A 115,966-nucleotide genomic window follows, 5' to 3' on the forward strand; every position below is an offset into this window, starting at 1 on the left:
AGAGCCTGACAGACCCTGTATTGATAAAAGGTCATCTTTACATGACAATTTCTTCTTACGAATTAGAGCTTTAGAAAATTGATTGGAACTCTTCAAATGGAGACAAAAAAAATTAATTCATACCTGTTTTCTATGTAACCTTTAGATTGAGTATTGCACTACTCATTAAACAGATAAAGGCATATCTTTGCTAAGTAGGTGTTTATTTAATTTGTATGCAAATGTGGAGGTCAAGTGGGTATAGTCTGTTATTGATACAGGTCTATCAGAACCTGGCGAGTGTAAGGAGAAGGGAAATGGTTTTTAATTATACTGGATTATCAATATGATAATAGTAAGTTCAAGAAATCGAAAACGAGACTCAATTTCAAAGTATTATTTTGATACCAGGCAAGTTCTTCGTTTAACTTACTTCAAGTTTAGGATAACTTTAAAAAGTACATCATTTATGTACATGTATATAATTAATTTAATTATAATAAAAGTGTGGATGTGGCGGTGGGGGAAATGACCCAAAAATCAATTTTCTAAGCGTTAACTTAAGGGAAATTTTGGTTGAGAGAAAGGGGGCATTGCTCCCACTGGACCATCTAAAAGGTACTGTTAGCAAGCTCACAAATGATATCCCCGCTAAGAAAGAAGTCATTACTCACGTATTTCTCTATTAGAGAATAATGGATGGTTCGTTTTCTTTAATAAGTGAGTCAGACAAGGCAGGGTATATTTACAGGTCACAAGTAATTTTTATGACAAACTCTAGCTTTTACTCATTTCCATTAATACAAGATATGACACATGTTTAATATGACTTTGAACTTGCGCAACTGACCCTGGGTCAAGTTCATGACACATCATCGGTCACCAGGAATCTTTACATGAAATAGAAACTCCCAATGTTTCTCCTTAAATGACTTAAGAACAAATCATTACACACCCTCAGGTCATAAGCAATCTTTGTGTGAAGTAAGAAATTCCAAAGTGGACCGGAAACAAATTTTGCACTTTTCCTGCCAGTGACCTTTACTTTGTCCAAATGACCTTGGGTTTAGGTCATGAAGCTTCGTCAGTTAATGAGTATTATTTGTATGAAGTAAGAACACTTCCAATGTTTCTCCATCAGAAAGATATAGACCGGACACGACGTACGGACGGACAAGGTGATTTTTATTTAACCCCCCCTCCCTCAATTTTTTTTCGTGGGGTTTAAAAATCTTTTTCGCCCGTTTTGTGCGGCACAAAAAAGACCTATATTTTTCAATTATTTCTATCATATCACATATAAATATACATGTAAATGTATGATTTGTATGCACATTTGAGTTCTTCTCATCATCGTCGGAAAGGATAAGAAACCCTTGGGGTCCAATAATGTCTTTTCATGGGCATTTGTCAATTTGCATCACTAAATGATTTCCAAGCGGTAATAAGCTATCAAAGCTATTGAGATGTTACATGTAGATATTGAATTTCTGTAGATTTAAATTTAAGGTTAGGAAAAACAACACTTTTTTATACAGTAAAAAAAAAAATCTAAAATAGCTTTATGTACGCGTACACATAAATAAGAAGATGTAGCGAAAGCTGTAAAGACTTTATTTCTTCTGTTCTAGACTTTTTCAGAGTTAACAAGCTACAAGTTAACAATCTCCCATTTTGACAAGCTAGATTAAAAATAAAATATTCAGCTGAGTTTTAATCTGCATTACAACCTGATATTACACAACTTCAATGATTTTTTTTATCAATGTGCATATAACAATAAGTAAAATCCCCAAGAACAAATATCTATCGCAATTAAATGCATACATTTTTGGGAGGCAGAAAAGTCGCTATATTATAGTCTGCAAGTCAATTAAACTACTACAATTATTTCAAAGAAATAAGAAACTGTCGACACTTGCAGTACTCTGATGATTTAATGACGATCGACCGACTTTATTGCTTAATGTAGTCGTATATCATTACTTCTAATCCTGAGAACAAATTTTATTTAATATTTGACTTAAAACTGTTAACAGTTAAGTTACTTATAAAACCAGAGACATAAATAACTTATTAAGTTATTTAAGTCTCTGATAATATATATTTTATTCTGTTCATAACTATAGAAGTTTAGCGTGTTCAACAGGTTAATTTTTTAGCCACATTCTCAGATTACGATATCGCACCTTTAATGTAAGGTTGATTGACATCGAATATTTAAACACTTATTGTTTAACAATTGACCGCTGCATTGAAAGCATCCTTCCAAATGTTACTCAATTATTTATCAATTGCTGATCTGCAGCCCAGGGGCAATATTCTAGGCTATGTGCGCCGACGCGACACGAGATTTTCGGTCGCACGTGGAGCGGATTCATTTGACTTAGCATAGACTGACCGAATAAACACACGGGTGGGAAGGTGACATACATTGAGGAGAAAAATGTACACATGTTAAGCAGTCGCCAAAAATGGGTCTTCGCCATATTTTGAAGGAAAAAAATCCCTTGCACTGTGATCATGAAACCGATAAAATCTAAACAAATCTTGTTTAAAAACTCACGTGAACAATCTAAAAATAATCACTAAATCCCTCAATTCTATCGTGTCAGCCTCTACCGCCAATCGCAACTTCTCGGGCCTTTCTGGCAAGCTCAGAAAAACACTTCGAATGTATTACCTAGGCGTCCATGACGACCCCCCCTTTTTTTAAAACTTGATTTAATTACAACACATTTTATGATCTGTTGAGATGTGAGCTATATTTCATTAAAGGTATCAATATACACTAAAATATAACACAGAAACGACATACAAAACTTCTTGCCGATACTTATTTTAATGGGAAGCGACTCCATTTTGTATAATATTCTAACATCCGGTGATGTTAATACATTCGAGGTGTTTTTCCAAACTTGCCAGAAAGGCCAGAGAAGTTGCAATTGCCTCTACCGCATGTGTTAATTTGATATTTGATTTTTTTTATCCTGCCTTGAACGCTTGGAGACTGTTTCATTTTCTTAATTCGGCTAAATAATGCTTCCAATTTTGAGCGCGCTCTCTCTCTCTCTCTCCTTCTCTCTCATTTTACGTGCAACCTTATGAAGACGTCAACTACTTTCTACGATATCTATAAAACCTCTCAGCAGTATCTAGCGGAAATATTCGTGGGTAAATAAAAAAAATCTTAAATTGAAACACAAGTCAATCTTACATGTACCGGTCAAAATCTCGAATAAACAAATAGTTGGAATCGTACAAAATATCAATAAACATGCACGTGTGATCAAGTACATGCAGAAGAACACGAGCTACCGCGGATCACTTGTCCACTCGCGCGGGATCTCCTTGGCTATGTTCTAGGGGTGATCATTTGAAGGTTTAATCTTTGTGGTTTTTCGTTGTTTATCTATAACATTATTAGTACATGTATAGTTTTTAGAACATTTTAGAATTACAAATTCACTATTGATTTATGTCTGATGATGTTTCTGATTTGGAACAATATCGCTTTTATCAATTTTTAGAGGGGCTTCTCAATTCACATTCTAATGTTTCATTCAAAAAATTGAAGGTGAACAAAAAGAACATAAAAATGAAACAGTTCTTGTATATATATCTTGTTATTAGATAACCGCTGACCTCTAGGTAGTGCAGCCGCGACCGATTTCCTCGGCCGCGGATGAGGGATCGGATAACTTACGTAAAGTAAAAACACACATAAAAAGCTCAGAACTCAGGAAGATTTACAATGTTTGCAGTATGATGAATAAACTCTAATTGATATAAGTTTTTTTCCCCTTTAATCCCACAGTTGATCTATGTCTGATACTGCTTCAGTTCGAGTTTATGATTAAACAGAACGATTTCTTATTCTATCGTTTAATTCAAATTAAGAAGAGTAAGCTTTAATGTCATTGTGTACGATTCTTGTGTTTGCTGCTAAGTAAAATCACATATGACAGACGCGATTCTTGTGTATTAGATAACCGCTGACCGCTAGGTAGTCCAGCCGCGACCTTGGCGATCGAATTTCTCGGCCGCGGGCGAGATGGGTTATGTAATGACGCACACAACTAAGAATTTAGGTCAATTTGAAATGCTTGCAGTAAAATGACTCAAATCCATTTCATGGAAGTTATTTTTTTTTAAATCTAGTTTATGTATCTCACTAGATAATAAAAAGAACGTTTATATTTTCTCGTTTTTGTTTTTCTTAACGGTTGTCCACTATAGGACCTAAACAGAGGTTACTCCAAAAAAAAGGCTGTAAGAAAAACATGTACACGTATACTTTTTAGACACTTTTTCAAATGAATCAAAGCATCCCGTATATGCGGGAACACTTTCAGCTGTTAATATATGTACGTTATTCGCACGAAGACGATTCGCTTACTTGCCAAATGAATACAGGTACATGTTAACAAGACAAGCTTTTTACACTCATAATACGCATTACCGGTACAAAATAGTTTTGTAACGACATTGATAACACAATAATGAACAACTTTTCTATCGACAGCTATAGCGAAATATTAACCATTTTTGAGTTATAAAGCGAAGACTTTTAAGTGCTCTAGACCCCTAATTTAAGGGGCCAGCCCTTTTTCAATGGTGTCAAGTGAAAGCTCTTGACATTTTGCACATATTTTGTTCTATATGTGTTTAGAGAAAATTTTAAACTAAAGAACTACATAACAAAAACACAACAAAAAATCAGCATTTTTTGAAACACAAATTCAAATTAATTTTTTGAAACTTTAAAGGAGGAAAATTGTAAAAACAAAACTCGGAGGACAACGTTCAAACTCTCTATTTTGAAGATTTGTGACTTTGTAACACAGGCTGTGAGCGGTTTCAGAGCCTTTGCGTGCACAAGAATGCCTATATTTTGGGGAAAAAGGGGAATAACTCGGTACCGGAAGTGTCGATATCAACGATTTTCCATAGATATTGAGAAATAGTAACTACCAATAAGCTCTGCAAATTTTAACTTTATAGAACAACAAACAAGCAAGATATTTGAGTTTTAAAAAACGTCTAGAAGAAAAAAAAGAATAAAAAGAATTACCAACAGAATCAGTACAAGGTCTTCCGTTGAAAACGGAAGACCTTAATAAAGTTTTTGTTGTTTTTGCAAATATGTAAGGGTTGAAAAATAATGAAATGACAATAAACCTACCTAACTCATTTCATATTTATTGTTAATTATCACAAACCATTGAAAAAAAATGACCAAAGAATATTTTTTATTTTAATAAAGCAAAGGCAGACATTCTGTCTGTTTTTTCTACAAGGTTACATTACTATATAATTATAGAACCAATTAATCTATTTCAATTTGATTTTTTTTTCAAAGGTATGTTAAATTTTAATACTGTGTTGATATGTTTCATATACCCATATAGAGATACATGTCCCAGTGAGTCAACTAAAACTTGTGAAGATCAAGGTAATGCTGAAACTATTAATGAATGCTAGGTGAAACATAACTGGTCTGGTAACTGATAATGAAAAAAAACAATGATTCCCCCTCTTTTTTTAAAGATTCTTGCCAGTGAATACATTTATTTTAATGAAATAACTCTTATTTATCATCTTTTATTTATACTAGCTGAATATATTACTGTTATATTTTTTTATTATTATTAAGACATGTTACAGCTAGTCATTTGCTTTAAGGATGACGTTTACTCAGAATGAAAAAAAAATCCACTGATGATAATGAAAAACCATCTATTGTGTGTTATAGAGCTTTGCTTGTATTGTTATTTTTCACTTTCAGAAAAGTAGGTCAATGACCTACTTTTTGAGTTAATGGCCATTGAATATTTATTGAAAATTTAAGAAAAATCCCATAAAATTTTACACTACGATTGAGATTTTCTTAATTATAAAAATATTACAAATAATTAAACACTTTAAAAAATAAGATACAGTTTACGAATGGTAGTGGCACTAAATAAGTACACAACATTAAGATTTCAGCATCAATTTCTAAAAATAATTCAATCCGAATTTCCTCTATCAGTTTTCAAATCCCTACCCATTTTTTATTCAATTTTACAAAAAATTGAATGATGATAATACAAAAACATTTTTGATATTGAACTACTTATATTGACCTTATTCTGTTGGCATGAAATTTATATGAGGTCAATGATCAAAATTTTGAGATATGATGTCTTTTATCGTTTTTAAGCATTTTTCAATATTATTATTATTCGTGCCATAAGATTATATTAATGAATAAGTGAGGTAAAACCAACGGAAAATATGCAAAATTACGTAGACTCAAATATAAAATCTTAACTTTTAATATTAGACTACTGCCAAAAAACTTTTAGCAGAAAACAAAATCTGCAAAATTTAGTCCAAATTTCCTCTGTTTGGCTAAAAGTCAATTTTTGTTTGAGCATAATTCCATAATAAAGTAAAACTATTGAATGTTTTGTCAATAATAATTCATTTCATAAATACTTTTTGTGTTTAGAACAAATTTTACTCATTACATCGAACTTTTTAACAATCGGAATTTGAGAACTCAAACCCTGAGTAAATAACACCCTTAAAGAGGCATATATGGTCATAATTTGAGCTACAAATTTTCTTAATTATTTTATGATTATAAACAAGTTTAAAATGCTTTGCAGAAAAATTCTGCATTGTATATCGCTTGTAGCTGAAAAAAAAAATTTGTAGCCCATTGTCATTTTTTTTTTTAGCTAAAAATGTGATCATATCCCTTTGAAATATCAGATCATTTTTCAGAATCCTCTGTAAATGACCACAACCAAGATGAAGTGTTAGCTGAAAAGCAAGGAGGTATTTTTAAAAGAAAAAGTTAACTGCAAACAAATGTATGAATGTTAATTGGATTGCACGGGACTGTGATAGATTAGGTAGTGGAAAATGATTGATATAAAGTAAACTTAAAATTTTGTTGTTATTAAGGATGTACATATTATACATGTATTTTTAGAAAGTTTTGATAAATAATTATGATGATTATTTGAGGGGGATCCTTTTTTAAAAGTTGAATTATATTTTGTGTACCAGGTACATGTATTAAATGCATACCTTCATAACCAGCAATTCATTATATAATTATGTAATTGTAAAATTGTAAAAGTAATAATTGCATGGGGAGTGTGAGTAGCTCACTTTTTTTCATTTTCTTTTAACCAAATACACTATGACTAATGTGAATGAATTATAAACACTCTTTTCAACAGCACAGCCACCAGAATGATCTGAGAAACCTGGAGGTTGTTCACTTTTTGGTCTATATAGTGTTTTCTTTTAAATAATAAAAATCTTTTGATTTTGATTTGTATTTAATTTTCTCTTTGTTTGAGTTGAAGTGATTGAAAATTACTAATATTTACATAAGTATTCTTTTGGATATTAGTCAATAAATAAATTTGTCGTCTAATTTTCACAAGTTATTATATTTGGGAAAAGAAATATTGAAAGATGATGGTATTTGTCAATAAATGAATGATAATAATACCCGGTATTGATTTTAGTATTAAGAATTATTTTTTAATCTAGTTTGAAAAGCAACATAAAAAATTATTCTGAAAGATCAACAAGCTTAATTTTGAATTAATTGCAGACAATTCCTTTTTTAGATCCAAAATGGAGCCATGAGGCAGTGCTTTTATTAATAAGTTTAAAGACCGAGTTTTCGGGTATGTTTTCGTCAAACATAATAACACAAAAACAGGCATGGAAGAGGATTTCGGAGGAAATTTGCAACAAAGGATATCATTTCAGTGGAGATGTATGCGACCGGAAATTCAGATCATTGAAAATGAGGTTTACAGTTGAATATATTGCAATGCACCTTGAAAAAAGTTTTAAGGCAGGGGAGCATATGATCATTGCTTTGTCCAGGCCATATCCTGTCCTTATGCTATCTAATCATTTAGGGTCTTGTTTCATTAAGTGTTAATTAGATTTATTTTTCAAATTGCACACATACAAAGACTCAAAGCCTATCATGGCTTTATGTCAAAAGTAAAAGCCAAGATCATTATTTATGGCTCAAATATTAGGCTGATATTTTCCCCATGAGCTATATAGGTGGTTTTACCCTACCTGTCAGTGTTAATTATGACATGCTGAATCCCAACATTTACAATTCACACACACACACACATACCGGTATATAATAAGTTACATGGATTGAAGTTGACCTAATATGATTTATACATGGTAGGTTAATTTCATATGGAGCTTACTAGCTTCGTTCTCACCCCATATGGAATTTATTGACCATGTACATGTATATATCATATTAAATCAACTACAAACCATGTAATGATTATATCTTCCTGACTACCTTACACAGTATATAAATGTTTAGGTATAAATATATATTATTTTTAGGTATAAAATTATAAAAGAAAGAAATAATAAAACTGGAAACAGTCGCCAATCCTGGCAGTATTTTGACGAGATGGATAAAATGCTGCACGGCGATCCTGCTGTCCAACCGGTAACGGTAGCATCGAGCTTGACTATGGCAGCTTCTACCTCCAGCACAACACAAATGCCCCAGAAACCAACTCCTAAGAAACGAAAAAATGACAAAGAGCCAGCCTGGATGGAAAATTACAGAGGTGAATTGAAGAAAATGCACCAGGAGAGGATAGAGCTGGACAAAGAGAGATTAAATCTTGAGGAGAGAAGGGTGCAAGCCCTAGAACGTCTTGCTGATGCATTTAATAAATAGGTAAAATAATAGGCACTCAATTGTACTTTAATTAACAAAAGATATTGTGTATTTTCAAAGTCAGAATGATTAAGAAATACCACTGTCTATTTGCTTTCATTAAGTTAATTATTTCATTACTTAATTCTCTCTCTCTCTCTATAAAGTTATAATTTATACCACTTACATAACAATAGGTACAATTAAAATGAATTGAGGAAATTCATTATGGTATTAAACTGTCCTACCTTTGTATTTTAGAATACAGTTGAAAATTCCCAGTCTAAATTGTGCTACCAAGATATGAACTATAATTAAACTGCATCTATAGTTTATTTTAAAATTCAGTTTCTCATATGTTAATTGTGATTTGACAGTTTGTTTCGATCATCATTCATTTTCTTTTATTTTAAGTACCTGAAATATTCAACTTGTACATTAAGGGCCTGTTTTACTTAATTCATTTATATTGTACAGAAAACTATATTTCTTATTTGTTTCATTGTAAAAGATGCAAAGTGTAATTGTATGTGAAAGATGATAGAAAGAGACTGAAAATTTGAACGCCGCGTATATAAATCTGATGTATTTGATTTATATTCAATTGAATGTTTTAAATATCTTATATACTGTTAAATAAATATACTGTAATGCATACAGTTAAGAAATATATTAAGCAATTGACACATTAATATTCAGGATGCCTGTACAGTGTATGTACTGAAGTTAAACTATGATGATATTGATAGAATTTAGAATTCAGAGTTTAGATAAAATAATTAATTTATAATAAACAATCATAAAACTTGTTTGTATTTCACATATGATTAATAATACTGACAGACATAGTTATCCAAATAATCGTTATGAACAAGTTGAAATATGGTAGATACTACATGTACATACCGGTAATTCTTGATGTAGTTCTTGTTATTACGGTAACAGTCAGTAACACATATATATAATTGCCACAGTCAATAAAAATATATACAATTAATTAATATCTTGGTTTTGATATTGTAAAACAGATGTTAAATTTAATTAATTTAATTACAGGAACACTGTTCAACAAAAAACAAAGCGCATATAATACATACACCACAAATTTGTATCAATCCCTCTCTCTTTCTCTCTCTCTCTCTCTCTCTCATTATGGATATAAAGTATTTTAAAAGTCTCTCTCTCCTCTCATTCTCTCTCTCTCTCTCTTCCTCTCTCTCAATAAAAAGTATACTTTAAAAAGACCTTAAAACCTCTTCAACCTTACCATGAAATTCCATATGTTGATGTTCGAGATACTCGGTAGATTTAGGGTTAGTTATAAAAGCCATTACAGCTTTTTTAAAGATATGAGGCATAACTGAGAGACAGACAAACAAAAAAAGCGATGCATTTCTCTGCAGGTGACACTATATAAATAGTGCCTGTTTGGGAGGGTAACAGTTGAAATTTCAACTCTTACCCTCCTAAAAAGGCACTATTTATTTTATTATACTGAATGTCTTAATTTTAAAGAAAACTTAACAGCTTTTATATCTGTATGACATGAATTCTATATGGCGAACCGTACGTGCATAGTGTACGCGCATGTAACAATTTGTTTTGTTATACTTTCATGTTAAATACTGAAATCTGGTAATAGAACGGATTACCAACTGCGTCTTAACCAATCAGATTTCAGTATTTAAGGTAGCTCCATACTCGTAAAATTCTCTGAGGAAAGTTGAAAAACTGAGCTGATTTTGACTTAATAGACTTAAATGTCATCAATTGTTAGAAAAAATATGCATGCCATCACACTTTTTGAGATGCCAGATAAACATAAACTAAAGCATATTTAAGCATTAGAAAAATGTATTTTTTTTTGTTAAAAGTAAAATCTTGGAGGCAGAAATTTGTTTTTCTTGTTTAATTTTAATGTCAACTTTATCAGAAAACTAAAATTACAAAAATATTTTAAAATTAATCGTTGGAATAAAAAAAACTATAGCATTTAGACATACAACTGAGAGAAAAGTCAGAAAAAGAGTTATTTCCCCTTTACATAGATAAAAAATATAAAAATTTGGAAATTTAGTATAAAATTAAGTGCGAAAATATCTTGAACCTGCCAATAATTCTAATTACATCCATGTGATTATATTCACATAAAATAAATAAAACTATCTTGCACAATTTTAAAGAATTCAGAGTTTTACAAAAAAAGTGTGACGTCACAGAACACTGGATCTACTTTAACATGAAAGTATAATAAAATGTAATACGTACTATTTTTAAGGAATTATTTTTTGAGTACGGTATTATAATGAAGATCAAATATGGTTGGGGGTCAAATACAATAAATAAAGATTTTTTACTTACCGGTAATACACTGTACTGTGTATGCATTCATTGAAATTTTACCGGTAGGTACATGTACAATATAAAAGAACTGTATGTAACTACAGTTAAACAAATGGAAGCTTGAATGTATGAGCATCTAGCTCTTGTTATTGTGCAAACACTGGTTGTACAGTAATTTCTATTAAATACAATTATAACACATAAATAAACTCAAACTGGTCTTTCAAGCTAGTAAGTGCATGATCTCCTGTCGTTTACATTGACCAGACACACTTTCTGTTTCAGCAAGATCGTACTCAAAGGTGTCACCTACCTGATCTGTTTCAACTTCTACATCTGTGTCATCAATGTTCTCGTGCATAATGATGAAATTATGTAATGCACAACATGCAACAATTAAGTTGGGAATTTCCTCAACCTTATGCATGTCTAAAAATTTCAGTTTTCTAAATTTGCCTTTCAATAACCCAAAACATCTTTCTATATCTACACGGGTAGAGCTGTGGGCATTGTGAAACCTTTTTCCTCTAAAGAGAGATGGCCATTGTCTCTAAATGGTGTCAAGACAGATGCTGACAATGGGTATGCCGAGTCTCCAAGGAGATGAAATTTTGGAGGGAGTTCCTGAAGAGCATCATACAGGGGGCTATTTTTGAAGACCCGAGCATCATGGACAGATCCAGGATAGGCAGAGAAGACATCCAAGAACATCAATTCACTGTCACAAACTGCTTGAAGATGCATGGCTGGATATCCTTTCCTGCATATGTATGAATCGCGGTAGCTTGATGGTCCACTTATCGGAACATATGTTCCATCTAGAGCTCCCACAACGCATGGAAATCCTGCTCTTCCAAGAAAACCCTCTGCTGTGCTGTTGTATTGTTGCTCGTTTCTTGGCCAAGAAATGAGTTGTTGGAGGATAAGATGGTCTCTAAACACTGCATTAAATTTTGCAACATAATAGTGGAGAGTCCCTTTACTCACTCCAAATCTGTCTGCAACACTCCTGAAAGTTTCAGTATTTCCGACATACCATATGCAGGCCAAAGTGCGTCTTTCCATGGATATGTTCCTTGATCTTTTGCATATAAGGCCCTATGAGTACTAAAAGTTCCTAAAATAATTATATATATATATATATATATATATATATATATATATATATATATATATATATATATATATATATATATATATATATGTGTGTGTGTGTGTGTATTTATGTATGCATGTATGTGTGTATATATATATATATATATATATATATATATATATATATATATATATATATATATATATATATATATATATATATATATATAAACTGTGTAGAGTTACATGTTTATCAAACATTTGACATATTAGAACTTCATAAAGCTATGATTAGATTATATGTCATTTAGGTTTTCAAAATCAAACAAAGTTTAAGGTGGTATGGGACACCTGCATATTGTGGCGTACTTCTAATCAAAATAAACAATAAGATCAAATATAATTTTATAAAAGTGTTCATTCCCGATATTGTTAACTAAAAGCATAGCACAATAGTTCAGAGAGTTCACTACAAATCTGTAAATATTGAAAATTTTAAATCGATCAGAGTATTTTGAAAATAATGTACTTTTATCCACATGAATATCATCAGGCCCGGGTCCCATACCACCTTAAGAGTAAGCAAATGTGGTTTATTTGAAACAAAATTAAGACTTGAAAGGTAATGGTTAGGATGGCAATGGAGACCTCCCATATGAAATACACTACTGTTGAACAAGTAAGCAGTGGAGGGATTTGAACCCACTGGTCCCCATATCAGACTGTTAGCAACATGTATAGGTTTACGGTACATGTAAAGATAAAAGCTATTACTTAGCAAAGAAAACATGTTCTTGCATGTATACATAAATATGATAAAGTCAGAAAGTAAAAACCACCACCAAATCTGAACAATTAATAACTTATCTTCATAGCAGGCCTCAGTTGGATTTTACAAGTTATATATTTCTCTTGTACATACATGTCATTTGATCACCCCAAATCAAACCTAAAAAAAAATTCTTCTCTCTCTCTTCTGAAAATAATCTTGTGGATCAATTGTTGTCAAAATTAAAATAAAAAATGATGATTGAGTCCATTCTTTGCAACATACATCATGTAGAGTTATTACACTAATAATGAAATTAAAACAGTGAATTACAATGCACATGTAGTATGTTGCATCAATATATTTACCGGGTATATTTATGTCATGATCATCCTAAAAAATTAATTTATACAAATGTCAGTCATTGATCAAAAAGGCACACTAAAATTCAGTGCAAACAGTTTGATCTCTTCACTTCAACATTCATACAAGCTTAAGGGTCAGTGATTGCAATAATATTGCAAAAATATTCAGTAATCACAAATCCTCAGTGAGTAATGTAATCAGGGTTATTATCTCAGAAAAATTGGTGAATGTCCCAACTATTAATCTCTCTATATAAAACCACATGTAAAAAAATGTAAATTATCTGTTATGCATCACTGATTCCCTTTTGAAGAAGAGCTCTATATAAATATAGGAAAATCCCCAAATAAAAAAAAAAGGTATGGATTATTTTTTTTCTTCTAAATAATATTTTTATTATTATTCATATATCATATCTTAAATTTAGGTAGATTTGATGGTTAATTTGTTGACCACCCAGCCCTCCTAAGTGTTTTGACAATGCCTACAAACAAAAGGAAACAACAATCAATTATATTTGGATACCTCAAAAGAAGTACGACTCATTCTGAAATGTGCCTTAAACATAGGGTCACTGTACGTTGGGACGGTTTCCTCCACATGATTCTGCACACGTCCTGCGCCAAGAGTATCAGTTGTTGTTGACATTCTGGTGTATACTGTAGTGGCAGAAACTCAATTGCATTTTGCAAATAATCAGATGACAAACTTCTGGAGGATTCGGTTTCACGTCCCAGTTCATCCATCAATATTTGAAATATTGTAGATTGTTTACTGGAAAATCTGAAAGACAGTCTCAGAACTGATGATCTCACATACAATTTCATGTGACAAAGGTTATATGGTAACAGTATATGTTATAGTGTATATTATATGTATACTCATTCATACTTTAAAATGATACATTTGTAACGATTATAATTTAAGTAGGCCTAGTAAACATGTGTTTAAAACACTGATCATCAACTTGGAAGAATTCTATTCTGCTTAGATTCTGAACAAGAATTTAATATATTCTATAAACACAAAATAAATTGCTGAAGTAAAAAGGTTGAATGAATCTGCACTATATTTACTGCAATGAAATGAAAGAGAATAAATATATTGAGTAAAAACATATACACCTACATTATGTATAGTTATAGTAATTCTTAGGAGTACTGTAGTGATTGTCAGCTTGATAGAGGTTATCATAATATTATTCTTTAACATATACCCTGTAACCCTTACTATACTTGTTTATATGTGTAACCAGAGACATAAATAACAGTTATTTATGTCTCTGGTGTAACGTTAATATTTTACAATGTAGTATGGCACGAGTTGACATATATGGCAAGGAGTGAGGGAATATGTAATATGCAATATCTATAAAAAGACTTAATTTTTATAACTGAGCATTTCTTAAGTGTAAATTAAGAGATATTACAGCAGGATGGCAGCTGGATGGATAGTAAACAATGGACCTACTTGGAACTTTTGGAGTTTTCTTCCGACGCCATCCTTCTTTGAATTGGAAGCAGACGATAATAAGATGTGACAGACAAACCACTTATTTGATACTCTGTATGTTAAAAAACTATAAACAGGGACAAAAAGTGGTTAAAATGTCACTTCTCTACACAGTTGCTTGGGAAAATACACTGAAAACTCTTCGCAAGGCAAATCCTGTAAACAAAAGAACTAAAACAAAAACCGTTAACGTCTTAGTTGATGATTTCCGGAAACAAATACATATCATAACTAACCATATCCGTATTTCGGCTAAAAAATTGTGTGCAATTTTCATTTCACAAAATTTCGCCGCCATCTTGGATTCAAGGGCGAACAACGTTGAGAGTGTGTTAGCGAGTGCTTGCGATCGCTCTCGCTAACGTGATCGTTCAGAAGCGAGCGCTCGCGAACGGTGGCGAGCGCTCGCGCTGTTGAACGCACCTCCGATATATTTTTTCGGAGTCAGTAAATTTTGACCCACAATTCATAGTACCAATGGTTTCCAACCTCACGTTCCAACATCACGTTCTCCCGAGAATCAAAGTAAAACCTTTGAAAAGCTTATAAGATGTGTAATTTTAAGAACATCACGCTTTTTAAGTAAATAAAACAGTATACTTCGCATACTTTTATTTCTCAAGGGAATTTTAAAGAGTAAGACAACACTTAATTAACCAACGTCAGCTTTGACGTCACAATAAGCACTGATAAGGGGAAATTACTCTAATTGAAGTTTTTGTAAATCTGCTGAAATGACCAAAATTCTCTCAAAATCTTGCAAAGGCTAAGATAAAGAACAGCTGACGAATAAGGACATTTCTTCAGATACAGGAAACAGTTGTAAATTGCACTTATTTGGATGAATGCTCACAAATATTTTATTCACTATAATTACGGTAATTTCCTGAAACGTAACGTTATACGTAGCAGCGCCTTTTTTTAAAGGGGGTGGGTGGGTGGATGGCAGCCTCATCCAAAAAATCTTTGCAAGCAAAAAGAAAAATAAATCATGAAAATTCTAATCCTTCAGCTCTTTAGCAGTTCAATGGTTTCTTTATTTTCACTTCCATTTATTACATGCGGGGGGGGGGGGACAATACCATGTTCTTTTAACATGATAAGCAAATATTTTTAAGCGTAAACTAAAAATAAAATTAAACATTAATTATTTTTTTTTAAGTGGAGGGGCAAATCCATGGTAAGTCGATTTTCTATGTATAAATTGACAAAAATGAAAAAAATTTTAGCATGGGGGAGCTCTATGATGAGTCAAGTTTTATATGTAAGTTTAAGAAAAAATGTCTACTGCAAAAAAAAAGGGGGAAATCAATCAATCAATCATAATCACAATCACTTTAAAAGAGGAGATGCAGTGCAATGAATATTTATATATTAAAATCTTTATTATTTAACAACATTGTATCTGAGATTAAACTATTGTTCTAAATATAAATAAATAAATTATAACAAATCTTATAAACTATGAATAATGAAAATTTACTGAAAAATAGGTATGTTTTATTTTTTGGCATTCAAATTTCACGTTGTTAATTTAATTTTATTAATTTATTATAATTCATTGTTTGATCACATGCTGTGCTCGCCCCAACGGTCGCACCGTAAAACATATTATACATGTACATATATTTACATTTTCAACTGTCTTTGCCTGTGATAACATTACGGATCAATTTTGAACCCTAAAACCCAATAATTTCATAACCAAAAAACGGTATTGGCTGCGCCGCGTAGTAATACATAGCATGTGATACATAAAAAATAGGGGTTTTAAAATAATGTTATAAAGTGTAAAAATTGAAAGTAATATAAAGGACGAGCGTACAAGGCATGAAAAATCCCCCGTACCCAGGACTTTGAAATGTCAAATGAACATATAAAAAATCTTTACATTTGAAATCGTGCAACAGTACATGTACATGATTGTATGATGTAGAACTGCATTCTCTGACAAATAAATAATATATATTAAGGAAGGAGTCTTTTCGTTATCAAACATATACTTCTTATTATAGGAAATTCATGAAATTTGACAGAGTCAAAGGGGTCATATTACCAATTATTTTATCACTGTAATCAAATTGGCCTTTTTGTTTTCGCATAAAGGTTAGTTCAAAGTCACTACCTTTTTCCTCAACGTAAAGGATGATAAAAATAAATGAAGCTCTTTGTGGTTCTGTAAACATTTATTTGATATTTGAAGATTTTATTTTCAGTGAAATGATAGAATATCAGAATGTCCATCAGCTTATACTACTAAATTGGAATAAATATTTATACTAAAATTGATATTGCTAAGCCCATATTTCCTCTAGTTTTCTGATTTTGAAGAAATTATTATTATTATTTTATGCTTCCAATAATAAAATATTTCTGATTTTTATGTATAATGAAGACTTTATATAAAGATATAAAGTGACAGAAAAGCTAATATATTGACCATATAATAAGAGAGAAAAACTGATTTTAGTGATTTTTTTTCACAAAAATCGATGTATATAATGGACCCTTTAAAAAAGCTTGTAAAAATGTGATTTGATAGGCAAATCGTATTTTTAAAACATATTCTAAAACCCAAGTATATCATTAGTTCACATAAGTGAAAAAAAATTCATCATTAATGTTATTGTTTTTGAAGTGCTAAAACAGACTCATTAATCTGCAGCAATTCTGAATTGTTGCGAAACATGTGATATTTTCCTACGCCAGTACTACGCCAAAAATATAGTCCTTGTTAGATTCTAAACAATAAATACTTTTTCTATGCCAAGTTGTATGATAGTAAAAAAGAAAGAAAAATATACTATTTTAATTTCCTTTCAGTTTGATTTAATGAACAATTAATCAAATTTACGTTTGACAAGTCGAAAACCAGAAAAGACTCCTTCCTTAATACACGTACTTGGTACTTATCTTCTTTGTTTTATTTGATGCTTTCTAAGCATTACAGCATGATCACATATCTGTGCAAGCACTATTTTTATCCAACATTGTATGTACAGAACATGAACATTACGTAATTGTTGTCATTATATAAATGGTATTAGATATTTTTCTCATAATCAATAAAAAGGCAAAACACGTCTCCGTCTATCATAATGAGCTGAGTTGACACATTAGAGTACAGTTGAATGAATTTAACCCTTTGACAATTATTAATCAAGTAAAACGTTTTTGGGGAAAATCACAAATTTGACCCATTAAGGGCTTAATAAATCAATAATAAAAATCAAATATTAAACTTATTCTTTAAATAAAAGTACTTTACGATGAAGTCAGGGCCCATTCATACCTAATTTTCCAATTAAGTACAGCGAATGATCCAAGATTTAGGCAAAAAAGTATGTGCAGCTTTATTTGGAAACATACCTGTCGTGTTTATAGAATGAAAGCACAATATTGAATTTCATCGTGAAATGTATAATACAAACAATGCATACAACTCAAAAATTAACGTTCTGACTTGAATTGAAATTCTTTCGTCTTCATTGCCCCAAGTGGGGGATGTACAACGCCTTGTACGCCCCTGTTCTTTAAGTAATAAGAAATCATTATTTGAATATTGTGAGATGATAATTTCGGTCGAAGCGTGGTCAAATCTACCATAAAGTTTTTCGGGCTTTATTGGATTTGACCACGCCCCGACCGAAATTTTCATCTCATAATTATACTCAAAAAATGACTCCTTATTTCTTCGAAATCTTATGTTCAAGACTATAGCAAGTCCTTATTTATGAGACCAGAGCATCCCTTTGTTTATTTTCTGGTGTTCATGACTAGAGAAAGTCCTTGTTTTAACGATGACGCAGAGAAAATTCCTTGTGTTAACAACCAGAGCAAAATCTTAGTCAGTGGGGGATTTAAAAGGGGCGCCACCCCTATTAATTAAAGTTAAAACACTCTTTTTTGAAAAATGTCAAAATAAAGTTAAAACATACTCTTTTTGGCAAAGAAAATGTACAACTTGCGAGTCTTAATTATCAACTTCTTGGAAACTCTTTGGATATTCCTCTGCATGAGACTAATTTCAATGGAGTAGTATGAAGAAAACCCGTGTATTTATTATTTGTTCCCAAGTGTATTGCACTGAAATATGCACTGAAAACCCCTGTTTCAATCACGTTAAAAATGTGTATTTCATTTACATTTAAAAAAAAAAGTAATGGGACGACACTCGCCATTGTTGGAGAACTTGTTTAAAACAAAGCCTGAACCGAGGAACCCCTATATATCGTCTATCGCCTATCGAGTATCGTCCCTTTACATTTTTTTAATGTACACTAGACTTTGACTGGTGCGTTGACATTGCATATGATGTCGGACATTTACGAAATAGATATATCGACACGCCATATTGTTGACACCTACATAACCAAGCTTTAAGCCTACAGTCATGCTAGATGTTTGTTTGACTACACTCTGCTTAGAATAATCTAACTGTGTCTCGGGACAGGCCTTCGCCACAGTTAAAATGCCTCCCATATACCCGTAATGTAGCAAAGAATTGCAGAATCGTTCCGAAACATTTTTGGAGAAAATTAATGAAGCTGCATTGAAAATAACAGTCAAATTATTCATAACAAAACATTTCGAGGCTGTAAATGCCTTTCGTCTATAAATTTAATTCATATTTATGGACGAAAGTTTAGTTTTTCACCAACGTTTTTACACTCGGAACTACTCGGATGTCTCGCGCACTCGGGGCGTAGCGGAATCAGCCGAGGATTGCCGATTGACGTTTTTACTCGCTTCGAATATATTGACATTCGGAACTCTTGGGGTTTTTCATATTAAATGCACTGAGAGTTATCACCCGTAAATCCTTTGATGAACAGAATATGTGACAAATTTTCAATGAAAATTTACACGTATTTGTAATATCGAACGTTTCTGAGTTTATCCATGCAAATGTGATATTGTGGAAACATAAACTAAAGAGCCTCCCGTGATTTAGCGTGAATGTAATGCGCATGCTTAAGATTGTAAAATCCCAAAAATTCAGATGATTTCCAGATTTTTTAAAGGAATTTTTGTTGATTATTAAATTGGCGAGGCTTGATTGGGAAAAAATAAAAACAAATGGGTAATCTTCAAGTACCAAAGATGTTAAAATTTATAAAACAAAATGCAGCTCTCTTACGATTTCTCGGGGAATTACGACAGGTTACTTAAGTTTTCCAGAGAACGGACTCCAAACCATTAAATTTTGTCCAGAAAAAGCTAGAACTTAGCATCCATTGTGTAGAATAACTTTTGTTCAATTCAGTTCATTATCCCCGAGGGTATGGCGGGGCCACCATGGGGGGGGGGGGCGAGTTTTTAAATAGGAATAATTATATAATGCATAGATAGTTTTTTTTTAAATCTTCTAAAAAAAACCGTTACATATTTTGTCCGAATCAGCTGAAACTTGTGTGGAAGCAGCATTAGGTAGGCCTTCTGTTTATTGCATTTTGTTAAAAACATGAACCCCGGGGCCACAATTATGGTTAGGATTTTTAAATAGGATTATATAGTCAGAGAAAAATCTTCTTAAACACACACACACACACACACACACACACACACACACACACACAATATTCAAGGATGGATGGAACTATTTAGACGCATCCATAGGTTTAATCAAATCATGATCCCCAGGGGTAGGGGGCACAACGGGAGGGGGGTGAATTTTTACATAAGAATTGTTGAACAAAAAGTCATTTTATTCTTAATTCGCAAAAACCATTTGTCCAGAAAAGCGTTTTCTGGAAGCAAAATAAATGGATGTATAATGAATTTTCGAATTCGATCGACTTTTATGAGAAGAAATCGGGATCGACATTCAGAATGAAGACACTGATTATCTGGAATTTATTTGTGCATTATATTTTACTTTATGAAATTAATGTAAGTATTGTTTGACGAGGAAAAAAATATCAATAGAACAAAAAATATCTGCTTCCATTTTAATTATGCTCTGTTTTAGTCCATTTAATATCGCTGTTTAGCCTACACTTTCATTTGACTTAGCTTTGTGCAGGTACGCCCCTTTAAAAAAAAATAAACAAAGTATTTACAGGAAAGGTAAATTATTAACTGATGTCATTATTTTATGGGTTTTTTTTTATTTTCACAGAGAAATTTGTACAACTTGGTTTTTAATAAACATTAAAATCATACAATTATCTCTAGTAGGTTTAAAACAACATTGTCTCGCTTACACTACTAAATGATAATTTGATAAAGGTTTATCTTGGGACCGCTCGCCTATTATCGACCCATTATTTATAAACATTGCCCACACAGTTTATCTACTGCACCTCTGACGGGCTGAGACTTAGATCTAAATTGTTGGAATACTGATTGACTTTTCACAGGAAAGTGGACCTCTCTGCCCCGATGAAAATCCCAAAAGATGAGGAGTGTTTTTCACGGATTTTTATTTTTTTCTATCCTTGGTTCTGTGCCCAAAGTTCTGGGCATTGTGATAGACGTACAGGCCTCTATTTGTGATCCGCCCCTTTTAAGGAATTCCTCGTCCGTCGTTCAGACTATCTCCATCAAATCCAGCACGAAGTCCTGTCAATGGACGATACAGACTGATACCCGCCGATGTCTGCAGATCTCTTCATCCCCGGGCGCGGATCAAGGCGGGGCGTACCTGGGGATCGTGGATGAGAATGAGACGGAGGGGATCCGCCCCTTTGTCAACACGACCGTGTGCTCGAGTCAAGTGTCCGTTAACTATCGGGGCAATCAGACGGAGCCGGGGACGCCTGGCACCGAGAGGACGGTTTATTACCTGGCGGTACCCCGACACAGGAACACGGAGGTAACTAACTAGCACACACACACACACACACACACTCTCTCTCTCTCTCTCTCTCTCTCTCTCTCTCTCTCTCTCTCTCTCTCTCTCTCTCTCTCTCTCTCTCTCTCTCTCTCTCTCTCTCTCTCTCGTTTACTGTAGGGGTTATTATACGAGGGTTAATGCTTTGTTTTGCACTGAATTACAATTTGAAATTATTCTTAAATATATAAAATTGAATGTGCTTTAAAACTTCTTGGAAATAGGCTTTACATGTAAGACAAGCACAAAAATGCTGATTCTCCGATCCTTCCACGTTAAGATTACGCATGCACAAAAGACTTTTTTAATACACCATCTAAACAAGTAAAGAGACCCCAATTAACTTCTTTCTGAACCAATATTAGGAATTACAATCACGTAACTCTCATACTAATGGAGAAGGCAATCCCTGGTTTTTAAACATGTAAACATGTAATTACGAGTGCAATTTTATCACTGCCTAATAACTGTAAAGGTAATTTAGAATTTGTTCAATTCTCTTAAGCTTATTTTTTTTTAGCTCACCTGAGCCAAAGGCTCAAGTGAGCTTTTCTGATCACAATTTGTCCGTTGTCTGTCGTCGTCGTCGTCGTTGTCGTTGTCGTCGTCGTCGTTAACTTTTCACATTTTCATCTTCTTCTCAAGAACCACTGGGCAGATTTCAACCAAATTTGGCACAAAGCACCACTAGGTGAAGGGGATTCAAGTTTGTTTAAATGAAGTGCCACGCCCTCTTTAAAGGGGAGATAATTGAGAATTATTGAAAATTTGTTGGTATTTTTCAAAAATCTTCTTCTCAAAAACTATTTGGCCTGAAAAGCTTAAACTTGTGTGGAGGCATCGTCAGGTAGTGTAGATTCAAGTTTGTTCAAATCATGGTTCCCGGGGGTAGGGTGGGGCCACAATTGGGAGATCAAGTTTTACATAGGAATATATAGAGAAAATCTTTAAAAGTCTTCTTCTCAAAAACTATTAGGCCAGGAAAGCTCAACTTTGAGTGGAAGCATCCTCAGATAGTGTAGATTCAAGTTTGTTCAAATCATGGTCCCCAGGGGTAGGGTGGGGCCACAATAGGGGGATCAAGTTTTACATAGGAATAAATAGAGAAAATCTTTAAAAATTTTCTTCTCAAAAACTATCAGGCCAGGAAAGCTCAGCTTTGAGTGGAAGCATTCTCAGATAGTGTAGATTCAAGTTTGTTCAAATCATGGTCCCCGACAGTAGGGTGGGACCACAATAGGGGGATCATGTTTTACATAGGAATATATAGAGAAAATCTTTAAAAATCTTCTTCTCAAAAACTATTAGGCCTGAAAAGCTCAAATTAAAATGGAAGCATCCTCAGATAGTGTAGATTCAAGTTTGTTCAAATCATGGTCCCTGGGGGTAGGGTGGGGCCACAATTGTTGGATAAATTTTTATATAGGAATAAATAGAGAAAATCTTTAAAAAAAATTCTTTTAAAAACTTCTTGGCCAAGAAAGCTCAAATTGGCGTGTAACCATCCTCAGATAATGTAGATTTAAGTTTGTTCAAATCATGGTCCCTTGGGGTAGGGCGGGGCCACAATGGGGGATAAATTTTTATATATGTATAGAGAAAAAGTCTTCTTCTCAAAACTATTAGGCCGGGAAAGCCCAAATTTGAGTGGAGGATCCCCAGATCGTATAGATTCAAGTTTGTTTATTAATAGTCCAGGGGTAGGGTGAGGCCACAATGGGAGATGAATTTTTACTTAGGAATATATATAGAAAATCTTTAAAAATCTTCTTTTTAAAGACTTTTTGGCCAGAAAAGCTTAAGCTTGTGTATAGAGGCATCCACAGGTAGTGTAAATTGAAGTTTGCAAAATCACAGTCCCTAGTGGTAGGGCGGGACCGTGATGGCGATTTGAATTTTTACATAGGAATATATAGAGAAAATCTTTAAAAATATTCTGGGAAAGTTTTCGGTCCAAAACTCAGTATATAGTGTGAAAGCACAGGTTATGCAGATTTAAGTTTGATGAAACCATGATTCCCTAGAGAAAAGTGGGGCCACGAAATGGGGAGGGGGGGGGGTATATAGGAATAGAGAAAAATCTTCTTACAGGTACAACAACAAAAGGGGCTTGGTATTTACCCAAAAAAATAAGAGGTGGATAAAAATTGGCAGATTTTCATTTTTTTTTAGCAAGATCTACTGTACTCAGTTGTCAAGGTATTTTGATACTGTAATGCTAATTTGATCAGAATTAAGGCATTGTTGCTCAGGTGAGTGATGTGGCCCCTGGGCCTCTTGTTAAATATTGAATTATTTTAGCTATGATAAAAATTAACAATGGGTTTTTTTCTGCAATCAATATGTCAGCTTACACCCAAATTTAACTTAATGAAGAAGAATGATTTCCCTTTCAACGCTATAACAGGTTATGCATGGAAAATTATACAAACATTGTGTATTATACCACACATATGGAAAAAATGATATTCTAGAAACTCATGATATAAAAACACATGAATAGAAAAATTGGAAAGTATTTATTGTAATGCAACCATAAGAACGCACGTAAACTCTAAGTATTTGTTCTATCTATCATTTCATTTTTATTTTTTAAAATGAATTAGGACTTACATGTATTTATCAGTCCGAAAGACGGTATAACTACCGTATTCTTTTACAGGAAGTGAATGACGTTATAACAACAACGACTTCCGCCGGAAATACAAACGACTCGGGTGGGACCAGCCCCGCTGTCATCGCGGTGTCGGTCTCTATTCCTCTTATTCTGATCGGGATCGGCGCCTGCTTAGTTTACGTCTGGTACAGGCGGAAGTACCCAGTGCGCATGATCGTAGGAAAAGATTTTAGTAAGTTCAGTAACCCGGCCTACAACAAGCGATCGTCTACCGCCACACTGGTCAGAGAGAACGCCGCCATAGACGACGATTATCGCCGAGACATCGAAGAGGGCGCTGCCTACACCGGCGTTGCTCATGACAACCCAGCTCTAAATATGGAGGACGATCCACAGTACCAGCCTATCCCTAGTCTCACCCACTCAATGCCGATATACGATAATTACAGACGGAGTTTTGAGGATTCTCCGCAATTACAGAAAAAAGCACCTGAGAAGCCGAAGAGACTGTATTCATCTGAACACGTGCCTGTTGAAAATGGCGAAGAGGAAGACGCAAAAGGCAAGAAGGACGCGACTAAGAAAATTGAAAGCGATGACAACAAAACGTTATATGAAAATGTAGAAAATAAAACTACCAAGATAAAGAGAAAGGAGTCTTTGAAATCTCCCGATGATATCACAGATCAGGAGTCTTTGGTCGGAAATGGTCACATGACCTATGAGGACGTAACTCCGTCAGAGGACGATCATTTGTACGAAACTACAACATCTGGCTCGACCAAGACCTCACAGAAATCAGAATCCTCGACCCAGCCAACCATTAAATCAGAAACCCAAACACAACGATCCGTGGAATCAGAATCCTCGACCCAGCCATCCATGGAGTCCGAGTCTGAGGACGAATTTCCAGCGTATGAAAATGTTGCTTTTAAAGACGACGGCAAGTCCAGTGTTGAGGAGAATGTTAGCGCGGACTCCAGTCATGGCGTCAGCTTATATGGGTCGAATCATACGTCAGATAGCGATGATGTCACTGACGATGAGGCAACGAGAAGTATCGAGCCCACTGAACCAACCAATCTCGGTGAATCATTCCAGATCGTCTCCTCTGCCTCAGAACTAATTGAAGAACAACCTGAAGAAAAAACGAGACACCAAGCAGCTGACCAATCAACGATCTTTAAATCACGTGATCAGTCGTTCCCGGAATCATTTTCTAGCGACTCTTTTGTTGTATTGAATGAATCTGAAGCTCATGAATCAGAAAACGAAGACGAGAAAAAAGAAACAAAGGTAGAACATATTCCACAAGAGTCTGATTTTGAAATCGACCTAAAGGACTCACCGGGCAAGGCAGAGGACACCAGTGATGATGAGCATGCGCCAGAAGTAGATGTCTCTGAGCATGCCCAGGACGCTGTGGCGGACAGATCGTTTGATACGGACGTCGATCATTTGAACATTTCCGTCTCGTCGATTTCCGATCCCGATGTTAAAAGTTGTGATAGTGCTTTCTCGTTTGTGTCACATGACCTGAAGTCTGTTGATGAGTCGTCCGATTCGTTTGAGGTCATTTCAAATGAGCTGGTCCATAGTTCAGACGGAAACGTCAAGGCCAATGTTAATATCTCTGCTGAACCAATGACTGCAGAAAAGACAATAGATGAAGTTCTAAAGGAAACCAATATTGTTGGAAATCAAGATGATGAAAACTCTTTACCTTCGTCAAAGACAATTGAATCTGAAATGATGATCTCTCACCAAGATTCAAATGAAATGGAAAATAGCGACAAAGATGAAATTTCTTCAACTGAAGAAAAAGAAATCCTTGAGGAATTGAGCAACATTCGCCGCGAGAGTTCAACACGAAAGATTGCATTGGACCATGGGACTATTTCCTTCGATGATTCGGCGTCCAGTTCACCAAGCCAGTCGGATGATTCGGACGAGGAAATAGTCGAGGTACCGAAACCTAGCTTGGTTCGGAGGGAGAGCATCACACTAGATAACCCAGCTTTTGATTCGCCGAACATTAACATCTCGCTCAAGTTCACGTCTGACGAGATGTCGGACAATCCCGAGCCACCGCGAGGATTAACGAGACGGAAAAGTATAACACTGGACAACCCACTGTTTGAAAAGGACTCGGAAATTTCGAAAGAGCCCGAATCATCCCCCCTAGACAGTTTTCATGTAATTGAGGCGGAGCCTTTAGACGAACCAATCAGTGAAGAGAGTGAAAACGAGGCCCATGATACGCCTGAAGTTGAGCTCCCTGTTCCTCAAAAAAAAGTATTGAAAATAAGCATGGACATCGTCAATGATGACGACGAAGGCAGCAGTTCACAGGAGGAAGATTCGAACTCCGAGCCCGACTCATCAACCGAAGCGTAACGCTTCATTCATGTGTAAATTTGTTTTTATTGGTGATAAACTTATAAACTCATTCTGTATCTACATTCCATGATTCGTCAAGATACGGGCCAGGATAAAACTTTTAACTTGATTTATGTTCTGTTAAGGTTGCGTTAGATTTGTAAATATTCTTTCATCTTGTGCCAATGCGTCAAATGTGATACTGAATTAATACTCAAATAAATCACCCTGAAATTATTTTATCATGTATTCATTGCTGAATAAACACAATTTCCTTCTATATAAGTTTTATTAAAGGATGACACATTTTTCTCTGGACTCTGATATTCTATATATACTTAAAAAACAAAACTAGTGAGATTATAACTGTTACAGCTTATTTTCATTAAAAATCATATTTTACTTTGATGTAATATCAAGTATATCCCACCATTTAGTTAACATTATTGAGTATGTGAGGCGCTAAATACAACAGTGAATGAAACATAACTAAAGAATGCTGATTTCCAGTAACATTTTTCAACTACTAGTGTTTAAAAGTTGAATATATTAAGATGGTATGGGACATCTGTCGATATTGAAGACATTAACTTAATTGGATAAAATTACATTACAGGCACGTAGCATGCACTTTTTCTCGCAGCAATCATTTTTCTTAATTTTAAGCATAAAAAAGAAATAAAAATTGAACTTTATTTATTTTACAACGATTGATAAGGACGTTCTACTACTTATATTAATATCTCTCGTTGGCACGGATGTTAGTGTGAGGGGGTCATTGATGTGGGAAGAAGCCGGAGTACCCGGAGAGAACCCACGTGTCCAAGCGGGCGACCGCCATACCCTATCACATAAAACCACTGTTGGTCACGGGGATCGAACTCAGGTCGCAGCTGTGAAAAGCGAGTGCATTGTCAATTCGCTACTTGGACACCTTGGAAATAAAAATAAGGGACCCCCCCCCCCCCCCAGGGATTAGGATTATTTTGAAGATTTTGAATTTTTTTTTTGGCTTGTCAAGATATTTTGGATGAGTCTGGCCCCCTCCCACATTCCAAAACGATGCTACGTGCCTGCATTGTAATCAAAATACTTTCACCGGTTTAGAATTTTTAAATTTTACAGTATTTGACCACAAACCTAAAATTACAGATTTGTAATGAACGTTCTAACCCATTGCGCTACTCCATTACCATATTAAGGAATAAGGAAATGAGGAGTAAAGATCAAACCTACTACGCCACCCCCCCCCCCCCTCCCCCTCGGATTAGGTTTTTGAAGATTTTGAAAAGTTCCCCTTTTCTTTTTCTGTTTTTTTTTTTGCTTGTCAAGAATTTTGACGAGTCTCCCCCCCCCCCTCCCTTTCCCTTCAAAAACGATGCTACGTGCCTGATTACACGTAGCTAACAATCACGGGAAAGAAAATATTTTAAAAATATAAATTATTTTATTGATATGAAGTACATCACAATATAGAGGTGTCCCATACCCCCTTAAGAGACAGGTACTTTGTGTTGCGGTACCCGAACCCTTTTTTGCTATCTGTGGAGTCATACACATGCAAATACAGGTAAAATATATTCACATGGGCCAACTATTAGAAATAATCAAATTTTCCGTGTCTTTTAAAATGAATATTTTCTTAATAGTTTCTTAATTTCCTCATAGTCTTATTATTTTAGGAATTTTATTTTGAGAGTATTAGGAGCCCATAAAATAAAAGACTGTTGGATCACCTCGAAAATATACCATAATACGAGAGAATCATGGGTACAGAAATGATCCCCTCGAAAACCTGTTATTTAAAAGAAACAGTCAACAAATACATAACAGGAGAATATGTACCATTCTTTTATTTGTTCATCATATAAGACATAAATAATGACTGTAGTAAACAATGCTTTGCTACATTACAAAGTATATTAGTCACGCGATCTGTTACGTCATGAACATATATATATATGTCTTAAAAATTGAGACAACTTTCGGGTTAATGTTTGCTATCAAACACATGTTCTATTCTCGCGGATGAATATTGCGCATGCAACTACTAGTAAGTAGAGTCCTATATCTTTATAAATGGACACTATTAGATTATTATATTTCAACAAAGCTCGAATTCAGTTCAAATCGTTAATCCATTCTGCAGTATAGAATGATATCATTATAACTTAATGTTTTCCCCTATAGAGTTAGATAATTTCAATGTCTAATAGCGCAGGAAAAAAGCGTGTGTAATTTATTGTTTTACTAGATTTGCCTTGGATACATTTACACACATTGTCGTTATAATAAAAGTGTAACATCCGGGTGACTTAGTTTTTCGTGACGTCATAACATGGGGCTTCATTACACGAAGACGAGGTCCATTCGCTTCACGAGTTTCTCCAGGTTCCTGACTTCCGTTCTGAGGGACGAGGCCAGTGTCTCCAGGGTATCCTTGTGTTCAATCACCTGGATCGACTGCGTAATGGGGTCATACCGGAGGTCAACTGACCGCTTGATGGTGGAGACGTGGTCTCTGTAAATCAACCAATTAAATCATAAGATAGGTAGATCGATGACTCGTATTAAAAGTTACATGACATGTTTGTAATCAAATTAACATGTTTGTCAGGAGGACATATTAAGTTTGACAGGTGACACCGGGGTGCCGCTCTCTTTGTTAGAACACAGAGGCATCAAATTACAGAAAACAGGGTTGCCAACTCCATCTTAATATACTTTTTTTTATACTTAAATTAAAAAAAATTGCCCCCCCCCCGCTTGAAACTACGTGCCTGCTCAGCAGACTGATCAACTTACTCCAAATCATTTTACCCAGAATACTTGCCCTTTATCTACATCATTTTACCCAGAATGCTTACCCCATATCTTCATTATATTACCCAGAATCCTCTCACTTCATCATTTTACAATCATTTTACCGAGAATGCTTACCTAATACTGTGGTTTCATTAATATTCAAAGGTATCAATTTTCGTGGATAAAGTAAAACTGGCCAATGACCCTATCAATACAAAATGTTAATAGAAATTGCACTTCAATGAACACTCTTAATTTCGTGGATCAACTTAATAACAAAATCCACGAAAATTGGTATTCAACGAATATTGATGAAACCACAGTATCTTCATTATATTACCCAGAATCCTCTCACTTCATCATTTTACAATCATTTTACCCAGAATGCTCACCTCATTTTCTGCATCATATCCTCAAACGACTCCACGTAGAAGTAGATCGGCTGGAGATCTTCGTCTGTATACTCCTGCACTGACGTCACAGTCGGGCTGAACGGAAGTTGCTTGGGGCTGTCCGAGAGCGCATGCTTCAACTCTCCGTAGGATGACAGGGTTCCGGCGCCGTAGGCTCGTAACTTTCCGTCTTGGCGAACTAAGCCGAACTCCACGGTGAACCAGTATAACTGTGTAGAAAGCAATTGATTTATAAAACTGTTTTATTCTATATATCTGTCATTCAGTTATTTTATAAAGCATACTTTTTAAATCAATCAATATACTCTGGTTTGAACAATATTCGTTGAATTCCAATTTTCGTGGATTTTAGTTTTTGGTTTTGGTTGTTATTTTGTTGTTTAGTCTTGGTATTTTTGTTCTGTTTTTTTTTTGTTTATTGGAATACAACATCTATCAACATATTGTGTTATTAAAATAATTTATCATGATATTAGGTATCCTTGAAACTTTGATTTTACTTAATTTACATGAATTGAAAACCGCAAATATTTAATTTAATGAAATCACAATACATTGTATATATAGCAAAATAATTAATTTGAATCACAGTATTGTTTTAATTTAATGTTTGGGGTTTTTTTTACTTTTCATTTACGATTCTCTGTGACAGAGTGATGATCTTTGTGATGCTCTACATCTTGTTTGCATAATTATTTTAAATCTATCTACTTTAAGCCTGATACCGTTGCTAGTTTCTCTATTTCTTGATCTGATGCTCCGAGTGACGCCAGACCAATTTCCTGTGAGAACTGCGCAAATGCGGGAACAGACAACATTGGCACGTGGCCCAACAACTCGTGTACACAATCTCTAGAAAAATTGTTGGAAGATAATCATATTAAACTTATACACACAGAGCTTATGCATATTATTACTGGAAAAAGAGATTTAAAGAAAGCTATTAATATAAGACATTGCTTTAATCTCTTATAATCTGTGGAGTTTTTTAGTTTTAACATTGACGTTAACTGTTCTTATTTTTAAACATGTTGCAAATGTTTTTTACATTATATACAAGATATAAATGTAACTATAATATAATTCTGGAGTCTTACTGACGTTGATACACATTCTTATGTAAAGTTTATATTTAGTATAGCATTGAATGATTTATTTTTGACGTCGTCGTGGCAATAACTGCCGTCAGATGAGAAGGCAAATTAAATAACGCGCGTTAGCTCGTTATGATAATTTGTCTGCCCACCTGACGGCAATTATTGACACGACGACATCAAAAATAAATTATTTAATGCTTATATTTACATTCTTTTACTGATGAAATCAATTATTTACTTTAAATCGATATAAATTGCAGATCATAGAAGAAGTTAATTAGTAACGGCAAGAACAGCTGTTTCATAAAACCGGTTTAAACTGGTTACCACATAGACTGTTGAGTTGATATCGATGAGCATGAAAATATAATTCATGAAAAACAACTCTTGAATTTAGCTTTTACAAAAAAATGAACTTTTTTGTTGAAAAATTGTAAAATATGGTGTTTTGACAAGTTTTGAAATATATTTTTGACCGATAACATAGAAATTACTGTTTTGGATCTACCTATTTAAATTACATGTTAATTCATATGCAGTTATTAGTTGTTGCATTTAGAGGCATTTAGAAATTACAGAATTTAATTGAAAAACACAGTAGAATGTAAATATATTTGTTTGAATAACAACGTACGGTTCCGGGGAGTGGTCGGGCTTGGATCCGTGCCTTACATATTGTGTACACTGAAACACCCGGAAGGCAAGGCTAGCCAGGAAATCTCTGGCGGAGAGTAAACCCGAAACCGGACGCAGCTGGAATCCGGTTTTACCTGTAATGCGATTTCAAACTAGTTCTCTTTATTCACCTCTATATTGCATGTTACATGGTGTACATGTAGATTAGATATACACTGTATATTGTTGATGTATGTGATTTAAATCATCATTTCATTGCACTCACGTTTGAGGAAGTTTGACACGTCCTCTAGTTGTGGTATATTTGTCTCCCTGTAGCCACAATCTTTCTCCAATCCCTTGAAAGCCTCAATATGCTCGCGACACGCATGCGTAGGAAACAATTCCTTTAGTTGCTTGTAAACATGGCCCCTGAAATGGATTGGCTGACACTTGATAACTGAAACACTTTTTCAAATTTTAGAATTGACATGTTACTTCCTTTATATAAAACATGGGTATTCATATGCTCTGAAATGTAATACAATGTAAGATGTGCATGTAATTTATTCCAATTCAACTTGAAAATAACCCAATGACAAACATTCATGCAAATACTGCATAATGGTTCATTGTTTAATGTTAATCTGAGTACAATCTTTATCTCATTAACACAACTCAAGTTCTGGATTTCTTATTCCTCTTCACTTTTTATTACGCCGTTTTCTCTGTATTTATGACTATCGTTTAGTGGTTTTTGATCGGGTTCGAAATACATCATTATATCGCAGCGATCTGTCAAATCGCCAGACCCAAACAGTTAGCAAATTCGTCAGCCGCCCCATTGTAAAACATCTCCTTTAATAGATTTCAAATGCAAATACAGTAATTTGTCAGCACTGGATCAAACTTGCAGAGTAATACAATGGCGCTCGATCGCTATCTGCCATCGCTAATGGGCCCTTTCCGACTTCTATCAACGCGTCGCCACAGAATCAGATTCTGGGAGAAATTCCAACACTGCAATATTCCACAAGCCCTATAAGTCGACTGTTGACACCTGTATTGTGACCGCATGTTTTATTGGTCAGTTTAAGGGAATTAACATATTCAAGTCGGGATCGGTGATCGTATCATATTGCGTCCTCCAGATAGTTTACTCTAAATACTCTATCAGAACAAAAAAAAATTCATTTCGCGGTTTCTGTGTTTCACTAAACTTCAAAGAACGCCCAGTTATGATGGGTTATTCTTAGATGCAGATCGTTAATTGGGTCATTTAAACTAGAGGCTAAATATTGTAAAATTAGCCGCTGAAAATATGTACAATGCATTAACACTTGGATCAGTTTATTCAATAGCCTTTGTTACTAAATATCGCTGGCAGCCGATACAGATAGTACTAATTTACTTTTTCTGTTATTTCTGCTCGACTCGTAACTCAGTTGTTTCTGGCTTTGTCAGTGTTTCCGCTGTGATTTCTAAATATTATGACAACTCATCTATGATTCGGCACGTTGATAGAATAGGCTCGTGATTGTGGGGTTTTTCTAGTTTGAAAAGGCAAGAGAGCTTAACAATTTCGAAACGCAGTATAAATAGTATGGTACATGTATGTCCAAACATGGTTTTTTCATAAAGGAATGAATTTTTCCAAACACGTTATCTGGAGAGCACCAGATGCACTCTTGAGTATGATTGGCAATACTAGCAACGTAATTTCTATTCTTAGTGGATACCAGGCACAACAAACATCGGTACTGAATGATGAGATAGTTATGGTATCACAGGGCATTAAGTAGAAAAAGATCCGTAAGTTAAAGATATTTTAAGAAAACGGCTACGCCTAATGCACATTCTTGGATTTCAAACCTTTTATTGTACATCTAAAACTCATTGATCACTCTATCTAACTGAATGCAACAATACGGGCAAAAACACTTTACGGGGATAAGTTTCAGCACGAAAACTCAAATGACGTCATCAACTCACCACGTGGCTATTTCTTCCCTCGTATACTGCACTCTTGGTATTGGGTGACCGCTATGTGTAAAGAAAGTGAAAGTAGTTGAAAGTGAAAGTAGTTGATTGGCAATGTCAAGATGATGAATATATTCATTTACCAATTACTTACTGTTTATATTCGAACGCTATATCAGCAATCTGTTTCCGGCGTTTTTTGTACTCTTCGTCTGTAAACCCCTGTAAACAGGAAGTGACGTATGTGAAAATTTCAAGAATCTCTCTCTCTCTCTCTCTCTCTCTCTCTCTCTCTCTCTCTCTCTCTCTCTCTCTCTCTCTCTCTCTTAAAGTTAACTGTTAAATGTCCTCTTTGTAACTAACTATGAGATGACCATGATATCAATTTTATTTGTGTGAAAAATTGGTCCAATTTGGGATCGGACACCCATACAAGTTAGTATAAAGGCTTAAGGTATTCTTCTGCTAGTATTATGTATTATAAACTGTTAAATGTACTGGTCTGACGTCAACCCATTTAAATTTAACAAAAAATGTTTACTTTTACATTATGTCGTCAAAAACTATCATACGTTCATATAAATACCAACTTAATCGATTAACTCGTACGAAATACCACTCGTACTCACATCGCTAACTTCCGCACTCTTATCAAATGAATCACTTTAATACTCCTTTTATGCAGCGATCGTTGAAGCAAATGAAAACTCGCTAAATACTTCTTTATTGTGCCTTAAATGTGTTTATGTAGAGAAAAAATCCCGTTCTAAGCGAGCGACTTAATGTATTGCCGCTGTTTATTGCAGAGCAGAATCCACGGATGGAGAGTGGAGGCGAAGCACACAGGCAGAGATGGGAACGTACTCACTTAATATTTTCTTTTCGTCGGAATCTGATTTTTACTCACGAGTAAATCAATTAGGTTAAAAGTCTGCCCCGTCCGGTGTAAATTGATTCGAATCAATTATTGATAAATAAAACTGCCTTAATTGGTTTTTATGGAGACGGCGTCCATATTTACGGTCTTAATTACCCGCCAAAATCTCTCCAGCCCGACTAGCGCTGCTCCTCTGTACAAAGCATATGTTTTCTGAATTTGTTTGAGTGTAATGTACTGCAGTTATATGTTCATATAGGGAAGTTTTTACTGTTTATTAATTTAGTTACTTGTAGATATGATTTGAGTGGGGTAATTTTTTCTATTTTTTAGGGGGTTGTTTGTTTGTTTTATTTTTTTTGCTTCTTTTTTTGGTCATTATCATATACTTTAAAATGTTGGAGATTACAGAATAAAAGTGATTGAGAAAGAAAGAAGATAGATGAAGAAAAGATATATATACCACACAGTGCAGAGTCTGAGTACAACGACACAGGGAGTGATAACAGATATATACAGCATAGAAAAAACACAGACAGACAGACAGACAGACATACAGACAGACTAACTACTTACCGGGTGATCACAGTCTAGCTCGGGTTCGAACTTAGTCACGAGGTGGGTACAGTTGTCCAGTTCAGATATGTGTCGAGGAAACCATGCATCTACAGGAAAAAAATAAGGTCAGTAAAAATGGGGTCAAACCTCCATTGAAATTTGGAATCCTAAAAGACAGTTCGGGGTCAAGACGTATTGTGTTTTTAGCAATTGAAGGAGGCTTAAATTTTCGTGGAAAGAAAATTTCAGTTTGAAGAATACGTTAATTCATGGCGATTGAAATTAGCAATACTATATGATATTAGATATTGCTATACTTCGATCAAATCAGTAACGAAATCTACGAAAATTGGCATTCAACGACTACTGATGGTACTACAGTAATCAGGACCAGAGCAATGTCACCTTGAATGTCGGCGTCCTTGTCCCCAATGACCGTCACCTCCTCCACCGATGGATTCTGACGTATGGCGTTCATTAATGATGTCACCTTTTGGCGGGAACATACGAATTGTATCAAAACATCGAAAATGGCTCCTGCCTTGTGCGACTTCCGTGATTCTATATGATCGAGGAACACTTTTGTGGTCTGAAATTTAAAAACAAATGATGTCGTCAAATGATAATGATGACGATGTTTAACATAAAAATGATATTGCCTCTGTTGGGGTTTGAACCCGGCTCCTTCGGCATACATATCCACCACTCTACCGATCCACGTAAAGGGTTAACCAACTAGCCAGAGCTAGTTTTATAATATCTAATTTGCTACAATATAAACTTAAGATGTACAAAATAAATGAGATGTTGGACACGTAGTCCTTTACAAACACAATGATTCCCCAAAACTGAGAAACTGGTTTTTTTTCCTGCCTACGTATACCTAACAACACAGAAGTAGCTCAATTAAGTTACACGCTTTAGTTTTTATAGAGTATAGACACATGCGCGGATCTAGAGGGGTAAGAGGGGTTCGCAACTCCCCGACCCTCACCCCACCCTTCGGAAAATTAAAATTTCATAAAATTTCATAGTGAAATTACCCAAAAATGACCGGGACCCCCTGAAAAACTGAGATATCTCCACAGGATGAATATCTGCCATTCAATCAAATGAAAGGTGACTAAAAGGTAACTGATATGTGACTGAATGGCATATTTGTGCCATTTAGTCACCTTTACAGACCATTCAGTTATCATTCAGTTGACTGAATGGCAGAGATTCATCCTGTGCCCTCGGATCCGCCCCCCTCTTTCCGGATTTTTTTTTTCTGGATCCGCGCATGGGACATGTATGCAACTGGCATATGTGTGTGCTGCTATAAACAGTCAATTGCAAACAAGAAACTAATCCAAAAAGATTTTAGAAAAATTAAATGAAGTTACTTATAAATGTACTGTACTTTAATAACTTAAACGTCGTACCTAACAAAGAAGAATGTCTCAACCTCGGGAATTTTGGGATTTAATAGTTGTAAATATTTAAAGTCAGTACACTTTAAATGTGATATAAATGAATAGTTTATATACACAATTATGTATATAAAAAAAATCTAAATTGTTCATCATTAGACTCAACCATTTAGAATGGGGGTTTTTTCTTAAAAATTAAGTATTTTGATTTAAAAACCACCTAACAAATTCAAATGTAGAATTGTGATCATTTTGAACCTTTTTCTTCTTTGGTTAAACTCGTCTGATTTTGAAGAGGTTATACGAAATTTAAAAAAATGCATATTCCCTACCTCAAAAGAATTCCATTATAACGTTTGCTTTTCAGAAATCCAACAAAAACTGTGTCCAAATGAGGACCTTGAATTTCTTATATATAGATAATCAGCTAATTTTCTAAAATTATAAATTTATTATGTTTAGGGTAGGTTGTACCATCTAGTTAAAATGGTTCTCAGTGCCGGAATAAAGTCGCTCGGTTTTTATTTAACTTTTATTCTAGTGGCAAAATAAAAATGGCTGACACTTTATAAATTAGTAAGCTTGCTAGCATGTATTAATCAGTTGCTAGTTCCAGTCTTTATTGGGACAAACTTGTATTTTGAGATAAATGTTGTCTCATTAAACATCACCAGCTAGCGAAAGAAACTATCAGCGCCCACAACTCCTTTTTCATGCATGTATTCGCAAGATAGGTGTGTATAGTTACAACAGCCCTGATTAACAGTTATACAAAATGCTGATAAAAATCATAATTTATATTCTCTGGTTTGTTTGTTTTTGGTTTGGGTTTTTTTTTTTTTTTTTTTTGGTGGTTTTTTTTTTTGGGGGGGGGGTATTTTTGCAACGCAGTTTTCTTTTGGCTAAGTGCAAACCAGTTTACATTTGTTCAAACTTTTTTGCTGTCGTTAAAACAGCTTTAGCATAAAATGTACCAATGCGCATGTCGTTTTATACAATTTATTGTCATTTCTATAATAATGAGGACAATTCGTCTTTATTTCTGTACTTCGTGTTAAATATCTGAATAATAATGCTACTGAGCAAGAGTAAGCGGTAAAGTCTAAACTTACCAAAGTTTTTCGGTGTAACATATAGATAAAAATTAAATCTATTACTTAATCACCGGGATTGGGAGTGGAAGGGGGTTGCCCATGGGTACCAGTAATTTCATAGATTCCAAGACATATTCATACTTTATATAAAGTTTGTCAACTCTGCCATATCAACATCCTGTTATTGCACTACGAAACAATTCTGCAGAAAATAAACACTGTTAGATGACAGGAGGAAACAATATGTATTGTTTTAGTTAAAAACAATATGAGATAATTATGACGCTGGACAAACGGGTATAAATAGTCTAGTAAGGACATGAAACAATACGTTGTCAACGCCCGACGCCAATACAGACCAAGGGACGGTATAATTAGTGTCACAAGTAGTAGATTAGGTGGGTTTGTTATGGATGGGAGTTTACAACATCAGCAAAAAGAATGCGACATTTTTTTTTATCGATCATGTTTTTTTTATAGGGACTAGCTATATAGCAGATAGGTGTAGACAAGACTTGGGTGTAGGATTTATTGGTTAAACAATTATAATTAGCAACGCACGGGAATTAGGAAACATTTTCCATTAACATCAATGACAAGGCAGGGATGGGTTTCTAAACTCGATAGTGAACAAGAGACCTCGGGACCAAGAGTCGGCATTGGCACCACAGAAAAGTAACAGATTTTATAAGACTTCAAAGAGAAAGTTTCATTGAGGGTCAAATAGGGTCAATTGACGTAAGAGTGATGTAAAGCTAGACCCCAGAACGAATCAAATCAAACGTAGCGAACCGTGCCACAATTGGAAACATTAAGTATTCAGAACTCTTTCAATACAGAAGGAAAATTACTTTTTAAAATCGGAAGATCAAAGCATCGGACATAGCGATATGATCTCAATTTATACAGAGTGCTGAACATCATAGAAATGCGGATTGATGATTGATCTCTTAGGCGTTTGTTTACAAGGGGTAATTCAAGGAGGAATAAGTGATGGCGAATGACATTGATCTTAGTTACTGCGATTCTTGTCGGAGAGGAAATATTGAAAACAAAATAGATCATTAGAACTCTTCTTTGTGGGACAAAATGCTAAAAACGGATCATCTTTGTCTTCTGTTTGCTTTGATATAATTATCTTTTGACTTTTTGTGTACGTCATACTATTTTTTTCAATCGGAAATCTGCAGTACAATTTAGCTTAATTGCGAATTCTAAATGACGTTTGTTTAAATTTATAAAATAAATCATTATCAGGTGAAACATATCTTGTCTAACTATGTGTAACTTGTAACAATTATCTCATTGGTGAAAAACCACGACCTTCATATTTTTCTGCCTACAAACTGTGCAATCTATACCGCGTCTAAAACAGTTTTACTGCCGATCCATTTCACCGAACCTAAACTCATAATTCTACAAATGAACAGTCGTTTCTGAAGTGCATGTAAACAAAATGACATAACTTACTTCAAATACACGAACTATCCGGGACAATGACGCCGTCATTCCTTCTTTTAGTGTGACCAGTATGACGTAGAGCCGTGAGGGGTCGGTTTCCACGGGAGACGGGGTATCCCCATTCTGAGTGAACACTTCCTCTTCCTCGCTGATGGAGCCCCGGTTACTGATGGTGCGCTCTCGTTTCGCGAACTCGATGTTTGTCACCGTCTCAAACCGCGCATCCTCAATCAGGCTTTTCCGGCGCCACGATCCGCCATGCTGGAAAAAAATCCCCAAAAGTTATTATCAATCTGGTCAAGTTATCGGTCATTGAATTGTGTAACGTTTTTATGCAAAAAACATGGGCGCTAAAACATAACAAAACAAAAAGCCCAGCATAATGTGCCCACTGGGCTCACAACCTTTGCCCAAATGGGCCTTCGAGGCAGCCCATATCTTGGCATAAACAGGAGTAAAAGGGAAAACCACGCTGTATAATGTATGCAAAACTGTCCTTTTATTTTATTTATTGAACTTCAGTTTTCATTTAAGATTCATTTGAAAAGATTTCAAGATTTTAAAGTAAACAAAATCGTGATAATTTACATTAGGCCAAATTCATAAGTAGTGTGCATTCCCTCTCCCGACCAACTGACGGAAATTAAAGTACCTGACTCAAGATATTTTTCCAACAATCCTACAAATATATCTCACTCCGATTAAAATCAAACCGTCACAACTTCCTTTTATTTGATTGTCGGGTAAAGGACCTTCCACGTGATCTATTGGACTGTATCGTTATAATCAGACTGAGAATATCTTTTCTTTCAACAAATTGATCGCAGATCTATCATATTTTCGTGCAACTTGGAAAAAGAATTATATATTGCTTTACCCTCCGAAACAAAATTTGAACACGGACTCGGAGGAATACAAACAATTTTCAAAGGTGGCCTTAATCAACGACACATTGAAGAACCGTTGTCCACAAACCTAAGTGTCAACAACAATTTTAGAATTTTGCCCACGAAAATTCTAAATATCACAATGAAAAGTTTTGATAAAACTTCAAATTCTTCAGACCATAAGATAGGCTAAATCCAGAAAAGTGGTTTTATTTCATAGCTAATTCAATGCTTTGTTTATATATATTTGAACTGATTTGTTATGTGGCTAAATAAATAAGATGTTTGAGCCGGATTTCCTTTTTGTAGTGACTTTGCAACGAAATTACAATTCAGAATTCACGGTATAGAGTTAAAGGAAATGATGGATTACTTTAGGCGAAGTATCTGTGATGAATATGTATTATAGCGTTTATATAAATAACTCTTCAATTTTGTTTTAATAATTATTTTCTAATCAGCTCTTAATAAATCTGTAGTTTTGTGCAAGCCTTTATCTCGTTTTGTGATATCAAGTACTAGTAATTTGTTAATTTTAATGATTTCTGAAAAAACTTTCAATACTAGTACATGTATATTAAATTAATGCGCTTTGACATGTACCTGTAACAACTAAAGGCTTATAAATAGTGATATACGGAGTTGGAAAGTGTAACCTAACCTCTATTTATATACTGTATAGTTGGCATTGAGGAGGAACCTTTACAAGCAGGGAAAAAGATAAAGTATCGGTACTCCAATCTACATTATAGTTGTAAACTTTGGACTTCCTGAAATTATGAGAAAAGTTTTTGTTTTATTTTCTTTATTTCCTCGTGATTTGATATAAAACCAAAGAATTGCGTAAGATAAGAAACATTATAATGTACGTATTGAATCCACAGAATCTTAGAAACAAAAATATAACGGAAAATAATGCACCCATTTCAGACTTTTCATGCAGGGTGTGCTATAACAATCCTCCGGTCTGTATTGGGTCGGTCGCTGTACCACACACAGCCGGGCGTTGACAGCATAAATATCGGCGTGTGATAATCAATGCAGTTATATGATGCAAATTCTGCAATTGTGCTGGAAACCAGGGACGCGAAGTCGAAGAAATTCAATCTCTTGATTTCAGCATGACAAGCTGGTGCTTTATCTATAAGTACAATCAATGAGGGGGGCAAACACCAGTCGGGTTTTAGTTTTGATTTTTGCCTTTTCTCGGATTTCCACGTTCCATACATCGTTTAGGGTTTCTTATTCTATATCCGGTCTGAACTGTATACAGTTAAATTATTGCCATTAGTTGAGGAAGCACCCTATCAGAATCTTCTTTTTTGATCTAAGGGATTTTTTAGTTGACATGTGAAAGAAAAACTCGATTTTCAATGATACAATTCAGAAAAATAGATTTAATTATTTTTTGTTGGTACTTTAATGGTAGTATGATGTATATATGAGTATTCTGTTAAACAGTCTCACCTTCTTATTATGATATGCAATGGAATAATCTAGTGGTATTTCAAGCTTCCTTTTGTTATTTCAGTCAACTTTTTCTCTGATTTTCTCCTCTAAACATCGAGAAATATATTCACTGGATCTCAAGAATCGTCTCTCATCGTGATCTAATTAATTTTGAATTCAGAAATTGTAGTACATGAAGAAAATCATTCAAACAAATTGATTTAAATCAGATCCTTTGATCCGATCATGTACATCGCTACTCAATATTGCCGAGTTTTATGAATAATTCTCCGCGTTGTTAAGTCCAATACCCAGAGTTCCCGGTAATACCCAGAATTCCCTGGACTCCTGACGGGGGAACGAAGTGAGTGACATCTAAGTGTGTTTCGTGATTATTCCCGATTTACGATGGCGGTCTAACAAAAATATTCATTAACAAGATAAACACTCAGAAGGAGCATGAGGAGTGGAGCAAACACTGGGACAATGGAGACAAAGCAGGAAATCTTCAATCCGGGGATCCGACATCACAGGCTTAATGTTATCTCCCTTTGAGAGGTCTAGATTACCTCCCTTGAGAGTTATATTTTGTCTCTCTTTGAGAGTTGACACATTCCTTTGGACGGTACTGTCAATGTTTAGTTGTGTATCAGCACCGCGATCTCAGAGTCATCGGGAGGTTTTTGCTGATGTTTAATTTTCATCAGTTACAGCAGTATTTTAAACATCCTAGCTTTACTGTTATAGCTTTAAAAGAGGTATTTAAAACATGCAAAACCAAATCATTTCTACATATATCAAATTAACTGAAATAAATAAATAAAAAATCGAAAAATGCAACCAAAAAAAATGCAAAACTATAACAAATTATATTTGAAGAATTGAAACTATATCAAGTTTAACACCTTAAAGATTATCTAAGACTGTGAAAATAATCAGATGAATGAGTGGCTTATTATCTCCATTGTAGTGTGTGGATTAGTTACGGACGGATGGAGTTCTCGGACAAGTCGATTTTACTCCGCGTTAATACAGAGTTAACAGTCGCTATATTAATCTTTATAGATCTAAGCTCGTAAACCGATAAAAAAAAACATAGTGATACAGAGACAATTACTGGGCATTTTGTATGCAAATATTTCCAATATATGGTTGTTTAATTAACTCAGAATTATGCGCGGAAAAATAAAACAACTCCCCCAATCCTGTCCATTAATTAATCTTTTGTGTTGGAAGTCCAAACATCGCGTACTCGGAAAGACCAATATTTTTACAGATAAATAAAACCCAATTTGTGACATTTAATACTGGTATATCGGTTAGGAATAATAAGTACTTTTCTGATTACAAGCGTTTCCGTGATTGAATCAATTTGTCACTGCCATAAATAGTATTCGTTTCAGACCGTTTATGAATTTAATGATAATTTTTTTCTAAAGCTTCTTAACTTTTAAAATCGTTGTTACTTGAAAAGTCTGTACAAAAAAAAAAAAAAAAAAAAAATCAGGTGTTACGTCACGGGGCAGCAAAGGTTTTGTGAGTTAATTTTAATCAACTCTCCTATGCAGTTACTCAGGCAAACCGGAGGAAAACAGTGTTTGGACCTAAGCACAAATCATCACTGCTAACAACACTTGGTACTTTTGAGTACTTAAAAATAATCGATAAATTCGATGTTATGTATTCAAAAGCATTGTTTTTCAAGAAAACTTATTCATGAATACAATGTTCCTTAAAAATAGCCAGATTTTAAATGGTACAAACAATTTAGATATTTTTCTTAGTCGTACGTATTCCAGAGTTCAATATTGTTTGAATACAATTTTCCGAAAACTATTTCGATATAACTGATACATAATACCTCGTAGAGTGTAATGGCGTTACTTCTATATTTAAATATAACACAACTTGATTTATATGAGGGTTTTCCGTCTGTAGCTCGGAATTCTTGTCGGTAAAGTATTATAATTCATATTCGAAAAAAAAATGTGCGTAATTATTCAAATATAATTAAGAATCTACTTGCCAGGCGAAATTACATATCTTTGATTTTAAAATAAAAAGTAATCAATGAAATCAACTCCCGTCAGTACTTCGGTACTTTGATTTTTTAGAGTGTTGTTTCGTTCTATGGGTTATCAAACAGTGAGCCAGACGAAATCTCGATTAACGAGGCTTGATGGTAATGACCGTTAAGAAGTATTTTTCTACCTCCAAACAAAAAAGAGTTTTATTAACTTCAGCTCCATGTCAATGATTTTTACAATTGCTTTATGATTGTATTTACAGAAATCAGATGTTGATTGTTGTTAGCGCGGTAGGGTTAGCCAGTTAGAGGATGATATCCAAACGTTCACCACCCATACCCGACCTCTGGTGCAAAGAACTAATGCCTTGATATCCCCAACATTTCTTATCGGCAACAATGTAGTCTAATTCAACGTCTCTCGTATTATGAACAGTTTTTAGAAAGAAAGATCAGCTGAAAAGTCAAATATACACTAAAGTTAGGACGCACGGCTTCTTTAATTTTTCTTAACCTGACCAAGAACAATTTTTTTCCGGCTGATTGGTAATTACTGGGATCATAGAATGATTAAATATTAATTTTAGTGGCATTATAGAATTTCTCTGAATTTCGAAAATTAAAGAAAGGGTGCATGGTATACATACTTCTGTTAAGTCATTCATTGCTAGAAAGTTTCAGATGGGGGGGGGGGGGTAACCATATAATGATGATACATGTACATGTATGATTCTGCAAAGCAGTATATTATATTGCTTATATATAAAATATAAACTCCTAATTGAACATGCATCCTTTGTCATGTTTTAAAATATACCTTTTTGACAAACGGTGAAATATTGGCCCATTGGGTGGGATGTTAAAGACATATGTACATGTATATTTATCATTGTAAATCTATCATAAATAGAACCCATGTCACTATAAAACAAAATAGATTTCTTATAGTAAAACATCGTTTTTTATGTTTCGGAGCTTTACATAAAAAGTTGGTTAAAACAGTGTACAAAAATGTGATATCCTTTGAGTATTTGGACGGCGTGCCTCCACCAAGGAGATACTAAGAGTGTAAGGTCTGACATTTTCATTCTGAATTTTAAATTTTCCCCGATACAGATTGAAACGATATTAAATGTATTGTTCTAAACGTTTTAATGGATTGATTTCTGGTAATGTGCTCTTATTTGTTCGGAAACTAATATTATTACGTAAGAGAGAGAGAGAGAGAGAGAGAGAGAGAGAGAGAGAGAGAGAGAGAGAGAGAGAGAGAGAGAGAGAGAGAGAGAGAGAGAGAGAGAGAGAGAGATCATTTGACCCTCACCAAAGGAATAAGGATCTCAAATTCTAGTTTTATCTTTATATCAGTTCAATACTTTATTACTTATTTTCCATTTTCCAATTTATACTTAATTAAATTGGTATGATGCTAATAAAATTCATTACAATATATTAATTTCTTTATGAAATTTTTGTGTGTATAACTATACCCACGACATAGAAAGCTGGAAGCTAGTCCAATGTATTGAATAAATCTTGACTTCATCGAGAAAGTAAAGTACACAAAATGCCTTCGTATCTACCAAATGAGAATTAACTCGATCCTAAATTAAAAACACAATGAAATAAATGAGGGCCTCTTGTTCGCGGAATTCCCCGAGCAAAGCGAAACTAAAAGTCAAACTAATCTCCGGGGAAAAAAACTTATAAAATAAAATCCGAAATCGCCGTTTTATTGTATGAATATTTCATGTACAATTTGATATTTAATTGGCAGTGAGTGAGGGCTTATCTGTGTTTTATCAGAGGTTTATACTTGTAACATAGATCGTGATTGAAAGTTTATTTTTTTCTATTTAGACATTCTGTGCATTGTATTTATGTACCATAAAAATATGTTCAAATCAAATCAGTTTTTTTTCTTAAACTGAAAATTTACGTTATACAATTTGCTAGTATTATAATCCTGGGCTGCGTTTTACAAAAGAACTTACGACTTACGACCAAATTAATGCTAATTAATCACAAACTAATCAATGTTTTATTCTCATGGCTGTAGAATATAATTATGGACATCAGAGTAGTTGTATAAATAAAGTTCCTTCTAAGTTTTGTTCTTTATATATCATTTCATGAGACTGAAAATATGTATTACTTTGTCGTAAGTTCTTTTGTAAAACGCAGCCCAGAGTGCTAAAGTTTTGAGATAATATAATGCATAATCTCTTCTAGCTATTTAATGATTTTGTAATTATTAGTTCTCCCCTGTTGGTTTCACCTCATTAGTATAGATAACGTAAAGTTTGTCTTATGACTACGTTATGTTAACTTCTCCATATGTTTAAGTTACGATAACGTTTCCTTATTTTTACGTTACAGTAGCTTTGCTCTCATGAGTTTACGTTACAATTAATATATTAGCTTTATGTTTACGTTACGCAAGCTATAACGTTACATGTTTACATCACTGTAGATTCACCTTATATTTAAGTTACGTTACGTTACGTTACGTTAACTCACCTCTTGGCTGTAACTTTTCTGGAAGGCGAGTCGCCGTTTAACTGTCGCTGGGTCCTGGGTTGGGGATATAACGCTCGCTTCTGTAGCAAACATTTTCTCAATTTCTTAACAAATTCACAGATTCTGTTTAACGTCTTGTGTCTTTGGACAAATACTTTTTAAACTTTCCGATTCCTATTTTTTTTTCCTTTAAAAAAATCCTTTTTCCTTAACCTGGCTCTATGATCCGTTGTTGTAAATTTTTGGCGATAATTCAGAGTTTCATTAATTGAGCGCAGACCCCGGTGCTTGTTTCCCTGTGTAGCAGTAGAAAAGATACGGACCGGAGCCAGAACTCACGTTATATACAGAGTCATCGATCCCCCCGCAGGAAGCTCAAACCTACACGTAAAAACAAAACGCATTCGTAGCTATACCAAATAGGTCCCCAGTATGTGTTCTTATGTAAAAAGCGGACATATTTTGTTGATATTATGAGATTTTATTTAACTTTATTGGTTTTCCCTTTTGAGAGATATAGGGTATCAATAAATGTGATAATTGTAAGACAAACACAAGTGTGGTCCTTTTTCCCCTCCTACGCCTGAGAGTCGTGACGCGTAAAAGGGTCGAGGTGTCAAAACTCGGGTAGATTCACAATATTTGTATCCAAGATTTTGAAACATTTAAAAGCATGAGGTGCAGATGAATAGATGATCATTGACTTTCGACGCTTGGGTTTACAAACGACACTTAATAAAGTCGATATCAACTTTTTATACCGCAATCGTCTGCTAAATGAAATTTGGCGCGATCCTTTCTGTTCCTCTCCGGCGGGAGTCCTCGTTCTAAAGGCATCAAATGAACTTCGGTTTTAACAGCGTTATTGAGCAGTCCTACGGACTTGTGATGCAGTAATCTGGAAATGATTTTTTTTATATGTTGTTTCAACCTTTGATTAACTTTTGAGTTCGATTTGTTGACAAATAGCTCTTGTAATAGCCCGCCGATAAAAATCAATGGGGAAGTCTATAGTATAATGTCAGATCCATTAAAAGTAAATAAATAACAATTCAAAAATCAACCGTGTGACCGATACCGCATCCATTAATTGATGTTTGAACCTTAGTCTGCTAATCTCTCTCTCTCTCTCTCTCTCTCTCTCTCTCTCTCTCTCTCTCTCTCTCTCTCTCTCTCTCTCTCTCTGTAATGATGTAACGATGTAAGCGCGAGTGTATATGAAACCAAAACAAAAACCTGATTTTTTGGTGAAAAAAGCATCATCACGGCGATCTAAATAGTCTTAAAACAGTGTTACAAATTAACTGGAAATGACAGACATTCTAGATATAATTAGTCAGCTTGTAAGATTAAGCACTTCTAATGATAGACCATGTACATGTGTTACTGAGGTGAATTAAACTACGACGATTTTGATTGTTCTTAATAACTTCTTTTAAAATTATAATGAGACTTACATTTACTAAATTCAGGAGACTATGTACTCAGTAAAATGAACTTTTCGCACTTGAAACTTTTTGAAGATTTGTCTGACCAATTTTTTAAAAATCTTTTTTCAAAATATTTTTGACAGTTTTAAGGAAGGAAAACCTAAAAAAAAATTTAATGACAAAAATTAACTTTTATTTAAATTTATCCATATATCTAAATCGTTCCATCATTTAAATCGTTCAATCGTTATCTTAAACTTCATTGTTAACTTCAAGAGCATCTTCCCAAGTAAAGAGGGACATGTTTATCTTGAAAAAGGGGGAGGGGTTCCAAGGCCTAGCTATTTTCGGGAATTTTATTTTGTGAATTTAATTAATTTGAATTTTTCAAGGGGGGGGGGGGGGGGGTCCGAGGTAGGGGTCCCGACCATCCTCTAGATCTGCGCTTGTATCATATGGCATTTGAATAATATCATGATGAAATGGCTAAGTGGTTTCTTGTAGAACACGAGTCCTTAAATAACACTTTAGGACCACCAGTCCTTAAATAACATTATAGGACCACCAGTCCTTAAATAACATTATAGGACTAACAGTCCTTAAATAACATTATAGGACTAAGCAATTTAGGTTGAGGGATCGATACTATTATCAGTATATGTATTATAACATGTGTATATTAATTGTATATGTCTATGAGCTGTACAGCTGTTGACTAATAAACAATAAAATATTAAATATGATTAATTTCTTCGTGTTGTTAAAAATATTAAATTATTAGAGATTGTGTTTTGCAAAAATTTATTGTCGGAGGCCCTAAACTCGTCACGGTCCAAGAGTGATCTCCCTTTTGTTTTCATATTGCATATATATCACGAGATTTAGTCGAAAGTTTGCACAGCTGAGTAATTTATTCATTAAATGAAGAAAACAATAATTACAATGCAAAGGCTGACGACGAAATAGAAGTCTTTTATGTATGTAAGGTATGATATGTTATTATAAATTTAGTGTTACAAGCACAGCTAGCGCGTGTGTCATAGAGGAGGCCTATCAACATTGTGTACAGTTACATATGTAATAGACATCCTGTATGAAACAAGCGCCTCACGTGCACTGTCCTGTGGTAACAAGTTTAACAAAGCGATTAATGTGACAAACATTCTTATGATAAATAGTCACGGAGATGTTATATTAATTATTTGAAATTGTATTTTACGATTAAACCAATGTACATTTGCGCCACCTTATTTCCCCATTTTCCGCGATTTACAGCGTGACATAATTCTAAACATATTTAATCTATTGAAATTTAATTTATATGGATTTTTCGAGGGGGGGGGGGTAGCACGAAATTCTGTCCGGTGTCTCACTGACCCTCTCGAAGTGCATGCTGCGACTTGAGTGATTCAAAAAATAAATATGTAAAATAATTTGTAAACCGATTTCTAGATAAACAAGGGTTGATTCAAAAGTGACGTCACACAATTCATCGCACTGTATATGGAGATTGTATTGTAGGAATTTGCGCAATTTTGATTTCTTACTCAAATTAAATATTATATAAAATTTCGATGAATAATTGATATTTTATTAATTGAATTATAATTATATTGTTCCTCATTATAAATCTGATAATACCGCATTGTAAATTAAAATCAAATCTGACTTTTTTTTTTATTTCATAAAAAATTACAAAGTCTATAAAAAAACCCAGATAGCTTAGAATTTAAAAAATAATTTAAAACAGATTAAGCATAAAGTTTTTCTGACTGTTGTAAATATTTAAAGACCATTATTGATTATCCCCATTATTTATGCGGCGCTACATTCATTTTGCTATCAAATAACAGAGAAGCCATTCATGCGGAAAGAGAGAGCAATGCAATTTCGTTTTCACTAATTAAATCCCAAAACACCAGAAAACGTATTGAAATTGATAAATCAAACAATAAATTATGAGATATACTGACCAGTATGTGGTTCCAGTGTTTTGTTAAAATACGAAAACAAGAAGCCAAGAAAACAGACACAACGATAAATGGGTGTGGCAACTATCCTTACCTCACTATCCATAATCCGTTATCTTCAGAAGTTTTTATTTTGTTCTGAAATTTTCAGATGAGTAAACATTTTTAAGTTCGATTTTTTTTTTATCGCTTTACGCCCTATTTTTATGATTTTATCACATCTGTGACATTACTTTTGGATCAACCCTTGCATCTGTGGACATGCATATCTATGTATCAGTTTTGAAGGTTGTTATTTTTTTTAACGTGATAAAACTGAATATGCCCCCCCCCCCAATTACAATGTTGTGCCGAAAATCTACTAATGATCTCGTTAAAACGACTTATTTTTCCGTATTGTCGTTTAGGACCGAATACCATATTTCCCAACATTTCTGAAAAAAATCCTGTATATTTGTCTTGAAAAAGTATGTCAAAAGGCAGTATGTACAATCCAAATATCTCAAACATTCGATTAGACCAGATATCTCGTAATAATGGCATAGAAACTCGTAAATACTCAGTATCTCATATACAACTACGTATCTCATATGTACGACTTAGTATCTTTATGAATAACTCAGTATCTCGTAAATACAACTCAGCATGTCATATAAACGACTATATGTCGCTCTCGTGTACGACTCATTATCTCATATGTACAACTCAGTATCTCATATGTATAACTCTGTTTCTCGTAAACACACCTCTGTATCTCATAGATATGACTCAGTATCTCGAATGTATTGCTCAGCATCTCGTACATACAACTCAGTATCTCATTTGTATGACTTAGTATCTCGAATGCATTGCTCAGTATCTCGTAAATACAACTCAGTATTTCATATGTACATGTATGACTCTGTATCTAGAATGTATTGCCCAGTATCTCGTAAATACAACTCAGTATCTCATTTGTATGACTCAGTATCTAGAATGTATTGCCCAGTATCTCGTAAATACAACTCAGTATTTCATATGTATGACTCAGTATCTCAAATGTATTGCTCAGTATCTCGCAAATACAACTCAGTATCTCATAGGTATGACTCAGTATCTCGAATGCATTGCTCAGTATCTCGTAAATACAACTCAGTATCTCATATATACGGCTACAGAGATCACTTTAACATAAACATTACCGCGATCACGCGGCCCTCTTTATCCTCGACCACTTACTGCTGGATCTTTCTGGCGGTCCCGTACTATACCTTATCCGGCGAGCATATCATCCCCAGTTGTTCACATTTATACAATTTATTCATAAAAAGACAATTCTCATCAAACTTGTCAACAAAAGATTTAATATATTCAGAAAATCGGGCTTTTTGATTGAACACCTATAAAGAAATAATCACTCGTCTTTACATATAAAAAGCCCGTTTGTTAATGAATTCGTTGATTAGCATTTGGAATTCCTTATAATATTGTTTTCAATTGAGCTATGGCATTTCTCAGTTTGGATTTCGACAATGGTTGATCTGGGCCCAAAATCCGGCGATTTTTTCAGTTTGTTTCCCGGTATACGAAAATAGACGGAATATAGCGCCATGTTTTTTGTTTTGTTTCTCGGGACAATCATTCTTGGCCAGGTAGTGCCCCAGAATTTTGAGGTCATGGAGGGGCTGCTCACTGAGATCAACCAGTGTAAACAGATCCGGGAGAAATTCTCGGAGCTGAAGACGGAGTTCTCCGACATTGAGATCCGGGGTATCCACAAGGACATGCGCCTGAAGATTTTGACCTCTGTGAACTCGAGGCTGCGCGCAGAGCTACGACGGGTCATCCAGACAAATGACCTTCTGAAGGACAAACTCAGGGAGATGTCTCTCAAACTCGGAGAGACCAGACAGCCGACTTCCGGTGAGTACACTCAGAGTTATCCGACAACCCCCCCCCCCCTTACTCCCACACCCCTCCCCCTCTTTCTCATGACCTTGCCCGTCTTCACAACCTTATTGTTTTCAGCCGATGGTCGAAAGAAACAAACATTTTGATTATTAATTAAGTATCGGTTTAAACTGAAATTTTGTTGTAACGGTTTTATCTTTAAAAATCACCAGAGTTCCTATTGCGTTAAGTCAATGCAAAATTTGTAAATTCAGTTGCGTGATTGTTTTAACTCAAAGAATCGATTGCACGTATTTATTACTTATATTTTGTTGACGTGGGTTTTAAAAGATTATTTTTAAAAACGATAATAGAACACAATCTATTGTACATTATTTTCCTCTCCTAGTAATGTACACAATGTACATATACAATATATAGATTTCCAATTATTTATTCTCGGTATTGCGTGATTTTAAGCTGAAGCCAAAAAAGTTCATTCTTTAACTCCTCGTTTAAAATTTTCATTATTTTTAACATTTTCGAAACTTATGTTCATTATTATTATTTTTTATTCTGCCTTTTATCATTATTATAAATGTAAATAATGGTAACCCCGTAACAAGTGTTTAAAGTTCAAATACAATGGACGTTTGTTCAAAGTGTGTTATTGTTAAACTGTCAAAAAATCTTTAGTTAATCAAAATCGCAATTGAAAAAAGATATTTCTTATGAAGGTAGGCGATAATGAAATCCAAATTTTGCGACAGAAAAGAATAGAGGTCGCCTAATTTTTAGGTGTGCAGTGGTTGGCATTTAATCCTGATTAAAAATAATGAAAATCAGAAGAGTAATTGAATGTTGCTCATAAATTGATAATTAATCAGACTAAAAAATCGTTGAATTAATTAAATTTGTAATGAACACTAATAGGTCAATGATAATGCAGCAGTGGTTGTCATTATATCTCAATCAAAACCACAACTTAAAGCAAAACCTTCCTATAAATTAAATTCATAATCATATACATAATTTGTATCAGCAAATGATTAAAGGGACGTAATACCTAAACTTGCAGCTTTTGTCATTGAAATCTTAATTAAAATTAAACCAGAGTTTATTTTTCCCTATAAATTAATACATTATCATACACAATTTGCTAAAGAGAAAAGAATATTATAATTAGGAGGACATTACTTTTCACCGTACATCGCTGTTAAATTAAAATCACAATTCAAATGAATGTAAAGCCATGCACATGGTTATATTTACACAAAAGCTGTAACAGTTAAGGATGAAGAGGGTATAACTTATTCTATGCATCGCTTTGCATTAAATCTTAATTTAATAATCATACATAAAATTGATTTTCCTATAAATTAATAAATGTGCAAAACACAAAAGAGCTAAGACGGCGTAACTTTTAAATGTGCATGTACAGCGCTTGTCATTAAATATTAATTGAACTTACAAATTATATTCTAAAAATAATCTGAAAAGTGTACAAACATTTTCGTTTTGATGTATATACGAGTTGTCGTCATCCACGAGTTGTCCTTCAGTGATACGTCGTGTCGGTAAGTTATACTTTCGATTATTGGACTTTCGATAAGTGAAATTATTATACTTCAATATGATTATTCTATATATAACGCGTCATCTGATTGGTCTAGAGATCCACGTGACAGGGCGAACAAAACGTCGTGTCTCCCCGAGAATAAATATCGTGTCTCACCTCTTCGAAAGTCTCGGGATTTTTTTTTTCAAAGGTATGAGCATACGATGTTGACAAATCTGGTCAAATCATAAATATTCAATAATTTAAATTCCCTTTATCACAAAAATCAATTTTACTATGTTTGTTTTGAATTAAAGATTCGAATCTTTGAAAGACAAGAGAGACAATTACAAGAAATGGAACAATCCCGATGTAAAGCCAAAAACTTTAATATTAGCCCTCGGGAAATATCATTTTTCTTAGGGGAATAAATCTTCATATTTCCCTCACCATCATGCAATAATCAATATATGTATATTGTCGCATTCGATGAGTTGTTTGTCGACGAGGTGTCCGGTACCGCATTTAAATACTTTTGGTTTCCATCCTAAAAGAGTTATATCCCTTGGGCCGCTCTTCAATCAACGGAGTGTAAAATTGTACGAATCTCATGAGATTGTGTGCGATGCATGTCATTTTGAATCATATACCAAATTTGTATTTAATATTTAAAGATCAATGTCACAGTGGCGTACTTTTTTTTAAAGTGTGCACTATAATCTGTACCAATATATCTTCGATTCACATTTTGCTTAATTACTGATCGATGAAAGTTTGTAAATAGCTCAGGGTTGAAACGATGTTCATCAAAGGTACGAAAAATTTCCAAGATTTCTTCTTTAACCCCCCCCCCCCCCCAGCTTATCAGGTATCAATACACTGCTAAACAATGTGATGTCTACGTGGGGTTTGTATTGCAACAGACCCGGATGATAACGTTGAAAATTGTGCGAGGTATCCCGAGTGACTGCCGAATGGAGAAAAGATGTCAACATTCTCCATTATAAATCTCTGTAAGAAATCTGTTTTCGTTCTTGTGAATTTTTACGAGTGAAAAATCTTAATGTGTTAATGAAGTTATCTTCAAGTTGGATATTATCCCTTTCATCTTTTTCAATTGCACTTTATCACAGGTATGTGTATTTTTATAAAAAAAAAATATATATATATCGTCCAAATGTGCTGCATAAATATCTTGTGACAGACTATTGCAGTGATAAAATGAAATCTTTATTAGAATAGCAATTAAATTCAAATCATTCGAACAATGGAGCGTGGCCCCTGTGACCCCTGGGTCTGTTAGGTGTCAGGAATGCATGTCTTTGTCGTGACAAACAACGAGACATCTGTGATACAATCGTGGTTTATTTCATCCATCAAGTGTCAATGATCCTCAAATCAAAGGAAGAGTTCACTAATCGCCGACAAGTACTCCAAACCACCGGAGCTGGGTTTTTTTTAATCATTATAAAGTTACATTTCTGCATGCTTTCTTACTGTTTTCTTTTTCGTAGAACCGCCAAAATACGGTATAATATCTGGTGGTTTTTCTCTTTTTTTTCTAAATCAACCTTTATTTATTCACAATTTTAAATCAGAATGTTTTTAGGCTTGACAGAAAAATTAGATAAAAGAAAAAAAAAGCCCCACAATTTTTCGAATTGAAAGCATATTCTACAATTAAGTACAGAGATTGACTTCATTCATGGACAGTACAATTTTTTTTATCTTTAAAACGTAAATTGTGGATCCGCTCCATTCACCAAAATCTACATGATTGTATGTAAAGCGGAAACTCAGATCATGGCGATTACAAAATTCAATTCATTAAAAAATTTCATTTAAAATTCCGTGTTGCTATGACTGAATAGTTCATTAACGCTAATTACAAAGAAATCCAAATTTGGTTTTCAAAGATTTTCTTTATTTACTTCTGAAAAAATTCAATTCCCATTATTTCCCCACCCTATTCTGGGAATAATGATTTTAACCAACTCAAATCAACACTATCTGAGACTTTGTTTTGTTTTTTTTTAACCAGATGGTTATAGAAAAGAGTAAAATAATTATGCTAACAATTTTTCAAAAGCTCTAAATTATATTCAATCTTAAAGAGGGTCTGTCTTTTTATTTAAACAATTAAACTTAAGTGCCATGACCCAAGGATACTTTGTACCAAGTTTCGTTAGAATTGGCATAGTGGTTCTTGAGAAGTAGACGAACATTTGAAGAAAAAAAAATACAGACGGACGGACAAACGGACACCGGACAAAAAGTGAGCAAGAAAGTTTAATTGAGCTTTCAGCTCAGGTGAGCCAACAGTATAAATAAATGGTTCAGTAAATCACATTTTATCTAAAACATATGAATACAATACGTTTGTCGTTTTATTGATGCCGATTGAGAATTACAGTAACTACTTACTTTTACAGCTGGTTCATCATAATAGTATTTGGTTGCTATATAATTTCCCATCCCTCCACTGCTACCCCTGGGCTATATATAATTATATACTGGTCGAAAAAGTTTCTCTCGGTTGCTTGTCTATCAAGGCATTCAGGTCTTACGGACTTTTAAATGTAAGACCTATACTTTGTATATATAGTAATACATTTATATCAAAATAAATAATTAGAACACTGCCCAGTTATTCAGCCAATCAAAAGTACCCGTTTCTCTTAAATAATTCATTTTTTCAAAGAATCGTTTTTGTTCTCCAATAATGAAGAATTTTTGGTTGATTGAAACTTTAAAAAAGGGCGTAAGCGGTTTCTGATATTCTGAGAGCATTACCCTCGGTGTAGCCCACTCAGATCTAGCTGCGGGTCTGTAGCTCCCAGTCGGAAAAATTTCAGATGGACGTCCCAGACAACCTTTTAAATCAATGTAAATTGACATGCTCAATTCACAATTCATTCGAGGTTTTTTTTTTTCAAAAGTTTATAAATTGTTCAACACCTTTCCAAGTATTTATGACAGATTTCACCCAATTTGAGTTTTACACATAGAAAAAACAAAGGTAATCACATATTACAAAGCTCACCGAGACGAGGCATCACCTTTATGAGACCACCTTTATCAAATATATGAAAATCATAGCAAATTAAATGATCATGGATATTCATGGATACTGTTTTGACACAATAATATCGTACATGTATATCCTATGTTAAAAAAGACTGTATGATAATCCTATGTTCATTTCATACAGTATTATAAGATACAATGTTTATCAATACAATAATATTAAATACGATATTGCATCCTATTATATATGCAATATATGTCATACAATACAATACAATAATGTAATAAATAATGATGCAATATATGTGTAACATATAATATGACATTAATATTGTATCGTGTTATACATTATTGTATTTGATCACATAAAACAATATCATTATATGATATATAATACACTATTGTATAGAATTATACACATATTACATATTAATACATCACAATATCGTAAAATATACAAAACTGTATCATTACACAATATACAATACTATACTATTAGTTACATGGTTTGTAGTTGACCTAATTTGGTTTACACATGGTCAGTAATCCATTTGGGGCGAGAGCGGACCTTATATGGTTTATATATGTATAAACTATATTAGGTCAACTACAAACCATGTAACTAATAATATCATGATACAATATCATATCATAATGTACCAAAAAATTGAAACAATATCATATTGTATCATAAAACTTTTTACAATAAAATATATCATATAATATTGTATCTTATAAAACAGTAGTGTATCATATCATACGATACTATATAATAGGAATCATATTATATCATTTAACATCAAACACATCTATAAGGCAGGTTTGTGTGGTAGGATATTTTTTAAGCATCCTTCAATAATGGAGATCAGGCTCTGCGATTCATTAATATTATAGTTCAATCGACTATGCAAGTTTGAAATAGTACTATTAACTATAAAATATGTGACCTGTTCCCAAAAAATTAACATCCTCCAGCATCCGAAACCTTTGGCTCAGATTCAGCATTCAAGACTGTCAGGTGCATCAGTATCATAAATGCATCATCCATGCAAGTTTGGTGAAGTTAGGACCAGCAATTACTAATAGATCTAATTTAGGTCGGGCTCTGTATCTGAAGCTACTTCTGCTACTCATTTATATTATAGTTTAATCAACTATACAAGTTTGAAATAGTCTTATCTTTTAAACATGTGACCTTGGTAAAGTGAGGACCAGTAGTAACTATGAAATTGTAATCAAAGGGTGCCCGCATCAAAAACTTTAACCTGCAACTATGTCTGTTTTCCTTCTCCTCAAAAGAATAAATATTAAGTAATTTCAGATAAAATAAAATTTAGCTACGATCAATCATAGAACAAACCCTTTTTAATTATTATTAAGAAAAATTCTCTGGTTTTTTCGCCTGTTCGTAAAATTTTATTTTATATACAATGTCAATGTACTTTACATGTACATGTACCATACCATTATTTCAATATTGCTATTATTTATATGTAATAACCCCATGCCATAAGATGTATGTCTTGTGCAAATAAAGAATGTAATTATTAAAATTTACTTCTATTACATATATTTATATAATTTTTTTTTTATTTTGAACATTATCTTTAAAAAAATTGCCTGTTATTTTTTTTATTTAACAAAACATTTACTTAAGGTCAATAATTAAACAGACTATAATTCACCTGTAATTAAGTTCTTTTGTTCTTTGACACCCTTACCTGTGCACCATTAGCTAAAATCAGTCACCCATAAAATATAAAGAATTTTAGCAATCGCAACTTCTCGGGCCTTTCCGGCAGGCTCGGAAAAACACCTCGAATGTATTAACATCACCGGATGTAAGAATTTTATACAAAATGGAGTCGCTTCCCATTAAAATAAGTATCGGCTACTAGACAGTCTTGTATGTCGCTTCTGTGTTGTATTTTAGTTTATATCGTTTACTTTAATGAAGTATAGCTCACATCTCAACAGATCATGAAATGTGTATTATTTAAATTAAGTTTTATAAAAAGGGGGGGGGGTTGTCAGGGATGCCTAGGTAAGACATTCGAGGTGTTTTTCCGAGCCTGCCGGAAAGGCCCGAGAAGTTGCGATTGGAATTTTAGCTAAGTGGGAAGACGCCAACTGTAGGGGGATGATAATGCAGCAATTGGACCAGGCCTACATTTGATAGGTGTTGTTATAAACTTTAACAGTCTTGATATCTTATAAAATTCAAAGTGCGTGCTGATTTATCAAAATACAGGTTGTCAATGTTCTGCAGTTTGATGCGTCAGCATAAATAAAAAAAATATAGAACAACGTTTTACCTTGCAAATTTCATCCATATACATGTAGTGTAGCGAGTACTTTAATAAAACCACAAATTATTAATCAAATGTATTATATTCCCTCTTTACGTAATAAATATATTGCTGACGTTATGAAACCTCAATGACTGATGATTCGTACATTGCAGAGCGATACCTCAAATTTCAGGTAACACTAAACGCGGGATGATTCAAAATACTTGTACCCAAAATGACTGTAATTGATAGTGTGCCTTAAAAAATTCACTGCCAAATATTTAATTCAATGAAAATTAATATCCTTCAAATCATTTTCATCCTAACCTAAATCGGATGAGTAGTATACCTTCAAATTCAATTTGACTGATTATTTTCATATTTTCAATTCAATATTTTACATGGTCCCATAAAAATGGGGGGGGGGGGGGCAACTCCATGTTAATACAATTTTTTTTATGTAAATTTAAGAAAAGTCTTTGCTGTGCAAAAAAGTGGGGGGGGGGGGGGGGGGGGGGCTGGCTCCCCCTGATTCTATGTGCCTGAAATGTTCCTCCCGTAAAAAAAAAAAAATACAATTTACGGCACAAAAATTACCCTAGTTTTGGACATATTGACCTTTTTCCGTTATACATTCGGTTGAAATAATCTATAAAAAATTCTCAGACAATTTACTTCAGATGCTGTACCGTCCATATACTTTTCACTATAATTCTTTTAAAACCCCGTAATGATTGATTACAGGTAAAAATGGCGACTCTGCGCGTGAATTTAGTACATATTTTTTATGGGGTAAACCCACCACCCACCTTGAGTGAACGTCTGAGGGTAAATTGTCTGAAGAATTAAAAAGGATTATTTACGTTTTAAGACACTACGTCACAAGATGGCGATTTAAATGTAATGTTAAACTGTTTGTATCAATCAATAGGGTTGTTTATATACTAGTATCGCCATAGATCAGAGGTTAAAGTATCGGGCTTGTGAACCGCAGATCGAATCCACCTCGGGCTTTTGTTCATTTGTATTGAATTAAATTCTTGAAAATATAATTTTCATCGAAAATTGCACATTTTTTAACCAATTTGACGTATATACCTCTTATCCATTGTGCTATCTACAGTGTATCATGATCAAGTAATATTCTGCTGATTTGAGAACTTATTTCAAGGTGTAGTGAGCCACCTTAATCAGGTAGTCCATATATCCCATGTCCATCAATCCTATTCTCTGTTGTTTATCCATATATAAATACATATATTTCTGTTAAACCTTTCCAATACGACACCTAGCTGTCTACACCGAAACATGTTCTTCAGTAAAACAGTATACAAGCTTACATTTGTCATATCTAGTGATCATATCATCCGGCCTATATCATACGTACTGCTGCCTTAAAATATATATATTTAACAGGTCTGTATGTACATCGATGCACTAATATGCACTTATTTATAAATTGTTTTCATTAAAATAGCCACGACCATGAAATCCTCTTTAACAATGAGTTTTGATTTTTGGAACTGTTGGTAGAGATTCGGGTACAGAACACGACGGGAGAAGTCGGGGAGGGAGGTAAAGAGATCAGCTGCACAGTGACCAATCACAACAACTGGACCTACTTCAACATCGAGCGGAATGGCCAGACCGTTGTCCACGTGGCCCCCGATGGGCGTGCCCAGACGCGGTTCAACCCGAAATACCTCACCATCACGCCCACCATACGCGAGAATCTGGCCGAGATCGCCATTAGTTTTGCCTCTCTCCGATGTACGGATGAAGGGTTGTACTCATGCGTAATTGAGGGAAATGTCCAATCACAAAGCATCGCCGTGGTCATCAAGAGTGAGTAGATTTAAAGATTTTTTCATTTTAATTACTGAGTATTGCATAACATTGATTTGTTGTTTTTTTTCTTCATGCCGTATCTTTTGAAGAATATGAAGTTGCTTTCTATGTATGAGAGGTTTTCAGTCATGTTACAAATATTGTCTTCTATTTATATAGCGCCGTCAACCGGAAAACCATCTATGTCAAAAATAGGTGACGTCATCGGATATAAACCTACAGACTTCAAATGTGAAGGACAGCCGAGTTATCCTGACGGGAAACTGGTATTTCAAGTTAAATTACAAAACGAGACTGTGTTTCGGAACTTCGAGTTTCCGGACCCAACTGTAGTTGACAAGGACCGTAACTGTGTTCGAAAACAAACGATCAGTGTCACGTATGTGTTTACTGAAGTCTGGGATGAGGCCAAGATTCGCTGTAAATACAAGCATTCTGAAGACTATGACGAGACAGATTTGTTCGTTTTATCACGTGAGTAAATCATTACTTTTCAAGCTATCTAAACAGTGTTAGATGAAAAATGTTTTTTTTTTTAATTCCGAGGCCTCATTTCAGTTGAATTGTTTTTCACACAATCCGCATTTGATATAACATTGTTGATACAGCATGTTACTAGCAAGCACCAAATGTCTATTGCATCTTATGTTTAAATAATAGGTACAATTACCAGTTTATTGTTCATAAGAATAATTTTATTTCTTTATTTAAACCAGCTACACTTTGCGGACAGAACACAGTCGACAATAGGGGCATACGCCATCCACAAAAATCCACGCATTACGTCACGTGCAACGAAGCCACGCCCACTGTCCATCAATGTCCGGACAACACGTGTTTTGATGAAATCTTCCAGACATGTGCAGATATATGTCTTGTCTGATTGACATTAACCAGTATATTTATTGTTTGAAAATAATAAGACGAATGGGATATCTTTTATATAATCATTAGAATTTTTTATATTAATTTCGTGTATTGCTGTATATTTGTTGGAACATGTATTTTAGTAAAAACCAGCCGTACTGGAAATATGTTGCTTTTCTATCAGCAGTGAAGATTTTAACTTTATACTTGGTAATGTCGCAAGCGGAATACAAGAATATGCTGCGTGGAAGTATAAATAAACATAGATTAATGGGGACGTAAAATTGTCAGAAGTGAATAAGTTCAGAGTTCAATGAAAGTACATACTGTACAATAGTTAGCTTGTTGGGACAGGATACCAGTAGGATTGTACATATTAACTGTACAATAGTTAGCTTGTTGGGACAAGATACCAGTAGGATTGTACATATTAACTGTACAATAGTTAGCTTGTTGGGACAGGATACCAGTAGTTAATACAATAGTTAGCTTGTTGGGACAGGATAACAGTAGGATTGTACATATTAACTGTACAATAGTTAGCTTGTTGGGACAGGATACCAGTAGGATTGTACATATTAACTGTACAATAGTTAGCTTGTTGGGACAGGATACCAGTAGGATTGTACATATTAACTGTACAATAGTTAGCTTGTTGGGACAGGATACCAGTAGGATTGTACATATTAACTGTACAATAGTTAGCTTGTTGGGACAGGATACCATTAGGATTGTACATATTAACTGTACAATAGTTAGCTTGTTGGGACAGGATACCAGTAGGATTGTACATATTAACTGTACAATAGTTAGCTTGTTGGGACAGGATACCATTAGGATTGTACATATTAACTGTACAATAGTTAGCTTGTTGGGACAGGATAACAGTAGGATTGTACATATTAACTGTACAATAGTTGGCTTGTTGGGACAGGATACCAGTAGGATTGTACATATTAACTGTACAATAGTTGGCTTGATGGGACAGGATACCAGTAGGATTGTACATATTAACTGTACAATAGTTAGCTTGTTGGGACAGGATACCAGTAGGATTGTACATATTAACTGTACAATAGTTAGCTTGTTGGGACAGGATACCAGTAGAATTGTACATATTAACTGTTCAATAGTTAGCTTGTTGGGACAGGATACCAGTACGATTGTACATATTAACTGTACAATAGTTAGCTTGTTGGGACAGGATACCAGTAGGATTGAGCTTGTTGGGACAGGATACCAGTAGGATTGCGTTAAGAAACAAAGACTCCATCGATCAAACAATCTTAAAAGTAACTATCCACTTCACAACAGATAGATAAAACAGAAGACCCCTTTTTCTCACAAGTAAAATTTATTTCTCTAAAGTTAAACAAGAAAAGAATGCACCAACATGCAGTGTATATTATGCTTTACAAACCCCGCCCCCAAAATACATGTAATATAAGTAGAATTGTGCCGTTGCTATGGCACCATTTGACATCAATTTTAAAAGTCTGTCGATTAAAAAATTGGTTTTCAGAAGATTATAATTCTTGGGTCTGATTTACCCTTGCAAAAATAAAGGTCAAAAACTTGATAGCGGCCTTGAACTATTAAACCTGAGGTCAAGGTCAGAGCTAACCTAGTTACATCAAGTTGTCCGACTTGACCATCAGAACGTTATGTGTGAATCCTGAATGTAAAAGGAACACACACGCGACAGTGAACGCTTGTGATGCAGCAAAGAGCAAAGCGGAAAAATACACCATGTAATTATCCTCCAAAGATAAAAATCACAACAAGAATTTAACGACGATTCAACAAGCTGAAAGTGAGGCTTTGATTGAGCCGACACAGCAGAAATGTTTTTGAGTCCCTACAATGTTTCTCAGACAATAGGAATAACTCTTGCATTGTAAACCAAAAATTTCCAAAGAGCAGTTTTTATCCCATGCATGTTGAAGTTGTGTACATTCCAATCCAACAAGTCAATACACAGTGCATAGTGATAACACCACCAGGAATCTGTTATTTACAACTGATCACAGGTTCTGTAGCAATAACAATTTGTAACAATTTAACTGTAACACCAAATTCTATTACCAGGTAACAATCAAACTGTAATTAACAATCTTATGGTTATTAACAAAGTTAATCAAATTTTAACAATAACTCTCTATATCAAAGGAAATACTAACAGAGAAAAATTTTAATTTTTGATTTGACCCCTGACCGTTATATACTGTAGAAGCAAGAAATATTTGCTGGGGATTTAATTTCATTATTTTCGTTGGCAATATAAATCAACGAATTTAAATCCATGACGAATTTGTGACCCAAGTATTAATGAATACAAGCGATAACGATATGACGAAATTAAATGCCAACGAAATTGTATTTGGTTTAAAAACAACAAAATTTTGACCCAACAAAAATATGTGCTTTTACGGTACGTTAAGATTATAGATTTAATTCAATAATTTCTAAAAAAAAAATGAAATGTTTGGAAAAAAGGAAGCACTGTCGAGTACCATTCCATGCACATGCTTAATCTACATTCAGTTTGTGGACTTTTTTTCTACAGCAAACAATTAGCATGAACATACGCATGTGTAGTTATGTACAAAACTCTAGAAGTCTAGAACTGGTTATACTAAAAACTCTACTCTGGTACAAACATAACAAAACAACGGTAAAAATATATTAAGTTATAAAATCAACCAAACAACAAGGAGCCAAAAGGAACGGGCTAGATACACACTCAATAGTATCTTTTTGTTTTACCCTCTATTTAAACAGACATGGTGTATCTTTCACAAAGTGTACACAATTAATATTTATTTCACTTTTTTCTACATGCATTGATGGCCATACTATTTTTCTCAAATCCAACATAAGAAGAAAATCTTTATTCTCCATAAATGTTCCAACCAAGAGAGATGCATCACTGGTTGACTGGGTTTTTTGCTGGTTGTCTCCCTTTGATTCACTCTCCTGTTTGTCTCCTGCCTTCAATGTCTATCCACTCCTAGTCCTCTAGGACTCGGGCTGGTACACCATACCACCGGGGCCTGCCAGACAGGTGGATCCCATCAGGTCAAGGTCAACTTGACGCGCCGCCTGGCGACCTTCAGAGATGGCCCACACCACTAGGGACTGGCCACGCCTACAATCTGAAAATGAGGTCAAAGGTCAGTAAATGGAAGGAAACGTTTTCTGGGAAAATCGAATTCATACAAGATAACATTATACAAATATTGACTGGGGTTGAGGGTAACATTGATTATATTAGCTCCCGAGGGACAAAGTATTGCCTGAAGTGAAGCTGAGGGCAATATTTTTGTCACGAGGGGTTTGTTTATAAATCAACAAATCAGACGCGATTAATTGAAGTAGAGGAAATATTCTTTAGAAATTATTCCTAGCCCGTCAATATTGAAAAAATATTGACCAGTCAATATTTTTCGGACCAGCTAATAATATGATTATTGATTATTCATCTATATAGAGTTATATATTGAGTATATAACAATACATAAATAGTGCCCGTTTGAGAGGGTAACAGTTGAAATTGACAGTTGAAATCATACACGCATAATTATGCGCATGTAACAATTCATTGTGTTACCCGTTGCCAAGTGTGTTGCTAGCGTTGAGGGTAATAGAACGGATTAGCAACTGCATCTAAACCAATTAGATTTAAGTATTGAACATGAAAGTATAATAAACTCAATTGATCAACCTGATTTACAGCAGTGTAATATGAGAGAAAAATTCAAAATATAAATGAAATGTCACGATACTAGGTGAATTAAACAGTAAAGAGAAAGATGCCTACCTCCAGCAGCATAGACTCTGGGGATACTAGTGGAATACTTGTTCTGGGGGGTTTCCAGATTGCCTCTGGGGTCAAGTTTGGCTTTCAGTTCATCCACAATCTTCTTCTCTGGTCCCAGGAAACCCATGGCCAGGAGGACCATGTCACACTTAATGAACTCCTCAGAACCTACACAACAGACAGAAACTTGTCACACTTAATGAACTCCTCAGAACCTACACGACAGACAGAAACTTGTCACACTTAATGAACTCCTCAGAACCTACACGACAGACAGAAACTTGTCACACTTAATGAACTCCTCAGAACCTAAACAACAGACAGAAACTTGTCACACTTAATGAACTCCTCAGAACCTACACAACAGACAGAAACTTGTCACACTTAATGAACTCCTCAGAACCTACACAACAGACAGAAACTTGTCACACTTAATGAACTTCTTAGAACCTACACGACAGACAGAAACTTGTCACACTTAATGAACTCCTCAGAACCTACACAACAGACAGAAACTTGTCACACTTAATGAACTCCTCAGAACCTAAACAACAGACAGAAACTTGTCACACTTAATGAACTCCTCAGAACCTACACAACAGACAGAAACTTGTCACACTTAATGAATTCCTCAGAACCTACACAACAGACAGAAACTTGGCACATTTAATGAACTCCTCAGAACCTACACGACAGACAGAAACTTGTCACACTTAATGAACTTCTCCGAACCTACACGACAGACAGAAACTTGTCACACTTAATGAACTCCTCAGAACCTACACAACAGACAGAAACTTGTCAGTGTCCGAGATTTGTCAGTATCTGAGATTGAGCAGTGCCTGACACTTGTCAGTGTTAGAGACTTGTCAGTATCCTAGAGTTCTCAGTATCTGAGACTTGTCAGTGCCCAGCACTTGTCAGCATCTGAGACTTGTCAGTATCCAAGACTTGTCAGTATCCAAGACTTGTACCTGACACTTGTCAGTGTTAGAGACTTGTCAGTGTCTAAGACGTAGAAGAGACTTTCTGAGATTTGTAATTGCCTGTGGCTTGTGAGAGACCTGTCAGTGCCTTAGACTTGTCAGTTTGAATTGAATGTTTCTTGCACTCAAACAAGAGAATGTCTAGAATTGGCTAGTAGAACATAATTATTATAGCTTATCTCAAATAATACAAACATAGAGAACAAAAGAAGCATTAGAAACAATCAGGTTTATAGAACATTGTACAGCAAAATTCAGATATATATCGAACAAAGATATAGCGAATTACAGCTATACTGAAATTATTACTTAGATTTTTTTTTACCCTTCTTAACTAAGCTATTTATGGTTCATTTTTGTTAGATAAATCATGGTCATTAGAACAGATAAAAGTTGACAGAAAGACAGATGGAGGAATAAATGAATGGAAAAAGACATGGAGATACAGAAGGACAGATTGACAGATGTGTAGACGTACCTGGCACGTCGGCCATGTTCCAGCGGCCGGCTTTATCCTTCGTCCACTCCACCTTCATTGTCTTTATACCTTTCACATTACCATTCCCATCGTCCACAAACTCCTACAAATAACAACACAGAATTTCTTACTGATAGCACAAATCTTTTTTACACTGTTAACATGAATCTGTCTAATATCATTAAAACATATAGCATTCTTGACTTACACCATTTACTTGTAGCACTCTTGAATCACAATGTCCAAATATAGAATTCCTGACTTATTTTGTTTATATGAAGCATTCTTGAATTACACTGTTGACATGTAGTATTGTTACACTGTTGACATGTAGTATTGTTACACTGTTGACATGTAGTATTGTTACACTGTTGACATGTAGTATTGTTACACTGTTGACATGTAGTATTGTTACACTGTTGACATGTAGTATTGTTACACTGTTGACATGTAGTATTGTTACACTGTTGACATGTAGTATTGTTACACTGTTGACATGTAGTATTGTTACACTGTTGACATGTAGTATTGTTACACTGTTGACATGAAGTATTGTTACACTGTTGACATGTAGTATTGTTACACTGTTTTCTCAACTCTTACCGAGCTTTTTATGTTGAAGATTCTAGGATCCTTCCCAAATTTGAGTTGGACCTCTTCATGTCCATAGTCCAGCTTGAAAACACGCGGCCATGTTGGCCAGGGGTTGCTGGGAGCCCTGGTGGGTGGGGGAGGAGGGAGGATCTCAAAGGTTGTTATACTCTTGGCCCCCTGCAATGGTTTGAGATTGTTAACAATACTGCTGAGTGAGAACCCTTAGGAAACAAATCAAAGTTAACAAATACATCATCAAGTAAAGGATATCTCTAAAGGATATCTCTGTCTCATCATCAGCCAAAATCAAACCTATTTCAGATATACTCTTAGTCCCCAGTAATGTGAGACTATACAATTTTATGTTGAATGATGTCTTCATCCGTTTTCATTTAAAAAGAGGGGTAGGTTTACTAACATTAGTGAGAGTTCATTTACTTGTGTAAGTAAGATTTAAATTTACCTTTCTGAGTGAAGTACCTATACAAGTAACTGTCTGAGTGATATGAGGTATCTTTTTACCTTTCAGTGAGTAAGGTTACTAAGGTATGTATTTACCTGTCAGTGAGTGAAGTAACTATGTATTTACCTAGTGAGTGAGGTATATATTTACCTGTCTGAGTGAGGTATTTATTTACCTGTCTGAGTGAGGTATATATTTACCTATCTCAGTGAGATATTTATTTACCTGTCTGAGTGAGGTATATATCTTCTTGTCTAAGTGAGGTTACTATGTATTTACCTGTCTGAGTGAGGTTACTATGTATTTACCTGTCTCAGTGAGGTTACTATGTATTTACCTGTGTAAGTGAGGTATTTATTTATCTGTCTAAGTGAGGTATTTATTTACCTGTCTGAGTGAGGTATTTATTTACCTGTCTGAGTGAGGTTACTATCTATTTACCTGTCTGAGTGAGGTAGATATTTACCTGTCTAAGTGAGGTTACTATGTATTTACCTGTCTGAGTGAGGTTACTATGTATTTACCTGTCTGAGTGAGGTAGCTATGTATTTACCTGTGTGAGTGAGGTTACTATGTATTTACCTGTCTGAGTGAGGTAGCTATGTATTTACCTGTGTGAGTGAGGTTACTATGTATTTACCTGTGTGAGTGAGGTTACTATGTATTTACCTGTCTGAGTGAGGTAGCTATGTATTTACCTGTGTGAGTGAGGTTACTATGTATTTACCTGTGTGAGTGAGGTTACTATGTATTTACCTGTCTGAGTGAGGTTACTATGTATTTACCTGTCTGAGTGAGGTTACTATGTATTTACCTGTCTGAGTGAGGTAGCTATACAGTCACAGCCTGTGTCCCCACCCCCAATGATGACCACGTCTTTATCCTTGGCGTACACCTTTAAATAGTCCAGTTCATTTCCATGCTGTACTTTCTGCCATGACTCAAGGAAGCTCATGGCATAATGAATACCATTCAGATTTCTTCCTGTAAACATAAGATATCAACTACTTGTAATATCATTTCATGGGGAGAGGAGAGAGAAAGGAAAAGGGCAAAAAAACAGTTAACTCAATCCCATGTTCCTGCAAACATAAGTTATCAACTTCTTGTAATACTATAAACGTTCTACATTTGGCTGTGTACTCTATGAAGCGCTTTTGGCGGAATGCGACTTCCGCTTAATCAAGTACATCGCTAAATACCATGCATGTATGTATAAGAATAGTCACATTCAAGAATACACTAATTCAAATCTATGCCAACTTGTTCAAAAACCAATTTCCGCAAAATATCGTACACGCCAAACATAGTGCGTTTACAGTATCACGACACGGAAGCTCATGGCGTAGTGAATACCATTCAGATTTCTTCCTGCAAACATAAGTTATCAACTTCTTGTAATATCATTTCATAGGAAGAAGAGAGAGAAAGGAAAAGGGCAAAAAATCAGTTAACTCAATTAAATGAATAATTTTTTTCATTAAAATGACAGGGTAGTTCTCATTGACAACACAACAATCATCTAAACATCTAGTCCTTGACAATGAGTGGAAGGGGAAATAGTGAAGAAGTAAATGAAACCCAATTCATGAATGATTTGACAGAAATGAAGATACTGTCCCTACAAATCCTGAAGGGCCTTGGAAAGTGTTACAGAAAGAAATTAACTACTTCAGTTATTACTTGTTGATGAAGTATAATTGTACAGGTGTTTACCTGGAATAGGTAGATCGCGGGGGTAGGTGGCCCCTAGAGCCAGCACCATGGCATCGTTCTCGGCTAGGATGTTAGTGGCCGGTAGATCTTTACCCACTTCCTGTCCACACACGAAGGCGATTCCCTCCTGTGTCATCAGATCTACCCTCCTCTGTACAACCTGAATAACATCACAATAACATCACAATAACATCTAAATAACATCCCAATAACCATCTAAATAACATCCCAATAACCATCTAAATAACATCCCAATAACCATCTAAATAACATCCCAATTAGCATCTAATTTAAAATGACATCTTATTTACAACCTGAATAACATCACATTTACAACTTGAATAACATCACATTTACAACTTGAATAACATCACATTTACAACTTGAATAACATCACATTTACAACTTGAATAACATAACATTTATAAAGGAATCAAAACATATTAATAAAATATGAAAGAAAAATGAGCAAGCTCACGTACCCCACACGAGTTGTAGGTATCATTAAGGAATGACTGGCTACAAAATAGATAGTTTGGGGAATACTCACATCTTTGTCGAGTTTCATGGTAGGAATCCCGTATCTGAGTAGTCCTCCTGGACGGTCGTTTCTCTCATACACTGTCACAGTGTGTCCGGCCTAAATAAACAAAAACTCCATAACTGTCTTATCAAAATCAACTCTACAACATAAATCAACGCATAAACAAAACCTTCATAGTTTTCTTCTCAAAATCTACCACAAATATTATCAAATTAAAACCTTTGATGTGCCTGAAAAAAATTCAAAAATTGGTACCCTTTAAGTTTGTCAACGAAATATATACATTCCTTATGCATGTTATGAAAAAACTTTGACATTATTTTGTTAGTGGTATCTTGTACATATATACTAAACATATTTTGACTTTATTTAAGTTTGACTTAAATATTTTTTCAAATTGTAAAGTCTATGCCTCATTAACATGCTGTTAACACTGTTTTTGAACTGTTTTTGAGCTTTTATAATTACTGTAAATTCCTAATTTAATGCGAAGAATTAATATCTGCGTAAAACGCGAGAAGAATCCTTTGCAGATTTAAGAATTTTGCCATTATTTTTTCAGAGTTCAGAACAATAACAAATAAGGTAAAGAGTTCTGCGTTTGCGTTTTTATATTCTCGTGATTTTATACAAAACAGCAGGATTGCGCAATTAAGTACTCGCATTATATAAGAAATTTACAGAATGTAGGGAATCACAAAATCTAAAGAAACAATAAATTTGCAGAAAACCTCTGCAACTTTTAAATTCTATTACAGGAAATATAGCAACTGCTTTATTGATTCAAAATCCAGAGAACTGTTTTATTGCAGTTATCTACACTCATAGGGATCCATTTCAATTAATTTACATGCCATTTGATAAATAATGAATTCAAATGAATATTTCATACAGATTTTTCTTCCACTGCAATCCAATGCACTACTTCTGATCAACTTTTATTGGTTTACATGGAATGATGCATTAAATCATAAAAATATACAATGAATATTCATAACATATGATGAATATTTTATAAAGTAAATTATGAACCAGAGTATTTCCTTGATTTACAAAGAACGGTGAGTTGTGTAACTATCCTTCATAAAGAAAACACAATTTGGCGTAATTTGAGATCCACTTTGGTGGATGTCAAGAGTAAGTACATTATGAATTTTTTACACTTAACACATATCTTTTTTACCTAAAATTCAGAGAATTTTTTCACTCCAATTGGCCTTGATTTTGATTGACTTACACAGAATGATATACGACTCATAAACGAGGCTTGGTTCGTCATTATGAATATATTATTAAAAGAGGAAACTTTATGTTTTTACTCAAAATTCAAAGAATTCTTTCACTGTAACCTCCTGCCCCAATTTACATGGAATGGTGCGTCATAAAATGTTCATTTGTGGTAATTGATCCTCTGGACCCTTTACTGTAGATTCCAAACAGTGAGGAATTAATATCCGCGTAAAATCGCAAGAGGCAACACTCGCGAATTTTTAATTTTCGTCTTTATTTTTCAGACAGTTTTGAACTATAGGAAATTATAACAAAAAATTGGTGATTGCGATTTATATTCTCGTGATTTGATAAAAATCGGCGGAATCGCGGAATTAAGTACTCGCATATAATAAGGAATTTACAGTATTGGCTTTAACTAAAATTTAGGTTTAAAAGAATCTCACCAAGATAACAACAAATTACGAATAACGTCTGTAAGCCTTATTATAAGAGAAAAGCTCTCAATGTGACGGCAAACCAGGTAACTGTTTGACAGTCCAGCCTCCCTATTGCTTCATTAGGCTAATGACTGACACCGACTAATTACACCTGATCACAGGTGATCACAGAGAATCCCCGAGGACTCAGTACCTTGTTGAGCTGGGCGGCAGCCGCTAGACCCGAGGGTCCACTCCCGATGACCGCCACCTTCTTGCCCGTGCGGGTGAGGGGAGGTTCTGGCTTGATCCAGCCCATCTCAAAGGCATGGTCAATGATTGCACACTCAATGTTCTTGATGGTCACCGGGGGAGAGTTGATGCCCAGGACACATGCCCCCTACAACAACAAAAATAATACAACAATTCAATAAACAACAGACATGAAGCCACTTACTATACCAAAAAGTACAATATTTCATCAATGCCATAGACTCAAGACTTTAACTTCAAACAACATATTTATTTTAAGTTGCTTTATAAATGTTAAACACTTGTATAACCACGCGGAACGATATGGGGGGGAATAATCTGTACGTACCTCACAGGGGGCGGGGCAGACCCTGCCGGTGAATTCTGGGAAGTTGTTGGTCTGTAGGAGCTGGTTCAGGGCCTCCTTCCAGTCATCCTGTCACAAACAAACAGATCGGTGTAAGGGGGGTAACTCAACAGAAACAGTGACAGACTGGCAATTCACTGAACAGACTGATAACTCACCCTGAAGATTAGATCGTTCCACTTTGGGATGATGTTACTGAGTGGACATCCATCATGTGACTGACAGAAAGGTACGCCGCAGTCCATACACCTGTACAAATAACCTAGATATTATATATACAGAACGTACGCTGCAGTCCATACACCTGTACAAATAACTCAGGTATTATATATATACACAGAACAGTATCCTCCAGTCAATACACTTGTTTAACGAGTGCTTACCTTTGTAACAAGTATTTACCTGTGTAATGAGTTGTTACCTGTGTAACGAGTATTTACCTGGCAGCCTGCACTTTAGGCTTTTACCAGCTTGTGGTTATAGATTCTATATATAATCACACACGGTAATGAGAGGCTATATGTGTATTGAGTGGTTACCTTTGTAATGAGTATTTACCTATGTAACGAGTATTTACCTGTGTAAGGAGTGGTTACCTGTGTAACGAGTATTTACCTAGCGGCCTGTACTTTGAGTCCGTCTTTGACCACTTTGTGGTTGTAGATCTCCTTCCAGTCCTTCTGTCGTGTCTTCACGTCCCTGTACTGGTACGACGCTCGGTCATACTTCATAAATCCCCTGTAACAAAGCACAGGTCAATAAAATTATATGGAATTTACTTCACATACTTCAAAAAACAAAAACGTATGCTGAGTTGAGAAATTTTCGTGAATGAGAGAGGGAGATAGAGAGATATGGAGAGATGGAGAGAGAGAGAAATAAAAAGCTATTATATAGTTTAATTAGATATACAGAGATCTTAACATGAGAAAAAAAAAGGTGACCCTAAAGGAAGCGAGTCATAAAGGGCAGTAACTCTGTATATGACATGCCTGAGTTTGTCTAGTTTCTTTAGATTCTGTGTGGCGTTAGGAATGGTCTCCTCTATATCTACTACTGCGGGCTTCTTCTGCTACAAACAACAATACAAGTTGTCAATATATACTTACATACAGTAGGACCAACACAGATCATCATTTAATAACGCCCCAGAAAAAAATACTGTATACAGGGCATTCTTTGCCCCGTTTTATTTTCGACCCTTTCACCCTCATTGTGAGCAGGCAAATTTAAGACTTAGCGATTCAAAACAATTTTTAAATTACTGTGTTAATTAGAAAAAGTATTTAATGTGCTTGGGCAAATATAATCCTGGTTGAAATGATTTGCAAGTGCAAAAGTGCAAAAAGTACACGGGTCAAAAATAATCTGTTACATATTAATCTTTTAGTTTCTCCGGCCCTTCGCCTCAATAATAACCCAATACAGAGTAATCTTTTAGTTTCTCTGGCCCCCCAGCCTCATTAATCACCCCCTTGCCTCATTAATCACCTCCTCCTCGTCATCTTCCTCGTCTCCGTCTACGCCTCCGTTAATCATCTCATTCTCCGCCACTTTCTTCGCTTCCTCCTCCGCCATTTCCTGCAGAGCTCTGCGATACTCCCGGGGGAACACCTAGAAAGTGAGGGAATAATTATTGTGAAGTGCACATGATTTCTTATAATTCTGAACCTATATTCACACAGTTTAATAAATTTGTTAATCTAAGAAACCTTTTTTTCTTTTTAATTTACACTAACAACTTCTAATTCAAAACCTTTTTTTAAGCATCACATCACCAAGTAATTATGAAGCCAAATTAATGTTTAATTGGATAAAAACAGCAATGTTAAAAAGATCACCTGGGTATAAACTTGGTTGGTCACATGATCATTCCTGTGAAGCCAGAACATCTACATGAAGATCTGATCATGCACCAACTTTAAATTCTGGTAAACTTTTTAACATTGCTGTTTAAAACTTATAGTAACGTTTGAAAAAGTCAAATCATTTCTAATTTTAAACTTAGCTATGTTGTTATGTTTATTATAATCATGAAAAAATTAAATTATAAGCTTATGTCATTAAAAATATTGACCTCAAAATATGACCTCTTAAACCATTAAAACATTAAAAAAGATACAAGCATTTTTGCAAATGTAAACATATGGCAACACATATGGCTGACAGGTATACATATATTTTCACGGCAGCTGATTTGTATCAATCATTTAAGTGCCTTCTCCATCTTTCCTTGTACACCCTCCGTGACTGAAACCCTCACCTTGATGAAGAACTGTTTCTCCTGGGCCCAGTTCTGGAGGATATCTAGGGCACGTACTGACCCAGTTTTTTCATGGAATTCCTTGAGCAGATTCTGGATAAAGTCAGAGTCTTCATCGAGCTCCAGACTCTCTAGGTCCACAGATGCCTTGTTACACATCGAGTCGAACCGGCGCTCCCTGTCAACAAAATCATCTATGGTAATACAGCGAATTGTTGCCATTCATTTAAGATTAACAGTGTAAAATAATCCTAGAAAATAATTAGAGAGCTGAAAGAAGGATAGCCAATGGATGTTTACAGACCAAGATAACCAATGAATTATTTCATGTCCAGAGAACAAAATATCATTTCATAATCAATGAATATTCATATATTGAGACAATCAATAAATATTCATAAATTGAGACAATCAACAAATATTCATATACTGAGACAGTCAATGAATATTCATACTGAGACAATCAATAAATATTCAAAGGCTTAAACAATCCATGAATATTCATGCAACAGAATCCTTACTTATCATAGATAAAGGCGAGTCCTCCAGACATTCCGGCGGCGAAGTTTCTGCCGGTCAATCCAATGATCAGGACACGCCCCCCTGTCATGTACTCACAGCCGTGGTCCCCACACCCCTGCAATGCAGATCAGTACAGATCATTGAAATAAATGTACAGGAGGCCACACATAAGATGTCAATATTTAATAAGTAGATCATTCATCAGTACAGATCATTGAAATAAATGTACAGGAGGCCACACATAAGATGTCAATATTTAATAAGTAGATAATTTTTCAGTACAGATCATTGAAATAAATGTACAGGAGGCCACATATAAATTGTCGATATTAAGTAGATAATAGAAATACAGTGGATATCACAATACACAAGTTTTAAAGAAATTGTCAAAAAAGATTAATCAAATAATGAAGCACATAAAAACATTGTCCAAAGAGCATCGAAGATCTATAACCTTAATAAATTTTCTCCGAGAACCCAAGTATAATATCATAATATGTTAAACCTTATTTCAATGACACACATGTATCATGAATGTTGTGACAACCTATCTATATGTTACACAGGCAGGCAAGACTTTACTGTCAAAATTCATCTTTTGATATATTAGTAACACAGGTGTATCTCTCTCATCTCTGGCAACTTACTGCTGACCCTTTGACCCCTCACCTCTGTGACCCCTCACCTCTGACACGGCTATGGCTCCCGAGTTCCTGACACAGAACCTCTCGGCCGTCTGTCCGCGGAAGAAGGCCTTGCCGGCGGTGGCCCCATAGAGTACCACATTACCCACGATCACGTTGTTGACCGAGTCGAAGGGCGAGTCCTTGGGGGGATAAATCACCACCTCTCCCCCGGACAGACCCTGTTAAAGTACAACAATCGGACAGACCCTGCTAAAGTACAGCAATCGGAAGTTCATAGAGTGCACATAAAATTACATCCCCCCCGACAAGTACACAATGGTAAAATAGGAAGTGGGTACCGGAAATGAGGTTTTTTAACCCAAATCATGGGACAAATTATGAAACTTTAAACCATTCACATACAATCATAGCAGCCATAGAACCAAATATTTGCCAAGCAACTTACCATATATCCGGGTTTTTTGTGTGTTAGAATTTTTTTTTTTGAAAATGGGGAAAATCTGTGACATTTTTCATTTGCCTCAGTTAATTTTTGCGATTTAAAAGTTTTCTTAAAGAAAATGATACAGGATACAATTTCTGCGTATTCAATTATTTGCAATTTAAAAGAGGTCATGAAAAAAAATCATCACGAAAATTAGATCATCACGTAAATTACTGGATATTTGGTATCAACTGTTCATAAAAGGGTCTAAAGGCTTCATAATAATGTAAAAAAGTTAGAGTTGAAAATGCTCATTCTGAAAAAGTGTTTACAATAAACGCAATAAATGAGTGTGGTTATTCACTGTTTACAAGAACAATATGACTCAATCTGCCGCCTACCTTTCCAACATAATCGTTGGCGTCCCCTTCTAGGGTCACGTGGACCCCACCAGCAAGGAAGGCACAGAAGCTCTGACCCCCGGAGCCGGTCAGGTTGATGTTGATGCTGCCCTTGGGGAGACCGTCCTCTACTGTCTTCCTGTGAGGGAAAAAAAAGTCAGTGGTAGGGGACACAGTAATACAAGGGAAAGAGAACTGTCTGATAAAGGGGCTAAATAAAGCACAGGATGGACCGTCCCCTACTGTCTTCCTGTGGGGTGAGGGAAAAAAGATTGATCAGATATCATCAAACAGGATATACACATAGAATATATCATCGAACATATTTCGTTCTATATCTGTTTTGGAGCATTGTTGCAGCATTTTAAAAAAGACAATTAGATTTAGAATATGCTGCACCAAGGGTTGTGGTGCATAAGGAACTTAAGTTTTTGCCACACTTGACACTTACTTAGATATGTAGTAACTGAGGGTTGACTTACTTAGATATGTAGTAACTGAGGATTGACTTACTTAGATATGTAGTAACTGAGGGTTGACTTACTTAGATATGTAGTAACTGAGGGTTGACTAACTAAGATATGTAGTAACTGAGGATTGACTTACTTAGATATGTAGTAGCTGAGGGTGGAACCAAATGTTCGGTCTTCATTGCCGATTTTCATGTTTAGAGTGACCGTCTTCTCTTTACCGTCAATGACATTACGGCATTTCTCCAGAACTTGATAATCCTACAAACAGACAAGAGTTTGTTACAGATAGATAGACAGATAGAGAGAGTTTGTTACAGACAAATAGAGAGAGTTTGTTACAGACAGAGAGAGTTTGTTATAGACAGATAGACAAATAGAGAGAGTTTGTTACAGACAGAGAGTTTGTTATAGACAGACAAATAGAGAGAGTTTGTTATAGACAGATAGACAAATAGAGAGAGTTTGTTACAGACAAATAGAGAGAGTTTGTTACAGACAGAGAGAGTTTGTTATAGACAGATAGAGAGAGTTTGTTACAGACAGATAGAGAGAGTTTGTTACAGACAGATAGAGAGAGTTTGTTATAGACAGACAAATAGAGAGAGATTGTTACAAATAGAGAGAGTTTGTTACAGACAAATAGAGAGAGTTTGTTACAGACAAATAGAGAGAGTTTGTTACAGACAGACAGATAGAGAGAGATTGTTACAGACAAATAGAGAGAGTTTGTTACAGACAGATAGACAAATAGAGAGAGTTTGTTACAGACAAATAGAGAGAGTTTGTTACAGACAGAGAGAGTTTGTTATAGACAGATAGACAAATAGAGAGAGTTTGTTACAGATAGACAGACAGAGTTTGTTATAGACAAGTAGAGAGAGTTTGTTACAGACAAATAGAGAGAGTTTGTTACAGACAGACACACACACAAAATAATTGACTGTCATATATTACACATCTGACATTGACCGACCAGCCTTTTACACTGAACAGCCTCGGAACTGGAACAAATGCCGGCTGAACCTCATTCCCATCCCCCCAACCAACACACACACAAGTGCATTCTCTTCATCTTTATAACAAACTGTATCCACCACTGACCAGTCTCTTATGCAGATCAACTATGTGCTTCACCCCACCGCCTCCCCTACCTGAAGTATCTGTTTATTCAATACCCCCCTCCCCAAAGTACGTCTCTTCTACAACCTTTCATCCAGACTATATACATTACCCTCTCCCCCCCTTTTATCTCTTTAAAATCTCTGTATCTAAAACTTACAAGTCTTTTGTCCAGATCAAATATCTGCTTGACGCTACCGCCCAGTATCTCGGTGTTTGGTCGGATGGTCAGGGCATTCTTCAGAATGAGGCTGAAGTCCAGAAGGCCTGCCTTGTGATTCTCCGGGTCGGGAGAGAACTTGAGCAGCTCCGTACAGCCGATCACTTCCTGTAGACTCCTTTTGCCAAGCTTGGCTAGAATATCACGGATCTACCGAGACAAGAGTTCTTTTAAAAGAAGCATTTTAAAAATTTGTAACATATGAACGGAAAAACTCATACAAATGTACAGTACATCTGAACATATTCCTTACATCTGTTTTTGCTCTGCAGCATTTCAACCTTTAATCATTCATATTTATTCCGTAACAATTACAGTATACAATAATAAACTGGGTATGAGGACAACATAAGATTTTTTGGACCTGTAGACAAAAATTCTGCCTAAAAAGGTCATTAATTGAACGAGGAATATTTGCATATGTGAATAAAATATGTGAACAAAAATCAGTATTAACTCTGATACAAATTATGCCTGATTCTGCTCAAGTTTAGCAATAAGAAGAAGACAAGGGAAGACAACTCTTACCTCCTCTGCCAGCAGGAACAGGTAGTTGACGACATAGTCGGGTTTCCCTGCAAACTTGGCCCTCAACACTGGGTCCTGAAATTTATAGTTAATAAACATACATCAAGATTTAAAAATAACATTACTTGACAGAAAACAATGACGATTTAGATGCAAAGATGAATAACAATGAAGAGATAATTAAGATACAATAAAATACATTCACAACTTATTACCTGACAGAACTATCAAATTCCAGACCATGGACTACATTACACCTATACTCAATGTATACACTGACATACTAATTAATTATGTTAATTATTAATTAATTGAATTAATGCATTGTACATTATACAAATATTGACTGGGGTTGAGGGCAACATTGATTATTATTATATTAGCCCCCGAGGGACGAAATATTGCCCGACGCGAAGCAGAGGGCAATATTTTCGTCCCAAGGGGGCTAATATAATCAATGTTGCCCGAAAACACAGTCAACATTTGTTTTGTTATATGAAGAAACAAACCAAAATTTAAGAAAGTAATTGAAACCAGATCGCCGTAATTTTCTCAGCTCAACAAAGAATTTACGAATTCAATTTTGTGCAAAGTTCATTTCCAACATATCCTCAGCATCAAACGGTCACTGTATTCTGCTGCCCGTAAGAATTAACATGTTCTATACCTGATTTTATTTCACAGTAAAACGCAAATCCTTATATCCGTTATGATAGCAAACCGTCGCATTGCGCGTCCGTTGTTTACTTGCCTTGACTGACTGTTTATTATGACGTCACCTTGTTTTGGAGTCGCGAAGACTTATTTACGTCATCGATGACGAATCATCAAATCAGAGGCAATTATTTGAAATAGAGGGAATGTTCTCTAGATATTATTCCTAGCCGGTCAATATCAAAAAAATATTGACCGGTCAATATTTTCCGGACGAGCTAATATTACAATTATTGACTATTTGTCTACATAGAGTTATATAGTGAGAATATACTACTGAATATAACAATAACCTTTATTTTTTTAACGTAGCTAGACAATATAACAAATGAAACAAGTAACACATGCTCTGCATCAACCTTCATGTCCATGTCCATGTATCCATCAAAACAGATGTATCTATTTTTTTCTAAATAAAATGGATATGTTTTTTTGCTGTTTTTCTGACATAACATCAGACTACGACAGCTGTAACAGTTGTTACCTGTGTTGCTATGCCGACGGGGCAGGTGTTGAGGTGACATTTCCTCATCATGGTACAGCCCAGGGTGATGAGTGGAGCGGTGGAGAATCCGTATTCATCAGCTCCCAGCATGGCTGCCACCACCACATCACGACCTAAAAACACCGGAGCACAATCCTTAGCTCTCTATAAACAAACACCCATTACCATTTTGTACTTGTTTACACACAATTATATCATAGCATAGTTTCCTTTTCACATTGTTAGGGTTTGTGTGATCATGTGAAGGAAAAACACAAGTGTACATATACTGTATACAAGGAAATGTTCACCCCCGTTTTATTTTCTCCCCTTTTGCTGCCCATTCACTATCAGACGGCAAATTTAAGACTGAGCGAATTCTATGTCTCAAACAATCTCTCAATAATGATAACTTTTCCGTGCAAATTCAAGACGAGCGTTACTTTTTTAAGGGCGAAAATGACACAGGGCGAAAAAAATCCTGTATATGTTAATTTCGTTTGATTGACATATTGATTGCTGTAGAAGAAACACAAGACTAACCTGATCGGATCTGTCCGTCCGCCTGTAACACGATCCTTGACCTCAGGTCATTCATCACCAAGGTCTGGTGCGTCTCGGATATTCCCAGTTCCCATGGGAGCCCGGCGTTCTTGATCCCAGTCCAGGAGCTGGCCCCAGTCCCTCCATCGTGTCCGGAGATTGTGATATGTTCCGCTTTACCCTGAAACAGAACAGCAAAAACTTACTCAGTACTGGCTGAATAGAAGACGTAGTATACTGTTAATTCTTTATATTACGCGAGTACTTAATTCTGCGATCCCGCTGGTTTGTATCAAATCGCAAGAATATAAAATCACGAACGTTGAATTTTTCTCCTTATTTATCCTTAGTTTTTTAACTCTCAGAAAATAATGGCTAGATTTTAAAATCTGTGAAGGATGCTTCTCGCCATTTTACGCCGATATTAATTCCTTGTGTTTAATTAGGAATTTACAGTATTTTTGGTAAGTATATTGATGGAATTAATGGAGTTTACCTCTAATCTCAACAAATTATCAGTAGCACTACATTTCCTGCATCGTTCATGAAATGAGATATTATTCTATAAGTTATACATTCAAAGTTGTATCCTTACTTGTCAGAAAATTAGTGATTGCCATTAATTCTTTCCCTGATTAAACCAATTGAACAGACAAAACTTCTATAATAATCACTTCTTTCAATGAATTAACCAGACACTATGGCTACCTTGGCAACGCCGGCGGCAATGATTCCGACCCCGGCCTCCGACACTAGCTTGACACTGATCCTGGCGTTGGGATTGGAGCACTTCAGGTCATAGATCAGCTGTAATGGACACAAGGGTACACATAGGTAGTGAAAGCAGATTATTAATTCAAGAACTTGAAATGTAAGAATTGACATTCAATAAATCAAATACAAACTTTAATAGAGTAATTTTTTTTCTATGTACATGGAAATATGAGTCTCATACAAATTTCACGTTAAAATTTGCATTAAGAAATTTCACATGGAGTGATGTCATGTGTCATATGCATTTAACATACTTAGATTGATTTTGTAAAATCTAGCACAAAATGCATTTCATGTGAAATTCATACTTTAAAACAAGTGAGTGCTCTTTTCACGTCATATTGACATGAGGCATCCAATCATGTAATTAGCTGTGTATGGTTAGCACAAACGAGATAATTAGTATTTGATAATGAATCAACACAAACAAGGAGTCTCACCTCTGCCAGGTCCTCTATGGAGTAGATGTCGTGGTGAGGGGGAGGGCTGATCAGCCCCACCCCAGGGATTGAGTGACGCGTCTTAGCTATTTCCTTGGACACCTGAAAACAAGATCTCAGTGACCGTACAACTCATATACTCTAAAGCGTACATCTGGATAATTTAGAAGATTGTAAACATTTTATTTGCAAATTCATTTTTTTTTTTAATTAACTGTTAGATATCATTGTTTGGGTATCATAGATAGATAATAATAGATAGAAGTATTTACATGTAATGGTAATTTATTGTTAAAGCAATGTCTGGCTTTCAAACTTTTCATTCATTTATTTGAATCAGATATATTTAGGTGTACTGTATTTACTCACGGAATATCTTAAACAGCTATGTACATTGTGCAAAATTGTTTCTGCAGTCAAATTTAACAATAAAAAAAACTCCAAAATTTTGGCAAATTGGTCTAAACATGAATTTGTCCAGAACTTTGTCGTTATGTCTGTGTGTGTATGTGGGGAGGGGGTGTCTCCGATATCTGACCCATCCTTACCTTGTGTCCGGGTAGCTCCCCACCCTCCCCGGGCTTGGCCCCCTGAGCCATCTTTATCTGGAGTTCATCAGCATGGGTCAGGTACGAGCTGGTTACTCCGAACCTTCCCGACGCCACCTGGTGGTGAAAAACATGACAACAATCAGCACAATTGCACAGAACCAACACTTAATATTGTGTTCATTGTTAAAAAATATAATGCTCAATTAATGGTGATTCTGATCAAGAGCAATGACATTATAAACTAGAGCAAAGCTCATTGCAAAGCAACGAGTGGGTCTTCCGTTTATGGCGGAAGTAAAGCTGGAAGTTCCCGTAAGAAGCAGAGCTCTTGAACCAATAACAAGAGTAACTAAAATAAAAAGATGAAAAAATCGAATTATTCCTGGTACGACTTAACAAAATCCGAATGATTTTAAGTACGACTTTACAAAACCCTTCCTGATTTCAAGAGCGACTTAACAAAAAAAATCCGAATGTGTTCAAGTACGACTTAACAATTATTTTTGGTACGAGTTAACTTTACTTTGAACATTACACTATTTTTTAAACCAAGGACGCGGAAACAAAATTTCCGGAAAAATCAATTTTTAAACCCCGATATCTCTGTAATGCATTGTCCGATTTTAAAATGGATTTCAGTGTTAGATTCAGCTTGATAAGCTTAATAAAACACATATTCATTTTTGATTTGATCAGAAAATTCATTTTTTCGAAAAATTTGTTTTACTTCCGGTTTCGACCGGAAGTGACGGATTTTTATTTCCAGCCTTATTGCACATGTAAATTGCCAAATTCATAACCACAGAAAATTTCAAGACTCTATCTTATAGCGTTTTTGAGAAATGTCGCGGACAAAATTACTTTTTTTAAAGTTTAAAAATGACGTAACGTCAAAACGGAAGTGACGTTGTTATGGAAACTTTAACATCTTTGAGGCATTATAATTGCACATAATCTCTGAAAGTTTCCTTTAAATAAGTTGAAAACTTTTTGAGTTATGAAGCCGAAAAGGAGTCAGAAAAAAAAGAAAAAGAAAAAAAATAATAATAACTAGATCAAAGCTCGTTGCAAAGCAACGAGTGGGTCTTCCGTTAATATCGGAAGTAAAGCTGGAAGTTCCTGTATGAAGCAGAGCCCTTAAACCAATAACAAGAGTAACTAAAATAAAAAGATGAAAAAAATCGAATTATTCCTGGTACGACTTAACAAAATACGAATGATTTTACGTGCGACTTAACAAAAACCTTTCTGATTTCAAGAACGACTTAACAAAAAAATCCGAATGTGTTCAAGTACGACTTAGTGATTATTTTTGGTACGAGTTAATTTTACTTTGAACATTACGCTATTTTTTAAACCAAGGACGCGGAATCAAAATTTCCGGAAAAATCAATTTTTAACCCCCGATATCTCTGTAATGCATCGTCCGATTTTCAAACGGATTTCAGATTCGTGTTCAGAATAACTAACTCTACAAACCTCGTAACCATTTTAAATTGAAACGAAAAATTCGAAAATTCGAAAATTTTAAAACACTTCCGGTTTAGACCGGAAGTGACGGAAACTAATTTCCAGTCTTATGTCCAAATAAAAACGATCATTGCTTCAACACAGAAAATTCCAAGTCTTTATCTTGGTCCGTTTTTGAAAAACGCCCTGGACAAAATTACTTTTTTAAAATTTAAAAATTGACGTAACGTAAAAACGGAAGTGACGTTGTAGTTGAAAATTTTAAAACTTTGAGGCACAATAATGCTTCATAATCCCTGAAAGTTTCATGTAAATCTGTTGAAAACTTTTTGAGATATTAAGCTTTGAAAAAGTCAGAAAAATAAAGAAAAAGAAAAATAATAATAATGAAAAAGAAACAATAGAATAACAAGAGGGTCTTCCGTTGAAAACGGAAGACCCTAAAAAGAAACCGAAGAATAACAAGAGGGTCTTCCGTTGGAAACGGAAGACCCTAAAAAACTGTCACAGCCAAATATTGATCCACTTGGCATCATTAACTCGTCCAGCTTACCTTGAAATCTACCTTCGTCTCTGAAGGTCATTCACTCTTTAAAAGATTTTGTAATTCTAAAGTGTTGGAAGGAAAATTGAAGAATGGAAAAACATTGCTGAATCATAAACAATTTGCAAATTTTAAAAAAAAAAAATTGAATTTTTTTTTGGGGGGGGGGGGGGATTGGAAGGGGGAGGTGCATGAAAAAATAATTTGTGAGCTTCCAGTTTGGAATTTCTTGAACAAGTTTTAACGAAAGAGAAGTTTGATTCCCCCTTTGTTTTATAAAAATTGAAATGATGAAAAGGTTAGAAATAATTCATGTTTCAGGAGAAGTGGGATAGTTTACTTCCAGTCACTAATTCTTTTCACAAGTTTGTACAGACCTGTTTGATCTTCGATCGCTTGTTGAACTGTGGGTCTTCATTGAGGTATCTGTCTGCGTTTTCCCCTCCCTCTCCTGTGTTGGACTTCCCTCCGATTCTATTCATTGCGATGGCGAGGCTTGTGTGGGCCTCCATGGAGATGCTGCCAAAACTCATTGCACCTGGAATTATAGAAATACAACCTGGTCACACCTGTAAGTAAAAACTCAAATTTAAAACACCTGTCTACAGTCAACAGATATAAAATCTCAAAAATCAGGAGTTTTGTCAAGATTTGCACAGCAAGTTCATGGCACTGTTTGTAAAACCAAAGTCAAATACAAGTTAGAATATAAATCTTCGATAAAGATGAAAGATCTCAATTCCTTAAACTCTTTGAGGCATTAGTGGTGAGATTTTCAAGTTTCAAATCTGAAAAATACCTAAATTTTAGAGATTAATTCACAAGATAAACAAAATGTTATAGACAGTACTATCAAAACTTCCTCAACACTCTTGTTTTTGGTATGTTTAATTAATTAATATAAACTACCTGATAAAATTATTTTCTTTGAAAACAGGAAAATTTATGAGTTTGAGGCTGGACAGAATATTGCTACATAGATACCTGTACAGAAGCGTTTAACGATTTCTGAGGCGGGTTCCACCTCGGCCACGTCGATTGGTCCGTCGCGTGAGGTGAAGTCCAGCTGACCCCGCAGGGAACACTTCATGGCGCTTCTCCAGGCCGACTCTGTGAACTTCCCATACGCAGACTTGTTGTTGTTCTTGGCTGCCTCCTATTGTTATAGACAAGACGATTCCATTAAAAAAATCTTTGTAAAGCTTTAAACAACATTCCAAATGCCCCAGCTTCAACAGGGGCTCTCAAAAAAAAACCAAGCATGTACATTGTACATGTACTTGTTTGAAAATTTCTATTTTCACTCAGTTATCATTGCTGGTTTCAGCTTTTTCATGTTTTCTTTGAGGCTGAAGCCCATATCAAAAAACTATCACCCTTCCCATTGCCTTAAGTTTCAAAGGACTATGTGCGGTGGTCTAATATCTGCCCCCAATTTTAACCAATTTTTAAATAGTGTTGCATAAAAATAAAAACTTCATAAATCATTGTACAATGGATGCCTATCACTTTAATTTTGATTTTAACCACCATTGCTCATCGGCAATTTATCTATGAAGTCAACTTTATGACCTTATTCCCGCAAATTTGCAAACGAATGAAAACATTCTCATTTTTGCTTTAAATTTTGCATTCGGAAGTATAGAGCGCAGGTCTGCTCAAGTAAGATTTAAACATAATTTTTTCTTCAGATAATTATACACATTATACTAAAATATGGTACTTGAGCAAGCCTGCGCTCAATGTTTCCCAGTCGAAAAACCATCGGAAAACACCCATATTTTGCTTCAAAACATCAATTTATCAAAATTAGGCAATATTCATTACGTCATTTCTACATTATGACGTCACTGTGGCGATAACTTTTTGCACCCTTATTTTTAATATGATTCTAACTACCTTCACCCTTATTTTAAAAGCACTTTATAAAACTTTAATTTTGGAGGCAAAAAATGCATAAAACCGCACATAGTCCTTTTATTGAACTTATTAAAATGAATCAGAGAAACACCTATAGATTTTCCGGGTTTCAAGATATTAAAATTAAAGAAAACACCCTTCCCCTCTTAAAATTCAGTAGATAAATAAAAATAGTGAGAGTTCTATTTAGTCTACATAGTCAAGTTTTGATCTATAAGGATAATTACTGTAGACATCTCGGTGTCCCTACCTGTAGGTTGGCCAGGGTGAGGGGGTCATTCATATGCTGCTCACCCCCATCTCTCCAGTGGTACAACCCGGGGTTCATCTCAATGTATTCATCCGTATCTTCCAGTCTGTAAGCCAGTTTGTGCCGGCTCAGTGCCTGTAAATACAGCACCACAGTCAAAGCAAAGCACATGTTGTAATTTTAAATGGAAAATTGACTCAATATATCTACCGGTATGTGAACGTGGTCTAAGCTTAACGAACTTTGCTGCCTAACTTGAACAGCCTAGACCTAGGTCCCCTGACATTTAACACTTGCAGCTTGTTTTTCTTTTACTAATTATAAACTGAACACAATGCTACCCTTAATTAATCCGTGTCCAGTTGACCGGGTACCGATCAGTGGCCATTAATAATACTTAACCATTAAATTAATAATTGATTATTGTACGCGATGCTGATGGAATTTACAGTGGAAGATTATTGTACAAATAAAATGCATAACGAATTGATCATCGAGTGTTTAAAAGTTGACAGATGTTACCGTGTTGACATATCAATGCATTACCTCTGTGGCCAGCTCTCTGAAGGTCACTCCCCCAATCCTGGAGGCCGTCCCCCTGAAGCACATGTTGACCACCTCGTTATGGAGACCCAGGGCCTCAAAAATCTGGGCTCCCTAAAAATAGAAATCAGACCAGCCATTTTAAGATCTGCGACCTGTATAAATAGAAACCAGAGAGGTCATTACAAGATCTCAGCCCCTGACAAAACAGAAACCTTATCAGTCATAACTAGATCTTGGCCTCCTAAAAAAATTAATTAAACTGTAGTTGTAACATTATAGGCTCTCTCTTAACAAACTTCTGATATACTGTAAATTTCTTGTATTACGCAAGTACTTAATTCCGCGATCTCATTATTTCCAATCAAATCGTGACAATATAAATCGCGAACACTGAACTTTTATCCTTTTTTCTAGTAGTTTTTAACCTTAGCAAAAATAGCGAGATTTTAAAATCTGTGAAGGGTACTTCTTGCCATTTTACACAGATATTAATTCCACCCGCTTAATTAGGAATATACAGTATTCCAGAGTACGATATTAATAAATACAAGATAGTGAATTAATAACTAACTCTAACCCTGGGATTAATTCAAAATGACCTTGACCCCTGACCTACCTTGTAGCTGTGTAGTGTGGAGATTCCCATTTTGGCCATGACCTTGGAGATTCCGCGGGCACAGGCGGCCTGGTAGCTGTCAAAGACCTCGTCATCGGACAGTGGGGGGTCTAGTAGCCCTGCCCCTCGGAGACGAGAGATGGTCTCGTAGACCAGGTAGGGACAGATGGCGTCAACACCGTAACCCAGCAGGGTGCAGATGTGATGGACCTCTCTATAGAGAAGACAATGTCAAAACTCCTCAACAACATGGAACAATTTACACTATTAGGATCTCTCTACAGAAAGAAGATTATTTCATACACAAATGAAGCTTAGATTTACTGTAGATAATGAACAATCTGCATCATAAGGATCTATAGTCCCAAGTATTTTTTATAACACACAATAAATTATCCTAAAAGAATCTTAAGTCACTGTTAGATCTCTCAATGCCCTAGATTAGTATTAAATTGATCATAGCAATCTACATAGATTGCAAGAACGAAGTTTGGTTAGCAGAGCAGCACAAATGTGTTGTACATTTGGGGAATAAAAGCCAGCTCTGATTAACAGACCTCTGTTTTCTGTCACCTATATTAGTTTTAAAATTCATGTCAGTTAATAATAAGATCTCAATCACTGACCTGGCCTCTCCAGTCTCCAAGATGATGCCCACCTTGAGGCGGAGCTTTTGTTCTATCAAGTGATGATGGACAGCGCCCCCTGCCAGCAAAGACCTGACAAAATACAGATCAATGTATCATATGCTTATGTAAAATATTTACAGACCATTGACAAAAGTTTGCTTAGAGATTCCATTCCAATAATTTCCTGCCCTACTCACGGTATGGGTACGTTGTTGGCGCCCACACTGCGGTCCGACAGGATGATGAGTTGGTAGCCCTGATTGGCTGCCTCAGCCGCCTGCTGACACACGCTCTGTAGGGCGGGGACCAGTCCGTCCTCCCCGGCGTCCAGTGGAAAGACGATGTCAATCACCTTACTCTGTAAGATCACAGCACAGGGTGTAAGTACTAAATGATTTCACAATGACTACACAATGGATGTGTTCATACAGAATGTACAGTAAACCTTGGTTATTTAGAGAAGCACCAGCAAGTCTTATTTCCCTTGCTCTGTAAGATCCTTCACAGTGTGTTTAAGGAAAGGAATACGCAGAGGAGGTGGAAATATAGAAATTCAATGGACTTTTTATAAGTATTTTGTACCTCAGTTTATACAGTTTTATAATTATAAGCCTCAGAAACATTACTAAGATTTGCAGCAGGTAACCATGTACATGAACATTTCTGCATACATTTACAAACTCTCCCAGTATTTCTGCATACATTTACAAACCCTCCCAGTATTTCTGCAAACATTTACAAACCCTCCCAGTATTTCTGCAAACATTTACAAACCCTCCCAGTATTTCTGCATACATTTACAAACCCTCCCAGTATTTCTGCAAACATTTACAAACCCTCCCAGTATTTCTGCATACATTTAAAAGCCCTCCCAGTATATCACCCAGGAATGAAATGCTTGTCCTAAGACAAGATATTGTGTGGTAGCTATGACCTCTGACTGACCTTCCAGCCACGGTGATTGACGACCTTGAGAGCCTGGAGGTCGGTCAGTGACAGGAGGGGCTGCTCCAGCCACAGGCGCTGACACTGTGCCTCACTGGGCTCCAGGATGTTGGCCTCGGGACCCACCGGGCATGCCTGTCAATCAAACAAAAGGATTCAGTTAACGTGTTAAAGTCATTAGACATACTTGTTCCTGTCAATTGAACAAGAGTAATAATCAATGTAAATAATATTACAAAATCAGCCTGTCAATCAAACAAGTTACAATGTATGAACAAATTGGTCCAGTAACAAGGTACACGTCATAGAGAGTGTCTATAAAACAAACGCCAAGTTACAGTTGAACTTCATACATATATAGGATACTGTGTTTTTGCCCTACAATAATATTAAACAATAATGAAAAGTGGCTACTTCATACTGAAATGCTGCATTTTCAGATATTGTAGCTGCAGTCAGTGTGAGAAATAGTTGACTATTACATGCGTCATATAAAACAGTATCTCTTGGATCATGAAGAGATTCAGCCACAGTATTTCTTACAAGGAGGTAAACGGATAGATGAGGAGACAGAATTAACGAACGCAAATTGATGTGAACTCCCTAGAGTCCCTGACTTACCAGTGACATAACGATCTTCTCCCTGAAGGGATCGATCGGGGGGTTGGTCACCTGGGCGAAGCACTGCTTGAAGTAGTCAAAGATGAGGGGGTTATACCTTGACAGACAGGCAAGTGGGGCGTCGTTACCCATAGATCCCAGCGCTTCCTTCCTGTAGTAAAAAAGAGGGAGAGCAATGAATATCTATAATGTAATAATGATAATGACTCAGAGATAATGCTTTTATTCAATGTGTACATTGTACAAAGTGTTTATTTACAACATTCTACAATTATCTTGTTGCCCATTGACGGCCCTAAATTGGTCAATAACTTCAACTGAATATAGATTCCTCGCGAAGGAACAAACAAAAACTTGTTCCCGTTACGTGTGGTTCCCCTACCTCTCTTTGACCATCGGCAGTACCAGCATGTTGATTATCTCCATGGTGTAGCCAAACAATGGAATTCTGGGATCTTTCAGCAGCCAACCGTCGTGCCTGATCTCTCGTAGCTCGTAGGTGGGCGGGGCTAGGGAGGCGGGGTCACATGACTTCTTAATCTCTTCCAGGGACATCGTCTACATCAAGAAAGTCAACAATAGAAATTGGAGGAAAAACTGAATGGAAACAAATAAACAGTATCTCATAATGCATGCTACATTTTCAGACATCATTGTCCAACAGTTTCATTCTCACTGAGAAACATCTCTTTGTTATTGATTTGCAGTTCACTCAGTATATTTAGTTCATGCTAAATGCATTAATTTGCATTTGTTTCCACACAATTTTGACAACCTACTTTGACTGACACAAAACTTCCCTCCCAAATTATCATATATTGGTTTACACATTTCTTTAAAGTTTGTTACAGATATGCAAACCTTTAGAATTTCCTCTATCAATAAGCGATAGTTTTGTTCAGACAATACACCATATACATGTAAACCAATGCTTTACAATATACAGTTTGTTGTACAACTCCATTCTTAGTTCTCTGACTTATTTACCTGTTCCTGGAGCCACTTAGCGACCGGTCGGAGCCCCGCCAGGTGGTTCTTAATCACATCATCACGCATGAACGACTTGGACTCTGTATCCACCAGCAACATCCTCCCAGGCTTCAGTCGACCCTAAAAACAAAAACAGCAAAACAATCAACTAGAATTCACATCTTTGTATGGAACTCAAAGTACCAATAAAAGAAGATTAGCAATTTTAAAGACGTCAATTATCAAATTAAAATTCAGTATAATAGATATGAAAGAAATAATTATGTGTGGCCTTGACATCACCCGACCCCCTCCCGCCCACTCACCTTCTGTACGACATCAGCGCTGGGAAGGTCAATCACGCCGACCTCGCTGGCCATGTACATCACGTTGTCCTTTGTGACATAGAATCGTGAAGGTCGCAGCCCATTCCTGTCCAAGATGGCTCCCACATACCGTCCGTCACAGAATGTCAGAAGGGCTAATCAACAAATTACAGGTATATCATATATGTGCAAATACATTTACATTGTACATGACTCACCAACTACAAAGCAACTCTAATTTTGTTCAGTAGAAAATTCATTGAAAACATCAACTGAAACATTCAATATGTTCCTATCTTATAATACGTAAATCTCAGAGATAGGAGATTTAAAAACTTAATGACATGATTAATTCAGGTGTAAAATACAGGTAAAACACAGGTATCCAATCTACCTGGTCCATCCCAGGGTTCCATGGCGAATGCACTCCACCGGTAGAAGGCTTTCTTCTCCGCCGACATATTTTTGTCGTTCTGCCACGCCTCTGGAACCATGGTCATAATTGCCTGTTAATACAATATTGACAGTTAATCAACAATCACTACTACAACCATCAATTGCCAGTTAATTTTCCTTTATAGAAATTTTTTAAGACATAAAAGTAAAATGTCTACATGATCAATACATAAATTTATCATAAATCTTTTCATGTATTACAGAACTTGCGTGAATTTCATGGAAAGTGAATTTCCCATTTCAATGCATATTAATCAGATATAATTTTCTGAATATGTTGCTCTGAATCAAAGTACTAAAAGGTACTGAAATCCAGGCTCTTGATGGTTTTGATCTCCCTTTAATTATATGTTGCCATTACAGTAGCCCCACCCCTCTGCGTACCTCTGGGAGTTCTCTCCCCCCGGCCATGCACAAGAACTCCAGGGCGTTGTCCACACAGCCTGAGTCAGTCATCCCCTCCTCTACCACTGGGTACAGCTTCTTTAACTGGTCCCCGTAAACCTGGCTGTGCATCACGCCCTCCCGAGCACGCATCAGGTTTACATTACCCCTCAATGTGTTGATTTCTCCATTGTGGGCCAGGACCCTGTTTAAAGCATCATCATAAATCAAATACAGTGAACAGAAAGCCAAAACATGGCCATTCAGAAGTTAATTCTCTTTAAAACTTTTCATGGTCAAGAGTTGAAATTTTACATTGAATCTCCAAAAGTTAGTGAAAATTTGATCAATTTTGATTGCAACAAATGAAAAGTGATGATTCAGAGCAGTATAATTTTTGAGCTTGTGCCAGCTAGATCCCAATGGTATATTTGTACAAAAAAAATGCATGGAAATTGATGGAGATATTTTGTAGACCCATTTATGTATTTCTATGTGTGACCCTGACCTTTTGGGGTGGGCGCGCTCCCAGCTGGGGAAGGTGTTGGTGGAGAAGCGACTGTGGATCAGGGAGATGTGCGTCTCGTACTCCGGGTTCTCCAGATCCAGGAAGTACTTCCACAGCTGCCGTGGATTCAGCTGGCCCTGAAACCAGACAACAGAGTTATCTCTCTTTATTTGGACTGGAATTAGACAGAGAAATCTCTCTCTATCTAAGATAAATCAAACACCAATTATTTTGTGGTTTGAATTGAAGTCATCAATTTTGCACGATATTTGACAATTTTAGAAAAATATGAAAATAACTCTTTTTTAGATAACATAGAATATTAGTCAAGAAATTCATCATGAATGAACTTGAGAATTTAGCTTTTAAATTTCATTTTAATATCAATATTTATAACAAACACTTGTTGCCAAACATAGCCTGGAGTAAACTTGAACCAATATACCAGGTACATATGATTAGGAAACCCAAGGATTTATTTCCTTATAACTCACGTTGTATGATCAGGTATTAATATACAAGTAAGCCAGGAAGCTTAATAAATCCTGTTAATGAAACATTTTAATTACCTCCCCTTGATGGAGCTCTTTTGTAATTAAAAAAAAATATGCTACTAACACACAAATTACATAATTTAAGGTGTAAAAGCTCTCTACAATAAATAGCGAGGTTTAGTGGTCTGAGGAGAGCAAACATTGAAATCAATGTTTTCTGTACACACTGTTTCCTCTTTATTAAAACCATGGCAGGGTCTGAAGTTGTACAACAATAAACCGTATCAGGAGCTTGCAATAAAAAACACCAACAGAAAGGGAAATCAATACGAGAAAATGTTTCTATCAAACAAGTGTGGACTGAATTCTCTACATCTGAATAATTGAACTTGTGTGTTTTGTCAGCAATCACCTGTATACAACCAAAGAAAACTCCCAGGTGCTTTCATGTTACCAGTGTAAAGATAAGTTTGATAAATTGATCATGGCGTAACAACTTTTCTAACACTGTGCATTTATTAAACACAATGGTCTTGGCTTCAGAATGCCAGTAATGATGTTGGATTTCCTCAATGTAAACATTGACCTATTGGACTTTAACCTTCAACAATCAAAAGTTGGTATGGGGAAGGGGGGTGGTTATACAAAATTCTGACAAATCACTGCAGGACCCCTGCTTGGGCTGCCTGAATTGGCAGGAATCCAAATCCAGGGCCAATGGTATTGTGTGCACTTTGTCAACTCCTGTTACACAGGACATTAACGTGACAAAAATTTCCCCATGTTCACGCAGCACTTCCATGCTTGAAATCGTTTCTCACGGATGAGTGGTGTGGAAAAAGAGACACACCAAAACACATGCACCTAGACTCAATATGCAAAATCAGCAAATTCTATCGTCAGATTTTAATGACTTTTTAATAATCATTTCTGACTTGAACAACCCTAGGCCCAGCTGATTTCTCTTTAAATTTCCACTCTGATAATTTAATCACTTACCTATCAAACTCTGAAATCAACATCTACCCATTTAAATGAAGTTCTCTTTTTAAAACCAAGAACTGGGTTTTTGCAATAATTTATTCCTTTAACTTGAGGGCTTTGATCAAAACAACTCTGCCATTAAAACAAGCTATTCTCCCTGGTTTTACCCACCCCCCATCCATACAAACCTTGTATACAATGGTTTCTGTTGACAAAGTACTGATATAGTATCGGAGATTCTTCTTGGGGATATTATGGGAACTGAACTTCCTCAAAAGGTACACCTAAAATTCAACAAAAATACATGTACCGTAAAGCAAATCAATTCCAATTGGTACCTACATACAAGTCAATAATACAGCTAAAAATCAACAAATCAAATAAATAGTTTAAATAAATCAAATCAGCAATCATAAACCTAGAAATTTATTCCATACCGGTTAAGTTCATTTCAGATTTTTTTTTTTTTTGGAGAAATATCAACACACTGTTATTCTTGTAAACTTATGATTAGTAAGACATTAGAATCATTAATGGTATATTTCTTTCTTCCAGTTATGAATCGTTTTTTATTTGTAAGGATTTTAAATTAAATCTGATGAAAAATTTGGCCTTATTCTAAATGAGCTTTAGTTAATGAAAAACCTTTGTACTGTTGCTGATGTTTATTGATTATTAAACAAAAAGAAAACAGAGATGGAGAGAGGAGACAACCTTGACATTTCGTATACCGTATTTTTCGGGGCATATGCCGATGTGGGGCATAGGCCGAATTGCTCATTTTCAGACAAAATTCAGGAAAAATCCATAGACTAGCCGAATTGGGGGATAGGCCGATTTTCAATCGATGATTACTATGGTGAAAGTATGACCGCTGCATGATGAAGGAATTTTAGTTGTCGTATTAAGTATATACTTTCAGAATATCGATGTAGAAAGTCAAAAGAGTAATTCAAGTTATTAAATTTGCTTAACATATATATTTTAAACATTTAAAAAAAATATAATTGTGTTTTGTGGCTGTTTGGTCTCTTCCGTATTTGTCGGTATATATCGTTAGGTATCGTTATTTTACATAATGTAAATTTAATTGCAACACCGACCTCCGTGGTACTGTCTGATAGAACTAAGTATGATATTTTACCAAACCTTTTATATTTTATTAAAACCTTACTGCTCAATTTCATTTAATCAAGTAATACTTTGAAAGCTACTTGTAGATCGGGGTATGGCGTCCATTAGCTCAACACGTGGTTTCATATTCAAATAGAGTTATCCCCCGTAATAGCATGAATGAGAAAACGAAATACCACACATAAAATATTTAATTTGTGTTCTTTTCCATTAATAAATTAAAAAGTGACTTGCCGTTATGCAAAGAAGTTGTAATGTTAAAAACACAATTAATGCGGTGAGGTGTAAGGGTGTACACTACGTGTCCCCAGGCTGTGTTTGAGTCACGGGTTTCACACCTTTGTATATACACACGACACCAGAATACCGTTATTTCATCCAACAGAAAATTAACTGTAAAAACACAAAGTATTGATTTATTCTGCACCCAAGACCAGTGATTCCCACGAACGCAGACAAGAGGAAATTCACAAAAGTTCCGTCATATTTCATTCTACCCGGTTTCGGGGTTTTTTTTGTACTACGCATTAATAGTTTCCAGGGTTCATACGTGAACGTGGGGGAAAAAATTCTTTTGATTGGGGTTGTAAAGAAATACCTCGTACTGTACATTTTATTACTCGCAATGTCATTACAAAAATTATTAACGGGACAACTATCAGAGACGTATATACTAACGGGCTCTGTTATATCTATGTATCTGCAACTATCGAACAATAGTTCAAACGGACGAAGAAAAAAAACAACCCTGATGATAAACTGCTAAAAACAGTGGATTTTAAATTTGACTGTTTAATTTTTTCAACTTTGAGCTTTGAGCCTATGACAAGCCGATCCCGAGGGATAAGCCGATGCTCGCGCATTGGAGCAAAAAAATACCGGCCTATGCCCCGAAAAATACGGTACTTGTAACCTTGACATTTGGTATACTTGTGACCTTGACAACAGTTTACGTAAGTCTTACCCATCAGAAAAACAAACAACATACTACTAAAATTTAGTTTAAATCAAATTTAACTACAGTTATTGCACATAAATAACAAAAACAAATGAAAGGTATGAATCAGACTAGGTGAGCATTTCGTGCAACATTTGCAAACAAAAGCACACACACTTGTATGAAAGAGATGACTAAACACAGTTACACGACACTCATTGCAGATATGAATGACAACAAACGCTCCAGAGACCCCGTCAATGATGCCCTTACCTTGCGCTGGAATTCCGCTAGATCACTGCTTCCTGTCACAAACACCTAAAAATAGAAACAGTGATGTCACTGGACCAGCCTGCTGAGTTATGAGGTCATGTGATACATGTCATTTACATGCGGAGCACACAAGAAGCATTATTTTATGTGTGATATTGTAACATGATGCTCTTTGAATGAACGCAGAAAAAAATCATATATATCAGTTTTACAAGCTAACACAGAATATTTAAAATGTGTACATGTTTAATTACAAAATAATAAATAAATTGGTTGCGATACTGTTTTTTCAACAATTCTAAACCAAAGAATGACATTACATGTTTAGCTACATATGTGTATTTTATTATAGACTGAGCACATCAAAAATTGTCTCTTAGATATGTGTGATGAAGTGCAGTTGTAAATAGACATCACAGTTCCTGTTTATACAGAGTTATCTTTCTTTAAGACAAAACACATAAAGATTTTCTGTGCAATGTAAAATTTAACTTTCGTTTGCTGTAAAAGATATCTCGCCACAATTCAACACTGAAAAAACAGGTCCCACCAAGCCTGCTTACTGGGATCAGCTACTGGAACTTGTTATAAATCCCCGTTTGTGAATTGAGTGTGGTTCCCTTTTATGACCTTGACCTTCTATGACCTCTACTTTTTGTCCCAAGGTTCAATATTCTGTTTACTTGAACCATGTTTTGTTAAAATAAACTTATAAATATTGTTCGATCCGCCCATTTTTTGGTAAATTTACTTCGATAAACAAAAATTAATACGCTGAATAGCTTATTCAAACAAGCTTGACCATATTTTATAACATTAAAAGTGAAGCTACATGCAGTCATCAAAATTTGTTTTTACTTTCATGAACATTACATTTTAAGGCCTTTAATATAAAAGGTTACTGTTTATGAAGAAAATATCATTGCACTATTCTTATTTTCTAGTTGTCATTATTTTGTATATCGAGCAATTAGTTTTCAGTGTTGCATTGTGGGATGTGTCTCGTTTACAACTAAAGGAATAAGAACAGATGATACACCAACCAACCTAGGCGACCGATCGAATTGAGGCCGGACAAAAGGGCTCAATTCTCGGGCCCGCTAACATTCTCGCTAGCCGACTTCATCAAAGGGACGCAACCCTGGAAAAACAGGCCAAAAGTGAACCAGCCAACAGCTAGTTCCCGACACACTGATAATATAACATGTCCTTGTAACAATATGATTTACCTGGACACAAAACCATTTTGAATGAGGCATTATGGGAACAATATTTCTTTTGCCTAGAATATAAACATTGGTTAAAGCATATCATGATGTTTTGCCTTTCTTAGAACTAATCAGAAATACAAAAAGTTAAAATACATTAATTCTCTCTGAGTAAAGTGTGGGAGAAGATAAAATCAACAGATACTGAGAAGTATAAATCATACAGTAACTAAACTTTACATACATATAATTCATTACAACAAAATTTGGACTTCTTTTAGAACAATACTGAATCTTTATAACAAAGACCAAGCTGTGCATAAAGTGCCAGCCAACATGCTGATGTTCTGTTTATAAATCAACTGAGTAACTGTTGTAGAATCAGACCGAGACATGCACACAGAGATGTAAGAAAAGTTTCAGGTGTTTGAGCCCCCCCCCCCCAAATATTATAAATTCTTCAGCAAAAATAATACTTTCAAAATTTATTTTAACAAGGACTTTTATATCACACTTTGGCTGAAACCCACGACAATTGACACTTCATATTCAGTTTCAGCTGTAGTGGGTTTCTGAGGGATTCAGATAATCACAAATGAGTCTAGTTTACTCAATGTTGATGAGTGGTTGTGAGCACCAGACTCTGGGAGTTCTACGTCCCTATCTCTGTATTCACGTCCAGCCTGACTCTGCCCCTAACACAAAGGGAGGGTCAAGTTTTCATGTTTTTATGGTTATGATAAAATTTATACAGTGGTCACAAAATCCCCAACACTCCCCCTGGAGTTGGATATTTACCTGCAAAATGGCTGGCTCAGTTGTCATGGCAACACGTCCAATCTGGGTGCTGTCAACTGGAACATTTCTCCAGGCAATCACCTATGAAAATCAAAGTTTCTTTTAAGTAGAAATTGACTTTTCTCAGCACTTTTTACTCGTTCTCGTTACTATGGTCAGCGTGACCTTGAACCATAAGTAGGCATCATATCTTAATTTGTTTCTATTAAGTATGTAACAATTAATCTTTACTGCTTAAATTTCCATGTGAATCATGCTGTCATCTTACATAACACTGATCAATAATCAAATTTAAATACCTAAACAAATTTAAATTTTGTACAATTAACTTGGCCATTGCATGTAAATTCTATCTGAACTTTATTTTTTTCAAGTTATTTTTGTGAACAATGACCTTTGACCTTCACCTGTTATCCCTGACCTCTGTATGACCTTTACCTTGATCTGGAAGTCCTCTGCCATCTGAGTGAAGACGGCCCTGACCTCTTCCACCTGGGTTTTGTCGACAAACATCATTCCTGTGGCGTACTGGCCTGGCTCTGGTAGATCGATTCCCTGGTCCGCTCTACAAAACATCAAGTACATCTCTAGAGATGGAACTATATTATTTCATGGTGACATATGATGTAGATGCTGATCTAAAGATTGGACATCTGATATTCACAAATTTTTAACTTTAATCTAATAAAATAACCTGAAGTTCATGACGCAGACAAACATGTTGTAAGGTATGGCATAGAGAATGCACTCACACAATGTAACATGCAGTCATTCTATAACATCAAATGTTCTTTTTAAGTTTTTTGTTTTACTTAATTCATGATACTTGTACATCTTGTATGGGATTCTGACTGATTGAAATTTTGACCTCAGTCTGTAATTCCTTCATGATTCTGAGGCCTGGTAATACAAAATATTACAATATTTTGTGAACGATTGCACTTACTTCATGATGCGGGCATACATGTTGTGGGGGATTGCGGTCAGGACCCCTGCCCCGTCCCCCGAGTCATTGTCACACCCACAGGCCCCGCGGTGCTCCATCCGAATCAACATGGTCTCAGAGTCTCGTAGCACCTATAATAAACCACATGTAATGATAATGTAATCACAATAAGTTAATCAACATAACGCAATCAACATGATGTAATCCACATGGTCTCAGTCTCGAAGCACCTGTAAAAAACAGCATGTGTTGATAGTGTAATCACCATAGAGTAATCAACATAATGCAATCAACATAATGTAATCAACATTGTCTCTGTGCACCTGTAATAAACAACATGTAATGATAGTGAAATCCCCATAAAGTAATGAACATAATGTAATCAACATTGTCTCTAGGCACCTGTTATAAACAAAATATAATGATTATCTTATCGACACAATGTAAAAAACATAATGTAATCAACATAATATAATCAACATTGTATTTGTGCACCTGTATTAAAGAAAATGTAATGATTATGTAATAACATAATGTAATCAGAGTTGTATCTGAGCACTGTAATCATTGACAAATGATAATATCAATCTAAATATGGTGTAATCAACCCATGGATGTTTATCATTGAAATGATATCAATAACTGTTACAATTCTTACCATTCTGTATCAAATCATGGGAAATGTAATCCTAATACCTATATTTAGTTTGAATTCATTTTAAATAGGAGGTCTAACCCTTAAAAGCTTATTTGTTGTCATTTTAGGAGGGACTGTGGGCTTTCTAGATTTTTTACAGGTCACAAATGGACAAAACTCTGAGATTTGTTGCTTATTTCCTTCATATTTCATATAAAATGACAGTTTAAAAGTTTACATGATTTTTCAGTGCATGTGTCCACATTTAATGCCCTGATACATCCAATCAACCAATTTGAAAGCTATTGTTATTATCATTGACAGAACATATCTTTAATTTCATAAACCTGTAGGCACCTTTCAATCACTTGCATTAACATGCCTTAAGATGACTCTGAATTCATTTCAAGGTCTGCTAATAAATTATGACAATGTAATATCTTTAATGTAATCAGTAATGATGGTCATCTTGGAAATTAAATCTAATCCCCGAACTCTTCATATTAAAAATATTCTCTTTTATTTTAATATGGTATTTCTCAGACTTCGTTCTCGGTCGATATACTCTCATCAGGTCTATAAAACCGTTTGTTATACTTTGATGTTAAATACTGAAATCTGATTGGTTAAGACGCAGTTAATAATATTTACTATTACCCTCAGCATTAGCAACGCACTTGGCAACGGGTAACATTAAAAAATGTTACATGCGCGAAAATTATGCGCGTACGGTTCGCTGTAGAATTTACGTTATTCCTATATAAAAGCAGTAAAATTTTCTTAAAAATTTTAAAAAAGACATTCAGTATAACAAAATAAATAGTGCCTGTTTGGGAGGATAACAGTTGAAATTGACACCCCTCGAAAACCATTGTCAACCTCCGCTTCGCGTCGGTTGACAATGGTTTTCTCGGGGTGTCAATTTCAACTGTTACCCTCCCAAACAGGCACTATTTATATAGTATTGACCCCATCAAAAGACTACAATTGTATAATATATGGTTTTTCATTCAAACATTTCAAATGACATATCTTGAGAATCTGGGTGGGTTTTTTTCATAGCGTTACATCATGTTACAAATAGATTTCCATTTCTTGTCTGGCCCAAATCAGGTTCCAATGGCCTCAGAAAACTTCTACAGAAAGAGCCAATATTTGGGGGAGGATGCCAGTAGCTGTCAAAGTCAATTTACACCTCGTTTCCGCATCCTTTCTCTATATCTCAATACAAACGAGAGTGGGAAGAAGAAGAAAATCTATATTTGGCTGCAAGAGCTCCTATTAAAAAACTGATATTAATAGAAGTTAGGCATGCAACTATCTGCCAATACACAAGTCAAACTCCTCGGGGCTTTATGGGAATTGCAATGTATACATAAACCGTCCAATAATTCCTGGGGGGCTTAATGGGAATTAATTGTGATCTGTTGGAAGACTTGCTGATGAATTTGTGTGAGATCAATATGACTTATTGATGCATAATGTTTGCAGCATCCTGTCTTGCCTGCATCCAATGTACTGCAAAATGTACTATAATTGTGTTCGTCTATTACGTCAATATATTACATGATACAATGTTAGTAATGTAAATAACTCATTTAATGGCTTTGAAAAATGTTATTTTAATCAATATTGGCATGATTTTCCATGTTCTAATATTAACTATAATTTAAAAGTTCTCAGACACAACAATTTATGGGACAAAACTGCCGACAACAAAGATGAAATCTTATAATTATACATTTTTATTTTATAGACAGGGTCTCACAAGATTTGGATTTATGCTACATCACACTTCGTTACTGTTCATCAAGTATTTGCCCCCTCTCTCTCTCTCTCTCTCTCTCTCTCCTTATAAATTTTTTTTTCACACTTTCACACTCTCATACAAAAACACAAAGACAAGGAAATTATTTAAGAGGGATGAATGGTTAAAAAGTGACATGTGTACATGTATGTACACAAATCAGTCAGCAGACAGGAAATTTAATTTAATTGATGGGATTATTCTAATCACACCTTGCCCAGGTACACATTACACCTGTATGCTTTATTCTAATCACACCTTGCCCAGGTACACATTACACCTGTATGCTTTATTCTAATCACACCTTGCCCAGGTACACATTACACCTGTATGCTTTATTCTAATCACACCTTGCCCAGGTACACATTACACCTGTAATGTTTCCTGCTTCTGTCAAATCTGTTGTCAGCTTTCAATGTTCTCTACATCACTGTCCATTGATTCTTTCTTTCATTGAGAGCATTTTTTTTTTGGGGGGGGGGGGGATAGCAAGTGTCAAGGGTATATATCACAATGATAAAAGTACTGTTATATTTGTTACATAGTTCTGACAAGTATACAATACACAGATGTCTGGCAGTTGATGTGTGTATGATAGGTTATTGGGAGCTAAGTGTGCACAGGTGTACGAGGATGCCTGTAATATGTTGATTCATGTGTAGTATACACAGATGTATGTGTACTGTCTGGGTACATATACATAAAGCAGTTAGTTATGTGTATAGTGTAGTGTGGTATATCTAAAACAGGCAGAGACACCTAGACACGTCGCCTCAGTGAACAGTATCCATGTTATCCATGCTATGAGTACTGGTACTACGGTACTGTTCACACTATTACTAAACTAAAGCATATATATATAACAATCTGTACACTATATATATAACAATCTGTACACTATATGCATGTTATCAATTCATTCAAAAACACATTGTATAGATACTGTGGTTTTCTCAATAATTTTGTGAATTTTCACAGTTTCAAGAAATCATTAATATGTGGATAATGGTTAATGTAATAGAATCCATGGTAGGACACCTTACCTCACTGAACATTTGATTTCAAGGATTGAATAAACATGATAAACAACAAAATCAAAGATTTTTGTTTAGAAAGTTAACATACAGTAAATATCACTGACTGACCTTGTGAGATTTGGAGCCATCAATGTTGACCACAAATCCTACCCCACAGGCGTCTCTCTCCAGGGTGGGGTCGTACAGGCCCTGGGGGTGGGGCAGGCCGGGGAACTGTCCCTCCATTGTTGACATCTCTTCCCTGACAGATCTCATGGGTATAGACTGCTGCAGTACCTGCTACAAGAGAAAGAGGACAGAGTCACAATACAATGCCACAGCTATAGCCTAAAACAGGACTTCCTCACAAAATTCCCAGTAACAACGCACATACTTAATTCACAAGGGTAACAAACAGTCTGATTAAAATCAACCTATATTTTGATGGTCCTGTAGAGCTTCCACGCGACCATCCAAATAAAGGAGCTAGTGGAATGTTTGATTTTAATCAGACTGGGTAATAATTAGTTTTCTTTCTTTCCCCATAAAGTTGTTGAAATGTGATTACAGGTTAATAAAGAGACAATCAAATTCTTAAAACCTTTAAAATACAAATTATATTTCAAATATCTGTCACATTGATGTTAAGTCTTGTTGCCCCTCAAGAGTCCTCAATGTTAATGTAGGATGGGGGAAATATTGACGGACCAGACAGGGATTCGAACCCGGGCCCCCTGAATCTCTAGTCAGGTGGTGTAACAACTGAGCTATCTGGCGCCAGAATTCAAAGTGGTCTGACCATCTAGTAAACTGAATTCAAGTGAATGGAATTGTTGCCTCATGACAACCAAAATGTTCAAGCTCTACTCCTACTTAACATTGTATGCCATAGCGGCCATGATATACATATATACACGTGTACCAAAACTCTTCTACAGTTCACACCGACGGAGTAAGTGTACAGCGTAATTATAAGCTATCCTCCACATCTGATGGGATTGTAACTCCTACATCAGAAGTCTGAGGTAAATGCCACAACATGCATGGACCATATTAATAACAATTAATACTCATTACAATGTAATACGCCTGTAATTTGGGGGACAGTTATAAACCTGGATTCTTGCTTGACTGTAATAAAGGACTACTTGTAAGCCTAGTACACAAGTACTTGTCTTGAAGAATTATATGGTATGTATAAAATTAATGCTACTAATGCAATGCAACAATCACATGCTAAACTTGAAACATGCCTTTTAATATGTTTTGTTATCATAAATACGGTAACACAATCAATGAACATTTCAGCTTTTATTTGGCAATTCAGATATATAAAAAATTCAACATATTAACATCCATTAACTTTATTTACAATAAAAATTCTTTAATATGCCTGTAATTTGGGGAACATTTTTTCAGATTGCAGTTGTTAGCTGCTATTTCATGGCCTCACATTAATGACCCAGATTAAACTGTTACACACATATTGACTCACATTGAGGGGCTCGAAAGTAGGTCACCCTGGGCCTCTCAACTATGTGCAATGAGAGATAACGGCTTTTAAATGTTTTTAAATTATGACACGCTTCTATAACCTGTGCACACTGACATTACTACCTGTGCACATTGATTGACAGTGTCAAGCCATGGTGTATGACATTTGATAGGGAAATAAATAGATCAACAAGTGCCCCCTTTTGATGTTATTTAAGGTCAAGCGGCGCTGGGGGTCTGTTGTAGTATACATGCATGAGATAAAGAAGATAGGGGACGCTGTCTATCAAAGAAAAGGTCATATGTGTATGAAAAAATAGAGCATTGATATTAATAGTACAACATGAAATAACGCAGCAATTCATAACTGCATCCTACAGAAGTGCTTGACATGGCACCAGAGAAAGCAAAATGTTACAACTGAATTTTTACTCTAGAATTTTTCTTTCCAAGCATTTGTGTTGAACTATGCCCCCTCAGAACTGTCTTATTTTATTTTATAAGACTTTCATATGAAATTTCTTTGCAGTATTATTTATGTTTTATACACATTAACAAATTCAACTTTATGCCATAAAGCTCAATTGTTTAACATGTTAAAAATCCCAAAAACTGAAATTCCTTTGATCACATTAATGAAAAACTGTCGGAGAAACTTGTAAGACTAGAGTCAGCAGTTTTGAGTGCAACATCATGGTGCAGTTTGTCTGTAGCTTGTCTGAACCTCAAAGTCACACACTGCGTTCTCTGAACATGGAAACCTGGGGAACCGCAACGTGAACTTCACTAGTTGATTGTTTGCAAACACTTTTCCGGAGCTAGTCAGTTAAATGCAGTTTTACATTTAATACCATGAGTACAAGAACATAAATCTTGTACAGAGAAAATTAATTTCTGTGTGTATGTGTCACTAAAAATGGCTGGGTGCCAGGGATAATAAGCTCGATACCAGGGGAATATCCTAACCAGGCACCCTGGCTTTACCGGTCAAAGATTGTTTATGTGTTTTAAGGACGGGTGCACTGACCTCAAATGAACCAATTCCTGGAGAAAAGCTAGCTCTTCACTGAAATCTGTACCCCCCTCCCCTGGCCCAAACCCCTTCCCTTTCCACACTTACTAAACTCTAAAACTCTGGTCACCCTCCCCCCCCCCCAAAAAACAAACTCCAACCTCCACCACATCCCCACCCCACCCCCTTTAACCACTTTGAGAACGTAAATAAACATGTGATGGCTCTCAGTCGTACACATCCTATGTTTGCAATTTATATATAATTTACGAATAATCATATCTCTAATGATACTGTGATTACACTGTACCTAATGCAATCAAAAGATCTGGATAAAAAAGAATTGGATAGCATGTGATGAAAGGTGGGGGGGGGGGGGGAGGATAGAGTTATATTTTGGCAGTCTCAAAATCTGGCTGCTATATGGCGATGTTGAACCTAAAACAGATAAATATGAGAAAAGATGTCCATCCTACATGTACATGAACTGCTTAAAGTACACAACTCTATAGTGGGTCAGCTGACACAGATCTGTCTGACTGGAGGAATACCTAGCCATCAGCCCTCACTGCCCAGCTTGAGACCTTTTGATTTAAGGTCATGGTAGATGACCATGTGGCTACCACATGTGTTCATCTGTCTCCATCAAGATGTAGTTTCATAATCACCCCCCCCCCCCCCCCACACACACACACACACTTAGATCCACTCAGATTAATTGACCAATGCGGGGTACCATCTAATGGGCTGATACCAGGTGGAGTCAGCAGGGTAAATCCAGCAGGAGTCTGCTAAAAAAAATTTGTTATGCTTCACTGCCCTCCATGTCAAATCAAGCACCGTGAACTGTATACAGACCACAGAAGATACAAATGGGTTCATTTTTCAGTTAGCTTGACCTAATTTCATAAATACAGATACTTCTTGATGTTCACCAAATTCCAACGTCTATTGTTGATTAATCATGCACAAGCATGTAAATAAAATACAAATTTAAAGGGGGGGGGGTGAACCTCTGATTGTTGATGTTATGCAAGCCGTCTGGACAGACTATACACAGCGCTGTATACACTGCATATTTCGATCCCTGTTTGCATAACTTTACGTATACGCATAACTATACTTAATACATATACTGATACATTTCCTAACCTTGTCCAAAACTTATTTTCACAATCATGATATTACAGGATCTCGAATAATCGCCCTTGACACGTGCAGTTTTGCAGAAAAATGTCAACACAGGGTTAATTTCTTCTCGATTCAGCAATTTTTGACAAATTTCAATTTGATATTTATTGTCAGTTTGAAAGAAGACAACACTAACATGCATATACAACCGTTTCCTGATTAACTTAACGAGGAAATGATTTATTCGAATACAAAACATGGGAGCTGCGATTTTTTACCCCACCATTCGTGTGCAGAATCTTGCATCCCGTCAATGTCTTCCCTGTAACAAAAATGGGCAACCTAAATTAGTGATCTTACCTTGATGCTTTTTCTAAAAGTGTAACTTTAATAAACCAGTAGAATTCGTTGTTAATTTATTCCCAGCGATCTACGTGTGGTATTAAACTTTAACCGAGTAAAGAGATTCCATGCACTGTTTTCATCCAGACACGTGTTATTCTCGTGGAAGAAAGCAGGCCTCTGATTGGCCGATTCTTACTACTAGACAAATCTCGTTGAAAGAAAAGTTTCCTCCGAATTTATCGATTTGAACGAACGAGTTCTTCATGTCATTTTGAATTTCTAAAGAATAGGATGAACATCTTTGATTTAAACACAGGGGCTCGTCACGAAGTTTTTTCACCCTTTTATATGTATCACCTCTATACAATGAAATAAAATGTATTTTATTGTATACTATAGAGGTGGTACATATTTAAAAGGGTGAAAAAACTTCATGACGAGCCCCGGTGAATCTCGTTAATATATAATATTAGTTACATACACTGTAGTTATTTATCAATCATCAAGCAATTAAATATCTAATTATTTTTCAGACTGACCATACAAACGACTGAAAAGTAAATTTAAACTTTAAAGAAAAAAAAAGAAGAGAGATATATCCCAAAAGCTATTTCCCAAAAATCAGGAAATTCCTAATTAATTTGTTGTGGGGGTAAGGGTATCTAATGTGCGGGCGGGGGGGGGGGGATAGCTTTCTGATACTTAGATATATGTTAATGTATAAGAAATATAATATTTTCTGCGAAAAAAGTGGGGGTGGACCCTCCCTGATGCTATGTGCAGACGGTTTGGTCTAACTTTGCAAAAAAGTGGGGGAGCGCCCCGCTAGCCCCCCGGTTCCGACGCTTATGCTTATTTCCTATACGATAAAAGCAGGTTTGTTAGAAGTCGACCAAACCGGATCCTGTGACACTCAAGCAGTGGCCATTACATGTAACCTCAATAACCCTATGTACACCATATGAATATCAGTTAGTGTTATATAAAGACACAATTAAAAAAATAGAATATCTTCATTATTATTATTTTTTTAATTGCATGTATTTAAAAATTGTGAAGAGGATCCTCTTATCTTTAAAAAAAAAAATGGGAGTGCATGGGGCTAAAAGTTCGGAAATGACCCGCTACACTGGGACCTAGCAATTGGGGATCATAATTTGAACTCAGTTTTAAAAATAAAAAAGGTACGTTATATATAATTATTATATAGCATTAAGATAATGCAGAGGATTTTATGGAATACTACATGAGAGAATGGTTCGGGATGTTTACAATTATTTCTAGAAATCACTAGATGATATCCTGCGCAAGCGCGGGAATCAACACTGTACTCATTAGAATGATACAATGCACAATATGTAAAACAGTATTTTTGTTTATTTTTGTATATACTGTATCCACTTTCATAACTTTATTCCTTAAAACCCTTGCACCATGCAAAGCACAGATTTCAGCTTTGAGGTAGTATGGGACAACGTACTACCTTTTGAACTAAACAAATAAAGTAAAAAAAAGTGTAACATTTCTCCGCTTTTAGAACATTGCTTTCATAATATTCTTTAAAATTTAAATAAAAAAAACAGCATGGCTGGATATATATAGAGGAGCGGGCAGTGATGAAAAATATAAACTGAAATGGATGATTTATACATATACGTACATGGTCTTCACTCGTTTTGCTGCAGAAGACTGGAAAAAATAGCAAACTTTTCTATTTAAATTCAAACCAGTAAATCGGTTTTTATTGCATATATCGTTTCTCTAAATTTTGGGGGTTTTTTGGATCCTATTTAACTATAATTTTTGTCACTGTTCCAAATAAGCATATCAGAAATCTGATAAAAGACTGTTTTGAAGACCCCCCCCCCCCCAATTCAACTTCCCCGTTTTATGCATACTTGATTTTTTTTAGCACAATCTGTTCATTGTTTGCAAATTATTGTATAAAAGGCTTGCTACCAATCTGTCATGTTAAAAAATGTATGAAATTTATAAAAAAAAAAAAAAAAAAAACGCTACTGGATGCATATTTATTTACAGAATATAAACACAATTTGTCAGATATAAAGAATTTGCCCAATGGTTAACTCCCCCTAGCTTTACTTTAGCTCCGCCGGGACGTTATTTTGTCAAACCGAATTCCTTGACACCCGTCTAGAAAGTTCCTTCCATCAAAGCTAAAACCGCATCAAATTGATAAAAAAAATATTTTTTTTTATTAACCCAAGATATTAGCCTGCGATGCCCTAGCCTTGGTTATATACCCCGTTCTGGAAAGTTCCCTCCCATGTATCCGGTTTTCTCACCAAAGGTCGTGCTTTGCAAGCGTTTATCCATCAAACCTAAAATCGCGCATTTAAGAAACGAATTGACTCGTCAATAATTGTCAAATCTTAATTTCTACGTTCCCAGTAAATATATATATTCACCCCAAAAATGTACCATTCAATATAATTTCGTAACAAGCATATTTTTTGATGCAAATTCGCACTGACTTAGATCCGCCAAAGCGTGAAAGGTATTTATAAGCAGTTATATACTCTGGTGCAGGCGTTTTGTAGTTTTTTGGCGAAATGTCTTATAATTCATAAATATAGATTTTAAAAATCACGAGATTTCCGTTGACAGAGAAATAAAATATATCCAATGTATCGAAATATATTTACATATACCGAGTATGATTCCCTCTATTTCCTACGGAAACTTATCGTGAATTCATAGCTCTATAGAAACAGCCAGACTGAAATATACATGCCCCGTTTATCGATTGGTCAAAACCTACAGCGACAAAAGAAAAATCACGGACTGCACGAAATAATCATGATGATGTCAGACTCAAATTCCCATAGGAGACGATTTGGCAATAAAGTGATTTTTACTTACTTTTTCCAATCCATTTATTAATTTGCAAAATAGTGTAAATATAAAAAATAGAATGCTGTCTTTGATGATTCATGCAGGTTATGAAGGTAGCGATAATTGCTGAAAAAAAAGTATTTATTTCTGCAATGTTGCCACCTTCATATCGCCACAGAAAGCATTTTATTGTTTAAATATAGTTTTACATGAAATTCTTGTGAATGTTCTTTTCATTTAAATTGCCTTAAATTGGTTATGTAATGTACTGTTAAATATTTACATCAACTGTATTATCTAATGGTGTTCATAAAGCCACAGACAAACCCAGCACAACGTCCGTGTATGAACGCGGGTACAATGCTTGAACTAGCGTTACCTCTAAGACCAATCACATCTTCTCGGGCTTTTCCGGCAGAGCTCGAAAAAAACACCTCGAGGTGTTTTTCCGAGCTTGCCGGAAAGGCCCGAGAAGTTGCGATTGCTCTAAGACCGCACTGTATATACTTTCACACTTGTGTGGATCTAGAAGGGGGTCGGGGATGGGGTTCATGGAAAATAGGCCTTGGACCATCCCCCCCCCCCCCATCCCGGAAAACAAAACTTTCCCTGTTGTTGTGTTGTCTCGTATATGTTCCTGAATTAGAACTCATGAAATTAATAATTATAAATAACGAATTTGCCATGGATTCACTTTTTCAAAGAAATAGCGATATAGGCATCGTAAAATGGCGTCAAAAACGCCATCATTAAAAACTTGTTTAGTTACGAAGATTTTTAAAGCGCAAAAGGATTATTTAAATGTGTGTGAAGTAAAATGTCACTCTCTACCTAAACTTATTAGAAAAAAAGTTGTATAAAATAAGTGTTAGAAATTTGAATTATATATGTTTCTTACATTTCTTAACCTGACATGCTCTCCTTTAATTAAATAAAAAAAAACTCTGGCAATTCAGTAAAAGAAATTGTTGTCATAAAAACCAATGTAGAACGTTCAAAATTATTTTTTCCACATTTGTAACTCGGCTGAACCCTCCAATTAAACTGATTGTCAACACAAGATCACTTCTGGTGCAATTGATATACTATATAAGTTGAGTTTCATATGGAATTTAAAGACTTTACTTTATAAATCCACTTGACAAACAACAAAGAAATTTTCTCAAAGAATATCCTTTTATTCTTATTTTTTAAACTTAAAAAAAAATTGAAAACAATAATGTATATAAAAAACATCAACAGTATACAAATGTATATGTAAAACATTTTTCTGAAAGTAACATGGTATCAGTTATTTGCACGGCACTGTGTAATGCACGTGCATCAGGGACTATCATCGATGGGACCCCGCGGGCAGTGTGGGGATTTGGAGCCCCTGGTCGCTTCCTATTGAGGTAAAGTCTTTTTCTGGAGTATAACCCCCTCATTCTTTCCACAGCGAGCACTTGCCGAAACGGGGAACGTTCACGTCACTGATTTGCTGCAGAGTTGCCGCCATTGAGCCCCTGTGACGTACAAGCACCGCAGTACCCTCGAGGTTGGTCACGTGGTCTGTGACGTCCATCAACATACCGTGGTGTATATGGTACTGGATGTTGGCGGTAAGACGCACGCGGACGATCTTTGTGACGTAATCAGGCTCGTAGACGGTCTTTTCTTCTGTCTGGCTCTCCTCGACCTCAATCATATCAACGTCACCAACGACATGTGACATTTCGTCATAGATGACGAATTTGTCGCCTGCTTCCACTGCGCATACTGTAAATGCGTATCCTTCCGGTCGGCTGTCGGACCAGAAGTAGTTCTCGTTGTTGTTGAGAGTTTCTCCCGAGAAAGTCAGTCGCTTCCCATATCCAAGGCCGATGGATTGGAGCATGCGCGGTTCTCCGTTGAACAGGAAGTCTTTGGATCCCATGTAGCGAACTCGGTATCGGAACCCTGGACAGATGTTTTCGTCCACATGGAAACCTGCCGAAAAAAAATCAAAATACTGAGGACTCTTCAAAACCGGTTGTCTTACATTTCATACGTTACAATGCATCGATTTGAATAAAGAGCATCGTACTTTTAAACTGACTAGATTAACCGTGAAAATGCACATTTAATATACAGTGTGAAGTTTTGACGGTTAGTGAGTGCTTCAACATACTGCATCAAGAAAAAATTCACTTGGCATAATATATTCATATATACAGAACGCTTTATCAAAATACATTATAATCAATATCTGCATGTGTTTTTATTACAAAGGTTTTTGTGGTGCAAGTATGAGCGATTTCAATTTAAAATAAATTAAATTGTCACATGGTATTTCATTGCCCTGTTCAAAAATAAAATGAGCATTGGCAGATGCCGTTTATCTAATAAATATTTTTCCCCGTTGGATAATTTTGAATAAAATTAAATATGGGGTAATTTAGAACATTGCTGTTGTGTTGTGTAGGTCTTTCTTCCTCTTCTTCTTTCCTCGGCTGCTCGATCGCTGTCTCTTGGGTGAAGCTTTCTCCACGTTCAAAGAAATGTTAAAAATTATACCCCGTTTTTTCATATGCACTATGGTAAACTAGTCTCAAACCCCAATGTATGATTTTTAGTTGTTTTTTTTTTTTATCTTTTTTTTTTCCATCTGCATATACCACGTGACAAAATGACATCAGAATTAAAATCTACAAATTTCGGCAGTTGTTTTCAGTAACGTAACATGAATATGTTACCACTTACACAACTATCCGTAATTATCTGCCGAATCGTCACAGCAGAAATCGAAGGTAACTGAAAAGACAAAACCTTTTCAAACCACAACATACGGTCTACAACACAGGTCAGAGAAGTCACTGTTTGATAAAGAGGTCTCAGGTCACATTAAATTGTAGAGTTATCACCCCCTCCCCACCCCACCCCCCCCCCCCCCCCCCCCCCCCACCGATATCTAAATATCAAAATTGTCAATGTAAACTAAGGTCAACTGAACTAATATTGATAATTCGATATTGTTAAACTCAATTTCATTCGCTAGTTATTGTAAAATACAGAACAATTTTAACTTGTCTGTGTTAGAAAATAAAATAAAAACGTTATGAAGTAGCTACGATGGCGTCGGAAGCAAATTGAAAGTGGGGGGGGGGGGGGGTAGACTAATCCTCAGAAATATTGCCAAAAAACCTATTTCCCAAAATCATGAAAATCCTAATCCGGGGGGGGGGGGGGGATGCCTATCCACAAACAATTTTCCCTACCCAAATCCCCCCCCCCCAATCATGAAATTCCTAATCCGTGGGGGGGGAGGGGGGGGGGGAGTAGGCCTATTACTCCGACTTTCTCAATCTTTCAAGGTTAATTTAGGAACTACTATACTTCCGGCGATAAAAAGTGTGGGGGGGGGGGCTAAACCCTCTATAATGCTATGTGCCTAATGGTTAGGTCTACATTTGCTACATTTGCAAAAACAGTGGGGGGGGGGGGGGTCCGACGCCTATGAGCTACGAGTATCGAACCTCCTTAATGATGATAAACAGCGGTGCATATGTGCACCTATTTGAACCCCTTTATGCGTAATGAGGTATATATCGATTACAGATGCGCTACATAAGCTGGAACTTTCCAGTTTTAGCAAGAGCTGTCTTGTCGTTACTATGGTAACTGTCGGTCGATAAGGTACAAAGTCTCGGTCAATGATTCATCATCATAAACTCACCTTACAATACTCAATGCTTAGATGATCATCTTTTCAAAAATATCAATAAGGTTAAACAATTTACTTTGGTACTTTTGACAAAGTTAAAAAATAACATTTTGAATAAATAAAAATTAATATTTTTTACTCAATTAAAATGTTCCTGCTGTACGTTGGGTAAAATTACACTAAGTAGTGTAAAAATTCAATATATATATATATATATTATTTTGATACATATTATATTAGCTATAAAATGTGTTCTTAACAAGGATTAACAAAATATATTGAAGTAAATGTAACTACTGAAATAGTTTCGTAATATTAATGTAAATCGGTTGTAAATCATTTTATAAAGGTAAAACCTTACCGATCACGGGAAATTCGTGCGGCTTGATTCCCGCCGATTTATACTGGATGGGGAAACCCCGCCCGTCAATGACCGGGGTGTCGTCACACACTCTCTCCAGGGAGGAAGAGGACCCCCCTCTCTCCTCGGTGATGGTCAGGTCGTGGTGGAGATCCCGGGCGGGCCGGAACAAATCTTTGAGAGACCCGCGCGGGGTTTTGGTCAGTCCTGGATCCGCGCCTAGAGATTTGATGTCCTCGGGACGGATAGTGGCGTACATGGATAATCTTCTGACCAGAAAACATTCGTCAATTTCATCACGGCTATCAAAGACCTGGCTTTTTTCAATGATCGGCATTTTGACTTGTTAAGAAATAAATAAGGGTGGATTTAGTCTGGTAGCTTTTTATTCTTGATCGATCTCCTTGCGTGGCAAACTGTGTTATGATTGTAAGATCAACAGAGTATCGGTATTTATTGCTGACAGAGATTATTTATGATCAGCCAATCAGAAACGATTTGTCTCGAACTGATCTCTGCCATTGGTCGGTTTATTGTTATTTTCCCACGTGTAGTCTGCATGCACTATCGCATGCACAGCTTTCTCCCATTCATACCTGAACTTTGACCCCGTATAAGTAAATATTTTGGTTTGGGTCACATGTACATTGTAAAATTCTCCAAAAACAAAGAAACCTGTTTGATATCGGGAACGTTCCCATTTTAATAAATAATTCATGTTTACATTTACCGACAATAATATTTGATGTTCATTTCACAAAGTAAGTCAACAGCTAGGGTGATTTTTCCACAACTTACTATGTACTGTTAACATAGGCTAAAGGTCAAAGGTGAAAAGATTATTGATGTCAGACAATCTTACGAAATGTTTAATGTTACTTTTTTTTATAATATACACACATAAAAAAATTCAAACTTCAAAAAACAAAACATTAAATTATTCCTTTAACTGTTAAAAACCTGAAGATTTATGTTCCTACCATATATTACAGGCGAGACAGGTAAATACAAATTTGATACCGTACGTACGTTCACATATTTCAGGCATATAATATTAATTATCTCTCCGCATTTCTTCGATTCCGTTTTCTGTTTTTATTTACTAATTGATTTTTAGACTCAAAATTGTATGATCAAGTAGCCCCACCCCTTTTTAAAAACGACATTTCTTTCCACAGCTAATATACATATTACATAGGCATCGGAACCGGGAAGGGGGGAGGAGGGGGTTACCCCCCCCCCCATCCCCCCCGCCCTTTTTTCTCGCAGCAAAGATAACAGTTCCTAAAGTTATCTTGAAAAGATTGAAATATTGAGAAGTTGAAGTCATAGGTATACTATATATGGATCCGAAGCATTTATTTAAAGGTCTATACTGCTGTAACAGCAATTACGTGAAACGTTCTCTCTCTCTCTCTCTCTCTCTCTCTCTCTATTTATTAAAGACACCATGCATGAACTCTCTGTTTATGCCACCGTGAATTATTTCCCTGATTCCCGATCCAACAACAATGCAAATAATAACCCCCCCCCCCCCAAGCAGATGTGCATAAACCATATATATTTTTGGGAATGTTTCAGGCACAGATTTTATCATTTTTCTTTTTAAAAAAAAGTCTCAGAGCACACGTATATATACACGTACTATACATTCCATAATGATATCAACTAAAACAATGCTATGAGTTTCTCCACTTGTCTACAAGAGTCTCAGTAGGCCTATAACGGAGAATCCCCTTACCGTGGTAAGTACATGTAAGCATGACTGCATGGAAACGTGCTTTTTTTTCCTATAGGTTCTGAATTTAAAAAGGATTACATTAATTTTCGATATCGGAAGAGGGTAAGATCTGAATTTGAACATATTTTATTGTGTAAATAACACAAAAGGATTGGAAACAAGTTCTTGCAACTTACAAGTTCCTCTCCTAATGATAACACATACAATATATACAATTGTCATAGTACATGTAATATTACATGTTACTTATAGTTAATTAAATTCATAGACATACATTTACAAAGTAATTGCAAATATATAGTAGATAACGTTAATATACAGTATAGAAAGCAAAAGCAAAAAGAAATTTAATTATTAAATCTTTCAGACTCTTTAATGAACTTTTGAACTGCTGAAAAAATAAAGCAGTTTGTATTGTAAGACAAATTGTCACATTTCCGAATGGTGTCAGGTACAAAAGATTTTTTGTAAAGTTCTAATCTGCTGATTGGAACACTATAATTTTCGCTATTTCTTGTGTGATATATTGAGACATTTTTTGTTACGGGAGGAATAATGTTGCTCAAGTACTCAGGTACTTGATTTGTATGAATTTTAAACATGGTTATTAATTTAGCCTTATTTCGTCGACTGGCCAGAGATTCCCAGCCAGTTTCTGTGTAGAAAGATTCTGTATATCCTAAAATGGGTTAACCAGTATCAATCCTTGCAGCACTTAATTGAACTTTTTCTAATCTCTCCATGTCAAACATATTGCAACCGTCCCATACTACAGAAGCATATTCAAGAACTGGTCTAATAAACGTGATATAGATCTGAAAAGGGTCCTTAGGGCAGGCTATGGTTATGACGGTGATCGATTTACCTAATATTCTACAGGGGTCCATCTCTTATAATGTGAATACCTAATTGATCTGCAAAAAAGTAAGATAATCATATGCCAAAAGAGAAGATAGCAGGAACTTCATTTTCATTTTTGGAATATCTTCGCATCATCACACCATTGCGAATTTATTTAATATTCTTTAAATCCTACTGTTTTCGCGTTGTTTGTCCTCTATGCAAACTGCTTTTAGGTGAGGATTAACATTCCCTATAGCACCATCTCCTAGCTTCTGTTGATCAATCATAGCAATCAATCTTTACATGTACTCAATTAAAATGGAAATGTATTCCAACCTACATATTTATTTCAAAGCGAATTAAGTTCCGTCAGCATGGTCAGTTGACGTTTAAAAATTAACATACATCACTCATGGTATAAGGGAGCTAACTCACATTAATTA

The 115,966-nt window shown here is 35.4% G+C and overlaps 5 protein-coding genes and 1 long non-coding RNA gene across 9 annotated transcripts; 3 read left to right on the plus strand and 3 right to left on the minus strand.

Moving 5' to 3' along the window:
• Nucleotides 1–6,617: 6,617 nt before the first annotated feature.
• LOC117680390 (uncharacterized) lies at nucleotides 6,618–8,514 on the plus strand. Its single transcript, XR_010709452.1, has 4 exons — nucleotides 6,618–6,807; nucleotides 7,218–7,250; nucleotides 7,617–7,803; nucleotides 8,377–8,514. It is a non-coding gene; the product is annotated as an uncharacterized lncRNA (long non-coding RNA).
• A 12,098-nt stretch (nucleotides 8,515–20,612) lies between these two features.
• Nucleotides 20,613–26,898, plus strand: LOC117691854 (uncharacterized). The gene is made up of 3 exons (XM_034478715.2): nucleotides 20,613–20,678; nucleotides 21,149–21,603; nucleotides 24,284–26,898. The coding sequence occupies exons 2-3, from the start codon at nucleotides 21,187–21,189 to the stop codon at nucleotides 26,633–26,635; spliced, it is 2,769 nt and encodes a 922-aa protein (XP_034334606.2). The 5' UTR covers nucleotides 20,613–20,678; nucleotides 21,149–21,186; the 3' UTR covers nucleotides 26,636–26,898.
• A 1,558-nt stretch (nucleotides 26,899–28,456) lies between these two features.
• On the minus strand, nucleotides 28,457–46,129 carry LOC105337798 (tyrosine 3-monooxygenase). The gene is made up of 11 exons (XM_011442697.4): nucleotides 45,809–46,129; nucleotides 38,939–39,190; nucleotides 35,368–35,551; nucleotides 34,981–35,069; nucleotides 33,682–33,749; nucleotides 33,540–33,590; nucleotides 31,834–31,979; nucleotides 31,567–31,702; nucleotides 30,561–30,687; nucleotides 29,815–30,044; nucleotides 28,457–29,138 (listed from the first exon to the last, which is right to left on the minus strand). The coding sequence occupies exons 1-11, from the start codon at nucleotides 45,899–45,901 to the stop codon at nucleotides 28,967–28,969; spliced, it is 1,548 nt and encodes a 515-aa protein (XP_011440999.1). The 5' UTR covers nucleotides 45,902–46,129; the 3' UTR covers nucleotides 28,457–28,966.
• Nucleotides 46,130–50,633: 4,504 nt separating this feature from the next.
• Nucleotides 50,634–60,840, plus strand: LOC105337797 (uncharacterized). The gene is made up of 4 exons (XM_011442696.3): nucleotides 50,634–51,110; nucleotides 59,487–59,798; nucleotides 59,961–60,275; nucleotides 60,518–60,840. Exons 1-4 carry the CDS (start codon nucleotides 50,798–50,800, stop codon nucleotides 60,682–60,684), a joined length of 1,107 nt encoding a protein of 368 aa, XP_011440998.3. The 5' UTR covers nucleotides 50,634–50,797; the 3' UTR covers nucleotides 60,685–60,840.
• Nucleotides 60,841–62,003: 1,163 nt separating this feature from the next.
• On the minus strand, nucleotides 62,004–106,215 carry LOC105337796 (uncharacterized). Of its 4 annotated transcripts, none has more exons than XM_066071951.1 (47): nucleotides 106,056–106,215; nucleotides 102,188–102,358; nucleotides 98,599–98,729; nucleotides 98,091–98,217; nucleotides 97,653–97,733; nucleotides 95,647–95,691; nucleotides 93,491–93,586; nucleotides 91,825–91,961; nucleotides 91,317–91,521; nucleotides 90,871–90,982; nucleotides 90,477–90,631; nucleotides 90,169–90,291; nucleotides 89,564–89,739; nucleotides 89,182–89,332; nucleotides 88,561–88,695; nucleotides 87,813–87,973; nucleotides 87,613–87,705; nucleotides 86,987–87,200; nucleotides 86,371–86,481; nucleotides 85,825–85,959; nucleotides 84,639–84,810; nucleotides 84,032–84,192; nucleotides 81,638–81,754; nucleotides 81,090–81,191; nucleotides 80,584–80,682; nucleotides 79,876–80,056; nucleotides 79,333–79,466; nucleotides 78,135–78,209; nucleotides 77,547–77,756; nucleotides 76,401–76,525; nucleotides 75,795–75,933; nucleotides 75,008–75,187; nucleotides 74,322–74,437; nucleotides 73,801–73,978; nucleotides 73,029–73,151; nucleotides 72,530–72,609; nucleotides 72,153–72,275; nucleotides 71,696–71,786; nucleotides 71,520–71,606; nucleotides 71,133–71,318; nucleotides 69,276–69,365; nucleotides 68,726–68,885; nucleotides 67,824–67,993; nucleotides 66,556–66,723; nucleotides 65,953–66,055; nucleotides 64,489–64,656; nucleotides 62,004–63,823 (listed from the first exon to the last, which is right to left on the minus strand). In XM_066071951.1, the coding sequence occupies exons 2-47, from the start codon at nucleotides 102,332–102,334 to the stop codon at nucleotides 63,687–63,689; spliced, it is 6,210 nt and encodes a 2,069-aa protein (XP_065928023.1). In that variant the 5' UTR covers nucleotides 102,335–102,358; nucleotides 106,056–106,215; the 3' UTR covers nucleotides 62,004–63,686. The 4 variants fall into 4 exon arrangements, with proteins under 4 accessions (XP_065928023.1, XP_065928022.1, XP_065928025.1 ...); XM_066071950.1 differs by having other exon boundaries at nucleotides 73,017–73,151; XM_066071952.1 differs by lacking the exons at nucleotides 62,004–63,823; nucleotides 64,489–64,656 and adding an exon at nucleotides 65,206–65,267 and having other exon boundaries at nucleotides 73,017–73,151.
• A 3,838-nt stretch (nucleotides 106,216–110,053) lies between these two features.
• Nucleotides 110,054–113,371, minus strand: LOC105337795 (uncharacterized). Its single transcript, XM_011442690.4, has 2 exons — nucleotides 112,940–113,371; nucleotides 110,054–110,864 (listed from the first exon to the last, which is right to left on the minus strand). Exons 1-2 carry the CDS (start codon nucleotides 113,274–113,276, stop codon nucleotides 110,320–110,322), a joined length of 882 nt encoding a protein of 293 aa, XP_011440992.3. The 5' UTR covers nucleotides 113,277–113,371; the 3' UTR covers nucleotides 110,054–110,319.
• Nucleotides 113,372–115,966: the final 2,595 nt, after the last annotated feature.

Source organism: Magallana gigas, chromosome 9 (genome assembly GCF_963853765.1).
Source record: "Magallana gigas chromosome 9, xbMagGiga1.1, whole genome shotgun sequence".
NCBI classification, from domain to species: domain Eukaryota; kingdom Metazoa; phylum Mollusca; class Bivalvia; order Ostreida; family Ostreidae; genus Magallana; species Magallana gigas.

What these genes read in the sequence shown, in the direction of transcription:
- LOC105337797 (XM_011442696.3), top strand. Translation starts at nt 50,798, where the DNA reads ATGTTTTTTGTTTTGTTTCTCGGGACAATCATTCTTGGCCAGGTAGTG. An exon ending in GACCAGACAGCCGACTTCCG is followed by an intron (nt 51,111 to 59,486) that starts GTGAGTACACTC and finishes AACTGTTGGTAG; the next exon opens with AGATTCGGGTACAGAACACG. An exon ending in AGATTTGTTCGTTTTATCAC is followed by an intron (nt 60,276 to 60,517) that starts GTGAGTAAATCA and finishes TATTTAAACCAG; the next exon opens with CTACACTTTGCGGACAGAAC.
- LOC105337795 (XM_011442690.4), bottom strand. Translation starts at nt 113,276, where the DNA reads ATGCCGATCATTGAAAAAAGCCAGGTCTTTGATAGCCGTGATGAAATT. An exon ending in GCACGAATTTCCCGTGATCG is followed by an intron (nt 110,865 to 112,939) that starts GTAAGGTTTTAC and finishes TTTTTTCGGCAG; the next exon opens with GTTTCCATGTGGACGAAAAC.
- LOC117691854 (XM_034478715.2), top strand. Translation starts at nt 21,187, where the DNA reads ATGAGGAGTGTTTTTCACGGATTTTTATTTTTTTCTATCCTTGGTTCT. An exon ending in CCCGACACAGGAACACGGAG is followed by an intron (nt 21,604 to 24,283) that starts GTAACTAACTAG and finishes ATTCTTTTACAG; the next exon opens with GAAGTGAATGACGTTATAAC.
- LOC105337798 (XM_011442697.4), bottom strand. Translation starts at nt 45,901, where the DNA reads ATGTTTGCTACAGAAGCGAGCGTTATATCCCCAACCCAGGACCCAGCG. An exon ending in AGCTAGACTGTGATCACCCG is followed by an intron (nt 33,750 to 34,980) that starts GTAAGTAGTTAG and finishes TCCTGTTTACAG; the next exon opens with GGGTTTACAGACGAAGAGTA. An exon ending in AAATAGAGAAACTAGCAACG is followed by an intron (nt 30,045 to 30,560) that starts GTATCAGGCTTA and finishes CTTTCTACACAG; the next exon opens with TTATACTGGTTCACCGTGGA.
- LOC105337796 (XM_066071950.1), bottom strand. Translation starts at nt 102,334, where the DNA reads ATGAGATCTGTCAGGGAAGAGATGTCAACAATGGAGGGACAGTTCCCC. An exon ending in AGAAACAGTTCTTCATCAAG is followed by an intron (nt 73,152 to 73,800) that starts GTGAGGGTTTCA and finishes CTCACTTTCTAG; the next exon opens with GTGTTCCCCCGGGAGTATCG. An exon ending in CTGCCGCCCAGCTCAACAAG is followed by an intron (nt 69,366 to 71,132) that starts GTACTGAGTCCT and finishes TTGTTTATTTAG; the next exon opens with GCCGGACACACTGTGACAGT.